At 33.5% G+C, this 122,710-nt stretch overlaps 3 protein-coding genes across 11 annotated transcripts; all 3 read right to left on the bottom strand.

The window, feature by feature from the left end:
* Positions 1–10,130: 10,130 nt before the first annotated feature.
* Positions 10,131–30,491, bottom strand: LOC143255386 (mitochondrial import receptor subunit TOM40 homolog 1-like). 2 transcript variants are annotated; one of them, XM_076510956.1, is made up of 8 exons: positions 30,422–30,491; positions 29,977–30,159; positions 27,526–27,686; positions 22,436–22,537; positions 21,379–21,616; positions 14,111–14,193; positions 11,742–11,838; positions 10,131–10,523 (listed from the first exon to the last, which is right to left on the bottom strand). In XM_076510956.1, the coding sequence occupies exons 2-8, from the start codon at positions 30,143–30,145 to the stop codon at positions 10,384–10,386; spliced, it is 990 nt and encodes a 329-aa protein (XP_076367071.1). In that variant the 5' UTR covers positions 30,146–30,159; positions 30,422–30,491; the 3' UTR covers positions 10,131–10,383. The 2 variants fall into 2 exon arrangements, with proteins under 2 accessions (XP_076367071.1, XP_076367070.1); XM_076510955.1 differs by having other exon boundaries at positions 30,255–30,454.
* Positions 30,492–41,488: 10,997 nt separating this feature from the next.
* On the bottom strand, positions 41,489–109,253 carry Zpr1 (zinc finger protein Zpr1). Of its 7 annotated transcripts, XM_076510957.1 has the most exons (16): positions 109,148–109,253; positions 95,984–96,110; positions 95,657–95,723; positions 89,253–89,369; positions 84,341–84,502; positions 78,715–78,805; positions 73,070–73,140; positions 72,165–72,251; positions 71,056–71,096; positions 69,615–69,696; positions 66,855–67,014; positions 57,834–57,994; positions 53,716–53,826; positions 48,845–48,934; positions 46,802–46,867; positions 41,489–41,940 (listed from the first exon to the last, which is right to left on the bottom strand). In XM_076510957.1, the coding sequence occupies exons 3-16, from the start codon at positions 95,684–95,686 to the stop codon at positions 41,797–41,799; spliced, it is 1,413 nt and encodes a 470-aa protein (XP_076367072.1). In that variant the 5' UTR covers positions 95,687–95,723; positions 95,984–96,110; positions 109,148–109,253; the 3' UTR covers positions 41,489–41,796. The 7 variants fall into 7 exon arrangements, with proteins under 7 accessions (XP_076367072.1, XP_076367079.1, XP_076367077.1 ...); XM_076510964.1 differs by lacking the exon at positions 95,657–95,723 and having other exon boundaries at positions 109,148–109,252; XM_076510962.1 differs by lacking the exons at positions 95,657–95,723; positions 95,984–96,110 and having other exon boundaries at positions 109,148–109,234.
* LOC143255388 (uncharacterized) lies at positions 99,816–108,945 on the bottom strand. Of its 2 annotated transcripts, none has more exons than XM_076510966.1 (2): positions 108,927–108,945; positions 99,816–101,047 (listed from the first exon to the last, which is right to left on the bottom strand). In XM_076510966.1, the coding sequence occupies exon 2, from the start codon at positions 100,877–100,879 to the stop codon at positions 100,025–100,027; it is 855 nt and encodes a 284-aa protein (XP_076367081.1). In that variant the 5' UTR covers positions 100,880–101,047; positions 108,927–108,945; the 3' UTR covers positions 99,816–100,024. The 2 variants fall into 2 exon arrangements, with proteins under 2 accessions (XP_076367081.1, XP_076367080.1); XM_076510965.1 differs by lacking the exon at positions 108,927–108,945 and adding an exon at positions 105,964–106,032.
* Positions 109,254–122,710: the final 13,457 nt, after the last annotated feature.

A 122,710-nucleotide genomic window follows, 5' to 3' on the forward strand; every position in this document is an offset into this window, starting at 1 on the left:
GCGATAACAAAACACGAACACAAACGCTAAGTGCTGTATTCAGTCGTGATTTTTAAACATACCCACACTCTAAAAATACGGAATTCAATTTACTTTTGTAGCATAGTCCGGTATACTAATTACTAGACCTCCCTTTGTTCTGTTTGAATTTGACAATCATTCTTATTGTGAATCCGTAACCACAAATTCTGGAACCTAATTTTGCAGAAACAGATCATTAATCTTCTGTGAGATGACAATGTATAATGTTTCAACCATCTAAAGAAATTTTGCTCTGCAGTACAAGCTAGACTTTGATAAACACACATGCAAACACATACTCTTTTAACGCTATTGTTAATAATTAAATAAACTTAAAACACTTTTTAAACGCTATCATTACCTGCCGCACATCATGAGCATCTATTGTGGAGGGGGATACAGACATATTAGAAAAGGGTATAGGGATCCCATCACAGTATAAAGACCATGCGTTATCCAAAGAGATAACGGTAAATCTATGAAGTTACAACACTGCAATTTGGGGTCTTATTTTCTGCTGTGAATACAGCAGACAGCTCCACGTGGATTTGCTCTAAAATTAGTATACCCTATCTTTTGTAACACTGTTAAGGTTATTTCCATCCAAATTATACTTATAATTTAAATTATGATAACCCACTTGCATTTACTCTAATTAAAACTCACCTGTCATTTATTCACCTAACTCACTAAATGATCTAAATCTTCATGTTGCATCCTCTTCACAGTTGGCAACACCCAAGACCTTAATATCATCTGCAAAGGTAAGAACTTTATTAACTTCATCTATGTAACTGATGTAAATAAAAAAAGCAAAAGTCGTAATATTAAGCTCTAAAGTACCTCATTTATGATATTAATTCACTTTCACAACCCTCTGCTTTCTTCCATTCTATCCATATTATTAACTTATCCCCCACATCTGTAGAAAATATTTTTATAAGCCTTTTATGTGGCACTTTTTCAAATGCTTTTTGAAAATCCAGATACATCAAATCTACACCCTTATCTTCATCTACATAACCAATAACCTTTTCAAAAAATATCAAAAGATTTGTATGGCAAAACATTCCATTAATAAAACCATGTTGATTATTCAATAAAATTCTAAACTTTTTCAACAAGTGATGTAAGACTAATGTGTCTATACTTACTGAGACAATTTTTATCACCTTCCTTGAAAAGAGGAGTTATATTAACTAATTTCCAATCCTCCAGTACTTCTAGTAGTAAGTGGCTCACATATCCAATCTTTAACCTTCTCTAAAACCTTTGGGGAAACACTATCTGGCCCAGGAGTCTTATCGTTCTTTTAACTTCCAAATTTTGTTTTTTTAACCAACTCAGAATTAATACAGTCATCTTATTTGATCTCGTTTCCATTATCAGCTATTCAAGATGTGGAATACTGCTTAAATTTTCGTTGGTAAAAAACGAATAAAGAGCAAAATTTAATAGCCCAGACATCTCATAATCATCTCTTGCTCTTGCTGGTCGTGTTCTTGAGTAACCCTGTAACTTGTGAGGGCGTTCACACGTAAAAATGTAAAATAGCAGTCAATCCTCGCTTTAGTCTCAACAGTTTGACCTAAATATTATAACATATATTCATTTTTGGTAAGTTGAAAAAAGAAAGAAGAAAACATTTTTTTCGAGATGTGGATAATAATTAATTTTCCTTATCACTCTCAAGAGTCAATGTTATGAATTATACTAACAAAAATAATGTTACATTTTGAGCTAATAAAGAACTTTCTTACAGCTACAGTCACAAGTGGGATACAAGATCATACCATGTATTTGCTACCATAACCACCACAAAAATGTATCCAGGGAAGAGGTAAAGTCTAAATGAATATATCTATATATACTGAATAAATAAAAATATATTTATCATTTTTCAGTGGAACAAGTTCCCTCTGGTATTCGTTCATGTTTGAAGCAGGTGTCCCTTGCATTTACCTATGTTTGCTACCCCTTTATTGGCTATATAATTTTTCGAATTTTGTGTTTTATTTCACCTTATTTCCAACACAGAGACTTGTCACATAAGTAACTTAGTTTGTCGTATTCCAGTTGCACGCGAAATGAAGGTACTCTAACTGGTTATTAAGAATATTCTTCTATATTAACTATAAATCTGTCTCCATTACCAAAATACAGAGAATTGTTCTTGTTAGCAAATCATGTAACGACCCAATACCACACCAACGTAACATTGGAACATATACTGTATGGCTTGGTTTGTTTTGAATTTCGCGCAAAGTTACACTAGGGCTATCTGCGCTCGCCGTCTATTTTAGCAGTGTAAGACTAGAGAAAAGGCAGCTAGTCATCACCATCCACCACCAACTCTTGGTCTACTCTTTTACCAACTAATAGTGGGATTGACCACCACATTATAATGCCCCCAAGACTGAAAGGGGAAGCATGGTTGGTGTGACGTGGATCCGAACCCGTGACCCTCGGATTACAAGTAAAGTTGTTTAACCATCTGACCATGCCGGGCTGAGGCTCCACATCGCATGTATAAAATGTGTGTCATAAGCAGCCTGTTTTTGTTTATGTATTGCACAAGGCCGTGACCAGGATTTCAGTTTGTAGAGGATGTGCGTATATAAATAAAGCCATCTTTCAAAAACAACAAAACGTTATTATTTCTAGCAGTCTGTTTGATTTATACGTAAACTTTTTGCGTATTTTTTGTTTTGACAAAATTAGCTTTGATTTTTGACAACTTAGATGGGAAAATTCCATAACATACGCACAGCATGCTTTAGAAAAAATTGTCTTTATCTCCCTCACTCTCTCTTTTCCTTTTTTGCCTACCAAGACGGAAGACACTTATGGAGCTTTTATCTTCAACCTCCTCCCCATTTCGTCTATGACCCTAGCATTATACTTAAAACCAAGCTCTTACCTGTTTAGCCTCCCAGTGGTAAATATGAAGACTTAAGACGTTAAAAAGCGGTTTTCGAAAACACGTGGTGGGTACAACACAAATAGCTCATTTTGTAGCTTTGTGCTTAACAACAAACACTTATCCTGTTAAGCATATTTTTTCATGTACGTCTTCTTGGTCTTTTACAAGTTTCAAAGAGTATATAAACTGGAGATTTTGTAAAGTTTCACTCAGCTTGTTGTACCTGAAAACACGGTGTAACTTGTGTTTAACATTCCGGGGTGTGTTTTTATTGTAGTTTAACTTCTCGTAGATATACAAGGGAACTCCCCCCAAATTTGTGAGAAAAAACTATATTTACTCTCTCTTGTCAGTTCAACTCTTGTGTGTTTTGTTATTGACGATTTTCCTCTCTTGCCACTTTAACACTTGTGTGCCCCACAGTAGCACACGAGTAGTATTCATACCGCTATAAATCAGGTTTCGATATCCGAGGTGGGCAAAGCATAAATAGCCCATTGTGTAGTTTTGTGCTTAATTGCAAATAATTAAAAACACTTGCGTTTGTTATTTGCTGTTTTGTTATTAAGGATTTTTCTCTCTTGTCAGTTCGACACTTTTTTTTTGTAGTCTTTTATGTTTTGTTATTAACTATTTTTATGTTGACGAGCTGATATTTTATCACATAGTATTCGTCCAACTCTAACATTACTCTGAGAAAAATCCTAAAAATACCACAGCATAACATTATTAGAAAATCTGTATCGATGTTTCAAAGAATACAGGTTTGTGATTGCATTTTATACATTTGTTGTATGCATGCAGCACAGCAAACAATATTTTCAGGGTGATTTTCACAAGCATTATTTCATAAAATAATATAACCCAGTAGGCTGTCGTTCAAACACAAGGCAATAGCCATTTTTAAAGCTAATTAGAAATTTTCTAAGATAGATGTGTCATAAGCTAGTTTTTAACTGAATTATATTAGGATTATCATTATTAAACCTATTTTTGGCTCTGATACAAGCAATTAAAACTCTAGGCAACCCTATGAGCTTTTATATATACCTTAGAAAATACTTGAAATGACTTCTCCACCAGCAAGGAAATTTGTTTAGTTTGTTTTTGATAAGCATCTGCAATGAAAGAGACAAGTATTGCTAGATACTTTTGCTCGCAGAATATAACTAATAGGACAATTCCAGTGACCAAGTAATAAGTTCTATATTATGCATTTTGTACTTTCCTATTTTCACGTGGAAATTTCTCATTTATTCTAAATCAATGCATTTCTTGTAGAACAAGTGGTCCGGGAACTTTAACAGTTTTTCACTCTTTTTTTAGCTGCTTTTGTTCCTTTGTTATCCTCTGGCCTATTCTGCCCATTAAAATGTTGCTGTAACACTGCATGTTGTACAAAAATGAAGATGATAGAAGTATCCTTCAATGGTAAGACTGGTCATCTCAAGATTACAACCTTTCCTATGTTGAATAAGAACGACCAGTAATGTGATAAGTAATAAATGTTACACTTGAACAGTTGCATGGAATTTCAAGTGAGGTGGTTGATAGAAAGTTATCTTGTGGGAAAAATCAGTTAATCATTTCCCAAATACAGTCCAGTCATTAACACAGGCACACAATAATACTTTTATCTTTGCAAATAAATAAATATTTTCATTTTATATGATAGATCTTTCCAAGTATCTTTATTTCTTAGACAAAACTCAATTCAGTTAAATTCAGCATTACATCTTGGTTTATCCTCTTGTTGTAAAGCAGAATATACCTAATAATCTGTTCAACTCCAAAAACCAACAGAGCAGGTAAGAAGAAAAAATTCTGATAATGTGATCACCATAATTGTTTTGCCTTTACTTGAACTTTGTGTCAGTAAATTTAAAGGAAAGCTTCACAATTAATTAATGTCATTTTTTGTCAGTAGAAGTACTCATACCCTAGAGAAAATGTCTGCCACTGAAGAGTGAGCTGTGGGGTGCAGGAGATATCCTCTCAGAAACATAAAACTTTTGATGAAGATGCAAAAGTACCTGGTGTTGATCCTTCTCCAACTGCAGACTCGGGAAAATCAGACCACGAAAAGTGATTTTAATATAAAGAAAATATACAAATGAAGAACATCAAAGTAGAATGACACCTGATTAGCCTGATAACATATAAAGTAACACAACCTGCTCTTGTCAAGACCAATCAACAAGGACTGGATATACCAATAGTGAATAAACTCTACCAGTCAATTCTCCAGTAGACACCAATTGAAAAGTTTGTGAACCATGGTGTGATAGTGACCCTCCCCAAATACCCTAGCATCTCACAGTGGCTTTTAAAGAAACTTGTGTTGATCAAAGATTCATGACAAGAAGAACTTATTCTACTACCTTGAACAGTAGATCACTAGTCACCTAAAAGCCATAGTCCTTGAGTGTGCTTCTCATGACATCAGCAGTTTCTCAGCCAATAGTGACTTAGAACCCATAAGAAAGAGGCTTGAACTAATGTCATAAATCCCTGCAAGTTAAACCAAGCTAATGTCACTCCAAATGTTCAAAGGTGTTGTGAAGGAAAATCCAAACTATTACCTACAGCATTTCAGGCAGACGGTATGTTGGGTCACTGATGAGCAAATTGCTTGTACTTTACTAAGCAGCTAATGTGGCTAAGCTATCACTTGTAACAATTGGCTTGAGAAGTGCTGTAGAGACAACAGAATCCATATTTTGCCAAGGAGAAAATTTAGCAAGGTTAGTGGCCCAAACTGATGGAATAATAGGTGCTGGAGAACCAACAGTGCCCATACTTTGCTGAGAATTCAAATTGAGCCTGGTCAGATGGAGCTTGGTACATGCCTATGGGTAAAAGGGTGAGAGATCAAATTCTTGCTTAACACAAGAGCAGCCAGGATACTGTTAGATTTTGCACTATACCAAGTACTTCTAATGAAACCACCACTTACTAATGAATACTAACTTTGTTCTGGCAATAGATTTGATGTGTATGCTGGAATGGTTATAGGTGAGGTAAACAAAGTGGATGTAACCATGTCCAGACATTAGGGTTGTGTCTATCACACAGTGTCCTAAATCAAGCACATGGCTATTAACAAATTTGAATTCATTGAGCACCTGAGGCCCAATGTAGCCAAAGTGACTATGTGAGTGTTTGATTAAGTATACCAAAGTATATTTAGAACCATATGAGCAATTTTATCAAACGGAATTTACCCAAAACAACTAACACTGATGCACATCAGATAAAGCAAATTTTGTACTATAGGAATGTGGCAAATAGTAAGATACAGCAAATGCTGGACGACAGTTATACGGCCTTTGAAGAATACTTGACTGACTACAATGGTGAGTGAAAGGGGGGGGGGAGATACGTGTGCCAAGATTTTTTTGATTTCAAATATGTGAATGAGGTAATGCACAAACCTATTAGTATAAATAGTAAGTCTCAAAAGCAATGATATTTGGATTCTCTAATAATAAATCAGGTTCATAATTCATAAAACCTTCAAAATTGCCAGTTATTTTGTTAAATAGGGTGTTCTTTTGTAAACTCATGGCATTAGCAATTAAAGCATAATCACAATTACTAGAGTTGGGATCTTCTGTTTCTTTCTCAGACAAGTACTTAAAATAATTCTGAAAAAGTCCAGTTTCACAATCTACTGAAGTGCAGTTAAACTATGAGACTAAGGCAGGAAAGATAAGTGGATTTGATAAACTTATAAGTATACGATGAATAAATATGTAAAGCCAACACAAATTACTTTACTTCAGAAATTCTGTGCCAAGTTCTTCATTTGGTGCTAGAGCTAATTCTACATTTATAAGAGCTTCATCTTGAAATGATCTTACAATACCTGACATTGTTTCTATCCTCTTAATTACTGTTGTAATTTTGTTTTGTTTTCAAAAGTTCCAGTTTGATTAGATATTGAGAACGAGTAGAAATAACTCAGTTTTACTGTACAAGTAGTCATTAAGTGCCTACTGTTTAACTGATGAGATACCTGAAAAAAAGATATCTCATTCAACATGTTGAATGTTTGTTAACTTGGGATGCAATGTATCAGTTTTTTTGTGCATGATTTTAGTCTTTGTTACCACTGTATGTGAAAGTTAAAAGTGTATGTTACAGTCTGATCTGATAATTTTGTTTTCAAGTTCCTAGGCTACAATTATATGAATACTTGAAAGTTCTGAAGCCTTTTCTAAGTATAGCATAGATTTTCCTTATTTCTTTCTTAAATTTATTTATGCACTCATATGCACAACATAATAAAACTATTTTTAAAGTCCATCTACAGAATAAGTACTTAGTTCATATTGAACAAGTATAGGTACTTCAAATAAAAAATACAAAGTAGCCACTCGACTTTTTTAAAAATACACATCATACAGTAAATTTGTGTGTTGAAGACAAAACTTGATGAAGCACTGAAAATGATGCCTTTTAGCTGTGGTACAATCACACTTTTGTTTTTTCACTTACAACAGATGTACATCATTTGGCATAATAATTTATATGAAGAAAATCAAGTGAAAGCATGCAGCAGATTTTTTGTGGTTATTAGGAATATTCACAGCCACCTTGTATGCTACTGGATAGATTAGTGTAAAGATGGTTAAAAACTTATTTCTTTGGAAAAATTTTTTTTTCTATTATTACATCAGTGATTTTACTTAATACAAGCATGAGAAAAACTGAACTTTGTCAAAAGAAGTTAATACTTAATATTTTAAAAAGTACATGATAAAATTAAGTAACAGCTAAAATATAATACATGTTCCATCATGGATGTTGCCATATTGTCAATATTGCAAAATTCTATGTTTAGCTTCAAATATGGAAAAGTAGTCAGCCACCTAGTGATCCATGGGTAATATCAACAGGAAAACAGTAAATAGCTTGTACTCTCCAGCAATGAAGTTTAGACAAATTTCATTGTTTTTTGTTTTTTCTTAATTTCGCACAAAGCTACTCAAGAGCTATCTGTACTAGCCGTCCCTAATTTAGCAGTGTAAGACTAGAGGGAAGGCAGCTAATCATCACCACACACCGCCAACTCTTTGGCTACTCTTTTACCAACGAATAGTGGGATTGACCATCACATTATAACGCCCCCACGGCTGAAAGGGCGAGCATGTTTGGCGCGACAGGGATGGGAACCCGCAACCCTCAGATTATGAGTCACACACCTTAACACGCTTAGCCATAACGGGCTGACAAAATAATTGGTTGTTAAAGTAACATCAAACACTGTTGTATCAATCCTACAATTTAGAGAAAGCAGTTATGTTTGAATAAGTCTTCAGGTAGGATGGGACACTGATATAAATAAAGAAGTCTGCAAACAAGATGAGACATCACCTAATATTGAATGGGCTGTCAAGATGTTGGGAGACAAACTTCCAGAGATTAAGTAATCAGCAGATTGATTTCTATATTTCACTCTTGTTGACTTTTGGATACTGGACTACCTTAAGACTTTGGTTTTCCATGGTATATATGTTTATTATCTTGACACATATGAAAGATATCTTATGACACCAAGTAAAGTATAAATGTTGGAGGTTTGATGGCATCATTTAGTGTGCAAAATGTTCTCTCATTAATAGTGGATGTAAATGATGGTCACACTGAACACTGCTGATAATTTTCTGTTCACTATTGAAGTTGCCATTGCCATTGTCTCAATAGTTCACCTACCACCTATTACAAATGGCTAATTTTTTTATTTACTTTCATTAAAGTTGGAATAGACCTACTAACTACGAGGTTTGACGTGCATGTTTCTAAATATAAATAGTTATAGAGAAAATGTGATAAACAGTTTCTTTATATAAACATAGATACATACATCTGAAATGTTTACTCTTTTTTCAAAAGTTTAAGTTGTAATGAAGTTGAAAGCTTATGTTCCATGTTCATCTCACATTATTATGGACTTACTTTTATGATCATTTTATATAACTCTAAAAATTGTTTATACTTTTTCTTTGAATCATTTGTTATCTAATTACACATTTAAAATACAATTTAAAAATGATTCTAAACCTACAAGTATTCATTGGTCATATCCTCTCTATTATAATTTGGATAACACCTGTTAGATTTGTGTTAATTTGAAAGATTTATTAAATTTTTCCAGAAAAAGAAGAATATTTTAGCCTTTTTTTTTCCTTTTTTTTTGAATGAAGGGTTTGTTTTGAATTTCACACAAAGCTATTTGAGGACCATTTGCACATGCCATCCCTAAGTGTGCAGTGAAAGGCTACAGGGAAGACAGTTAGCCAACACCACCCACCCCAAATTCTTGGACAATTCTTCTACCAATGAATAATAGGATTGACTGTCACATTATAATATTCTCACAGCTGAAAGGGTGAGCATGTTTAATGACCCAAAGGTTGCGAGTTGAACACCCTAACAGCTTGGTCATGCGAGGCCTTAGGTAAGGAGGGAAATAACACATTTCTAATTGTCATCACATTTTACCTTCACTTAATAACTAATAAAAAATGTAAATGCAACTCTCACCATAAGTTCATGATGTTAAAGTACAGAAAATAAACATGAATATTTAAAACTTTGAAAAATTACTTTGTACAAATAATATGAATAAAACAAACATGAATCATGCAATCAAATGAATTCTCAACGACAAATTATGCTTTTAATTTAGAAGCTTCAAAATAAAAATCCATGAAAAACACGACTAATTACAGTTTGTCACTAAAACTTTGAGAAATAAGACCTAAAACCTCATTTACTCAAAATAAAAGAAATAGGGTGCAGTGGTTATTTTACATATGAGAAATAATGTGAAAGTACAAGTATTAAGATAATCAGAAATAATAGCTGAAATATTGAATTACAAGTTAAGTTTTGTAACAAACTTTTATACATTAATCCCTTTTCTTTATCAAAAACTAAAAAAATTAACTCATCACCTTCTTTCCAATTAAGAAAGTGCATTTTTTAAATTCCCAGATTAGAACACTTTCTCTTTCACATAATATGTTATCACAGTATCTGGAATTTCCTTTCAATAATTAAATATAAAAGCTATTTATTTTTTAATCTTTGTTGAAAATAACCACAGATTATTATTTTTATATGCACTTAAAATTGTGAATTTTCAAAATAATTCCCAACAAACTAGACTCATGTACTCTTTGGAATACATTTTTTTTTTATTAGCTTTGAGGATGTGTTCTTTGTAATGCGAGAACACTGGTCTTACAAGACTTTGTTTGGTCTATGAAAATATTGAAAGCAGATGTGGCTTGTTCACGGTGATCAGTAAGTTCTCTTATAGCAATCTTGAGATGATTTTTCTGGTCTCTCTGTAATCTAGTTTTATTCAGCTTCCTTTGCCAATTTTCATTAAAAACACTTCTAAGTAATCTACATACAATGTGTTCAGATTATCCTATTATGAGTCCACAACCAAACCGAGACTGATTTTTAGCATGGTTGAGCATGCCACTCAGAGCGAGCGTAAATGGAAGAGGTTGTAACTTTTTCTCAAGAACTGCTCCAATAGTCCAGTTGCTGTCAACAGAACCTGAAAGTAACAATAATTTATGTGATCATTGTTATTGTTTGTTGAGTTATGCACAAAGCTGCTTGAGGGATATTTGTGTTAGTCATTCCTAATTCAGAAGTGATAGACTAGCAGGAAGGCAGCTAGTCAATGCCACCAACTCTTGGGGGTACTCTTTTACCAATAAATTGTGGAATTGGTTATCACATTATAACACCCTAGTGGATGAAAGGAAAAACAAGTTTGGCAATGAGTTTCATTCCCATGACCCACAGACTGTGTCAAGTACCCTAACCACCAAGAAATGCCAGGCTTCATGCAATTATTGATTCACTAACTTGATAGAAAATTGACAAAACATTGTTACTAAATACAATGGGCAACATATTACTTAAAAAAATATTTCACATTTCAGATTAACTAAAATATCATACCTCACTACAAGCTTGTGTTACATTAAGTTTATTTACTCCATACTTTTCCAACTGGAATTTTCAATATCACGTTTTGCCAACTGAAAACTTATTGTGATGGTTTCCTTAATTAACCTAACTAAAATTTAAAAGAAAAACGTTTTTAAACAACTAATGCAAGCTGCCATCATTACCATAGAATATATGCATCTCAAAGCTGAATCTTATATCCAATCTAACCACACAATGATAGTTAATTTAGTTACCATTTTTCCAACTCATCTACTTCAGATGCCCATGCATGAATAATGATAGTAGGATTTTTTACGCTCCTTCTCTCTGGTGAGTAAGAGAATGTTGAATTTACTTTTTTACTGTTAATATCTTTGAAAAACAAAACTGAGTTTTAAAAGTTGCAACCAATTTTCAGTAGTTATAAACTTTTAGCACTGACACTGACAAAATCATAAGTTACACATTTTGTAATTTTCTTCAACCAATTCTTACAAATTTTTGAGTTCTCATTTTCCTCCATTAAATAATCTGTAATGGATTAATACTTCATTTTTATTTCTTTTAACTTCAACATATGATCTACATAAATTCATATATGTAATATAAAATGTAGGTTTTCCTTAAAAGAAAAATAGATAAATAAATGGAAGTCCCACTTAAACCTGTTTTAAATATTGTTTTCAAAGTAATAAAACCCAGTTCAGTGTTGAAACAAAATGAGATTTTGTGCATAAGTGGAATAATCTTGTTAAAAATAAATGAAATAATTTTCAGATAAATTTTTAGAAATTACTTAAGATGGCAAACTGACCTTTAAACACAAGGTTAGCCTTGGGCAGGTCAATCTGATAACCAATAGTTCCAACACTTTCTCCTAATCTGAAGTTTGTTTCCACTTCCACACCAACCTGAAAATTAGAAGTTAATTTTTTGAACTGTTCATTTCTTTACAAATTCATGGATGGGTTCATCTGTTTTTTTATAATTAAAATCTAGTCAAACAAAACCTTGTAAATCAGTTACAATGTATATTTAAATGATTGAAACTGAATAAATTACTGCTAGAATTACAAGACTTGGTCGTCTTTAGGTATATGGCTTCTTAGAAATAGTGTCCTTAATGATATATGAGCCACGAAAAAATATAAAATAAATATATATGTATATATTTAAGCTTCTAGTTAATTCCACCAATTACTGCTAAGGTCAATTAAATACTTTACTCAGAAAATGAATGATCTTACTAAATGTTATGGTCAGTAGTTCTTCACACAGAATGTTGTAACAGATGGAAAACAAAATTACTCTATATGCTGCAATATGTGTATACCATATGCAGTGAAGAGTACATAAAAAGAAGTCAATAATTTGTGGACATTAAGATTATGAAGAGGTTTTACCCTTATGCGTGCCTTCCAATTGCAATCAAGTTCATTTTGGGTTGTGAATACAAATTTTTAAATTAAAGCATTTTCTCTGTAGTTAAAAGATATGATTAAAGCTTCAGCATTTCTATGTCAGTTCAACAGTGCCAGTTTTAGTAATATGGAGAAAAGCACATCTGTATCAAAAAGGTTTGAAAAGTTCTATATTTATTGCCACTATATTACACAGTTACCAAATTACAACAATGCATCAACAAAAAAAGAGAGCTTGTACTAAAGTGTAATTTATCGTCGTTCATGATTTTTGAGAAATGTTATTTTAATATATTTTTTATATTCTTCAATAAATTAAACTCTATTTAGTTAAATCAGTGATTAAGCTTGAAGAATGTCAGTTAAAGACAAAACAAAATACAATAAATAATCCTTAAGTAGCAGCACATACATCTACCTAAACCATATCATTATTGTTGTTACTAACCCTTTCACTGCAGCTAGTATGTACACTTCCCAATGCATTAGATATATACATCCCAGGTGTAGTGAATGGGTTAAGCAATAAGCCATACACTGGACTATCTGTGTTGTTCACATCACAAGTATCAAAATCTGGTTTTAACATCACGAACATTTATGTAATGTTTTTCTGGGTACAGTTGGCCATGCAACAGAGATTTATCTATCTTCATTCTCAAACTATAAAAACTGTTTGTTTCTTTATTTTAAAAAACAATGCACAAAAAACTGTTTTACCACATGTCTTTTACTGGTGCTGCTCTACAGAAACTACAAATGAACAGTGCATTTGTTTTTTAAATAAATAAACAAATGAAAATCAATTTGTATGTTTGAGAGTGAGAATCTTTACATTTCTATTACATGGCAATTGCATAACATTATTTCATAATTTAAACATAAATATTTAAAAGCATTTGTCAATTACTTCATAACTAGTTCCCAAATGGGAGTCTCAACTCACTAGTGGGTTGCAGGGTAAGGGTTAGAAGAGGAGATACAGTAAAATACAAATACTTTTTTTATTATTTATAAAACAACCCCAAAATATTTTTGAACAATTAACAACACAAAAACACAGAAATACAGGGTGGTCCAAAATTATCACTGCTATTTTAAAATTTAATAATTAAATAACTAAAGAAATACAACCATGTAGTTTTTAACAACTTGTAGACCCACAGTTTTGCCTAGCTTTCAGACAGTTTATGTTAAGAAAGTTAGGGTACTGCTATTGAATTATTTTCAGTTCTGAATTTAGAATTAAATATTTCTTTTCTGACCATTCTTGATCTTACAACAAAGTTAACTATTTATATTAAAATACAAAACCTTACTTTATTTAAACCAATTAATATATATAACATTCAAAGCATGACAAGTGCTATTTTTTCACTCATGTGAATGTAACATATCTCACGGACTGAACTTACATCACTTTTAACCAGAGTATTTATGCATCATACATTAAGTTAACATTCACTCCAAACAAATACTGCTCATTTTGCAAACTGTCCACAAAGATACAAAAACAACCACATCATTATTTAAACACACTAGTATTGTTAAGTTAATAATAAAACAACACATATAATACATTAAGTACTGTTTCTCTAGGTTGGAATTTACAAATACACAGTTTCAACAGCATATGTTCTAAACTAAGACATCAATCCTAAATGTCCTGTTTGTGTAATTCTTACAATCCACAGGTGTTAAGATATACATTTTAATTAAAAGACTGGATATAAACAAGATAACTAAAACAATGTTGACTTACTTGGACTTGATCATTTCCTTTATGATAATAACACATATGGGCTCCAGCCGTACTCACAGACCCAGTAAGAATACAATTCTGTCCTTAAAAAGGAAAAATGTACTGAATAAAAACGATATGTCTGAATGTAAAGTACATTAAAAAAATTGATAAGTGTGTGGAAAATGTCCTAATGCACCCCAGAATTACAATTTATTTTTTTTTACATGCAATAAAAAAGTCATTGCTAGTAGATTTAGCACAAAGGTGACCTTTTGAAAATATTGTAAACATTACATAAATATAGTTAAGAGTAAGGAAATAAAACTATTTGACATAAATTCATTTAAATAACTTGAATGTTCAGGAAATGTGCTTATGTTATTCACACATAACTTACGGTAGTATTTTCTATTTTAAGTGTTCTGAAATCTGAAAATACTTTGTAAGAGCTATACACTATAAATTTCAATTATGAAAGCAATTAACTCTCAACTGAATGTTTAAACTTCATTAAAATAATGTAGTTTAACAGCAATCATATATGTCAAAGTAATAACTTGATCATAAACTTTATCTGAAAATTTTAAAATTATAACAAAGGTTCTTCATAAACAGTATTTACAGATTAGTATCCATCTATCAAATAAAGATTTTAAGGTGATCCCACTCTTGAACACCCGACATCTTATTGACCATGAGAAAAGCCTGGTTTTTTGGAAAAAATCTACCAACTTTCACACTCTGATCTTGAATCCCTTCAGTTGGTTGGTAGATTTAATGTTTTACAGCACAAAGCAACCAGGCTATCTGTGCCAAACATCCAGTAAAAATTTGAAATTAAATTTAGTAAAATTCATAAAAGGAAATTAAGGTAAAACAAAACAAAGTTTTTAAAAAACATAAATAGTATAAAACATGTTCACATCTAGTCTACAATGTTCAGATAAAAACTACAGTAATGCAAGTTGTAACAGACTTTCTGTAGCAAAACTGTAATTATCATAACTTCCCAGAATTACTAGCAAGTAAGTACAAAACCACCATCAGTCACCTGACTTTGGCCTTTCCAGTCCTGGTTCCGAGTTATTTGACATTATGGCCATTTTCAAAAAAGTAATAAAAGTTTTAAAAAACTTGTAGCAAAATTTTAATAATAACTTCACAGGATGACTAATGGGTAGTACAAACAGCAGTGCTAGTCACCTGAAGTTTCCAGTCCTGGTTTCATGTTATTAAACTTTACAGCCAATTTCAAATCAAACTAGATGGACTTTGATTTTTAAAATGGAATCACATTAAAAAAGGTACAAAGTATAAATTAAAAAACTTAAATGGTATTAAAAAGATTAATTACCTTTAAAAAACTAAAAACATTACCAAGGTGGACAGTGTCACCACCACCAATAACACTGTCTAACATTATGGACAAACTTTGTGACAGAACACATCTAAAATGGTGCCATCATTGAGAGTTATAATAACACCAAGATAAAATGTGGCTTATTGTGACCTGAGTGTTACACAGACTACACACTGGTGCATCCAGATAAAAGAAAACAATGAATTAAAAAACTGAGACCAATGCATAGTCTAGTAAAAACAACTTCCTCTTTCCGCTCATTATGGAAGCAGGATGGCCAAAGTTCAATATGGGGTTTTATTTGGAAAAGCTTGTTTTCACATTGTTCACTCCAAGTCAACTGCCAGCTGGCATGGAGCCGAGCCTTGAATACAGAACCATAGTCCATATATGGGACAGGCACAGCAGTGATAGTGCCAGAGCAGACAGATTTAGCTGCAGTGTCGGCAAGCTCGTTCCTGTGAATACAAATGTAGCCTGGTATCCAGAAAAACTGGATAGAGGTAGATGTTAAAAAGAAATGGGCTAGTCAGTTTTGCGTATCAGCAAGAACACGGTGTGAACTAACGTGAAGCGATTCCAGGGCCAGTAGAGAACTAAGCAAGTCAGTACAAATGGTGCAGCTTGAGTACTACTTAGCTTCTATGTGATCCAGGGCAAGAGAAATGGCATATTGTTCAACAGCCAACACAGAAGCTGTAAAGGGGAATCTGCATGCAACCACTGAACCACAACAAACCATGGCAGAGCTCACACAGTCACCTGATTTTGAATCATTTGTATAAATAGGAATGGAAGGATGGTTTGAAAAATGTTCAGCAAATAGCAGACAATATTTCCAATTGGGAGTGTCTGCTCTTCTCAGATGACTAAAAGACAGGCCACATTTGGGGACTGTAAGAAGCCATGGTGGGATGGGCTGACCAGTGGATACAGCAATGTTATTCAAGAGCAGACCAAATTCATCCAACTGTGTATGGATACGAAGGTCAAAAGGATTAATGGCAGATCATCTGTTCTGAAAAAGTATGGACCACTGAGGAAGGAAAACACAATCCCAGGTGGGATGCTTTGGTAAGGAACGAAGTTTCGAAGCATATAGTAAGATCAGTTGCAAAAGGCAGAAGTGCAAAGAAGGTTCAGGAGACCCTAGGTATAAGCTCTGAACTAGGGAAGTGTGGAAAGCCCCAGTGCAGAGCTGAAATCCTTGATGATAAATGAGGTCCAGCATCTTTAAGGCCGAGGGTCTGGCAGAGCCATAGACCAATGATCCATAGTCGAGTTTCGATCGAAGAGGAACACGATATATCTTTAGCACAGAACATTGATCTACTCCCAAAGTGGTGGAAGAGAGGACACAGAGGACGTTCAGTGCTCTTGTACATTTGACCTGTAGCTGCTTGATGTGTGATATAAAGGTCAGCTTACAGTCAAAGATAAGTCCCAAGAACTTTGACACAGGGAATACAGGCAGTACTACTTCACAAATACAGATTTCAGGATCAGGATGAAAACCCCACTGGCAGCAAAAGTGCATGAGAGAGAGAGAAGCTAACAGCATTTGCTGTGGTCCACTTCAGCAAATGACTGAGGGCAGTCTGTAGCTGCCGCTCAATATACCTCATGTTCCATGACTTACACAAGATGTGAAAGTCATCGACATAGGGCCCATTCGCAAAAGTGAAAGTTGTTCAGGAATGGCATTAATCTTTATACAGAAAAATGTGACACTCAAAACACAGCCCTGAGGCACTCCAAGTTCTTGAAGAAAAGAACAGGAAAGTGTCAAACCTACACAAACTTGGAATCTCCTGTCCATTAACAAACTTTTAATAAAAATGGCCACGTAACCCACATATATGGAGGACTCACAAAATGCCATACCTCCATGTTGTATCACAAGCCTTCTTCATGTCAAAGAATATTGATCCAAGATGTTGTCATTTGAGAAAGGTTTCTTTGATTTACGTTTCAAGTTGAATCAGGTGGTCCATGATGGAGAGCTGTCGGCAAAACACACACTGGGTGAGTGAGAGGAGGTTGTTTGATTCGAGAAACCAAACAAGACAAGCATTAACCATCCTCTATAAGGTCTTACAGAGACAGCTCATCAATGCAATTGGACTGTAGTTTGAAGGAATCTTGGGATCCTTCCCAGACTTAGAGAAAGTTAGGACAATAGCCTGGTACCAGACATCAGGAAAAACATTCTCCTGCTAAAGCCAGTTAAAAACAATCAGAAGAATAGCAAGAGAAGCAGGAGAAAGATGGCAAAGCATTTCATAGTGCACATCATCAGGTCCAAATGATGTACTGCCAGACCGATGAAGGGCCAGTTTGAGTTCCAACAGTGTAAAGGGACAATTATAGTCACAGATACAATCAGTTTAAAAGGAAAGAGGTAATCGCTCTGCCTGAGTCTTGATGGCTAAGAAGGTGGAGGAAGAAGCAGAAGTGCTAGATATCCAGCAAAATCTTTCACCTGGCTATCAGAGAGAAAGATCAAGAGGGGAACATAATTATATTGCCCACTGACCTTTCAAATGTTGTCCCATATGTATTTGGAACTGGTGACAGAAATAATGCTGGTTGTGAACTTAATCCAAGATATCTTCTAGCTTTGATGTCTTATCCACAGGGCACATGCACGAGTCTGCTGGAAAGTGATGTGGTTCGAGAGTGTGGGATATCTATGGAAAGTATCCTAGGCTTGTTTTTTGAGCCTTCCATGGCATGTGGCAGACAAGATTCCACCATGGATGAGGACATAGTGGAAAACATGCCAAGGTTTTAGGAAAACAATGAGCAATGGACAATGGCAGGATCGAGTTCTGTGAGAGCAGTGAAATAGGGCTACTTTGCATGATCCAGCTTCCACCGGGTCACATGGGTCAGATGGCATCAACCATGGCCAGTCTCTCTCAAAATTATAAGAAAATGATCCCTGTCTCATGGATTACTGTAAACCCTCCGTGATAAATGGGAAAATTATAAAAAGGAGCAAATTGAGAGATCCATAGCAGTAAAAGACTGACTAGGTGCATAAAAATAAGTAGATGAACTAGTATTGAAAAGAGAAAGGTTGTGATTGGAGAGCATACGCTCTACAGAGTGACCCCTCCTAACAATATCAGCACTTCCCCAGAGAGGATGATGTCCATTAAAGTCCCCCAGGATAAAAAGGGAGACAACAACTGTTCACTGACAGCATCAAGATCTGATTGATCACGTCTCTCCAGGCAACAGGTAGAGAGAACAAACAGTGATCCTATGACCCAAGGAAACACAGATGGCTACAACCTCCAAGGGTGTGCCAAGTGGCAAAGAAAGGTGGGCACATGCTGATCAACCCATAGTGCCACCCCTTCATGCACTCATCCATCACACAGCCAGTCATTTCTGTACAAAGAAAACTTCCAAATGGTGACTGTATCAGCAGGTTTCAGAAATGTTTCCTAAAGGAAAGACATACAGGATGGTCGGAAGCAATCTGTATGTTGATGTCATCCAGATTATAACATAAACCTTAACAGTTCCATTGCATCAAGGTGGCCATTTTTATTTACGTGAAGACAAATTCGGTGAAAAACCATTCTGTTTACAACCGCATCTTTTTTTCTTAGTGTCCTTATTCGAGAGAGGTCTGGCAGGTCTTTGCTGTTGGAAGGGATTCCAGTGACTGAGGACAGTGAATGAAAGATCATTTTGCATCTTGGGATGGGAGAAGAAGGTGTATCTGAGACAATGCCTGTACCCGGAACCAAAGGAAGTGGATCATGGGATTTGTTGGAATGTATGTAAGGGACAGAGATGGGTGTTGAAGTTGAAGTTTTTTAACCATGGAGGTTAAAAGACTTTTCATTTGTTTGGAGAACAATCCTTTTGGAGGCACAGAGAGATCTGTCTGCACTCCCACTGTAGTCGTGAAATGAAGTGCAGCAGCATACATCCAAGATGAATTGGTAGACAGCAACTTTTGAGCCTCAGGGTAAGTAATGTTATGAATCGTTTACAACCATTTAGAGCAAGAACAAAAGTAGGACAGGTAAGAGCCATTGCAACTGATACAACGAGGGTCCGTTCCACACTCACAGGCATCATGGACCTTGCCACTACAACGAGCACACATAAAGAAACCACAACATGACATCTTCAAGTGACTGAAAAGCTGACACTGGAAACATCCAAGAGGGTTTGGAATGTATGGCTGTACCTTGCAATTTAGATAACTTGCCTTGATGATGGCAGGTGGATGCAGTGATGTAAATGTTAAAAAGAGGACATTGGTCAGCATCATAATTCAATCTTTGTGAGTGGATATATGCCTCACTGAAGAAACTCCTTGGGTGGAAAAACCAGCAAAAATCTTTGACTCTGGGATGTTCTTCAAACCCCTCTCAACAGTAACTCCTCATGATGAGTAGCATGAGGTGTAACCTCAATAGGTACATCCCCAATTGCCTTTGAATGCAAGAGGAGTATACTGTGTTGAGGTGCGAATGTTTCCACCAATATGTTACCAGATTGAAGCTTCTTTACAGACTTTGGAGAGCCAGCAAGTCCCTTCTGTATGAAAAAGGGACACATCTGCCCTAAATATTTGTCTGAAAGAGAATGTAGGATAAGAAAATGAGGTACAATGGGTGTTACAGATGTTGAAGATTGCCACTCAGAATCTCCAAGACATGGTCATTTATCTATGGACTGTTTTTTCACAATTGTATTTAAGTTCTCCCATGGAGGATCCATAATGAAAAAAGGAAATATTTGTGCCCACCAACACCATCCACCATGGAGCTCTTTGAGAGGACATACTACAATATCAAACGAGGATACTGCAGCAACATCAGGGTTTCATGAGCACTATACCCAAACACCAGCATCAGTTGCAATGTCCACAACACCTTTTGAGAACACCCAACACTGGTATTTGGTTGACCCTAGCCCACGCAGACCAGCCAATTGACCCAAGGGGGCCATCCCAAGGCTGCCTGCCAAGAGGAATTCAAGGCCAAAGTGGTGTGTTAGGGTTGGACCCCTCAACCATCAGGATCCTCTCCTTCCCTTCACGGGTCGCCACGCATGGCAAACATGTGGGTGGATGTTTAGATCCCAGAGGAGGTAAACTGAAAAGGCAGAACCTTCCCTGGGAGGTCCCCTCACCACTTACAGGAATCCACACCGAGGGGAATCCCTTTAGTATATGCAACATTGTCTAAAACATCAATCTTTCAAGATTGTTTGAGATTGATTCAATAGGCTGGGAGTAATTAACAAACAGACTTTATGATATAAAAATAGGGTTATGTTCAATTTTGACTCCCTTAGGATACTCCCCATAGTTCACAATGTTTAGATACAAATGTTAGTTGAGATTGGCTCAATAGGCTTGGAGTAGTTAGGGTGCAAATAAACACACATTTATATTTTATACATACATATAAGTTAACAAGAAATCTTAATCTATACCTTGTGTTGTTAAGCCTAATGTGGCAATATTAATATCAAAACTTTCCCATTAAGAAAAAGGTAAAAATTGTACAAAGGAAGACTTGAGATTTAGGAGTTGTTCCATTCTAATTCTAGTATTTTTCCTGATTGATATAACATCTACATTTCTACAAGGTAATTCATTGACAAACACATTTTTTGTTTGTTGGCTCATCAGTTATCATTACTTGCATTTGGTTTTTGTAAGTAAGTAGAAGAGTATTATCTAATAACTAGTCTACACATTTCTTCATATGTTCACATGCATATGGAATTTTTTATATGGTTTCTTCCAAGTCACCATACACCTCAGTATATTATGTAAAGGGTAAGTGTTTAGGTCCAGCCAAAAACAAACCACAAAGGCATACATTTTCTAATATAATGTGTGTTTATTAGGACATTTACAATCAATCATGAAATAAGTTGTACTTACCTGAGTATCTACCTGCTAAGGATAAAACAGCAATCTCACCACCAGAAACTTGAGAACCATACTGGTAAGCTAGCTCAGCTCCAGCCACTACCTTTGCTGTAACTGACTGAAGATAGTGTAGTACAGCTACACCTGAGCCATTTAAAATATCATTGTTACCAAAGGTAAGAGCTGCCGTGTAATCATGGCCTTTGAAATCTGTTGTTAACTGTGATGCAACATAACGAGAATCTTGTATCTGAGGGTAATTAAATAGGTTCATCACATTACCAGTGCTGGTTATACTATTTAGAATATTTAATGTCATTACTTTATTAATAAAAACTGTTTTGCATAGTTACTTTAATACACGTATTTAGGACTAGCCTAATCCTCCTAAGTTTGTTGAACCTTGCAAGATATTATTGGGATTGCAGTAAAAATACTAGTAACTATGGTACCCAACTCATGAAAGAATATTTTTAATCTTTACAAGTAGAAACATAATAAAAGTATATTTAGCTATAATTGAATATCAGGTTGATTTTCAGTTTCACTTTAAACACACAACTTGCTTTAATTGGAATTTAATATCAATTATGCCAAACCATACATCAACTTTTATTATACTTACAACATTTAAGACTTACTGCATACAGAATGCTTTTAAGCCATGTGCCACTACATTAATATTACACTAATCACTGTCTTACAAAATTATTTAATGGTGATAAGGGCATTAAGTAATCCCTTAAATTATTAATTAATTATATTAACCTTGCTTAAAATAAAACAATTCATTAGGAATGATTAAAAATAACTCTAGAGTATTGTTTTATTCAATTAAACAGAGATAAGAATTATTATTAGCAATGTTACCAAACATAAAAAAATAGGAAAAATAAGCTGTTTTAAAACAAAGTTTACCTAATAAAATACCTACACCACCACCCATTAGTTTAACATGTGGATTCCAATAGGTTTTTTTTATTTAAACTTGGTTACTTATCTAACCATATTTCAGTAGTTGCCGAGTATGTTGGAAAAATACAGAGCTATCAATTATCAAGCCATTTACCTGGGCAGCAAACTTTGTACGTATACATTTATTGAATTGATGGATAATGTTGGCATTGAGATTTCCACTGGGATCAATGTCTCCTAATAATACAGGATAGGCCTAGAAGAGTAGTGGTTATTCAAAACTCACTTCTAAAGCAAATTATACAAGAAAAAACAAAAACTATCATATAGTTTCCATACTATAAAATTACTAACAGCTTAAGTATGCATAAACATTTTTTTTTTGCATTTTTTTTCAGTTCCTCTGAATTTATAATTTGCATTCATGATTTATATAAGTAGTTCTATGTTGCAGAAAATAAATTAGATACTAGAAAACAGTAAGAAAAAAAAACACTGGGACTCAGCAGTACTTTACTAACTTTCTAACAAAAAAATCCACTCTGCACTAGTGAAGTACAAAATCTCTATTTATAATTAATAGGGATTAAATACAAATGGAGGAATATGAAAAAAAATGATGAAAATGAAGGCAGTTTTATGCAAACAGCTTTTCAAAAGAGTAGAATAAACATAAAAGAATAATCATGAAAAATGCTTCAAACTTGAGGTTTTAAACCACATATCTTTGACAAATGAATTTCAGGTAAAACCAATGAAAAATTTAACTAAGTCAGTACAATTTTTATGAAAATACATTCCCTTAATGGAGACAATTATCTTGGTTCATACTACACTTTGGTACATTTTTTTCTTTCCTTACCACTGAAAATTACTTCATATCAAACAAAAGCAAATTTTTAACTGCCAAAGACGTGTGTGTTTTCGTATAGCAAAGCCACAAAGGGCTATCTGCTCAGCCCACCGAGGGGAATCGAACCCCTGATTTTAGCTTTGTAAATCCGAAGACATACCGCTGTACTAGCGGGGGGCAACTGCCAAAGAGAGTGAAAAAATAACTTTTTTTTTCACCACAGTTATCACAATTTTTAGATGTGAAAAGAAACTTTAAAGGCTGAAATACAATCCCCCCAAATTAAGTATTTATCTAATGGAAAGTTTTTTACTCTTCAAATACAAATGTTTGTTTGTAATTAAGCACAATGAGCTATTTGTGCATGGGTATCAAAACCTGGATTCTAGTGTAAGTCTGCAGGCACACAACTGTGCCACTGGAAGGATCAAATACAAAAGCCAACAATATCACTAAACTACAGCAACAGCACTACTTTTAAGCCACTGGAAAGCTTTGATCTACAATTATCAAGTCTCAAACAATATTGTTAAGACCAATATCTCATCCTTCTAACTGGTATTAGAACAATGGTGTTTTACAGTGACTAACATTAGTCTGATACCTGGTCTAGGTATAATGTAACTTAAGGCAAGTAATAGTAATTATTTATCTGATCAAAGTAATTAACAATTAGAAAATCTATTAAATTTGCTAAAATATTCTTAATTATAAAATATCTGTGGTGTTGTTTGTTATTCTTGTTAAAGTAATGTGCATGTTTGGTTTTTGTTTTATATTTTGACTTCTGATAGTCAATGTTTCTGTTATATCTTGACAGTACTCTTAAATAAAATTTTCTCTTTTGTTACTTTGTTTTTCTCTTGGAAAAATCTTTTGAAAAAAAACAGCTTCTTACTTTCAAGTGTTTAAACAAGTTTCTTTTCTGGTTAAAACCTTTTAATTTTCTTTTGAATGTTTATATACATATTTAAAGTAAAGAAAATGAACCAGAAAGATCAAAATTAGATATAGAATGTCTTCATCTCTCCAACAGAAACCAAATTTATTACCAAAGTTTGAGTCATAATCCTATATCAGGGGTGGGCAACTCCATCGTCACTAGCCACATGTGGCCAGTGGATAGCACAATTGTGGCCAGCTAGTTTAGGAATCAACTTTTTCCATCATTTATTTTTCTATCACAAATTTGGTAATCAGCAACTGCATTGCCTTATGTCATCACTAATGTCGCGCACTTCATCACTGCCACAGGCTTCATCCATTTTGTAACATCAGCCTGGGTTAGATATTTGTTATTGAGTATGCATTTGTTTAGCATGTGCTTGTAAACATATTTTTATTGTGCAATTTTCAAGTTTTTAAATATATTTTGTTTTTAATCCCATAATATGGATAAGTGGATAATTCAAAAACCAAAGAATCCAGATGATTGTGAACACTCAGAAAATAAAGACAATTTAACTGATTCTGGCAGTACTACAGAAAAGAGAACGGTGCGTGACTGGAAAAACGTGAAACAAGAATTTAATGAAAGTTGGGAATTGAAATTTGCAATGATTGAAGTAAATACTAAGCCAGTGTGTCTTTTGTGTAACAAAGTTTCTAGAAATAATAAAGTATACAAATTTAAGTAATACTAACAATTTTCACAGTAAATTTGCTATAAAATTTCCAGTTTATAGCAAAAACTGTACGAGTGAAATTAGCCATCTGAAATCACAACATCATGAACAAAAGGGAACCCTAAAAAGATTTTTTATCATCAATAGAACTAGTTATGTCAGCTAGCTATAAAGTAGCTTGGATTCTAGTTCAAAAAAAAAAAAAAAATCATTTTCCAATGCTGAACTAGTAAAAGAAATATTGATAGTGGTCATTGAAACTATTCGAGAATTATGATTCAAAAATAAATGATAATATTCTTCAAAAGGAAATAATTTGTAATCAAGTCGAAGAACAATTGTCCGCAGAATGCTAGAGTTAGCAAAAGACATAGAAAATCACTTGCTTGAACAACTAAAAAACTGATGAAACTTTGTAGAATGAACAGAAACTGCCTGTTGTGGAGACACAAGTTTAGAGGACAACATTTTGAAATGTCTTCTGCCTTGTCTTGAAGACAAAAGGTGGAAAACTTTCGAAACATCGTACTCTACACTTGTGTCTCCATGATAGGCAGTTGCCGTACATTAAACAAAGTTTCATCATGAATACTCTGCCTAAACAATCTATCAAAGAATAACTAAAAGACTGTATTTTTCTTTGGCACTAGATGAGTCAACAGATGTTAGTGACACTGCACAGTTCATATTTTGGGTTCGAAATGTAACTTCAGATCTTCATGTGAGGGAAGAAACGCTTAGCCTTTGTGGATTACGAGATTGAACATGTGGTAAAACATCGTAGAAAAATTTCTTGAAATATCAAAAAAATTCAATACAGATTTCAAAACAACTGGTTTCTGACACAACAGATGTGCTCCCATGTGTAACTTCAAATGTAACTTCAGATCTTCATGTGAGGGAAGAAACGCTTAGCCTTTGTGGATTACGAGATTGAACGTGGTAAAACATCGTTGAAAAATTTCTTGAAATATTAAAAAAATTCAATACAGATTTCAAAACAACTGGTTTCTGTCACAACAGATGTGCTCCCATCATGACTGGGGCAAAATTCAGATTTTTTCTTTTTTAAGCAGCATTTAACTGAAAATAATGTGAAATCTATGCTGCCATCTTTCCATTGCATTTTGCATCATGAAAATTTTTGTACTCAAATGTCTAAAAGTGATGAATTGAGAAATCTGATGGACATTGTTGTAAAAATTGTAAATTATATTAGAAGTGGAAGCTCTCATCCATCAACAGTTTGTTGAACCTTTGAAAAAAAACAGTGACTGTACTTTTGATCTTACTGGTTTTGCAAATGTAAGATGGTTAAGTAGAGGAAAAGTCTTGGAATGATTTACTTTCTTATTTCCTCAAATAAAAGAGTATCTTGTTGAAAAAGATGAGATTGAAAATTACCCCAAAATTGAAACATTGTCATAGCAGTGTGATTTGCACTTTCTGTGCAAAATGATGGCTTACTTGAATAATCTGAATACAAAGCTTCAGGGAAGAGGTAAAATAATAAGCAAGCAACCACAGTCTGTTCATGAATTTCAATTAAAGTTAAACCTCCATGCAGAACAATTACAAAACAATGATTTGATACATTTTGCAAAGTTGATACTCACTGAGCATAGATATTAAGCCATTTTCACAAAAGTAGTTGATGAAAACCCCCATCAATTTTCACAGTGAAAGTCTGTTAAAATGCAGTTATTTTGATTAAACTAATATCTTTCTTTTATTTTTTTTTAATAGTGTGGTCACTATGAAAAATAAATTGCCCACCCCTGTCCTAGATATAATTTCATTTTATGTAGACTTATGGCTGAAATGTTAAAAATAAATCTACTTTTTTGTGAGAAATGTGAGCCCACAGATTTGCTGCTGTGCCACTGAAGGTCAAACCATAGAAGAAATTATATAAAATTATATGATACTTTACATATCAAACTTGTGTATCTGTTGAAGCAAACACAGTGAAATAACTACACCTGACTGATTACACTATGTAACAAAATTTTACTTTTTACTGTTCCTGAGCAGAAAGTATTATTTCCCAATTGCTTATGCAAGTAAGTGGAGAAGACCTATTTTTCTCTTCATTATTTATGTAAAAAAATAGCTGGTATGGGTAGAGAAGGTCGAAATGTTCACTCCTCTACATAGTGCTTTCTCTACCCATATCAGCCGTTTTTTTACATATATAATTTTCTCGTCATCATGAATCATTTTTCTCTACAAACTCTGCTTTTGTGACCTGAGAGCATCTAATAAAAACATGATGGAACACTATATTTGGAGCTGATGCATGAAAGTGATTTACATTACAGTTGCAAATCTCAAAAAACTACTCACTTCTAAACATTTTTGTTCACTTTTGTATAATTTTAGTATAAATACATGATTCATATGTTGTTTTATTCAGACCTTATGTATATGAAAATGTGCAAATTTGCCCATTTTTACATAGAAGATAGGTTAATTTCTAAATTTCATTATCCACATCACAAAAGCAAAGTTTGAAGGGAATAATGGCCATTTTCTGTACTTTTACAAAATAAGCAATTAAGAAATAACACATACTATCCAGGAACAAAATTTTTGTTACCTAGTGTTATTTGATAGACAAAGAAGTTAGCAGACTTCAAACGTCTTTATGAAATCTATCCTTTCTTTTACTGGTAGGCACTGAGTATCATTTGACATCTTATTTTACTTTCAAGTCTTAATGAATATATACAAAAACAAGGTAGATTAAAACAATGACTGATATACCTCAGTTGGACTCAGCTGTTTAGTACCAACGTAAGTGGCACCAAACCGATATCCAGATGGTGTAACAGAGCTCATACTTAGAGTGTGGCTGATTTGAAAATGGTTACTCAAGCCTTTGTTGACCATCAACTTAGCTCCTTCAAAATTGACTGGAAAAATGTCTATTGGATAAATAATAATAAACTTTTAACAAATGAAACATATTTAGTGTTTTAAAACTACAAAAACTATCATAATTATATAACTTACAGACATAAAACCATTCTCAAGGTAGAAATCTTTTATCAATTTAACTTTCCCAATATTTTTAAAATCAAGATTCACAATTTAGATCCAAAATACAAATTCATCATAAATCAGTATGCTTCAAAATCTGAAGCAAAAACAGAAATGCTCAAACACCACAATAAATCACTAATACTAATTAAGTTAACTTCTTGTTTTGATCTAAGTGCACAGTTCACTTCGACTAGAAGATATTAATTTGCTAATGAGATGAAAAATTAGTAGAGATTATAGGTCATTAAGAGCATATAACTTGTGTCAATGACAAACTAGCTCTATGAACTCCTTCGTTATCCCACAAGCAAAGGAGGCAAATACCTCTCAAAAAGTCAATATCTCCCTTTTTTTAGAGGTTATTTCTCTAGGTAATGAAATCATAAATGACATATGCATTTATATACCATGTGTAATGATAATTTGGGGCTCCAAACCAAGTTTATCAATGGGTATATAATTTTATGCATATATCATATTATATATATAACTAAGACAAATAGTTGCATGCTTCAAAAAAGTACTCTGGAACACTGCAATTTTGTCCAAAGTCCAAATGTTTTATAACTCCTGTATCCAAAATCTTTTGAAGTGAAACAGATGACATAAGCATAACTGCATCACTTCAGGTTTACTCTCAAACAAATAAATGAAACAGATTGTCTTTTAAATAATATAAGGTTTTAATACTATCATATCAAACAGTGTCAACATCCCAAAATATTATATTAAAAAATGATAATAAAATTATAAACTTAATTGTTATTCTCATTCATAATGAATAAAATTACTTGTACTGAAACATACTAACAAGATGTGTTAGAAATGGTAAATGTTTTAAAATAATGCAAATAAAAAGTTAGACAAGCTCTTATTTTTTCATTTAATCCATGCAATATGTTCACTTTCATTGGTCGTAACCAAAGGAAAATGGCTGTCCATTTCATCAAACACCAATTTTCCTGAATCCAAGTTATTGCCTTATTTTAAACCCTTTCAAGTACTCAACTTTCTTTTTAAGGTAAGGTGCCCAAAACTGAACATAATTCTCCAAATATAACTTGAGCAAGGATATTCACAGAGAAATTATAACCTCGTTTGGTTTATAATGTTATACTCAGTATTACTGTAAATACAACTCAAAATACTAATCACTTCCCCACTGCAAATAGCACACTGCCTGAAAGGCTTAACAAAGTGTTTGACAAAAACACCAAAACCCTTTCCCACCATAACACTGTTGAGTTGATTTCTATCAAGATAGAAATTATGGTTTAAATTTAAGAAAGATCACATGTATTACCTTGCAATTAGCATAATGAAATGCATGTACCATTTATTTGCCCAATCTATTAAATGATCCAAATCCCTTTGTAAAAGCATACTCCTCACAACCAACCCTAAATTTTAATACCATCAGTAAACCACTAACTTTTTGATCAAGGATCTTGGCATAGTGATGGACAGGCTGCTGATGCAACAAAAGATAGAGCTTTGTTTCTATTAGTAAAATAAATTAAAAATGGCAAGCATATGAAGTCAGATTATTCCAGAATAGAAGCATTACCTTGTACTTTCACAAATTCAAACTGATTTTCTCTTGAAAAAAATGAGTAAGAGGTGATCTCAATGATGTTTACGAGATCTTTTCAAAGTCTAAATGTCTCTAAAGCTGACTAATTTCTTTGTGGTGTGTTTTGATGGCACTAAGACTTGGAGAGAAGACATGATTTTAAAATTATGAAAAAATGACGAGCCAGGATTCATTTAATAAAGTTTTATATTTCTAAGAGTAATTGACTTACGGAAACAGCTGTCATCAGTAACAGTGAAGGTGAGTTTGTTTGTTTTTCTTAGAGCAAAGCCACATTGGGCTATCTGCTGAGCTCACCGAGGGGAATCGAACCCCTGATTTTTGCGTTGTAAATCCGGAGACTTACCGCTGTACTAGCGGGATGCACAGTGAAGGTGAGAATCTGACAAGATTTTAAGAGAAAACTTCATAACTTTCTGGAAAAAAATGGGTTTAAGTGCTTATTTCTCCAAACGTTTGATATTACAACTTACAGTTGAAAAGACTAAGTTGACTCTAGCTATGCTGTCCACAGATTATGGTTATAGTTTTAACTTTCACTATTTTAAACATTTAATAATTTACTTTCACCTCCTTACCTTTGCATTTTTTATGCAAATCTTCTAAGGAACCAGGATTAAGATCATTTATTTTTGCAGTTTCATCGGGTATAAAACTATCACCAGCAGTAGGTGGAGGAGCACCAGTTGGAGGTGCTGGTGGTGTTACTGGAGATGGTGAAAAACTTGATGCTAACACATTTCCCATGTTTACAGGTTTCCCTGAAATCCAGAAAAGCGCAATTCAATTTTTTCACTGATTCAGTGTGCACAGACAAATGTAATCACAGAAGGATTAAATAAGAATTGGTTCTTACTTCTTCTCGACAACGCACAGATAAAAATTAATATAACTGTTCAAAAGCTAATTAACATTAGGTTTCACTTATTTTCATTACTATATTACTTTATTAACTTAATATCTAAATACAATTATAACTTTACAACCCAATTTAAGCCTATGTTACAGTGCAAAAACTAATACATGAGTAATCGGTGGTAACACACCACGTGCGTTCAAATTATGAGAAGCGATTTCAAAACATTTATTTATCAAAATGTTGCAATTACAAGAAATAATATATTAAAATAAACTGTGCTGTTTACCAAAAAAAAAATATTTATTTCTTCATTTATATTGATAACTATACATGAACAGGTTAAATTATATTATAGTTTTCTGTTCCAGGGTGCTAATGTATGGAGAATAAAAATAGTGCTATACTTCATGTCTTTATTATTTATCAGCACATTGAAAATGCCAAATTATTTCAATGGATATAATTTCACAACAGTCACTATGCCTATTATAATGAATACACGCTAGAAAACAAAAATACAGAGCACTGTAACAATACTAATAAAAATTATAAGATCTAAAGAAACACTGCTGGCCTAAATCTTAAGGTCAATGAACATAAAGTAAAAATATGCATTTTGCGTTGTCAGACTCCACCACTTATTTGAGTAGAGGTTCGAAAGATGAATATAAGAAAAGGGAAAATAAAAATAAAAAACTTAGCATTTAAGAGGGAAAATGTAAATACTATGAAATTAGCCTAAATACTAGCTGGTCAAAAAGTATAAAAAGAAGTCCTAAGACCAAAAGAGGTTTAGTAGTGCTTGCACAGCCGTCATTGCGAATAACTTCAAACATTCGCTTTGGCATCCCTCATAGTCTATTGGATGGTCCAAAAGAATCACGTTAATGAAAAGGCCTTTACGACATTGTGGATTGCAGTTTCCTGCTGACTCATTTCGCCCAATCTCAACATGCCAGTGTTGCCAGATGGAACTTTGAGGAAGATAAAGCCATGATGGAACCTTTGTGCAGAAAATGTCTTCGAAAATTCTGCCATGTTCAAACTCTGTCAACGTTTTAGTCCCATTTTGATGCTTCTCATGTTTTTTGTGGTGTGACGTGGCCTGATGTAACACAGTTCTTGAGCTATTCTGCGTCAGATTAAGGGAGATGTGGTGTCTTGGTGAACAATGCCTAATGCTTGAAATTCATCAAATGACTAAAATTTGGAACATTACGAAAATTCTGCCATGTTCACTCTGTCATTAAGCGCTATGTTTTACCTGATTTCAGTGGGATAGTCTCAAAATGACTTTTCATTACGATCGCTTCGTTTCAGCTAACTTTTGATCAGCTAGTACTTAGGCTAATTTCATAGTGTTCACATTTTCCCTATTAAATGCTAAAAAGGTTTTTATTTTTATTTTCCCTTTTCTTATTTTCATCTTTCGAAGTTCTAATAAAAAAGTGGTTGAGTCTAACAACGCAAAATGCATATTTTTGTTTTATGTTCATTGGCCTTAACATTTTGGCAAGCAGTGTACATATAGAGAGAGAGAGAATGCTGAAGAGTTAAGTAAAATAAACCAAATCAAAAGGAATATCTGTGTTACAACCAACATATCCAAATATCTGACTGATATTAGTTTGTTATAAACAAAAACAAGCTGAAACAAAAATAAAAAACGCTGCACCATTTGAAAGGATCCCCAGGGTACAGGCTATAACGTGGAATAAAAAAGTACCCTAAGTTCTGGGGGGTGACTGAGAAAGTACGACCCTCTTTGCGGTGAGGATACACCGTCTATCAGTCTTAACCTCCGTTCGCTACTCTCACATAAAGAAATAATATAAGAAATAGCAATAGAAGTTAAAATAATAGAAATAGAAATTATGAGAGCAAGATGTTGGTGCTCAAGCTCACAACGTCCTCCATCGATATCACTGCCTACACATAGTTGTGGAAAGGTGACTGCTTTCCAAAGTAAAGAAGAAGAAGAAAAATAAATAAATAATTGAATCAAAAATACATAAAAAGTAAAAATAAGTTACTACCACTTGGGTGGTACGTAAGTTAAATAAACTTACCTCTTGAAGTTTCCATTCCAGCCCCCATTATGGTGATAAGGCACTAAAGTAGACCAGTAAATGAATTATACTAGTATGAAGGGTCCTAACCAGTTATCTAAACTAACTATTATAACTCCCAACCACCACTCATTAAGTGTACTATAACTATTAGTTTTCATAATTTAAACAAGCCTTTATATGCGGTAAGATGTTCATTTGCATAAAGTAGTGCCAAGTTGTTTGCATGACCGTATTCACAATTAAAAATAATATATATATACGATGCACATTATAGTTATTTCTACATTTAACTAACTCATAACTGTTCACCAACTCCATGGTGTAAATAATTTGACAAGTAAACACTTGTACTTTTTTAATGAGAATTTCATCAGTGACTGTCCCGAATGTAAAGCCAATAACATTTTTGTTTATCCTCTTAGTTTTTGCGTATTCTGCAAATCTGTCGAATATTTGAAAGAATACACCATAATAACAACAACAAAAAGAGGATCCTATAGAGTAAGGTAGAAGAAAAATGTTTGATGTCATGACCTGGATTTGCTTTTATAGAAATTTTTCTTTTCTGAATGGTGTATTTTCCTGTATTGTTAAGTCCGAAAGGCTTAATTCTCGACAAAATGACTTTTTTTTTCACAAATGAAAGGACTTATAACTAGGAAGAAGAATTTTTCACTGTGAGTAGACAGTTGTTCAGTACTTTGCTAAAATTGTTACAGTCTATCCACATTTCTCTTAAAACCACATTAGTATGTAGAACTGTAAATATCTGTTGCTTCTCTTTAATAAACGGTGTGCATATCATACAAACAAAAAAAATAACACTCCTGATTCAACAATCAGATTACCACAGTAATAAGTAGAACTGTAAGCATCACCTGTTTCTCTATGGTGACATTCATCCATATCATCTGAACAAAAAATTACCACGTCTAGATTCAACAAACAAATTATTTGGTTTTGAATTTTGCGCAAAGTTACACTACGGCCGTCTGTGGTAGTGTTCCCTAATTTAGCAGTGTAAGACTAGAGGGAAAGCAGCTAGTCATCACCACCTACCGCCAATTCTTGGGCTACAATTTTACCAACAAATAGGGGATTGATCATCACATTATAATGCCCCCATAGCTGAAAAGGTGTTTGGTGTGACGGGGATTTGAACCCGCGATATATATATATATGTATAGTTGTAAGAAAGAGTAGACTGGCTTTTGAGAACTACTCTCCTCAATGTCCTACTGATATTAATGCTGTATAATAAACAATACTCTAGGCTAATCATTGGAGCTTTGACTTTACTGTTAATTGCACCTAATTTATTTAAATGAAGAAGGGAATGGCGAGTGGAGCTCACAGATCACTAACTCTAGGAAACTTACAGTTAGACTACAGAAACTGATTTTGAGGCAGAAATTTAACAAAATACATCAATTTTATTTAAGTTATTAGAATAATACACATTTTAATGACACTCAGATAAATCTCAAACATTTAAACTTTGAATGAAATGTTACTGACAATATTCTTCACATTCACTACATTTAACCAGAACATACATTTAGTTTACTATACCACTCTAATTTACATTGATTGTACCACAGAACTTGCAATTCTACCTGCATCAATGCTGAGGAGGTGTATCATTGGAGGTTGGATACCTTCGTCATTCTGGAACTTGAGATTTAGAGTTTCGCCTGGAACTTCAAGTCTTCTTGCAGAAGTGCACTTTCAGCTCTAAACATGAGTTTAAAATGAGATTTTCTTCGCATTCTTACGATTTATCAAGAAGTATGCATAATTCCCCACAAGTAGATCTCTTACTTCATTGGTTAACTTCTGTAATTCTTCTGGCCTTCTTAAAACAAGAACCAAAACTCTCAGTTAATTGGTTACTATGATGGTGAGTGAGCCAGTTGCCTCTTCACTTGTACCACTACAATGAATCGGACTTCGAGGCGCTGACTTTAGGCGTTAACATAAACATTTTTAGCTTTTACTGTACTACCAAATCAGCGTCAGTAACTTACACTCGTGACTAACGTCTTTTTCTCTCACTAGTCCCTCCGTGATGCTAGGGGTTGGTTTTACATTTTATTTCTCCTTAACTCGTGATTTTATATACTAACTAGCTATCTAACTGTCCTTTGCCTTTTGCTTAACCCAGTTTTATAATACAAGGGGTCTTTTACGTCATTTTTTCATGTTTTTGTATTACTTCTAAAAACCCAGATTACAACCAATTGCCTAGGTTGTAAAGACCATTATTTCATTGTTCTTGTAACTACAGGTGTGACAAAGAGAACTGCTAGAATTTGGTGCACCCAGAACTATTAATCAAATCATTTCCTGGAGCATTGATTTCAGTGCGCGAAAGGTATGAGCAAATGAAGGCTTTCGTGGTAACTTGCTGTTTGTTGAGCTTACAGTTGAATGAAATAATCTCTTTATAACTCCCCGTCAATCACCAACAAGAGTAACCTAATTTCAATTCTAATCAATCACATGTAAGACTAAATATGAGTTTAGAGATGATATCTGTCAATTATTTTGTGTTTCATTCACGGGTAAGACAGCAGAAATTGAAATGTGAAAAATGTAATCCATGTGACAGCTGAGAGTCTCTCCATAATGAAATATGTGCTGCCAGGACGACCATGGATAGTGGAGAGACCTATGATTGTGGAATGCTATTGAAATGATGTACTATTTATAGTTTGTTTGTTTTGAATTTCGCACAAAGCTACACGAGAACTATCTATGCTAGCTGTCCATAATTTAGTAGTGTAAGACTAGAGGGAAGGTAGCTAGTCATCACCACTCACCACCAACTACAGAGGTACTTTTTTACCAATGAATAGTAGGATTGAACGTCATATTATAACGCCCCACGGCTGAAAGGGTGGGCATATTTGGTGTAACAAGGATTCGAACCTGCAATGCTAGGGTTAAGAGTCGACTACCCTAACTGCCTACCCATGCCGGGCTTATTACTTATAGTAACTTATTGTTTGCCATTTACAGGTGAGTACATAAAGTTTGTTGAGGTTTAGGAAACCTTCAGTATGCCCTATTTACCAAATTCTCAACGTTTCTGACATCTTAGCCTGGTTTTAATCAAGAACCTATGTGAGAAATGTTTATGTTGTAACCAGAGTGTGAGTAAAGAAGACGTGGATCATTTCTTGGAGTGTTTAATTAAATCAGGATAATGCTTTAATGGCTGCACTCAGGAGTAATCAGTGCAATTTCTTATATTGGGTTTGGATCATCCAGTGTTCTATTGAACGTTTCAGCAAAGATAAACCTTACGAGTTGGATATAATCATTGAGAATCGCACTGACATTTCAACCCAGTGGTGAACAAAGATATCTATCAAATCAATTTCAAAGTTTGAAAAGGCATCCTGCCAAAAGCTGGGCTACTTACACAAACGTTGCACCACTTTTATGGGAAGCTTATTTTATAGTGGCTTTGGCAAATTGCAAAACATTATTGTGAGGAAGCTCATCTAAAGGCTATCCAGTAAAGCAATGAGACATTGCTTGTGGGTAGAGACACACTCATCCTGATGAAATCATTTGCAAATTGGACTACTTATGTACTGTTTCACAGTACAACAGGTGAAACTATTAGTTTTACCTGATTGCAGAGCAAGAACAGAAGATCATCATAAATGACAGCTACTTCTTACTTAGCTTCAGTAAACTTACAATAAGATGAAAGGTTTGGTGATAGGATCAGCTCTTTTATGGTTAGGTTGTACTCTGTATGTGCTAATAGAGGTATAAAGGCGAAATATATATTATTCCTCCTTAATACAGCAGCTGCCACGTTAATGGTTGATTTAGTTGTGTATTAGACAATCCAACTGAATCCATCACTCAATCTAGTTAATACTAATTTCATTCTGACAAATTATGATAAGCTAGAAGAAAATGAAGACGTTGTTTCTAACTGAGTATAAGTGATGTCAACAATATAATGAAGGTGGTAATTTTTACTCTGGATCTGGCATTAGAATTTTAGTGATGGATATCTTGCAGAAATTGTCACTCCATTTTGTTTGTGAAACGGGTGAATTATGTTTTAAAAGAAAAGTAATTTGATAACAATCAGATCAGGACCAGGAAGGAGGAATATTTCTTTTACAAAGAAAATCACAGTAACTTCAAACAGACAAGTGGTGTTCGGTGTTATAATACACATGAATACCCGTGCATGTTCACTGTGTAATGTGGTGATGGAGACAATTGTACAGTAAGCAGGCGGCATTTACTAAAATAGTTATCTGTCCAAGAACTGATGAAGTCCCAGTATTGTTTTGTAATTATAAACAGTGAACTATCCAGTTTCCCATTGGAATGGCCATTAGCACAGCAAGAAAAGAGTAGGTAATTGAAACTAGTGGTGCTACTAACATTACTTCTGTTGCCTGCATTTCAGAGCAAATGCATAGTTTCCAATATGTATGAGACGACCATTTGCTAATTGTTTAAGAAATTCAGATTCAACACAGTTGTAGAAGCTTTGTTATTTGAATATGCTAACGTGTTTTGAAGGAGAAGGTTTTTAAATGGATAATTTAGATAATGATTAAATAAAGAAGGAACTGGTTATTTCAGCAATATACATGTGGAGAAAGTCGTGGAGCACTAATTTGCAAAATCAGCACAGATGAAAAACAAATGTTTGAAAAGACTGAAGGGAATGTAAATGGGACACATACGGCTGTGTTAACTATTGTCATGTAAACACAGACAGTAAGCAGCATCAACTGAGGGTTGATCAAGCATAAAACCCAATGAAGACTGGCGGATCAAGATGCCCACGAGTACAAGGGATACACATTGTATGAACGACAAACACTCCAGCCTGTAAAAATGCCGCTTAACCTAGGTGGTTGTTAATAAATCTAAATGGGTTATCATGACATTCAAACCTACACTTGTAACCAATTAGAATCTGTGTGCCCACATGTATTTCTATCCCGACCTTTTGTAGTGTCCAATTAAATCCTTTACTTATTCTGTTAGCTTATCTTTGCGATATTTCCTGATCATGGATGTTTTTGAGAGTAATAAGTTAGACCCATTAACTGCAGACTCTAGGTCATCAAGTTTTAGCTTGTTTTCCCCTGATCTACAACAAGCTTGTTACACGAGGAATCAGATGGATAACAAATACAAAAGACAACGTAAATATTTATTAATGCCAAAAGGCAACATAAAAAAATTACTGAAAAACAAACAAAATACAACGCACTACAATACACAACAAATGATAAAGTATCACAAAGATATGTCGAAGAAATAATAGTGCTAAACCGAACCTGTGCAGGAAAAGCTCTAATCAACTCAAGTGTGAGAATCCCCGTTAAACACAAAAATCTAAGACTATTCCCAACAAGATAAAATTAAAATCGATACAAAGTACAATAAAGTAAATTTCAAGTGTATCTTCGATTTTACTGTATCACTACTTTATTTAAAATGTTGAACTTTGAGTCCCTGGGAATCCAAACTAAAATAAAGCAAGTTAATATGTTCATATAAGGCAAACGTCTACACTAAACTCTTCAATAGTCCTTAAATCTCTCGCAGCCAGAAACAAATATACTCAGGTTTATTTTAGTATTACAATTTTATTTTACGTATAGGGTGGGCGTTTTATTTGTAACTTCAATTTACTATGGAATAGATTTTCTTTTGAAAATGTGCTGAGATGTCTTTTCCTTTTATATTAAAGGTACTGTTTTCTTAGTTTCTGTGTATTTACTTTTTCATTTAGTATCAAATGATTTATTTTATATTGATGTTTAAATGATAAAAATTGTTTTTGATTCCTCGTAAAATTTACTTTGGCATTGCATTGTGTTCAGTTTGTTTTACACTGTAATTTTCAGTTTTAATTTGCAATACTTTGTTATTAGGTTATTTTATTTGTATTTTGTGAAAGTTACACCAGTTTTTTGACAAATGCAAAAATTTTGTCGGGCTTTCAATTCTAAACTTTGAGATAGCTTGAAAGTAAATAAAATATGTTATATGCAAACATAGTAGTCGTACTCCCTGTCCTTTATTCACTCGGAAGTGAATTTTGAATTATATTTCTTCAAATGTTTTTGTGTGCATATGTTAAGGAGAGCACTGGCCAAATAATATAGCTGAATTCATTTCGTTCTGCTTACTTATTGGTTGAAGAGATTCCCCTGCGGTAACGTACACACTTTCCCACTTCAAGGACTGACGTTAAGTTAAAACATATGTAAAGACTGACAGCGACTTCTTCCATCGAAAAGTCGGGTGTTATAATATGTACATAGTCTCCCTTATTTTTCCCATTGCAATAACCAACAGTGTCGTGATTAGCCCATGCATCCTTAAACAAATAGTACAGTGTAGTTCTGTATATAATACTGAATTTTCTCAGTCTGGCACAAAATTTCAACAGATTTACACAAAACGTATTTTAACAACGGCTGGTATGGGTATTAAAGTTTTAATACCCATACTCGCCTTCTTTATAATACATATTTACCTCAAGTGGGTTTCTCGTCATCAAGAGATTTACACAAACCTGTAGACTTCTGAAAACTCCCTTATAGGTTGCGTCCTCTGTCTACACTCACACGCAGCGTTTTCGTTCGTTTTTGTAATGAATAAAAATGATTTACCATGCTTTACTTCTAACTTATTCAAACAAAGAAATTCCATTTCACTCTGTATTACTTTTCGTTTTGGACCTCTAGTTGTTTGGAGATTATATCAAACCTGTAAGGGAAACCAGTTCATTTGGAAGCACTATACTTTTAAAATAAAGTTTTCACAGTCGAAAGTAAAAAATTATTTCTCTGACTCTTCTCATTGATCAAAAAGGTATGCCTGGTCTATTTCTCAATCAACTAATAGAAATAATGTAACTTAAACCATGACTTACAAAACATTTAGTTGTAGACTGGTTGACTTCACGTTACTGATCAAACATAAAGCATAGTCACTTATTTTATCATTTGAAATTGGATGAATCAATAAGGTAGAAATTTTATGAAGGTTCTTAAAATAGCTTCTTGTCTCATGGTAAGAAAAACAGTTTTCTTAGTTATTTTCTATAAATGGTATCAAATTTAAATCAATCAGTGCACATAAATCTTGAACTGTTTTTAATTTATACACAAAAGTAGTGTTTATATCTGAGTGAGAGATACATTTTTGCTATTTTGGTTTGTTTTCAATTTTCTGCAAGACAATACAAGAGCTATCTGCTCTGGCTGTCCCTAATTCAGCAGCAATAGAGAAGAGGGAAGACAGCTAGTCTACTTCACCTACCATCAACTCTCTGGCTCTCTTTTACTACTGAATAGAGGAATCGACCAGAACATTATCATGGCCACACAGCTAAAAAAGCAAGTATGTTTGGTGTGATGGGAATAAAACATATGACCCAGAGATTGCGAGTCAAGTGTCCTAACCACCAGGCCTTTGCACTCTTCAATTAATTTGTTCTTTGTTTCTGTTTCATAGATATAATAATAAAAAAAAAAAATCCAAAAAGTATTAAAAGCTCTTTACATATCACATGGTGGACTGTTTCACAAAATCTGACATTTACCTACAATGACAACTCATTACGGTACAAAACAAACTAAACAGTTTCATCATAGCGAATAAAATATTTTATAAATATGTACTTTTTGGTTTGGTTTGTTTTTAAATTTTGCACAAAGCTACAAGCGGGCTATCTGCGCTAGCCATCCCTAATTTAGCAGCATAAGAGTAGAGGGAAGACAGCTAGTCATCACCACTCATTGCCAACTATTGGGCTACTCTTTTACCCATCACATTATCATGCCTCCATGGCTAAGAGGACAAGCATGTTTGGTGTGACGGAGATTCAAACCTACAACTCTCGGATTACGAGTCAAGTGCCTAAACAACCTGGCCATGCTGGGCCTGGATCTTTTGGAAAAACAAACAAACTTCAACATATACCTAATCACAACATTTATTATTCAAGGGTAAAATAACTGATTAATGAACACGTGTTGTTGTACTATTCTTGATCTTTGGCTCCCAAACCTGTTAAGTTTAAGGAGCTAGTTGAATGTTCTAACTGAAAACAAATCTCTGACATTTCTAAAAAGTTATTTAAAATAATATATATTAAATCTTGAATATAAAACATGAATTAAAAAAAAGCATATTATGCAGGTTTTCCATTAAAAAAACAAAAAACTACAGTAATCTAATGGAGAACTGTAAATAGTGAATATATGCCCCTGGAATCTTGTAAATCAAAACCTAAACCAAAATAACCTCACTCTCAAACAGAAGTAAAATTAATTCAAAACAGAACAGGCAGTTTAATGTGGAAACATTAAACTTTTTCACTCCTCCAAGGGATCAGCACAGAAAGCCAAATGTTAATAAAGAATCAATAAATTTAACTACTGATACATACAACAAAATTAAAGCAAAATACTTTGTTTACAATTTTAGTAACTCTACACAGAAATCATGCTCTAAACACACCAAATAATTTTTTTACTAATAAAACTCACTGATGTCATAGTTATTAAAACCCTTGTTCTGTAGATATTTAGTTTCCTGCCAATATCATACTATAGTTCTGTGTAAGTTTAATACTATCCTAGGTGTTTGTTCCGAAGTATTAATAACCCATAAAACTTGTAAAATACACATACAATTTTTTGAAATAACTTATATACTGTAATTTCATGTCAAATAACTATATACATTTTCTTCTCTGGTAAATATTTTAAAGTATTTCACACACATAAAATTATGAAATCTTTTCCATAGTCCATAGAACAGCTTGTTCATAGAGGCTACTAAAGACTGGGTGGTTTTATGAAAATAAAAGACTACTATTCTTTCATCCTAAATTTAAAGTTCAGTAACAAGTTTTGTTTGTTTGTTCTTTCTATGATAGTCTTTTGGACTATCTGCAGTTTATAAAGCTCATGAACCACAACCATAACTATTCTCAATTTAATAGTCAAGTAATATTAAACAATATCATAACTTATATCCAAATTATGACCAAAACACTGAACAGTAAGTTTCTAAGAGGAAAGAAAATTAAAAAGTAAAAATTGGACCAATCACTTGTAGTTTCAAAGAAGGAAAATAACACATATACTGAAACTGCATGATTTTAATACCATGTTGTAGCCTTCAAGTTATATATACAGTGGAAACATGAAAAACACTTTAAAATAATTTACAGAAAACAATTTATAATGTCTATCAATTTTAAAAACCATTATCTAACAAAGCCCAACAATTTCAACATAAGAATGAAGAGAAACTATACAAATAAACACTTCAACCATATCAGTTGAATTTTATTTCATTATTCAGTCTTTCAGAAAAATAAAAATTGAAATGAAGTTATGTGCTAGACTGTTGCTTAGACAGTTATATTATGGTTTTTACATAACTAGTTTTTATAAACAGGTAGTTTTAGTCTCTGCTTCTTCTTCATAGTTCTCAGTCTTCATATCACTTATTCCGAGGTCATCATTTTGTTCCTTTGTCCTTTCATAATTACTAATATTTAGGTTAGGGTCAGGATCAGGAGCATATAGGTTCTGTTCAAAAAACAATAATTCATACACAGAGTTGTAATACTAACACATTCCAACACGATACCCATGCTAGTTGTATTATTAACATATTCAACACAACAAACAAGTTAGTTATAGTATTAACATATTCAACATGATGCCCACGCTAGTTGTATTAGTAACATATTTAACATGATATTCATGCTAGTTGTAGTAACATATTCAACATGATACCCATGCTACTTGTAGTAGTAACATATTAGACATAAAGTCCATGCTAGTTGTATTAATAACATACCCTAGATCTTAGCACCGTGGGCCACTCTGACACTTTTTCACGTATCATATAAAATACCATTTACTGACAGAGCTTATAAAAGCAAATGATGCTGTAACATAACCAACATAATCATTCAACGTTTTTGCATGGAAAATATCAAATGTTCTTTAAAGGTTACTGGAGGTAAGAGAAATAAATAAATCCTATCAACTGTACATCAGTCTCTCCTAAATGTGTGTGTGTGTGTGTGTGCGCGAGTCTATATATATACACACACACACACACACACACACACACACACAGATATATATCATATTACCATTATCAGTTCAGGTTATCAAATTATTGTCATGACAGATAATGTCTGTGGTAATATCATCCAACTGCACTGAAAATATCCCATCTATCAGACAAAATACAAACACCATTGTTAATCTCATCAACCATCATTAGGGGGAAAAAAACAACACAATTATTTATATAAGCATACAAAGATGAGTGTCCACACCCTGAATGTCTCAGCTTTAACTGGCCTTTCACCATCTTCAGCCAGTTCTTAAAGTAGAAATGAAGACACCCTGATACTTCTACTTATTAAACTCCCAACCTCCACCCTTACAGAAAGTATTAAATAGAACTATAAAATATTGAATAGAACTAAGCAGAAGTATATATCCAACCTTATTAAGAGTTCTCATATAGTTTCTTCTCCCAACTTCCTCTTGAAGATTTATTCAAGTATAACACAGGAACTGAAAAAATTACTTGAACAAATTGCTGTTAATTACTTGTAAGTTAAAGTAACTAACTCCCTCTTTACTTTATTAGATGTTTTTTTCAGTCAATAGTTTAGTTTGTTTATGTAAAAAATAAAGTAATGAATTTTTTTAAATTCCCATCTTTAGAGTTACTTTTCAGTTTATTTTTTAATAATAAAACATCCATAAAAATTAGTTATTACAGACTATTATGAACTATTCTAGTTGAGATATAATAACATCTTTCAGCACCACACACAGAAAAACATTGTTAGGTGTGAGCAGACTAATAATGGGAAAATTAAATTCTGTTTTATCAAAAATAGTCAACCTCACTGTATCTTCTATAAAAAAAATGTCCAAATTAAATAATTAGAATAAACCTCATTACTATTATTACTTTTCTATTGTAAGTTCTGTTGGACATATCAAGTTTGGTGTCAAATTCATATTATTTATCGATACTAAATCATTTATGTAACTGGGAATGTAAATGTATAAATTAGGATTTAAAGTCTGCTTCATAAATTAGTTTTCTTAAAAGAACAGATACAGGTTAGCTATCTTTAAAGAGAAGTTCATTCCCACTGGAATACCTACTCTTTGCTTATGTACCTTGTCATTAAGAACAAAATAACTTTTAAAAACATGGAAATGGAATACAGTTTTACCTTGAATTTTACTAACTTTAAATTTAGGCATAGTCATTTCATTATTTATAAAATTATCAAACAAACCATTGAAAACCCTGATTAAATCTTTTATGTCAGTTTTGGTACACAGTGTAGTAAAGTCACATGTTGAAATAAAGGTGGCAGTTTATGAAGGATTTATATTATTTAAGTATTCTAAAACTGGAATGTTATTTTTAATAGTTCGAAAAGAATCAAGTCCAAAAGAAAAACTGAAATTATGAATGTATATTATCTGTACAATGTAATGTGTGCAGAGTACAAAATACTAATGTGCATACTACAGTATAAGAACCTTTCCAGTGTCACAGAAGTTTTGTCAACTGACCTAAACATTAGCCCTATTCGTAATAAATATCATTTGATTCATATAAGATATCACACGAGTAGGGATATAAAGCCTAACCTGCTGTAGGAATGTTGTTCAACAAATTTCAAGGCTTGAAATTTATTTCTGAGTTTTGACCAGCAGAAGCTGCCTGTCACATTGCATGTTGAAAGGCAAATATTCAGGTACGTAAAAACAATCCTGAAACTTGCATCTTATCTGTTTTAGTATAAGGCAAATCTTTGCAAAATAAGTTAAGTAAACAAAATATAATTTGTTGAAAATCTTTACTTTCACCTGAATGATAATTTTCTTACAGTTAACATCATCACCCCCCTTTTTTATTAACAACTGACTCACTGTTTTAACAAAAATATTAAAAAAAGCAAGTTTAATTTTATTGATGAACAACTTTTAATTTTCATTATTATTAGATATTTGCAGCAGCCATTATACATGCATTGAGCTTGTTCGTATTTTTGTTGTATGCCCAAACTCTTCTCCTTGATATTTCACCATTTATTTACACAGGAAGTTTTATTTGTTTGTTTATTTTGAATTTTGTGCAAAGCTACACAAGAGCTATCTGCAATAGCTGTCCCTAATTTAACAGTGTAAGACCAGATGGAAGGTAGCTAGTCATCACCAGCCACTGCTAACTCTCGAGCAACTCTTTTATTAATGATTAGTGGGATTGAACACCACTTTATAATGCCTCCATGGCTGAAAGATAGAGCATGTTTGGTGTGATGAGGATGCACACCTAAAAACATCAGATTAAGAGTTGAGTGTCCTGACCACCTGGCTATGCTGGGCCAAATAGAAAGTTTTGAAGACTTAAGAACAAACCACAGAGCTTTAATTTTTTGTTTTATTTAATCATTTAAATTTTCTTTTTTTCACTAAAGTGTTTGCATGTTACATTATACCTGTTTGAAAGCTAAAGAAAGTTTCTTCAATGAGAAGATATCACATAAGCATATTTAGGTTTAGCAAGTACAGTAAAAACTGAATACTAGTCTATGTTATTCAAAGAATATATATAAATAAACTGGCTAACTGGTTACTATATTATTTATACATGAAAATATGGTATGTTTTGAATAAAAACATTACTAAAATCATCAGTAAAAATAAAACTTTTTTATCATTTAAATTCATGAGATAAGTAAGAGAATACTACATATTTTATCTTAAAAAAAAACAAACAGAGAAAAGGTCAAAACTGTTTTTTTTACATAAATTGTACAAATGCTGATCACCACCAGAAATAATGTTAAGGATTTTTTTTGTAAGTGACACTATCAGTTAGTCATGTTATCATTTGGTCCCCAATACAGAAAAACATTTGTCTGTTTTACATATCAACATTATTCACAGCTTTATAAAACCATGTAAAAAAACTCAATTATTTTCTTTCATTTTAACCAACAAAAATGTTACAGCATTTTATGGGTATAGAAAAACAACAAAATAGTAATAACAAATTTAATTTGACACACTCCAAATACCATAAGTTATATTAGAGGTTAGAATCTGAAGTATGATTGGTTTGATACAGTAAACAACTGCATATGTTTCTGTCTGCTGTTTAATCAATAAGTAGGGTTCCACATGATATCACTGAAAAGTATGAAATAGTGGTTTAACACAGCAACAACAGCTGCTGTCAAAATTGGCTGTATTCAGATTTGATCATGAAAAACACCTCATGTTTTCTTTGATAAACACTCATGTGTTTCTTGACTGGTAAATATTGTTCTCTTAAGGGTCTGTGTGCTAGATGGTTGCTAGTTTCAAGCCTTGCATTTCAGTGAAAGCCTCATCCACAAAAACAAATGACTTTTGACAAGTAAGTGTACAATTTCAAAAAATGAGCATGAAACTGACTCTGTACATTTTATCTTTTTATATGCCCTTCAGTCTTCACAAACTTTCAGAAATACATGCCCAACTGCAATCAAGTTGAAGTTTACACAATACAAATAAGTAATTTTAAAATTCCATAAGGACAAACATAAACACATTCAACATTACTAGTACTAAAAGCATGGGTAGCATAATACATTTGCCATACTACTAGTAATAATAACACACTGAGAATACTACCCATCCTACTGGTTATAGTAACACATTTAATATAGTACCCATATTACTGGTAATAGTAACACACTGAGTATAGTACCCACACTACTGGAAATAGTAACACACTGAGTATAGTACCCATACTACTGGTAGTAGTAACACACTGAGAGTACTACCCACAATACTGATATTATTAACACACTGAGTATGCTACCAATACTAGTGGTAGTACTAACATATTCATCATGCTAACTGTGCTACTTGCAGCAATAACATTAACAATGCTACTGGTCATAAGAATTCAATTATCATGTACATTGAAGTTTCAATCTAAATAGTCAAATTATTTTACTTCTTGCATTATAAATATAATGGCAATAATTTAACTACTTACACTTAATATACTTAAGGAAATAAAAATTATAGTATGTGATCCATTATAAAAATATTTCATTAATAGAAATCCTATAATAATAATGCTTAGAAAAGTGTGAAATACCAGATTTTAAACCAATCATTTAAACTTGTTGCTTGAGGGACAATGTGATGACAGCACAGAATAATCAAATTCACAATTAGCAAATGACAGTTATTCACAAATCTTTATCAGAAGAATAAAAAAATTCAATGATGCAGCATTTCTAAAAGTGGAATGCCAAAATCTGGAAAACAAACACGAGACTTTTCACAGAGAAGAAATATAGTTAATTTGAGAAGTAAAAAGTTATAAAATTATTTATACCTGGAGATAGCTGTTCCCACATGGATCATCGAGAATTATTGTAGCTTGCAAACGGCAGTCAATCATCTAGGGGTGAAAATAATAAACTATAGCTATCAAGCAGTTTATTCTCCTGATTCTAGTTATAACTTAATAGAAGCACTTCATGCAAAACAAAGATATAATAAAGAATAAGTAACTGAAACCTAGATATATGGATTAAAATAACAATAGCACATAAAAACAATATATATGTTTTTCCTATGAATTATAGTGAGAAACGTTCTAAGCAATGTTCTGATTAATCTAGCTGAGTTATTTCAAGCAGCTATAAAAATAAAACAAATAAAAAAAGTTACACAAGTTACTTTCAGAATAACCTTGAATCCTTCTGACTGTCTCAAATATCATGTAAATTAGCAAGGAAAAAACAACACTGTAGCAGAGGGCTGGAAAATATGGAATTTGCAGGCAAAGCTCTGAGTTAATGAGCTTCTTTCAATTTCAGAGAGAAAAATAGAATTTTCAACTTGGATACAATTTTATGCACATGTGGGCTACATGGCCAGATAGGCAGGTTTAGTAATAGTATCCTTAATTTTTAATTATTGGCTACAGAGGAAGAAAAACCAATTCTGGAAGAGCTTTGTCTAGCTCTGTAAACACAATGATAGGACTGATTGTCACATTTTAAATGCATCTATAGCATGGAGCTCATTCAGTGGTATTACATCTTCAACTTTTGACCTTTTAATCTGCAGCTTCAAGAACTAATTACAAAGCTAGGCAAACGTAATATATGTCTAAAGAAACTTTTATGTCCATTTTCCAATTAATTAGTACCAAAAAAAAATGCTGAAACTGAAAGAAAATATATGATACAAATAATTCTGAAAGTTTACTTAACTGAAGAAAACAAAATAGGCTTAGCCACTTCAAATGATACTTTTTTTTGTGAACAAATATAAATTTATTAACACACAGTACAGGCACAAGCATATGGTTTAAAATACTGGTAGTTCATATTTGAATATTAAGTGATATCAATGATTTCAATTAAAATATAAAACTTCAGCCCCTAAAGCCTAGCAAATGATACAGGAAAACGTATTTAAAATTTGGTGAAAATTACAAATACAAAGGTTTCACAAAAGAAAAACACATCTAATATGAAATTCATCTCTCATTAAGTCTATGTTTTATTGCTTTCACTTTCATTGATTCAAGCTTTATGGAATGCATGTGGACTTGTCAATATTTTAAAATTGTTCAGCAATATAATAACAATAACAGGTAGGAGTGATATCCATTTTTTCCCCAATTAGATACACATTTAATTAGATTTTCTTGTGTTTTATGGTGCATTTTTAAATAGTAACATTTATAAATTATTATCATTTTATGTTAGAGGTCTCAGAAATAGATGCACCTCTTTATTTAAATAACACTATCATTTTACTTTTAATTTTATACCTTACAAGGATGAAAAACAAAAACTTTAAAATAACTGGATGAAAACATTTCACAGAGATGAAGCCACTTACACTAACAGTTTGTAACATATCACCCATGTCTATGCCACTGTTATGGTTCTGCCTGATTACTGGGACTTTTGCAACAGACTTTCCTGAGAAATATGAACTGATCATGCATTTAAGTTTGTTTTAAAGGTTTGAGATTATGAAAAAACTCCAGCCACCACAACTGCCACTGTAAGTATTGTGAAATTATGTCACCCTTATTTCACATAAAAAGGTCTAATTATAAGAACATAAATGGCTCAGTTAAAGGTATATTTTCTTCAAACTTAATATTTATAGTGCAAAGAACTGATTTACTTGAAAACTTGAAATATGTGGCAAATGCTAAAATTAGCAGGCATATTAAAACCTGCCATGACAGAAATAATCAGGTATAGGGGTATGTATGTATGAATGTCTTCACAACAGACCCAGACTATCTATCATTTAATAAGTAACCAAAAATACATACAGACATACATATGTACCTAAGATAAAGGGCAATCATCTCCCTAACAGTAAAAATTGCATGTTACAAGTTTACCTCTTCAAGCCTTTTCAAGAATGTATCAAGCCTCTGTTTCATAGAAGTATCAGCACTGTCTCCTTGGGCAAGAGGATTGTCTGCTTTTAACTAGGATAAGAATAAGAGAAAAAAAAAATCAATTAAATATAGTCTCCACTTGCAGAATTTCATGCTGTGGTTCACCATATTTGTGAGTTTACATTTGGCATACAATTTGTGTGTGTTCAATCTACTCAAGATTAACAGTTCTCAATATGTACTTGTGGACTTTTACTTTGTATATCTGGTGGTGTTGTTAGAAAATAATACACAACACTACTTTATTATATGTCTAAAGAATCCTAGTACTAGTAAATCAAGAACCCGTACTTCTTTTCATTAAATTTATCATATATGTACCATATATCTGGTCCACAAAAATCAATGTTGATTAGAAAAAGGTATAAATTAAGTAGAATGTTACAATCTATATATAAGCAGAGATACATGTGGAATATAAAATGTACCCTAAGATTTGGAGGTGACTCTTAAAAGTAGGACCCATATTGCAGTGGGGATACACCATCTATCAGTCTTGAACTCCATTTGTCAGTCTCACATGAAGAAATTCATAAATAATAATAATTTAATAATAACAAACAGAAATTAGGAGAATGAGATGTGGATGCTAAAACTCACAAACATACACATCTATATCACCCTTCACTGCCTACAGACAGTTGTGGGAACATGACTGCTCTCTGAAGTAAAGAAGAAAAAAGTAAAAAAACAACAACATACTACCACCACATGGGGGTAAGTAAGATAAACTTAACTCCTGAAGTTGGCACTCCAGTCCCCATTATGGTGGTGGAGGCACTAATTAGTAGCTCTGTAGACAAATATAACAAAACTAAAATAAAAAAAACGTTTATACAAAATGCATAATGTCAGTACGCAAAACTGTAATATCACAGTGATAAAACAAACTAAATGTATAGTGAAGTGTTTATCAAGTAGATCAGGGGGTTCCCAACCTTTTGGCATTCGCGACCCCTTACCTAAAAGTTTGAAACCCATGTGACCTCCTACTTAGGGCTTACTATCAGCAGCTTAATTTTTCTTTTATTTTCTGTGAAGGAGAGGGAAAGAAACATCTAAAAAAAAATATTTAAAAATTCTGTAATTATTTATTAGCAAATTAAATCACATTGGTCCAATCTGAATTCACAAAAAGAACATATATTTCTTAAAATAATATTAACATAGGTTTGAACAGCTATCCAACCCAGCTAGTGAGATGGCTGATGTTGTATTTCAGCAGCAAGCTTTGAAATTCGTGGCCGAGCATTTGTTAGAGCCAGTCTCATGTCATCTCCAACATCCAATCTGTTCCCATTCTTTGTTTTTATATTGACAAGAGTGGAAAATCCTGCCTCACACAAGTAGGTAGAAGCAAATGGAACAAGGACACTTAAGCTATCATGCTGACTTTGGAGTATGACTGATACATAGCGCACCAGAACTGAGTTACGGATTTCACCTTGAAGAGATCACGAGCTGAAGAGTCGTTTCTTAGATTCAGAAATTCATCTTGGATATCATCTGGGATGCTGGATACATCAAGTTCAGTACAAAATGGGTTCCTTACCAGGTCCTCCTGTTCCTGTGATAGCTCAGGGAAGTAACGCTCGACTTCCTTTTCTAGACTGAAGATGTTCGGTAATCTCATCCTTGAGGAACTGATCCAGTTGGATCTGAGACTCATCCGTCACTCCACAAAGTTTTTCAAACATAGCGATGGTTCCAAGATTGGTTTTCCGACGCCAGTTCTGCAGTTTGGAAACAAAGGCCCGAAGACTATCTTGAAAAAGGAGAACATGTGTTTCCCTTCTTTGAAGCTACAAATTGAGCTTGTTCAGCTGGTCAAAAAATGTCGGCTAGGTACGCAACCCTTTTATTCCATGCTTCATCTTCAAAGTGAGCTACAACATATTTCCTTTCTTGAGTCTCCAGGAATAGCTTTATTTCATCTTTCATTTCAAAGACACGATTAATAACATTTCCTTTCGACAACCAACGTACTGCTGTGTAGAAGAGAAGTACTTCGTGGTCAGCATTCATGTCTTTGCATAGTTCTTTGAATAGGCAAGTGTTGAGTGCTTGAGTCTTCACATAATTTACAATTTTGATTACAGATTCAAGCACTTCCTGCAGAGAGGCAGGAAGAGTCTTACTGGCGAGAGCATATCGGTGAATAATGCAGTGGATGCCCTTTGCTTGAGGTGCTAGCTTCTTCACTCTCGACTGGAATCCTGATTTCGATCCCAGCATAGCCGGTGCCCCATCCGTACAAACCCCCACACACGTTTTCCCATTGAAGATCTTCTTGAAAAAAAGTTGAAACTTTTTCCATGACATCATCAGCTTTTGTTGTGGTTTCAAGTGCACTGCAGAATAAGAATTCATCTTTGGTGTCACCTGAATTAATGTATCTCACGAAGACAAGCAACTGAGAACATGAACTTACATCTGTTGACTCGTTGAGCTGAAAGGAGAACAAAGGGGAACCCTTGATTTCAGTCAAAACCTGTTCCTTTACATCCATAGACATTTTAGAAATGCGCCTCTGTATAGTATTATTTGACAGGGATACTTGCTGCATTTTCTTTGCACTGGCTTCTCCAAGAATAAGATTTACTGCTTTCATCATGCAGGGTTTAAGAATTGTTTCTCCAATCGTGTGAGGCTTTTTTTGTTTAGCAATTTCAAATGCAATCTCATATGAAGCTTCCACTACGGCTGCACTCTGCTGCTGAAACGACCCATTTCTATCGATTCTTTGGCTTTTAAGACACCGTTCATGCCGTTTGAAGAAATCCAAACCCTTCTTTGCGTGTTATGGATGTTTCGTCTTGAGATGACGCTTGAGTTTTGATGGTTTCATTGACTCTACACTCAGGGCAGCATGGCACAAAACACACTGTGGTTTTTTGATGCCGTCGTTGGCGAGCACAGTGGTGAAGCCAATGTTGAGGTAGCATTCTGAGTATCTGCGCCGTTTAGCCATGGACACAACTCACCTCTACTGCTTACTTATCTCCTTGTTAAAATAAAATAAAAATGTTGAATAATGAACACTTTGGCAACTGTAGATCTTAGACTGACTACTTGTGGGGGGTGCTAGTAGAGTAATGATGGGGTAAGTATTGGGAGGGAAGGGAGCGTGGCCAGTCGTGCGATTCGTTATCCACCAATTAGCAACAGACATGTGACTCACGTGTCGACAGCGAGCACACACACACTTAATCACAGCTAAACAGCCACACAAGCATACGTACATGCGCGTGCACTCACATACTCGCTACTCACTAATACACACATACATACAGTTGCAGACACATACACATTCACACAGGCACATTCACTCACAGGCACGCATACATACACCCATAATATCACCTAATGACATTGAACTAACGTAGCACACGTTTTGCTTTGCACCGAAACAAAAAAATGTGAGCATGAAAGTGTAATTGATGAAATAAAATTAATGTTATCCCAAGCTACTTCTAACAAGGCTACGCGACTCCCCTGCCAAGGCTTTGGGACCCCTTGGGGGGTCGCGACCCACTGATTGGGAAACCCTGAAGTAGATTAACAGTTAACATGAAAACAAAATGATCTAGATGAACTGTTACCTCGTGTTCAGGTTTTGATTTAAAAACAGCTTTGAAGTGACAGGTAAAAGACATTGTAGAAGTTTTTAGAAAAAATTTAAAGGGAGGAAGCAATAATATTGACTAGAAGGTATAAAATCAATAGTAGTTAATAAATACAAAATAAAAACAATTGTCACATCCCATAGACACACTCATATCTGTGCCACCAAGAAGATCATAAGTATTTTAAAATTAAATGCACCTGGAACATCATTAGTAATTTAAAATAAAATATTCCCATCTGTATTGTTGCATGTATAAACCATACATATTGTCCTCTAAGTATAGCATTGAAGACTACTTGAGGAAATGAAATATATTAAGAGAAAATAAAAAAAGTTTTATTTCTCAAAGTCACCTTACATTCAATAATCTATTGAATGTTCTTTCATTCAGAACAAAATATTTCAAATGTTGAACAATAAGCCTTCACAGATCCAAAGAACAAAAATATCATTATAATTAATAGAGTAAAATGTTTATTGAAGTATTACAGTACATAGTCACACATGGATATATACAGGCTAAGGAATGTTATGTTATAAGTCCAGAAAGCAATTCTGAAAACAACTAGATACACTTTCTACAAGATCCAAGGTCTATACAATAGCCTGATGGTACTGTTAGTAGTTCTTAAAATGTAAATATGTGACAGTGGTAAGTGAGTGCAACCTTAACGATGCATATACATTTGCAACTACTTTTTGTCCCAACTATGAAATTTTGCATTTGTTATGATACATTAGTTTCTCTTAGTTTACAGCATCATAATGTTTCAAGGTAGGGCTTACAACAAGTTTATTAATGGCCCTAGCTTTGAAACAGAAAACTGAGGATTACATTCTCTGTGCTCATTATGTATGCTTATTTCATGTTGAAAAATGTTTGAATATAATGTACAATAACAGATATATTATAGGCTGACCTTATTAGCCATATCAGGACCAATCTATCAATAGTCCTATCTGCTATTGTAAAAATTTTAAAACAACCATAAACAGATTTTCACAGCACAAAAAAGTCAAACCAAATTACAAATATAAGAAAATATTAACACTTTATAATTTACTTCAATTCATTTGAGTTTTGAAAGATGAACACAGATGACCTTTCTGTGAATAAGAATTATATTTAATCTTTACTTCAAACCTTTAAATTACCTTTAAAAAGGATCATTATATGTCTTACCTGGTCCTTGATATTATTTAGCAATCCTTCTATTGTAGTGAATCGTCCACCAAGGGTTCCAGCACCCACCTCCAGCTCCAGTTCTGGAATCTCAATACTGCATGTTTCAGACTACAACAAAAAAAGTTAAAAATTTTCAATTTAAGAGAAGAAAAAAGGAACCATTTTAAATTCATAATCTCATTATTTCCCCTTCCTTTTTTCTTTTCATAATGTTTGCCAACATGAAGGAATACACTCTTTGCGATTATATTTTTTGTTTCATACTAACCTTGTACATACAACATGTTTTCCAACATCAGGGAATATATTCCTTGTGATTATGAAATATTTTATGTTTTCCATTGACTTGTAATATACCAACATCAAGGAACATTTTCTCTGTGATTATGAAAAATTTTAATTTTCTATTAAGTTTGTAAGTACATGTGATTATCATATAACTTTCTCATCTATTTATTGTGTAAAACATCTTTGCTGCATAACATTTCAGTTGGTGAAAATACTAGAGTTTAAACAAGTTAACTGTTTAGTGAACTTTACCATCAAGAGACAGAACAGCATCTCAGAGTGAAGATTATCAGGTCTGACAGATGTAATGCCAAAAAGCAAGCTTGAGTTCCATCAATGTTGAGGGGCAATTATAGTTATAGATATTATCAGCCCTAATGGAAAGAAGCAATCACTCTACTAAAGTCTTGATGGCTAAGAAGGTGGGAGATAAAGCAGATGTGCTAGATGCATGAGAAAAAGCTTTGGCAAGAGTATCAGCCACTTCCTGGCTATCAGAGTGCAAGATTGGAAGGGAGGCAGAAGTATACTGCCTACTGACCTTCCAAAGCTTGTCCAATACAACTTTGGAATTGGTTGTAAGAAGAGATGCAAGTTGTGTACTCAATCCAAGATTCTTTCTGGCTTTGATGTCTTACCTGTTGAGCATGTGCATTGGGCTCACTGAAAAGTGATGTGGTTTATAAGTGTAGGATACCTACAAAAGGTATCCCAGGCCCATTATTGAGCCTTTCGTGACATGTGGCAGGTAGAATTCTACCATGGATGAGGATACTGTGAAAAAAAAAAAAAGGTTTTAGGAATACTATGAGCAGATGTCTGGACAATACAATCAGTCACGGATACTATGTAGTCATCTATTGATGGCTTGCAGACAACGGGAGGATCGTGTATTGAGAGAGCAGTGAAACAAGACCAGTTGGCCTGGTCCATTTTCCATTGAGGCATGTGGGTCAGGTGGCACCCATCATGGCCACTCTTTCTCAAAATGATCACTGTCCCATGGGTCACTGTCAACCCTCCATAAAAAAGTGGGAGAATAGTGAAAGGGAGTAAACTGACAAATCAATAGCAGTAAAGGACTGAATAGGTGCATGAAAGTAAGTATAAGAACCAGTATTGAAAAGAGAATATGTTCTACAGAGTGACCCCTCCCATCAATATCAACACTTCCCCAGAGGGGATTATATCAATTAAAGTCACCCAGGATTAAAAAGGGAGACAGCAACTGTTCAATGAGGGCATCAAGGTCTGATTGATCATGTGTCATTAGAAGACAGGTAGAGAAAACAAACAGTGATGGTACAACCCAAGGAAACACAGATGGCTACTGCCTCCAAGTGTGTATCGAGTGAGAAAGACAGGGCAGGCACACAATGATCAACCAGCAGTGTCACCCCTATATGCACTCGTCCATCACACAACCTGTCATTTCTGTACAAACTACCAAAAGGTGACTGCATCACCAGGTTTCAGAAATGTTTCCTGTAAGGAGAGACACACAGGATGATAAACATCAATCAAATGCTTTATGCTTCCTATACTCAAATGAAAACTCCAACGGATCCACTGTATCAATGAGGCCATTTTTTATTCACATGAAAGAAAACTGGGTGGAAAGCCCTTCTGTTTTTGACCATATCTTTTTTTCTTTATTCTCCTTAGTAGAAAGAAGTTTACCGACCTCTGTGGATACTTCCCTGGGTCAAGTAGGTAGGTCTCCGTCTGTGAATGAAGATTCCAGTTACCGAGGGCATGAATGAATAATTGTTTTCTATCTCGGGGCCAGAGAAGAAAATGGACCTGAGGAAACCCTGGAACCTGGAGCCAAAGTAAGTGGAACTGGGGAGCTGCCAGAAGGAGTGGAAGGGTCAGAGGTAGGAGTAGACTTGGACTTGTCAAATCAATAAACCATGGAGGGTAAAAGACACTTCAGATGCTTTGCAAACTACTGCACAGAGAGATCTGTCTACACTCGAACTGTAGCAGTGGAACGGAATATGTCAGCATATGTCCAAGAAGGAGTGGGAAACAATAACTTCCAAGTCTCTGGGTAGGAGATATTGTTCATAGTCTTCAAACATTGCACTCCTTTTTCCTCCAACTACTTAGGTCAAGAACTAGAGTAAGAGGAGTGCATACTACTACAGTTAACATAGTATAGTTCTAATTCACACTTGTAGGCATTATGGTCTTTGCCATCACAATGAGCAAATTAAAAAATCACGACATGATTTCTTCAGGTAACTAAACTGTTGACACTGGAAACATATGAAAAGGTTGGAAATGTATGACCATACCTAATAGTTCAGATAACCTGCATTGATTGTCACAGGTGGATGATGATAATGTGAACATCAAAATCAGAACATTAGTAGGTAGCATAATTCTGTCTTTGCAAGTAGAGATTTAGCTCACCTCAGAAATGCCTTGGCTGAAAAATCAGCAAGGATATCTGATTTAAGAATGTTCTACAAGTTTTTCTGAACAATAACTCCTCTAGAGGAATTCAGGGTAACATGGGGAATAACCTCAATGGGTATATTCCCAAAGTTCTTCAATTTCAGGAGTTTAGTTTGTTGTGGTGAGGATGTTTCCACCAAAATATTTCCAGAGAGCAACTTTCTTCCTGACTTGGGGGAGGCAGCAAACCCCTCTAATCCCTTCTGAATAAAAAAGGAAGGCATCTGCCTTAAGGATTTCTCAGATAATGAGTGTAAAACGAGAAATGTAGGTATAGAAATTGACCGTGATGGTGACTGTTGAACAGAGTAATCGATTTGTAGCCATTTACCAATTAACCTTTTTTAAATCTCAGTTTTATTTATTTATTTTTCTTCATGAATGGAGGTATCCATAATCAATTAAGAACATTTCGATGCACACTGTCCCCACCTACCATGGAACCCTATGAAGGGATGCACTGCAATGCCAGGGTTTCTTGAGCACAATACCCAAACACCAACATCATCCACAATGTCCACAACACCTCTTAAGAATGTCTAACATTGCTGCTTGGTTGACCCTACCCCAAGTGGACCAGCTGACTGACAGGTAGGGGGTCTCCATGGCTGCCTGTCAAGGAATTCGAGTAGGGCTGGACCCCTCAACCACCAGAATCCTTGTCATCCTTTCATGGGTTGTCATTCACAGCAAAAACATATTAACTATTCTTGTTACATAGCAGAGGGGATTAAGTACGTTAATTTATAAATTAAATTCAGTTTACAGCCCATATTGCATTTAACAATAGTCCTGCAGTGTAGTTTCCAGTGCAATAGGCTTCATTAAAAAGGAGCCCCATTTAAATAACAACACTCCACTCTTCATTTGTTTATTTGACCATTTTATCTTTGTATGTAACAGCATGATTGTCTATTTGATTTTCCAACTGTTTGATATATGTGAGAGTTGGATGAAATATATGACTAGAATCCTTATCTTAGTCAGCCCATACCTTGTTTGTGTGCATACAAAGCTGATATTTCTGTGTGGTAAAAAGGATCTAGAAAATTAGTCTGATAGTCAACAGAGTTCACTTTGTATCTACCACAAACCATTATTTTTCCATAGCCTAGTCTTGTTCAAATACTTTCTGAAGTTGTTAAACCTTACTGAATAAATTCATGTAAGAACACTGTATACTAGTCTGCAGATGTCACATAACTGTTAGTTTTGTATATTCAAAATCATTTTCATACAACTTACTGAACTTTATGTAGTGTGTGTAGATGCTCTATCAAGCAACTTTCACATATTTCACATCCACTTAATGATTCTCATGCATATAACTAAAAGCTTTAAAACTTCAGAATTTTTTTACCCACCTTCAAAATATCACGATTCATATCACTTGGATCTATTATCTTAAACTGAATTCTTGTTCCATGAGGTTCAATGCCTGAACCACTTTTCACCTCATTTGTTTTATAGCCACAAATATCGCATGTTGTAGCCATTATTATAACTTCCTTGAAATGAGGAATTTCTAGTAAATTAGTTAGAAGAAAAGAACCACACAGAGCATAAACAAGTTCATTATTTAGATAATTTAAATGTAGAAAAAAAACATTTCAAAGAAATGTTGGTTCATTCTAAAATATATTTCAAACCTTTGATAACTTATGAAAATACAAGCTTGAACAAATAATATTTGTTTGTTTGTTTTAATCAAGTACTAAAGACATTTCCTTACATTAGAAAGAAAGATATTTTTAAGTTCTAATCATATAATGTATACTTCTGAAAGAGACTGTCAAACTTCTGCAAAGCATCTCATTCCAGTTTTATTTACATTTAACATGAAGCAGTGAAAGTTCATTTTATGATTTATACATCAGCAACTTAAAAAAAATAACAATCACAATTCCAAAAATCTGTTCATTCCATATCAAATTCATCAAGGGAGTAGATTTTGATCAGAGTAAACAAAAGATGTATTCACAACAAATCACAATTAATAGAAAATTGAATATGAAACACATTTACTCTAATTGTTTAAAATAAATCCCATACTAGTGATTAGCTGTGAACTACTGTCTTGAAGTACATCACGTCTCAGTCAGCTAGATTAATATTCCAGAATGTCATCCTAAAGAGTTCTATGTGCACACAGTTGCCTGACATGGTATAGCGTATGTTTTATTTCAACACATTATGTTGTTTCACTCTTCTTTCCCAATGAAATTACACAACTCTGTGTAAAAATACAATTTATACCAAAGCAAGTCACTAGGCTTTTGTGTAACCTATGTATATAAGCTTTGTCATTTTGATCAACACTGTAATCCACATATAACCACAATATATTGAGTGTATCTCCAAAAAATTTGGCAAGCTTTTAGTAAACATTATAAGCCTATTATACACACAAAATCAGATATTTTAATAAAGTTTTTTCACTACATACTTTTCTTTGAATTTATAAATCTATAGCGAGTCAGTCCAAATGCAAATGATTTGTATATTGAGAATAAAAATACTTCGTCTTAGTTTTCATATTTTATCCGCATAATCTACAGAACCTCCTAAATAAATATTTAGTGGTTTTTCCAAAAAACCTTTTTACTTTATTTATTATTTCTTCCTCCCTAACACTAAGTGTAGGTAATTCATCAAAGTAAGATGAAATGAAAAATGTGAAATAAATTTTAAAATATTTTTTTTCTAGAATGACTGTAAACTGTAAGAGAAAATTACAATTATATAAGAGTTTAGGCCTCTTAACCTTTTCTCATCTGCTTTTCTTTTAATCTTATTAAGTGTTCTTTAAACCATATCTAACTAAAATGATAAAGCAATAATTCATCCTGAGATCTTACAATGAACTAAATATCATGTAATATTATGTGACAAACTACACATATTAAATACATTCATTGAGGAGCAATCATCAGAAATATTTTTAATTTTTTCATTTACACTTTCTTACCTAATCTAGTAAGTTTTAATTTTTTACATTTTACTTCATTGTATAAAAAAAAATGTATAACAATAAACAAAAACTGTACATAAAAAGAAATATAATATGTTCCTTAGCTATAAGCCTACTTGTACTTGAGAACATGCTTTCATACAACTTTTTTCAACCACTTTGTTTGTCCACAAAATAATACAGGTTGAAATTTGTATTTTGTAATACACAAAATATATCAGGCAATACAACAGAATGTCATGAAACTAATATAAACTATAAACAGGTTAAAAATGTACCATTATTTTCAGAGCAGCATTTTGAGTTCAAACATATTAAGATCTCCATACGAAATATTGGCTTTGACCACTAAAGCAAAACAGACAATCATCTGATTTTATGTAGTTGAAATGTGCTTTTTCTGTTGGTTACAAAGATAAAAAAGGGGTATATCTATGATGGTTGAACAAATAATTGATATCTCAGCAAAGTATGAAAAGAATGAAATTTTATATTCTCTCGTCAGTATCTATAGTGTGTTTCTAACTGGTCAAATGTTATAAAGTCCTTATGAGAGAAAACAAAAATCTATAAGTGAGAAGTCAAAGCACCATTAAATTATATGACTCAGAAGTGCAGACTAAGAATATAGTTAAATATTTTCTTTTAACAGGCCCCTCACAAGCCAATGGGGGACATTTTTGTTGTGAAAAACAAAACACACAAAAAAACCCTACCCAATCTAGTTTTTCTTAATTTAAAATTAAATTTTTTGGACATTTTTATTGGCTAAAAAGAAGGAATTTCCCACACTCTTTTAACTATTGGGTCTACAAAAAGTGATTTGAAGTGGTGAGGTGACTGAAATCCGTCAGAGCATCACGAGCTTAATGGCCAAGCACAAGAAGCATGGAAGTCTCTGAATGAAATGCAGGGGTAATCAGGAACCATTTAGAACCACCTTGATAGTTACTGTGTAGCAAGCCAAACACCATTTTTAACACATAGATGCTTTCAAAGTGTTTGATCATTATACTGCTGATTATCATGATTCTTCAACCTTCCCTACCATATCACAGGTGAAATCATTCATAACTCAAATGACACTAAACATAAAAAGATGATAGCAGAAACTTAATTAATGATGCTGAAATTGTGGCTTTATTGATATATACTGAATTTACCCCCAGTAGATAGATCTTAGTACTAACTAGTATGAAAACTTTAGGATGTTGTATTTTACTTAAAAGATTATTAAATAACAAATGAAAACTTGTCTTGAAAAGATAGTCCAAAAACCACTTTTTCTGAGTTTCTCGATTGAACTTTCAATATTCAACAAACTGTAGTATAAAGACACCCTCTGGCTTCTGAAAGACATGTTAAAAGTTAATATTTACCTAAACTGAAAAGGTATATCCAATAATATTTACTTCTGCAGACACTATGGCTATTCCTCTATATTGGCTTTGCCTATCGAAGCATTGATCTTGCATGCTCCAGTCTTTTATATCCCACTTAAATGCTCATAGCAATATCTAATTTGCAAATTTCTCCACCCACGTCAATGCACCCTCTATCCTGGCACTGTACATAAATACTTCACTCTGATCATGTAACCACTTTTCCAAGAATTACACCATCCCAGTTATTAACACTAGCTCTTAATGGGGAGGAAGTGCAGGAAACTGTCAGTAGAAGTAAGTACTACTGAAAATTGAAAATATATTTTCAATTTAGAAATATGTTAACATTTGAAACATACTTACCATCTACAGACACTATAGCTAGAATCCTCCATTAAGAAGGTTGAGGGTCCAGTGAGGGTATTATCCACACAGAAAGTGTCTACATAGATGAAGATAGATTCCAGAGTGGGTGAACTGCACTATACCCAGAATAGGTATGCTATTCATCTGGAGCTTAGTTCCCATATCAAAGGTAGAACAGTACATAAATAATCATCACTATAGGCCAGTTCCAACCATACAGCTGAGGTTCTACAACTCAAGGTTGGAAGTAAGTTGTCTTGGTCCTAATATCCCATGTGGTAGGTTAGGGCTATTTGCACTACAATGTTGTATACAGATATATATTTTATTCTATCTCAACCTGTAGCCATGGAATGAAGTACTCCAAACCACCAGAATCATGATAAGAAAATAAGCAACACTGAAGTGGACAACCTTTTACCAAATCTGAAGAAGTTTGAAAGAAAACACCTGGAGCTTGGAATGAGGGTATTGTGCATGCTACACTCAACCAAAGGAACATAAATCATCCAGTCTGGGACGAGGAACAATCATTCTCACTCTCCAACCAAGTGACCATGGAATATTCTACTTGCCCCTGGAATTATAAAGAGGACATGGAATCTGTGCTCAACCAAGAGTCTAGGATGGGACCACCTTGTATTCAGAATTATGAGGAAATAGTGGACGTCCTTTAATAAATAATATAATAAAACTGACACAGTAATTATCATAACTCACCAGGATGAATAATGGATAAATTCAAAAATCAGCACGAGTCACCTGGAATTGGCTTTTCCAGTCCTGGTTTTGAGTTATTCAATGTTATGGCCATTTTCATAAAGTAATAAAAGACTTGTAGCAAAATTTTAATTAATATAACTTGCCAGGATGACTAATGGGTAGTTCAAGTAGCAGTGTTAGTCACCTGAAGTTGGCCTTTCCAGTTCTGGTTTTGAGTTATTTGATGTTGCAGCCATTTTCTAATTTCAAATTGAACCAGAGGTACTTTAATTCTTAAAATGGAATCACATTAAAAAAAGGTCTAATTTATAAAATAAAAACTTAAATAGCATTAAAAATATTAATGGTCTTCAAAAAAACTGAAAACATTTCTAAGGTGGACAGTGTTACCATCACCAATAACACTGTCTAACATCATGGATAAACCTTGGGACAAAACATGTTTAAAATAGTACCGTCATTTTGAGTCGTAATGATGGCAAGACAGTAAAATGTGGCTTATTGTGATCCAAGTGTTACATAGACAACACATTGGTGCATCACTCCCAGATGAAAGAAAACAATGATTTAAAAAACGGTGACCAATACCTAATCCAGTTAGGACAACTTCCTCTTTTTTGATCCTTACAGAAGCAAGACAACCAGAGTCCAATATAGGGTTTTATTTGGAAAAGTTTGTTTTCACGTTGCTCACTCAAGTCGACTCCTAACTGGCATGGAGGCGAGCCTTGAATACAGGACCATAGTCCATGTATGGAATAGACAGAGCAGTAATAGTGCCAGAGCAGACAGATTTAAACGATGTGTCAGCGAACCCATTCCCGCAAATACAAACGTGGCCTGTTATCCAGATAAACTAGATAGAAGTAGATGTTAAAGAGAAATGAACCAGTCAGTTTTGAATATCTGCTAGAACAGGGTGAGAACTAATATGAAACAATTCCAGGGCCAGTAGAGAACTAAGTGAGTGTGTGTATTCTTACAGGAACGCCACGTCGGGCTATCTGCTGAGCCCACCGAGGGGATTCGAACCCCTGATTTTGCGTTGTAAATCCGAAGATATACCCCTGTACTAGTGGGGGGCAACTAAGTGAGTCAGTATAAATAGTGCAGTTTGAGTACTGCTTAGCTTCTATGTGATCCAGGGCAAGAGAAATGGCATACAGTTCAGCAGTGAACACGGAAGCTGTAAAGGGTAATCCGCATGCAACCACTAAACCACAACAAACTATGGCAGATGATTTTGAATCATCCTTTTCTCAGATGACTTTAAGAAAGGCCACATTTGAGGAGTGTAATAGGTCATGGTGTGATGGGCTGACCAGTGGATACAGCAACATTATTCAAGGACAGATCCAATTCATCCAACTGCACCTGGATACAAAGGTCAAAAGGAGCAATGGCAGATCTTCTGTTCTGAAAAGGCATGGCCCACTGAGAAAGAAAAACACAACCCCAGGTGGGATTCTGTGATAAGGATCAAAGTTTTGAAGCATACAGTAGATAGTTACAAATGGTGGAGGTGTAGAAGAGGTTCATGAATCTCTGTGTATAAGCTCTGAACTGGTAAAGTGTGGAAAGCCCTGGTGCAGAGCTGAAGTCCCTGATGATGAACAGGGTCCCTCATCTTCAAGGCTGAGGTCCTGGCAGAGCCATAGACCAGTGGATCCATAGTCTAGTTTCGATCGAATGAGAGCACAATATAGCTTTAGTATAGAATATCAATCTGCTCCCCAAGTGGTGGAAGAGAGGACATGGAGGATGTTCAGTGCTCTTGTACAGTTGACCCATAACTGCTTGATGTGTGGTATAAAGGTCAGCTTATGGTCAAAGATAAGCCACAAGACAGATGAAGGGCCAATATAAGTTTCACTAGCATACAGGGATAATTATAGTCATAGAGACAATCAGCTCAAAAGGAAAGAGATGATTGCTCTGTTTGAGTATTGATGGCTAAGAAGGTGAAGGAAGAAGCAGAAGTGCTAGATACCTGGCAAAAGCTTTCATCTAGAGTATTGCCTACTTCTTGGCCATCAAAGAGCAAGATTAAGAGGGATCAGAATTACATTGCCCACTGACCTTTCAAATGTTGTCCCATATGAATTTGGAACTGGTGACAGAAAATATGCTGGTTGTGAACTTAATCCAGGAGTCCTTTTTGCTTTGACATCTTACTCACCGAGCATGTGCATGGGCCTGCTGGAAAGTGATGTGGTTCAAGAATGTGGGATACCTATGAAAAGCATCCCAAGCCCATTTTTGAGCCTTCCATGCCATGTGGCAGGATCATGTTCTGAGAGAGCAGTGAAAGACAGCCAGTTTGCTTGATCCCGCTTCCATTGGGACACGAGGGTCAGATGGCAACAACCATGATCAGTCTCTCAAAAGTATAGGAATATGATCACTGCCTCATGGGTTATTGTCCACCCTCCATGAAAAGTGGGAGAATAGTGAAAAGGAGCAAATTGAGAAATCAATAGCCGTAAAGGACTGACTAGGTGAATGAAAGTAAGTATAAGAACCAGTATTGAAAAGAGAAAGGTTGTGATCAAAGAGAATATGTTCTACACCAATATAACATGGTGTCGATAATAGACCAAAAGCCAAATTTCTGAACTGGAGAATTTGATCCCTGTACAAGAGACATAGCTAAAGGCAAAAAGTAATCAACATGAGAATATGGAGAAATGTCTCAGCAACCTCAAATATGGACATCTACAGACTTTGTGAAGAATGCCAATAGGTGTAGAAAAGGACACCAGTGACAACCTGAGAGGATTTAAGAATGGGTTGAGGTAAGAAAGAATGACAATTATCTGTCAACTTTTCCTGGTCCCAGGCACTATAAGGAAAAAGGAATAACAACCCAGAAGAATGGGATCAACTGTCACTACCACCCCCATGACCACACATCTTACTGTTCAAGTGAGGGGTGGAAATACAACAGGTTGAGAGAATAATGGGTATGAAGAATTAAATGAAAGACCTGTTTAATACTAGAGCCTAAAGAACCCTTGTATCTTCAGTGAAGAAATACAGTGTCCGTCAATAGTTATAACCCACTTTAACTGCTCCCTTCCCAACCTAGACAGATACAAACACTGTTGCTGTGATCAGCCTGAATTGAGGAGTCTTGAAATTAAGTTCTGAATCTAGACAGCTGCTAGAGCCAAAGAAGGTCTACAAGAGGTCAACAACAACAAAAAGCAAATGAGTGATTTAAATTTGCAATACAAATGCCACTATGACACCTGTAAAAGTTTAGTGATGAAAACAAACTGATATGTAACACACAGAGAATACACAAAGTAGACAAACTCCCTCCACCAAGATATTTCTACAGAAAGAACAGAAGCAATAAATGTGACCAAGATGGAAGTCAGTAGAAGACCTAATTTATTTGCAAATTGTTGTGGGGATCTTTGATAGGCTGCCAACAATGTTTGGGGGGAAGAAATAGAGTGGAGCAAAAATAAGGATCAAACAAACACAAGGAAATGTGACTGGTTCAAAGTGATCACATAAACTACACATATCCAAAATACATGTCCACCAGGAGCTGGAAACCCAAAACATGCAACAGATAACTGGGGGCATACAGGAAAGCTCCCAATTCTTACAAACCCAAGTAGCTAACTGAAGACAAAGAGTTCAGTTGTTACAAAAAAATTCTCCCCAGAATAATCAGAATCAATAAAAGGCTACTTCAGCAGCTCCAGGAGAAAATACCCATGAGAGTTGAATGTATATCTCCATCTCCCAAAAAATATAATATAATGGACAACATCAACTGAAAGTGACCCCCAACCATAAAGAGATGCTAGATAACAAAGGAGGAATAGGGAAGGTAGAATTAGCTTCCATGCTGACAACAGTCATACGGAAATTCATACTTGCAAGTATCACTTTTAGATTTTTAAAATAAGGAAATTATAATTATAACGAAATTCACAAGGTGATGCAAAAATTGCAATCCATAATGTAACTAGGCACAGCATTTCATCAGAGAAAACCGTGACTAGTGCTTTGTTGAAAAAGAGTGATTACATTATTTGGTAAAGCACTTAAATACAGTGCCAGGATAGTATGTGTATTGACATGGATGGAAAGATTTAAAAATTTAAGTTGGGTATAAAAGACTAACATGCAAGAGCAATGCTTAGATAGACAAAGCCAACATGAAGAAATCACCATAATATCAGCAGATGACACACATGTTTTGTAATCAAAGAATTAAAACTTAGATAACAAAACATTTTGAATTATAAGCTATACATTAATGCCAAGTTTTTTACAATTCAGCCAAATTATTAAGTAAATTTCAAAATAATATAAAATGGTGATTTGTAACAAACACTTCAAAGGCAACAAATGAGGAGTGCAACAATATGACAAAAATTTAGTTAACTAAATTTTCCAAGTGTCTTTGCTCATTTCATTTAACTCAAAGCTGGAAAAAAGGTTTTCTGTGCTAGTTGTTCCTAATTTTGAAGTGGTAGATAAGAGAAAAGGAGTAGCTCAAAACAGCCAACTCTCATGCTACTCCCGTTGCAAGGAATAATGGAAATTGTCCATTAATCTTTTAAAATACTCATTGTCCCAAGAACTTTCTATTTTGCAATAATGAGATGCAAACCATGGAACCTCAGTTCCACAGTTTGGGACATTAGCCATTAAGCAATAATTATTCTTACAATGCTTTGAATGCAAATAAAAAGTTAAATTAAAATGACAAGATTACCAAAAGTAGTATCAATAATGTCTAAATTTACAAATAAATAACCTAGTATATAATATTCACCAGTTGAATATTTTATATTTATTGCATTTGTGCTTTTAACAGAAACCACCTACAATAAAACTGTCATTTTAAACTTAATCACAAAACAAAAGGTAAAAATAGTTTGCATCAAAATCCAGCAAAAATCATTAAAGGATACTTGTTACTTTCATCCTTGTTGGGCAAGGGGAATTACAGTGTGCACAATTAGTCTGAAAGTTCAGAACTTCATCTTGCAAGTGCTCATCGGTTAGTCCTGTATTCCCACCAACACCTGAATTCTGGTTTACATCATTCTCAGAGTTTTCTCTTCCTCCACTCTGTAACATCAAATATTTCATTAGCTTGATACAATTATACATTCTATACAGTACACAGAATTCAGCAGAAAATAATTTACATTAACACCAAGTCTATTTTTCAAACTAATACTTTAAAGATTGCAGTTCATAAGATGTACAAAATTAATTTAGAAAATAAGTTTCAACATCACTGGTAAACTAATAAAATAGATGTGAGTTCTTTTAAATCTTCAGGAACTAATGGAACAGTAACAATTGCATGTTGTAGAAAAAACACATGTGAACGATGATATTTCAGGTTGACAAAAGACAGAAGACTTTCAACACATTGTCCTCTTCACTTGTGCTTTTTACACAAAATGAACTTGCCATCCATTCCAGTATACTCATCATGAATAATCTATCCAAATAATCTATCAAACAATTCATAAAATTATTAAGACTATTAATATGTACAATTTTCTAGCACTTAATAAAAGGCCTTCAGGACAATAAGAGACTGAGTTAAATGTTATTCTTACACAGCTCTTATTAGGAATGCAAAACATATAAATATATATAGATAGACAGTCAGATATTTATATGAATAAAATCTGCAATTTAACATAATTTTTATCATAAAAACATCATCCCTTCATCAAGTGTTTGATTTTAAGTTTAACAGTTGCTATATAGTATCAGAACATGGTCCTTCAAAAATAGTCTGTACATAAATAAAAGCATGTGTCTTCTTATAAAAAAAAAAAAACTGTTACCACATAGTGTTAAAACAAAATGACACTCAGAGAAACTGTTACCATATACTGTTAAAATGACAACAGTCTGATGAAAGAGAATTCCATACACTCCTGAAAGATATTGGTTTTCTACATAAGGCTGTAACCACAAACTGGTAATATATAATGGTCTTCTAACTGCTCAAACACAATTGTTTCTAACAAAGACTGTTTCCATACTTTACTAAAAAACAAAGACTTTCTTAAAAAATAAACCCTTATCACATACCACTGAAATATAACAGCCTTCTATGAGAGATTCTTTGCATACATTGCTTAAAAACAAATCTTGTGACAAAAAAAGTTTCCATATACTGCTAAAACACAAGTTACCTAGATCATTACCAAACACTTCAGTGACTGAATGGAGTAATCATGTTAACACCATCACAGTAAAATAATGCCTTCAAAATGTTTTTAAAGCAAATTTTCACCTTGTCAGATGAGGTTTATCAGTTGATCATGAAAACAAAAATAAATGGATATGAAACTCACCAGAAAGAGATAAGCTATATCAAAACCCCAACATTTTAAGAAAGCTTAACTGGATTATCAGTATTCAATGTTTATCAGAAAGCATTAAGAAACCAAGTTGCAAATAGTTACTTCCACAGGAATTAACAAAATACATGAAAGGCTATTAAAAGTTATTGTACATTTTCTATTTTTCTTGACCAATCAATATAAACTTTGAAACAGAAATCCACAACTCACTGAGAGACGCAGTTCAACATTTACACATATCAGAAAAATACCAGATACACATTCAATTATAGTTGGAATTTGAACAGAATCCTATTCAAACAATGTATATGAATTATTTTTAGAACTCTGATAATTTGAAATATCTATAAAAATTATTTATAAAACCACTGAATATTTCATAGTATTCATTTCAAGTTTTAGTAAAGTACACAAGTCACCCTCAAAGGAAAAAAAAAAAAAAAACATTATTAAGAAACTAGCACATACATAAAATTTATATAAATTTTACTGGTAGCTTAAATGTTAAGAAATTTGTTGTTGTGTGGGAGCCAATGTGTTATATGAAAACAAAGAGGTCATGTGTTCAATCAAGTTGATCAAGCTTGTGTTGAGAAAGTTAAGTCAAATTTTCAGTCATGGGCTTGTTATTAGCATGGACATTGAATTCTCAGGAACTGTTCAGAGTAGGGTTAATGGAATGATAGAAAAGGTTATCATAAGAGGACACATTAATATATCTGATATTGTTTTCCTCTGAAAACAAAAAAGCTAGAATTAACAATTTATGTGCATCATTTTTTATGGTAGACAAGATATGATGAGATAAGAGAGACAAATGTAAATGTTGGCAGAGTAGAAGTCCATTCAACTAAGAGTTTTATTTTTTCAGCAAGGTAGTTAGTCTTTTGAATTTGTTACCTTAAAATGTGGTGGAAGCAACAGATTTAAGTAAATTTAATGGAAGCCTTGATATATATATATGAATGATAAGAGATGGATTTTGGTTTTTTAATAGTTTAGTTTAGTTGATGGGATGGAATATGAATCTAAAATTCTCTTATTTCCCTGCATGTTAAGTACAAAGCTGTACAATAAGCTATCTGTTTTGTGTGTCCACTGCATGGGTTAAACCTCAAACTGTAGAACTATAAATAAAAAAAGCTTGCAGTTGAGGCACTGAAGGGGGTACATTTTAAAATAAATATATTATGTTCATATTTAAAGCTGTAAGGAAGCAAAAGACAGCTCATAAGAAATATGATTCAGTTGTGTTACACACAACTTTCACCTAACTATACCAGAAAACAATGTATTTCACACAAAGACTATAATTTAACCACAAAGTGTTAGACGTACCATTATTCCCAACATATGGTCTTGTTCATTACTTCGAGTATAATGAGTTATCTGCATGTTTGAATCCTTCTGTGGTGCAAAACTGTTCAATAGCTTAAGGTTTTTAACTTGGTTATCTGCATTATTCAAATTTTATTTTAGTTTCACAGATATCAGATATCTGTGTTAACATTTAAAAGGTTGTGCAAACAAATATTAACATTCACCCCTGGACATTTGAGACAAGGTATAACAGTTTAAAGGTGTTTTAGAATTAAAATAAATGAAAAAAAGATGAAAAGAAAAAGGAGAACAAAAGAAGTTCTAATATATATAAATATTAAAGTAAGTATTAAGTTAAGTTACATTGTTTCAAAGATTTTATTTACTCAGAAGTGGCAGGTTCCCCCCGTGGACACATGGAATTGTACCAATACTTGCATGATGTGAAATCTGTGTAACCTAAAATGCAACACATTCAGAACTTGCCTTGCATTTTAGAGTCAATTAGCAAGAACCTCCAAGAAGGGCCTCTTATGCCAGGATTAAAAATTATTTCATCTCAACAAGAAATAGAGGTAATGACTTCAACAGAAACATTATCACATCAAATTCCAAAGCCAAAAGCACATGCTTCAATTATAAAGAGTAAAAGATGATGGTGAGTTTCCATAATTACCTGACTGCAGTTATGTCCTCACTCCTTCCCTATTCTACTGCATGAACTTTTAACCCTTAGTTATGAATGGTCTTGAAGCATTTTTTATGACATGTACAAGTCTAACAGGCATACACCACTATGTTAATGAGCCAATTTAAGCTCTACTCATTATAATATTAAATCTTTAAATAGATATATTAGATGAGACTATTGAAAACAAAGGCCCATTTAATACTATAATTTCTTGTATATATTTAAAATCTCCAACAGCCATATTATTATCCAAAGTCATATTACTAATATTAGATAAGACCTATGTATATTTACAGTTTAGTTTTGCATTATTTGCAAAATAAAAATTCTTCATCACATTGCACCTTTACAAGCTACTGTATCCTTCTGTTAACACCTGTATAGGAAAACTTTGGAATGGGAGATTTGTCAAATCATACATCATCAGTATACATCAGAACAAGCCAATTGGTAGTAAGGAAGCAGGAATTTAAGCATCAAGATGATGCAAAACACTTTTCAAATGTTGACACAAGGTGAATGGAAGTGTTAAGCCTCAAATATTTAACTCTAGTTTTCAACTTATTTATATATATTTTTTTTGCAGTGCCTAAAGTTGGTGCAATTATTCCTATAGCTCTAAAAATATGACATAGATATATATTAAACAGCTTTTTTTCAAGTTGCAACATATGAGAAGAAACATTTCTTCCTTGAAAACTGAAACTTAAAAAAAGATCCATTACAAAAACTAAAGTTCTGTTTGAGACAAAAGAATGAAAAGGATACAAATTCTCTATAAAGCTGTTTCCAGATGGGTCATCAAGAACCTATAAGTACATCAAAAATATATATGTATAAAACATCAATGTCTTTAATGAATACTAAAACTGTACATCATGGTAAGCAACAAGGTAAAAATAAATAACGTTTCCTTGAATCCAGCACTTGTTAACAAATATATTCATAAATATCATGAAAATACATAAGTTAAATTTAAGAAATTGAAATGAGGTATGAAAAAAAAACAGTTCAATTCATTTTAAACAAAAATTATTCAGAAAAACATGTTTTAAATACATTGTTTTTTGCAAAATTACATGCTTTACCCTACCTATGTTGCACAATAACAGTCTCTCATTCTTATAATATCTACGAGAGCTACAAATCACTCTCCTGGAATTGCACTTGCAACAACTTTCATCAATACTTCCTTTTAATATGAAAGTTTTATTACTGCCATTCTATTAGCTTAATGTCATTTTAAGTGTTGAACAAGTGCTGAATGAAGAAACTTTTGACTTGAAACATACAACTAAAAACACTACTTATTACAGCAAGAATCTAGTCTGTATTCAGCACAATGTTGTCAGAGTCTGCTGTTTAACTCCTAGCATACTGTTAAGTGTTGGCAGCAGTGCATTCACCACACAATATGCTACTTCATTCACTCGAGTTAAGTACCTCACACAAATGTAATGCCTACAACATACATTAACTTTGCCATATCACATCTAATATTAACATAACATAACAGTCTGTTTGACATTAGATTATTGAGGCACAAAGCATCTATGAATGACTGAAGAAAATAGTGGATGTCAAAACTCTTGTCACTCATGTCCACACTGACATTTTTATGGCTTTAAAACATTTGGCTGCTCAACTTCCTATACACAACCTGATTGGTTAGGTAATAAATGTAAAAGTTACAGAGACTTGTGTGGATTTAATATATACAAGGAAAAGTACTAATCTAGCCTAGACTATATATGAAAAATAAAATTGAAAATAAAACAAATAATAATGTGAACCAGTGAAAAAGAAATAGTTCTCTAAAGTCTATAGTAAAGTAAATGTAAAGCAACATTAATATCTTGGAAAACATAAAGATTTACCAAATGATAAGTTGTTTTAACTTCTATTAGTTCACACAGTTGAATCAGAAAATCAGATATCTTCTCGGATGCCACTGGGTCTTCTTCCTAAATAACGATGATGCAAGCAAATAAACCAGAAAAATATCACCAGCATGTAATTTAAAGGGTTCTCTACTTATACCTGATAACATGAGTACATACAAACAACTGGTACTTTGATGTTTTATTGCTCACTAAATGCTATTACTTTTATTACTGCACAAGTTTTTCAAAGAAAATTATGAAGGCTGTAAATGGAAACTATAGAATCTCTGTTGAAGATTATTGTCTATCAAAACTGATTCTATTATTTATTTCTATTTCTTATAATCAAAATCAATAATCATATCTATTTTACAGTTTTTCAAACCTTAAGAGACATTCAAAATATCCAAAGAAACAGGGGTACTTTTCACGAGCTTTTTTAGAGTCAGTTTTAATAAACATACATTGGATCACTCATGTACATCAATAAAAGCATCCAGTCACATTTGACTAAAGTAGCTTTGGTTTCCATTCAAAACCAGTTCATTTTATAAAACATGTATTTCATACATACATACTGTAATCATAAACTCTTCAATAAATGCATACTATTTTTTAAATGTTTCAAAAAAACTACCAAACAAAATATTCAACACAACAAAAACTTTTCTTAGGCTTTAATGATCTTCCACTATCACCTCATGACCAACAAATAAAATCCACCAAGAACTCAGTTCTTGAAACAGACTTAAAATCTATGGGATAGAAAAATTATAAATATTAAAATTAAAGTTATTAAAAAATGAAAAAACATAATAAAGTGAAAATTGGTCCTCACATACTGTGTTTCAAATTATTTTATTTTCCATGTACAGAATTCTAAAATGTTTAAGTCTCACCTGAAGGTGCTCTTTTTGGGAAGTGAGACCCATAACTGCTCGGCTTATGAGCCCTTCAATTGTTGTCACAACTAAATTGTGTTTGAAGAAAAAAAAAAGTTTCTAGTTTCTTCTTCTAATGACATATCACAGTATAAAATTCAATAAAATTTAAAGTTTGATAACTCTTTATTAACCTCACTAACTTTCTCATCAGCAAAATTTAATATCATCTTTATCATACAACATAACAAAATGCCTTTTGGTAAAATGATTAAATGTACTCATCAGCACATCTTCATGACTATTTCTGTCAGGAAATATAAGAAACCAAACTAAATAATGTTATACAAGTTCAGAAATTGATATACTAATTCACAACAATTAAAGGTTCTTCAAAAAAGACATCAATTATCTAGAGTTTTACAACAGCATGAATTAATAGAAGTAAATTAGAAAAATTTGAAATCAAAAGGCCAATCCTTCTCAAACTTCAAAAGTAGCTGATTTAATTTTTGTATTAGTGTTTTTATTATTTAAATTTATATAAAAAAAGAATTTTTTTGTACTGTTAACTAAGTATACAGATTTTGGACTAACATTAAATCTTAGAAAGTTGGCCAAACCTTGTAAGATATTATTGGAATTCAGCCAAAAATTAAACAATGGGGGGGGGGGGATACCCAACTGATGAAGAGTGGGACTGACCATCATATTATAATGCCCCTGAGGATGAAATGGCAATAATATTCAGCAAGTGGGATTCGGCCCTGTGACTTTCAGATTGTGACTAAAGGCTACTACTACAAAAAACATACATCAATATATTATTAAAACTTATTTTCTGTAAAAAGAAATGACAAATCATAATAGAAAGTCATATCTTGCAATTAGTTATAGTTGAATGTATTAAGAAAACATTTTATATCATTTTATTCTTTTTTTGGTAAATCTAATAACCTAGTATTACATGGCTTGCAAATATGCAACTAATTAATATTGAAGACAAGTTGTACACAGTGTTTATGAAACTTTCAAATATGATTTTATTCTTAAAGTCATTGTATTTTGGGATAAAACAAAACTAGCATTATATTCAAGTCTTCAACGAAAACAGCTAGTCAAAAACATATTGAACACAATCTCCAGGAGTTTTTTTTTTCTATGTAATGTTTGGTTTCTAAGGCAAAGACATGTTTATTAGACACTTTTTTCTGTCTCTATTAATGTTACTATAATCCAATTTTGGTTGGTTGATTTAGTGTTTTATGGCACAAAGCAGCTAGGCTATCTGCATCAAACATCTGGTAAAAAGTTAAAAGTAAATTTAGTAAAATTCATAAAAGGAAATAAAGGTAAAACAAAACAAAGTTTAAAAAGCATAAATAGCATAAAACTTGTTTTAGTCTAGTCTACAGCATTAAGATAAAAACTACAGTAATTCAAGGTGTAAAGGACTTTCTGTAGCATAACTGTAATTATCATAACTCACCAGGAAGACTAACAAGCAAGTACAAAAACCACCGTCAGTCACTTGAAGTTGGCCTTTCTAGCCCTGGTCCTGAGTTATTTGACGTCATGGCCATTTTCAAAAAGGAAAGTAATAAAAAGGTTTTAAAAGACGTGTAGCAAAATTATAATAATAACCTACCAGGATGACTAACAGGTAGTGCAAACAGCAGCATTAGTCACCTGAAGTTGGCCTTTCCAGTCCTGGTTTTCAGTTATTTAATGTTATGGCCAGTTTCTAATTTCAAATTGAACTAGATCAACTGTGATTTTTAAAAGGGAGCCACAATAAAAAGGTGCAATGTATAAATTAAAAACTTAAATTGCATTAAAAAGATCAATGGCCTTTAAAAAACCAAAAACATTACCAAGGTGGACAGTGTCACCATCACCAATAACACTCTCTAACATTATGGACAAACCTTGGGACAGAACATGTTTAAAATGGTGCCGTCAGTGAGAGTCATAACGATGGCAAGAAAGTAAAATGTGGCTTATTGTGATCTAAGTATTACATAAACTACACATTGGTGCATCAGTTCCAGATAAAAAACCGTGACCAATGCGTATTCTAGGTAGAACAACTTCCTTTTTCCGATCCTTACAGAAGCAAGACAGCCAAAGTCCAATATAGGGTTTTATGTGGAAAAGCTTGTTTTTGTGTTGCTCACTCCAAGTCCACTGCCAGCTGGCATGGAGCCGAGCCTTGAATACAGGACCATAATCCATGTATGGAACAGGCATAGCAATGATAGTGCCAGAGCAGACAGACTTAGCTGCAGTATCAGCGAGTTCATTCCTGCAAATACCAATGTGGCCCAGTATCCAGAAAAACTGGATAGAAGTAGATGTTAAAGAGAAATGGGCCACTTGGTTTTGAATATCAGCAAGAACAGGGTGAGAACTAACATGAAGTGATTCCATGGCCAGTAAAGAACTAAGCGAGTAAGTATAAATAATGTAGTTTGAGTACTGTTTAGCTTCTATGTGATCCAGGGTTAGAGAAATAGCGTACAGTTCAGCAGTGAACACAGAAGCTGTAGAGGGGATTCTGAACACAACCACAACAAACCATGGCAGAGCCCACACAGTCACCTATTTTCGAAAGATGGAAGGATGGTTCAAAAGATGTTCAGCAAATAGCAGACAGTATTTCCATTCAGGAGTGTCTACTTTTCTCAGATGACTTAAAGATAGGTCACAATTGGGGGCTGTAAGAAGCCATGATGGGATGGGCTGACCAGTGGATACAGCAATGTTATCCAAGGACAGACCCAATTCATCCAACTGCACCTGGATAAGAAGGCCAAAAGAAGCAATGGCAAATCATCTCTTCTGAAAAAGCATAACCCACCAAGGAAGTAAAACACAACCCCAGGTGAGATTCTTTGGTAAGGATATATGCGTCACTGCAGAAACTCCTTAGGTGGAGAAACCAGTGAGAATCTCAGACTCTGGGATGTTTTTCAAATCCCTCTCAACAATAACTCTTCGTGATGAATTCAAAGTAGCATGAGGTGTAACCTCTATAGTTATATCCCCAATTGCCTTTGAATGCAAGAGGAGTTCACTGTGTTGAGATGTGGATGTTTCCACCAATATGTCGCCAGATTGAAGCTTCTTTACTGACTTTGGAGAGCCAGCAAGTCCCTCTAATCCATTCTGAATGAAAATGGGAGACATTTGCCCTAAAGGTTTGTCTGAAAGTGAATGTAATATAAGAAAATGAGGTACAAGAGGTGGTACAGATGGTGAGGATTGCTGGTCAGAATCTTCAAGACCTGGTCATTTACCTATAGGATGTTTTTTCACTATTTTATTAAGATTTTTAATTGGAGTATTCATAATAAAGAAAGGGAAATTTCAGTGCCCACGGACCCCACCCACCATGGAGCCCTAAGAGGGGACTCACTACAACATCAAACAAAGACTGCAGCAATGCGAGGGTTTCGTGAGCACTATACCCAAACATCAGCATCAGATACAATGTTCACAACACCTGTTGAGAACATCCAACACTGGTACTTGATTGACCCCAGCCCGAGTGCACCAGCCGACTGACCCAAATAATTCAAGGCTAAAGTGGTGTGTTAGGGTTCGGCCCCTAAACCACCAAGATCCCCCTCCCCTTCATGGGTGGATGCTTAGATCCCAGAGGAGGTAAACTGAAAGAACAGAACCTTCCATGAGAGGTCCCCTCACTACATACAGGAATCCACATCGAAGGGAATCCGATTTTAAAAATAATAACTTCTAAATTTTGACCACATATGAAGCGATTAAAGAATACTGACCAAAACTTAAAAGTAACAATGTCATTAGTTGTAATTTCAAAAACCCTTGAAATTCACACACATCATCAATAATTTAAAATCTGGATTGAGCCCTGAGGACCTGACATTCTATGTTTGATACCCTTCATGCACTTATTCATTCAATCTGTAAGACACATAACACTATGTTACAAAATTTGTACTTTTTCTTGTTCCTGGGCAGACAGTGTTATTTCCCAATTGCTTATGCCTAAAGTAAATGGAAAAGACCTATTTTCTCTTTGAACTTTGCTTTTGTGACCTGGGTAATGAAATGTTCAAATTTACCCATTTTCCAGAACATTCCAAGTAGATTCAGTGCTGAGTAGCTGATAGAGAATTTTCTCGAACTTACAAAAATTTTCAAGAACTTTCTAGAATGTTGTAGAACTTAACAAGAATTTTCAAGAACTTTTCATAGTAATATATATACAGGAGCTCACCACTTTAGTATAGTTCTAGCTGCCTAAGTGAACACACAGACCTTTCTGATTTTATCAGAGATGGCATCAAGAAGCTGGAAGCATTCTCCAGATGCATTCTGCTATGTACGTGGCCAATTTATCAATACAAGAGTGAAAAAGTCCTCTGTGACAGCGTCTGCTAAAATGTGTGAAGCCTACAAGGCATATTTTGGCATGCCTGTTGGGGATCAAGACAAACCCTGAGCACCTCATTTTACCTGTAAGCTCTGCAAAAAAACTCCAGAAAATGAGACGGACAATTTTTGCTTGCTTGAATAGTAAGATTTTATATTATACAAATTTTAGACCTTTTAAAATTTAAATATCTTTTAGTGAACCTCAAAGAGGAATACAACAGCATCAAGACCTTACTAGAAGCCTTGAAGTATGATGAGTATTGCTGGGAGGTTATTAGAGACTTCAAAATGGTGGCATTCCTGAGGGGTCTCCAAGGAGGCTTTACCAAGTTTCCCCATTATCTTTGCCACTGGGACAGCAGGAAAACTGCAACACACTACAACAGGAAGCACTGGCCACAGTGTATCGAGTTCTCTGTGGGGGAAGTATAATGTCAAGTGTGAGCCACTAGTGCACCTCCAAAAGGTGTTGTTCCTGCCATTGTACATAAAATTGGGTCTTATGAAACAACTTGTCATAGCTCTTGATAAGGTGTCTGCAGCCTTCAAGTACCTTCGAGACTTCTTCCTTAAGCTGTCTGAGGCAAAGGTCAAAGTTGGTGTCTTCATTGGACCATAAATAAAGAAGATCTTGGAGAAGCTCAGTAGGAAGGAAAAAAAAAAAGCTTGGGGCAGCTTTGTCGCAGTGGTTTGGGGCTTCTTTGGCAACCATAAGGCCAAAAATTATGTGAAACTGGTTGAGGCTCTGGTGAAAAACTACAGCAAAATGGGCTGCAGGATATCCCTGAAAGTCCATATCCTAGATGCTCATCTTGATAAATTCAAGAACATGGACACATACTCAGATGAGCAAAGCGAGCACTTCCACCAAGATATAGTGAACTTTGAATGCTGCTACCAAGGAACGTATAATGAAAACATGATGGGAGATTATATTTGGGGGCAGATACATTAAAGTGATTTACATTACAATCTCAAATCTTGAAAAACTACTCACTTCTAAACATTTTTGTTCATCTTTGTACAACTTTGGAATAAATACATGTAAATCTTGATTCATATGTTGTTTTATTCAGACCTTATGTAAATGAAAATGCTCAAATTTCATTATCCAGGTCATAAAAGCAAAGTTTGAAGGGAATAATGGCCATTTTCTGTACTTTTACAACATAAGTAATAAGAAATAACACACACTCTCCAGGAACAAAATTTGTGTTACACTGAGTAATCAAACAAGTTTTTACCTCCTTCTTGGCTTCGAGCAGGTATTTCAAACTGTAGTTCTGGAATAGTTACCGAGGCCCATTCTGTCTTCACTACCTGTCGTTTGAGGTCCTTAATAACATAAAAACAAAACAAAACACAAACACAAGTGAATTTTACAAATTGTTTCTTGTAATGTATGAACAAAATAAAAATAATACATATAAACAATTTTTTTAAATTAGTTGAAACATGATTTTTAAAATACAGTACACGTTTTGACATAAGTCAGTACCTATGACAGTTAGAATACATTAAAAAGTTTCTGTGACAATGTGTGAAAAACTTTAAACACTGCTTAAAAAAGAAATCTGAGCATTACAGTACCATTGAAAATAAATTATGGAATCTGAGGTAAAAGGTTTCAAAACTAAATACTGTGGGATTATAAAAACGAACTACGCCAGAGTACAATTACATGTTGATAGTTTACATTAGTGCATTGCTAATGTAATGTAACACTGGTGTGTCACAGTAACACAAACATATTTTATTAAAACATTATTTGTATCATAAAGACCACAAAATTTTTAAAACAAAAACAGAAAATACAACATTATACTTTATCCAAACAATAACACCCCTACTTTTAACTAAATATGGGTTCCAAATAATTGTATGGCTACTCAGGTGAGTGGATAAATTGCTACACAGACAAAAAAACACACTATATCCACCCCTATACACAGATATACTGTACAGTAGCACAATATTAGTCAGCTGTATAGTTTCTTTGCTTTTCTTTAGTACCTTTGATGACAGTGTTTTGTATAATATAAGTTCACCACAACTCACTGTTTGTTTGTTTGTCCTGTATGTGTATTGCTTGTGTTTTTACCATTTCTTCCATTAAATAACATTTTGGTGGAGAAATTTGATATGCTAGTTTTCTTAAGAGTATTTTGTACTCATATATGTATAAATCAATGTCAGTTATGAATACAGATTTTCACTATGATTCAGGGCAAGAGAAATGGCATACAATTCAGCAGTGAACACTGACATTTGACATGAAATTGCTTGATATGGGAAATAAAGTTTAATTTACAGTCAAATACAAGATCTAAGGGACAACAGGAAGTACAGCATCATCAATACAAATTTCTGGATCTGGATGAATACCCTGCTGGTGGCAGAAATGCACACAAACAGTTTTAGAGAGAGAAAATTGAAAACCATTTGCTGTGGTCCACTTAAGTACATGATTGATTGCAGTTTGTAGCTACTACTCAATAAACCTCATGTTTGATGACTGACATGAGATGTGAAAGTCATCAACGAAAAAAACATTTGCAACTGTATGGGGTAGCTGTTCACTGATGGCATTAATCTTCATAATAAAAAGTGTAACACTGAGAACACAGCTCTGAGGTATTCCAAATTCCTGCAGAAAAAAACAGGAAAGAGTTGAGCCCACACAGACCTAGAATTGGTGGTTCATTAAAAAATGCTTAATAAAAAGTGGCAAATTGCCACACAATCCAAATGAGTGAAGGTCTCATAAGATGCCATATCTCCATATTGTATCATAAGCTTTCTCTAAATAAAAAAAAATAGAAACAAGATGTTGTTGCTTCAAAAAGGATTCTCTAAACATTACAAGGCAAATTAAGTGGTCTATCACAGAGCATTGTCTTCAGAACCCACACTGTGTGGATGAGAAGGTTGTTTGATTCAAGGAACCAAACAAGATGAGCATTAATCATCCTCTCTAAGGTCTTACTGAGACAACCTGTCAAGGCAATGAGACGGTAATTTGAAGGAATCTATGGATCCTTCCCAGGTTTAAGAATAGAGAGTACAATAGCTTGGTGCCAAGCATCAGGAAAGACATTCTCCTGCCATATCCAGTTAAAGACAGCCATGAGAATAGTGAGAGAGGCAGAAGAAAGGTGGTGTATCATCTCATAATGTATATCATAAGATCCAACTGATGTATTGCCAGACCGATGAAGCAAAAGTTTGAGTTCCATCAGTGTAAGAGGGAGATTGTAGTCATAGGGATGATCAGTCGAAAAGGAAAGAGGCAGATGTCCAACTCATGACTGACCGAGTACATGAAAATAAGTGTAAGAGCCAGTATTGAAGAGAGACAGGTTGTGATTCAAGAGCATAGGCTCTATAGCATGACCCTTCACATCAATACTAGAACAACCCCAGAGAGGATTATGTATATTAAGATCCCTCAAAATTAAAAAGGAGGTTGGCAGTTACTCAATGAGGGCATCAAGGTCTGAGGCATGATCATTTTTTTTAAAGGGGTAGAGCACAGAGAGCAAACAGTGATGGTATGACCCAAGGATATACAGATAGCTACAGCCTCCAAAGGCATATTCAATGACAAGGACCAAGTGGGCACACGTTGATCAACCAACAGTGCTACTCCCTCATGTCTTTGTCTTACACATGACCTCTCATTTTGGTATAAGGAGTATTGTCAAATTTTGACTGTATTAGTAGGTTTAAAAATGTTTCCTGTAAAGAAAGACATTTGGGATGATAAAAGTCAATCAAATTCTTGATGTCATTCACATTTGATTGAAAACCTTGACAGTTCCATTGGATTAGCGTGGCCATTTATCTTTATTTTGGAGGAGAATTTGGCACAAAGACCTCCTGCTTGCAATTTTGTTTTCTTTACTGGATGTCGGTTAGTCACTCCCTAATGATCCTCCTCTGGATTGAGTAGGCAGGTTGGAGTTTGTAGACATATGTTCCAGTGATTGAGAACGTGAATGAATGGGATGTTTAATTTTTGGGGTGTCAAGAGAGAAAGACCCCATGGTAACACCTGGACTTGAACAAGGTGAAGTTTGGCAATGACTGGAAGATGTAGTAGGGACAGAGATAGAAGTAGACACTGATTCATTAACTTTGTTGATTTTGAAGGGTACTAGATTAAGATGCACTGAGGATTCTGTAGGAGGCATGGAAATGTCTATGTGGACTCCTACTGTAGTAGTGGAATGGATTACGGCAACATAAGTACGAGATGGAATTTGGAATAGTAATTTCTGAGCCTCTGGATAAGTAATATTATGAACTGTCTTGAGACGTTGTACTTCTTTTTCTTCAATCCATTTAGGGCAAGAAGTAAAATAGGAAGGATATGGACCATTACAATTAAAACAATGCAGTCCTAGTTTGCATTCAAAAGCACCATGGTCTTTACCAGCACATGTTAAGGAACCATAGCAAGATGTTTTTGAGTGACCAAATTGTTAAAAATGAAAACACCTAACAGAGTTAGGAATATCAGGCTGTACCTTAAAATCCAGATATCCTGCCTTGATTGTGGTAGGAGGATGCAATGATGTAAATGTTAATATTAGAACACTTGTTGGCTCCATAATCCCGTCTCTACGAGTAAAAATTCTGCACATGGCTGTAACACCTTGGCTGGTAAAACCTGTGAGGATCTCTGACTCTGGAATAGTCTTTAAATCCCTCTCAACTATAACTCCTCTGGAAGATTCAAAGTAGAATGAGGAGTAACCTTAATGGGTATATCCCCAATGGCCTTCGACTTCAAGAGGAGTTTGGAATGTTGTGATAAAGCTGTTTCCACTAAAATGTCCCCCAACTGTAATTTTTTTTACCGATTTAGGTGAGCCAGCAAGCCTTTCTAAACCCTTCTGAATAAAAAATAGACATCTGCTTTTCAGTTAAAGAATGTATAATTAAAAATTGTGCAATAGATTCAAGTTGTGAGTTTAACTGTACAGAGTCATCATTGTGTGGTCGTTTGCCAGTATTCTGATTTTTCTCTAAGCTGTCATACTTTTTTTATTTGTGGGGTATCCATAATAAAAAAAAGAATATTTCGGTGCCCACTGACCCAACCAACCATGGAGCCCCACAAGGGAATGCACTACAGTGCCACATAAGGTCACTGCAGAGATGCCAGGGTTTTGTGAGCACTATACCCAAACACCAATATCAGAAATAAAGTCCACTACACCTGTTGAGGACATCCTATGTTGGCACTCAGTTGACCATGGCCCAAATAGACTAGCCAAATGATCTTGAAGGGGCCACCCCAAGACTGCCCGTCTACAGGATTTCAAAGCCAAAGTAGTGTGTTGGAGTTGAACCCCTCAACCATCAGGATTCTCTGGCAAATACACAGGTGAATGTTTAGATCCCAGAGGAGGTAAATTGAAAGTACAAAACCTTCTCTGAGAGGTCCCCTCACCATAAACAGGAATCCACATCGAGGGGTTCAGTCGGTAACCAACTTATTTTCCACAATAAGAGAGCAAATAAAATTACTGACGATTACAGAGAAAATAAAACCAAAACTGACCAAATGTTAAGCCTTTGGGCATTAAAAATATTAAGAGTTATAAACCTACACTAAAGAGAAAAATGAGTACAAATAACATACATAACTCTTTGAAAGTTCTGATTTACTTCCTATGGGAAATAGAAGTGAAAAAAAGACCAAGTGAGATATAAAGGTATTGTATAATATCTTGAGATGACACTGACAGCAATACGAGTAAACATAACTGTTCAGAAAAACCTTTTATTTAAGTGAATACCATGTATGATTGAATGTAACATTATAGTTATATTTTCCATTCTGGAATCAGAAAATCAATCATTTATCCTTTCACATTATATTTACTCTGTTCATTCCATTAACTTTTTCATGAGGATGACGAATTCACTCTTCTGCAAAACAAGGTCACTTTTTTCAATTGCTTTATTTCTGACTAATTTTTAAAAAACTTTTCCTTGTTAAAGTGTTATAAGTCGTCCCAAGATTTTATTTTGTCATCTTGTATCTCACTTGATTAGTTTAGCTCAATAACAAGTATGTTTAGAGGTATAGTTTTGACATTTTCATTTATAACTCAGAAAAGAATTCACAAATGTGTTTTAGCTATGAACATTTTTAATGACCAGAATCTTTAGTATTACACGTTAATTTTCATTTCAAACCCAGCACACATATGTAGCCTGATGATAAATTTATGAAGAGATAAGTTTACACAGATTGTTCACGACTTATTCTTTAACAGTTATAGGAATAAATTTAAAATATTTAATAATTGCATGCCTTAAATTTACTGTGTAAAAACCACTGCATTAAGATAAAAACCTAAAGAACTTTGATACAGCTTTTAAATAAGATTCTTGTCAAAATATTGACTCCATATGAAACTTGTCATTTGACTTGACCATTCATTGTCTGTACTCTATCAGTGTCAGACGTATCTCCAAGTATTTTCCAAACTCATTACCCATGTGAGTAGCCAAGTCATTTTCTGGGAGCCATGCTCCATTTGGCATGAAGTAAATTTCAGTAAGGTCTAGTGATGTTCTTATATTTTGTGCTTTTACTCATTCAAAAACATTTTATAATAATTATTTCATAAATAACTTTAAAATAGTTTTCTGTTCTAATGTTACTTGTTCTGTAATCTCTCTCCAACACCTCCTGTAACTCTCAGATTTAAAATGTAGCTCTAAATTAACAGTAGAACATTCAAATTAAATGAATTATTCTAGATGTCACTTACAAATGGGTGTTCATTTATCATAATATATCTGTGAAGAAATACACAACAACTACATCTGTCTTTATAGACTTGTGCTTACCTCAACAGTTGAGACTTTCACCTTATAAACAACACCTTTTTCCTGAATTGTTGCTGCTGGCTGAAGTTCATTGTTTTCCCAGCCACAATGATCACAACAAAAAGACATAATAACCACATCTTTGTAAAATGGAATTTTTGTTAACAGAATCCTAGTTTTTCCCTATAAGTAAAAATTGATTCAAAGAATTCTATTCATTTGCTTAAAATAAAAGGAACAACAAAAAAAAACCATAAAGTATTTTTACAGATATAAAACTGTTCAATTGAAAATAAAAGCAAACAACTGATATAGCTTGTACTTTGTAATTAAAATACAGTAGTTATGTTAACAAACATTTTTGGTTGTAAAGAAACAACAACAAACTTCTGGACACAGACGGCAATAATAATATAAGGTACATCTTATCCCTTTCCCAATGAAGAAACCAAATGACACGAAACTCAGAACAAACTTACTTAAATGGTGTCAAATTTCTGCTTAAAAACTTCATATAATTTAATTTAGATTTTTTATCATTTTTATGTTGAGAAATGTTTAAAATGTTTTTGTGAGACAAAGATTTGAATAAAACATAAAAAAATAGTTCCTTTCATTTTTCAAACCTCTATTTAAATAATTATTAATCAAACTTTCTTTACTCAATTTCTCAATTTACAAAGAAACCATCTGACTGCAGAATACAGTAAATATTTAATATTCTTTAGATGGAATAATAAGCTGTGGACAGTGATAAAAAACTCTTCAGTACTGCAAAAACTGTGCATGTCTGGAGTTCTGAAGATTTCTATTTCTATTACTTATAGCCGAAATGTTCTTCCATCAAAAGAATGACATCTATTGCTGTGTTCTGCAGCTAAGTGGCTTCTTTGCAAGTTGAGACTGTGATTATGGAAATTTTTTATCATGCACAAGTTCTAACTTTAAATATACATAGCTTCAGTTGAGATACATGGTCCCAGTTCTCCTTAGATTCAATAATAAAATTGAGATTGTTTTCAACTGAATTAAACTATTTAACTTTAGTTTTTTAATAATGGATTTTCAATTAAATATGACTGAACAACAAAATTATTTAGTAATTTAGTTCTAGTAATTTTATTTTACATTGTATTTAAAATAAATTCTACAACTAATACAATCCAAACCTCACTTCTCAGTATAAAAAAAGTAAAAAAATAAATCTAAGTAAAATAAGAAAAATATTTAGCAAAAATCAATTGTATAATTTACACGAGTTAATAGAATTGAATTTTAAATTATTAACTTAAATAATATTTTTCAAAATTAGTTGAAAGTATCAATATATACACATATATATATCATATGAACAGTGATGTCGAGAAACCCACTTGTTGAGAAATTTATATGCAAAAACGGCTCGTTTGGGTTGAGAAAATATTTTACATAGAAGAGCGAACAACGTTTCGACCTTCTTCGGTCATCGTCAGGTTCACAAAGAAAGAGGTAACTGACCGGAAGCTGACCACATGTTTGAAAGGGGTTGTGTAACTGTGTGTCGAAATGTAGAGGGCGGTATTAGATGTTTGAATATTTTAATAAAATTATATATTCAAACATCTAATACCGCCCTCTACATTTCGACACACAGTTACACAACCCCTTTCAAACATGTGGTCAGCTTCCGGTCAGTTACCTCTTTCTTTGTGAACCTGACGATGACCGAAGAAGGTCGAAACGTTGTTCGCTCTTCTATGTAAAATATTTTCTCAACCCAAACGAGCCGTTTTTGCATATAAATATCATATGAACAGTAATTCTATGAGTTATAAATTTAATGTAGCAACTTTTTTCTTCTGATAATGTATACAAGTTTTCTTGGCTTTCAACCACATCTATAGCACAGACAAATGCTCGTGATTAATGAACAGGAACTTTGCAATGAATAAAAACAATTCAAAACCTAATTCAATGTTTCTTAACATGAGTGAACAATATATTCAGTATCCTTTGGGTTAAAGTGAAATGAAATTAACGGAAATCACGTGTCAAAGTTTTACTATCTAAAAAACTTGCAACTACATGAATAACAAACATCACTTATCATAGTACACATGACAGAGCAAATATCCTAATTAATGTATTCAAGTAGCAGTCCCATTCCAAAAACTAATCAGATTCACACTGATAAGTCATGAAGTTGTAGCGTGTGATAATACTATGTGCCTGCTACTCCCTCGGTTAAGATGCAAGTATTTTTAAATTTTTTTCAGACATATCAGTTTGGATGCAAAGAGGTGTCGAGTAACAAACTTTTCTTGTTTTGAGAACATAAAAACAGGGATTCACTTAGTAGCAATTAACCAACTTTCTTGCAGACATAAAAAATGACAACCAGACACAGAAAACTATTCTTTCCTGTTATTAAATTGAATAAGATTTAGAAGTACCTGTGCTTTACATCTCAAGTGTATTTTGTAAATAAACTTGTGTTTGTGTATACTGTTTAATTTTTAAAACCAGATTTCCCCCTAAAGACAGGATTAGACAGAGAATTACACAGATGTTTAGAATTAAGAGTTTTGCAAGTGATCTAAAGACTGTTGTAAGAACAACTTTTGGAAAATTTTCCACTTCTGATTTGAGCTTTTGTGACTTTTAAAGTAACTTCTTTTGAATTAATGTTTAAAGCAAGCATTAGCCTTTTGTTATTTTAGCAAGTTGTACTTTGATCACTGCAAAGGCAGATTAATTAAAGTTTTAAAAGTAGATTTGTTTGTACTATCATCATTGTTGTTATTGAATTTTGTGCAAAGCTACTTGACAGCTACCTAGACAAGCCAACTCTAATTTTGAAGTAACAAGCTAGAGGGTAAGGAGCTAGTTAACACCACCCACAAGCAACTCGTGGGATACTGTAATCAAATATTGGGATTTGTTTATGACTCTACTAAAGAACTCAAACTAGTCAAAAAAAAAGTTTGATATATTCATGAATAAATCACTTTTTAGTTTATTAAAAATAGTTAACTAAAAATTTAATTTTTTTGTATGTGAAAGACTTGTAATGTTTAAAATAAGGAAGATATTTTATTTTGGTAATTAGGCATGAACCACTGAAAATCCAAGCCACAGCCTGCTACACTAAACTATGGTCACCTTATATCATTGTCACCACAGTTGTCATTTGAATTTATTTTCATGTAAAGTGACTTTCAAATGTAACTTCAGATGCAGCTAGTTATTCTGGGGTTTTACTTTTATTTTTAGTTTAACTTGGGTGACAATTTTTTAACAAAGTCTTCAGTTTTATCAGTTCTGCATACACAACTTAATGTTTGCCTTCACTTTTCTTGTTGTATTATTTTAAAATGAATATTTTCTTGTTTTTTTATCAGTATGAAATCATTCTCCTGATTCCATTTTTAAATCAATATACTCTGTAGTACAGTATCCTTCAATTAGTGGACCTAAATGATTGCTCTGCAGGAATAACCTATTGCAAGAAAATTACCACAGTTATGAATTGTCACGTTTATATGATGAAAAGTGTCCATTTCTACAAATGGCAAAATTCCATTCATTTTGAGTAAACAAATGGTAATTAATACTTCAAAGTAAATGCTACAAGATAAGACAAATTTTCTGGCACATGTGTACTGGAATACAGCAACAAAACAAACAATTTTTGTTAAGTTTTTAACAACATCCAGCACTTGTTTATTCTTGATCACACTGTGATGCCAGTATGGATATGTTCAAGTAAGCACATTATATTGGTAAAAGTAACAGGTTTACTATAATACCAAATTTTACTATTGATAATGTAGACAAAAACTGAATGCATTTGTGTTTATGGAAAGCTAAGAATTCATTTATTTTGTCAAAGAACTGAAAAATAAAATATGTTAATTTGAACTTTGTTTTTGTTGCTCATAAATGCAGTGTTATAGAACTTCAAAATTACTGGCTACAATTTATTTTTGATATTTATACTGAGATCCATTCTGAAACTAATAAATGTTCTCCATTTAGTAGATTTCCAGATATTGCAGGATTTGATAAAATGTGGCATGTTTTAAAAATTAGATGAAACCAATTTGAAATAAACAAATAATAATGAGTAGTGAAAAAAAAATGACACAACTTAAGAAATCTAAATTATCTTGCAACATAAATAATAAAAGCATTATGAATAATGTTGTTAAGGAAAAAGGAAAAATTATTGTACTTAAAAATAATAAACAAGAGTTCTTCATAGTTAATGTTCAGAAAAAAAGAAGTTTTTAAGCCTTATAGAGATTCAAAACCATGTTATGGAAGATGAGAATTAAACTTAATGGTTTTAATAATTTCTAAAATAATTATCAACTAAAAAGAACTGTCTAACAATAATCTACTTTTGTGATGAAATGATAATGTTGAAAATATGAATTTGAATATCTGCATTAAAAAGTTTTAAACCCCAGCTCCAAAAACTGCTCTTCTGAAGGAAAAAAAAAAGATTTCTCTGTTGCAGACACATTATAAACATAAAATGGTTTGCCTAATGAAGTGGTGTTATCAGTGTTTAGTTTTAGAATTACGTGGAAGGTTTGCTATGAAAGACTATGTTTACATTACCTTTGTATCCCAGTTTGTTGTTCTAGTGAATTTAATTAACCAAATGATATTTACCAAAAATTGTTTATATAATCCAAGACTATATTTGAATCAAATTCAAACATTGAGTGCATTATTTATGTAATTAAAAGGATAGATAATAAAATTGGTACTTGTCACATTATGTCTACTTGAGTTTAACAGAAAGGATGAAAAAATGAATTGATAACCAGGTCCCACAATCCCAAGTACACATGTTAAAACTAATTTATTGTTTAATACATATTCTAAAGGACTTAAAATAACATTGTACTTAAAATACATAGATGTATGGAACTTCATCACTCACATTTTTTTCACACCTTAAACAAAGACTTTCAATTTCAACAATCTCAGGCTCAGGGTCATCAGCTTCTAAATTCCTGAATAATGGCTTAGGCTTTTCTTCTGGAAGGGGCATACTTTCCTAGGATCATAAAAAAAGTTTCACTGCATATACTAGAGTCCATTAACCCTTCAACTATTGATGAATGGATTCCACCCACCTATTCTTGTATTCCCCAAATTAAACATAAAAAAAGTTATAGTGTAACTTTTTAAAATATCTTTACAAAATTTCATAAACTATTAGTAAACATTACAAGCCATTTGTACATAAAGTATCAGATTTTATAATTATGTTTTAACATTTTTTGAAAATTATATGCTTGTGCATTTTTCAATTAGAATGTTGATTATCCAACAGGCAAAGTAACTTTGATTTTATGGTTAAGTGCTTTTATGCATCAAAAAATTATCAAATTTAAAATGTAAAATCTCTATAATCTTCAGATAATTATGAAATGTTTTAGAGAAAAACTTCATATTTATTTCTTATTTTCACTATTGTATCCCTGTCCAGGTTTGGTTGATTTGACCGATACTGTAACCACCATAAAAATTAGGAAATAGATATGTTACACATTTTTCATTCTAAGAATACTACAAATTATAACACAAAACCATAAATGCTTAGTCTAAATACCTTAAATCTCACAACATTTTACATATGTAAAATATTTTTATTATATTGACTTTTCACTGTGCCTAACTATTAGTGTATATGCACTCATGTTACTGTATCAAATAATATAAAACTGGTCTTTACAAAGTTACGTCTTGACTATGTTCTAATAGACCAGTATTTTGTAAAGTGCAGTCACACTTTGATTATAATACATTATATATGTACATAAATTTTACTACTTACAATAAGTTCTTAAATTTCAGTTTTCTTAAAACATATAAAAGTAAACAAAGTATAAAAAACAATAATGTCTTCTAGTTACAAACTCTGTAGTCAATTGCCGCTTGCTTAAATTTGCTAAATCTTATCAAATTTCACATGTGGATAATGTAAAACAATTTTTTTTTGGTTTTATTTATGCATTCTGAAATAAGAAAAAAAATATCATAAATTACTATATCAATACCACTATCATTAAAATTTGGCTAATCGGGTTTATATTACTAATAGTATAACTAATGCCATGTGTTCTTAAATTACTAAAACTGGAAATACGTTTATGCTACATACAACAAAGCAGCTTCCAAGAATCGTTCTTTTGTAATGAAAATAGAATAACAAATTTTGTAGGGTTTATACTGAAATCACTACTACTAGTACCAGAAAAACGTGCTTTTGGAAGCTCGTAACCTTACTAATACTACGTATACATATGCTAAGCGTAACATCAATATTTATATTATTCAGTAATTTCAAAATATAAATGTTTCAAAAACTAATTTAACAAATGCACATCAGTTATTAATATAATATTATTAGTATCTACTTTACCGAAAAACAATAAAACATATAACCTAAAACACTACACAGCCAACAGCTTCTGGAAGTTATACGGGGTTATAGAGTATTTTTATTTCGTTGACATAATCTCAACCACAGTATAAAATGTCATTGGTGTGCTTATGTGTTAATGTAAACTTTTAAAGTAATAGTAGGCAAAACAGTTTTACTTCAGTTAAATACAAGTTACTTCTAATTTGCGACAATGTTAAATGATTCCCTTAGAAGTTGGAATATGTAAGTGTTGATACACTGAACTAAAATTTAAAAACGAAAACAATAAACACATACTAGAATCGTACTCCGATATGTCGCCATTTTCAGTGAAAGTAACTTTGTTTAATTGTATTCACACTATGATTACTTACTGAGTGATAACACTTCCAGCTTTAACTATACTGTGATTGTAAAAATAGTGAGTAAAGAAAACCAATTGTTTAATCGCTCCCCCCACCAAAAAGACGCTTCTCTGATAAATTATTTCATGGTCTTAAACTTTTCCCTTTTCACAAATCTAACACATAGCTTGATACATATAAAACCGGATATTGACAATAAATATTGATGAACTTTGCTTGCCAGCGGCCCGGCATGGCCTAGCGCGTAAGGCGTGCGACTCGTAATCTGAGGGTCGCGGGTTCGCGCCCGCGTCGCGCTAAACATGCTCGCCCTCCCAGCCGTGGGGGTGTATAATGTGACGGTCAATCCCACTTTTCGTTGGTAAAAGAGTAGCCCAAGAGTTGGCGGTGGGTGGTGATGACTAGCTGCCTTCCCTCTAATCTTACACTGCTAAATTAGGGACGGCTAGCACAGATAGCCCTCGAGTAGCTTTGTGCGAAATTCCAAAACAAACAAACAAACAAAGTAACTGATTGTTACTGTGTAGCTTTGCGCGAATATCCGAATTAAACTAGTAGGGGTTATTAATGTTGTTATAATTCCTTTACTTTGTCTCCATTATTTCTTTTCCTTCATTTGAAAATATTTGGTCTCATTATATCATATGTAAGTTGTACAGTGTTATACTTTTTTTGTATTAAAATAAACATTCCGAAATTTTTAGTAGATTCTATTAAACTATTAATATAAACTAAAATGTTCTGAAAGTTAAAAAATTACAGTCACATAGTGTGTGTGATTAATAAAATAACAGCTGGCAAGCATTGTTTGTTTGTTTGGGAATTTCGCACAAAGCTACTCGAGGGCTATCTGTGCTAGCCGTCCCTAATTTAGTAGTGTAAGACTAGAGGGAAGGCAGCTAGTAATCACCACCCACTGCCAACTCTTGGGCTACTCTTTTACCAACGAAAAGTGGGATTGACCGTCACATTATAACGCCCCCACGGCTGGGAGGGCGAGCATGTTTGGCGCGACTCGGGCGCGAACCCGCGACCCTCAAATTACGAAGCGCACGCCTTAACGCGCTAGGCCAAACTATCAGTTACAACCATCCATAAATATAAACTGATAAACACTATGGCAGATGACACTTAGTCAGTGAAGCCCCCTTCCTCCACGAAAATTCTCAAACTATTCAAATAAAATAGTAGGATTTCACCGTCACTCTTATAAAGTGCATAAAAGTGCGACACAACCGTATACCAACCATGGACCTTCGGAAACACTGTTTGACACATTTAGTCCATTTCCCAAGCTCCGTATTTCCGAAAGTTAAAATACCAGCCTTCTCTAACTTTAAAATGTAATATAAGTAGTATTATATATGTAAAGTACTAAGATACTGGTTATAATGCATTAATCATTTGGGTATTTTTTTGTCCTAAGAAATTTGTGCATAAATGTGCAACACAACCCATGGACTTTCGGAACCACTGTTTGACACATTTGGCCCGTAATCTGAGGGTCGCGGGTTCGAATACCCGTCGCACCAAGCATGCTCGTCCTTTCAGTCATGGGGGCGTTATAATGTTACAGTCAATCCCACTATTCGTTGGTAAGAGAGTAGCCCAAGAGTTGATGGTGGGTGGTGATGACTAGCTGCCTTCCCTCTAGTCTTACACTGCTAAATTAGGGACGGCTATCACAGATAGCCCTCGAGTAGCTTTGTGCGAAATTCCAAAACAAACAAACAAAAACAATTAACACATTTAGCCCATTACCAAAGCTTCTTATTTCCGAAAGTTAAAATATAGGCCTTCTCTAACTTTAAAATGTAATATAAGTAGTATTATACATGTAAAGTATTAAGCTACTAGCAGGGGCGTAGATTTTTCACACCCGATGGGGGAATGATTTTTGCAACCACTTATGTGGACTGTTCAATTTGCAAATTGGTAATCTCTTTACGTGAACCTGAAAGCTGTAAACATGCAGTCACAGAGTAATCTTGTTGCTACGATACTTGCATGTATACTTAGGCCTACTGACTGATACTTACGAACTATCGCTTAGAAGCACGCCTGTATTAAAGGTGTACATTACGGCTACTGAAAATGTCTACATCTAGGCCTAATTATGCAATTCGATTGGTAAGAACACGAGAATCACAAGAACAAACAAACAATTTGTAGGCCTGTGATGCAGTAAAACAATACAACAGACCAAACTGTAAGGGGGGAATGATTGTATGCACCATATCCCACCATCTCCCCAGGATCTACGCCTACTAGTTATATTGCAACAATCATTTGGATATTTTGTTGTCCTAAGAAATTTGTACTCGTTAAAACATATCGAACTACCAATAATGAATTATACGTTAATGGCAACTTCCAATATTTTCTAATAGTTTAATATCTCTCTGTTTACGCATTGGGAAAGATTTAAAAATCATGATTAATTATAAATTAGGTAACTAAAAGTAGGATGAGCTGAGACAAGTTAAAGTTATAATCAAAAGTACAAATATATCTGACCCTTGTGTATCTCTCGTTATTGTATTTTTCACACCTTGGGTCATTTCGAGGAAACTACCAGCTTTCAAAAACTTAAGAAATATTGAAACTACTGCTTTATAATAGCATATTACGTATGTTCTAGTTTTTATTTAGTGATCTATTATTAACGTCAGGCAATGGCAATCTCTCATACTTTCTATATTAGGATTCGGTCAAGACGACTTTTTACGGAATTATTGTTTTATATCCTACATTAACTATCACCTGGATTCAGATACTAGAGATTGGCCAACTACAGAGAGAGAATGTGGACTGCAGTATAAATTTTGTTGTTTCCCATTAGGTGCAATATACCAATGTAATAATCCTTTCTGTTCGACCCTCACCCATTCTTCCAGTTTACATTTCATTTTTCTTATAGACACTGTTTATTTTTGTTAGATCTCACACTATCCTGTCTTTTTAATTTCATCTGCAACAAAAAACAATTGCTTGTCAATTTCAAGTACCAGATCCACAAGACATTTATTGTTCAGAAAATAAGGTTGCCATTAGAGTGTAACTGGTAATAAACTTCTATCTTTGTTTCCTTCAAAGCATTTCTTTCATACGTTATTTGTGTCATACTATCAGAGCGGTGTCTCTGATGTGGTAAAACTAGTAACAGGGAGTTGAAATAGTCTGAAGATAAGATCAGTTACAGGTATTCAACTGATTCAAGCACTTTGGTAAGTGTTCCAAGGTTTTGCATTCTTTTCACTCACCATAAACTGTCACCTGGTTCATCCAGGATAATTGATAATGTCAGTTGGTTTTATGAAAATCTGGTGATCCTGAAGAGAATAATAGATGACTGCTATGAAATAACCAATCACAGCTACATTAAGACAATGAGCTGTGTAATTTGGCATCTACCTCTTCTATAGCCAAAGCAATGAAGTCTCTTTATTTGCACCAAAAGCTGTAGCCTATAAATTGATTCAACTCAAACATACTAGCAGGTGCTATGCTTTTCGTTCTGGAAAGAAAAAAATCTTGACAAAATGCACCAACTTTACCCTTGAATTTACTTAGTCTCAAACAACAGTGCCACTGTCATTGCAAAATAAAATTCAAGCAAACATGAGATGGAATTTAATGTCTGACAAACTTTAGGAATTCAAGTCAATAAACAAGTGGAGTTCATGCTTATGCTGACATTAATGCCTTGATAATTTATGCCAAATAACATTAATGATGAATGGTTGTTCTCACTAGAGAAAAATAATGCAAGATGAAACAGCATATGCTTCCACCTTTCTGAGGTTCAGCAAAGGAAAATCTAGGTTGCTTCATTAAGTAGCAATGATTGTCATAAAATATGTGAGATACAATTAGTTCTGCACCTGGAAGCAACAGTTTGAGATCTGCATCTATTTGTTGGAATGTAAGGATCATAAAATTGTACTCATAAACTTAGCTGTGTACACCAATGAGCTGTGATATACTGCAAAGAGTATCACAGCATGGTGGCAAACAAATAAGATATTCTTGTCAATAAGTTTATGGAGAAATTTCTTTACAAGTCCCTGGAATACCATTTGGATGTTATACACATTGTATTTAACTTAAATTGTACCAGTAAGAACAATATATACAGTGGTAATCTCAACCAACTTGCTGGAGCAGAAAAAGCCTGCAACAGTAATTGCAGTGGCTCCACCAGAGATGCAACCTCCAGAAGTGTTATGAAAGTATAGAACAGATGGCATTATTCCACAAATATTACTTTGTAGCCTGGTTCAACCTAAAATATCCACAAGTGGAGCTACCTAGAACTGCTGCTCCAGTTATGCTTATAACGTGGAAGAGAAGACATCCAGATCTACAGAGAGATCAAGATCAGGTTCTTATTACAACTGTGAACAGTGTGACCATTTGTTGCATAGATGTCTTTTCTCTTTGCATACATCATAAGCAAAGGGTCAGAAACAAGCTCAAGTGAAATGATAGGTTGTGAATAAATGATTACAGATCTCCTAGCTTAACTAAGCAAGCCTCAGGACTTACCTGGCAACTGATCTGGAAAAGGACAGCCATATACCAGTTCCATCGGGTTTGATAGTTAGTTCAGCATCTATAAGAAGGTGAATATTTGATAGTTTTCACATGATACAGGGGAGTGGTATGAATCCTACTTATTTTATTGTGTATACATGACTGGTTAATAAATGAATACTTTTTTTTTTTTTAACACAAATTATGATAGGCTGTTATCAATAAAGTTTGACTCAATGTTATTCTTTGTACCATCAATAACACTGCAAATTATTTCTCTTATTATGGATTTTGACTCAAATACTGGTGTTTTAGATTTAGATGCCTTACAGATATTACCTGCAAGTAGAAATATCAGGTGAACTGCAGCACTGTGGTAAAACCACACAGCTGAGATCCAATAAATGAAACTCAATATTTTGGACAGTTGTATTATTTGCAGTCCCTCTGATTTGGCATTCATTACCTGAAAGAAAATTTATACTATTACTCTGAGCTACCGAATGAAATTTCCTTCTGAAATACTTTCAAACTACTTAATGTCAAACACCTGAGTGATAACTGCATGAAAACCAAGGCATTAGGGGATAACATGCTGTTAATGATATCAAAGATACTTAGAACATCCTAACATTGAAGATTAGATCTTTGTAGTTAAACATTGTTATTATACTACAGAGAACAGAAACACCTAAAGATAATTTTCACATCTATCACAATAATATTGTACACAAATAATAATCTCATAATAAAAAAGTACAGTGACAGTATTTATTAATTTTTTTCCTTATATAACTTTATGTGTACTGTTTCCTTTATTTGTGGTAGCAGTTTTATACATTTACATCCAGAGGTTGCAACATATTGTATTAAACAGTCAAACTATGTAAGGGTTGGCAAAGAATACACACTTTTATTACTAACATTAACTGGAATACATAAATTACCAGGATAACTAGCATTTTTAAGAGAATAACATGTGCATGAATCAAACTTTGTTTTAATGATACTGGGAACGTGAACTGAAGCAGTTGCAGTTGTATTATTGGAATAGCAAAAAGGTTAATGAAACAAATTTTTTGGAAATTATAAACACACACAGATCTATCAAAAAAGAATACATTCAAACTTCAGACAGCACATAACTAGGATCTTATTGATTATTCTAGAAATATAATTGGTCTGAAACAACAGTGCAATCCAGAAAAGCAAAGGTAAATTTTTGCTATCAGAATAATTAATGGCATTCTCCAACCTTCTCGGATACATGTACAAACATTTATCAGAATAATGAATTATTACTTTTAAATTATTTGTCAATGTGCAAATTATCAGAGTTCCCAAATTTCCCAAGATACTTAAATATATTATTATTTATTAAAAACACTTATAGAAACTGCAAAATTTATGTGTATTTTCCCATGGACCTAATAAATCTCCATACCAATTTTTGTGAAGATCCATTTACATGACATACAAAAGACAGTACTATTATATTTATATAGATGGCACCAGTGAATTAGCTCCACATAGAATATATTTAAAACATCATACCTGCACCCTAAGAATGGAAAAAATATGAGAGAAAAAATGTTTCTCTGTGATGAGAAACAGAGGTAAAATGGGAAAATCTTGACCTCTGTTACACAGGATTGAAACTTTGTGAAGTTAGGGGTTGTACCTCACATAATAAAAAAGTGTTTCTAGTATCATAAAAGCAATGGTTCCATTACAGTAATGATTTCTGTCACTTCTTGCCTGTGCTCTTATAGAGAAATGATGTAAATGCCATCCCTACTTTACTTGAACAGTTTTTAAAGGTCTGATATTAGCCATACCTACATTTACTTCCTTTTCTTTACTTTTTTGTTTGTTTTTAATGCAGTGTTTTACAGACAAAGGGATGTTGTATTTATAACCAATGAATGAAGTTCGAACTGTAATATTTATTTATCTATTATTAGCTGGAAATTACTGTTTCACTCTGTACTTAGGCTTTTCAAAGGAACACCAAATCTCTGCAAGAAAGCTCACTTCAAGTCTTAATGTCATTGCTTACACTACAATTATGTTTTTTTTTTTAAATTACTATTAGTTATTACTAATACTTATAAAAACAGATACTCCATTTGAAACTGTTACTTCAGTGAAACTGATTGATACCACTGTTTTGTTTTTTTGAGTTATCGTGTAGCAAAAGAAAAAAATTCAAACTTTTTGCTATGATATTTACAGACGTTCCTAGAACTTGTGACTCAGTCATTATATAGGTGTCCTAAAAAGAAATACTGTACAGTATTGTGAAGTTCTGATGACTTATTGAGGAGATATTTAAAATACTATTTTCATGAACAACCCAAGCAGTTCATAAACAGGCAGTGATAGTACTTGCCTGATATAGGTTCTTTATAGTACAACTCAAAAACATCACACATACAATACACACTCCATCACTACAAGAAACTGTCTTATTGTTTTCAATTGTCCTTGCCCAGCAAAGAATTGGAATGATAGATTAGGCCTCATATTTAAGTGTTTTAAACAGCCTGTCTGCTGCATAATCTAGTAGCAACAATGCTTCAAATCTCGTACAGGTTATATGTGGTGAGAAAAATGCAACTCTTTTCAGTAAAGAAATTTTGCTGTACTTGCATAAGAACAAATTCTTAACATTCTTCTAGTACAGCACTAGGTTTTCAAAATTATAACTGACTAATAATACATAATATTAATTTACAAATGTTTACTATCCATTATAAAATTCAGCTTAAAATACAACTCCATATATTTAATTACAGAAATTTTCAAACAAGCATGGTTAACTCTCATACCTTTTGTGTTTGTTTGCACATATGTTTAATTTTTATATTTTCAAAAACATATGGTCCTGCTTTCATACCTCAATCAAACAAATATTTTTGAAATTAAAAGGTAAAATCATTTTACTGTGGTAAATTATGAGTAGTTTTTTATATCACTGTCATAATCTTTATCAGTCTAGCTGAACCTATTCTAATCAGTATTTTACTAAACACTTAAAACTGACTTAAATATTAGGTGTTACAATCGCAAGTTCTTTGTAATCTAGGTTCACACAAAATACTTAGTTCGCATGACTACAGTAGTTTGTAAGTAGAACGATTTATCTGAGAGTTGAATTGTAATGAGTTATTTCAAGGTTCTGTTGCATAAGATTATAAACAGAAAAATATGTGTAGCCCTTTTATGAGAGATAAGAGTAAGACAGATGTCTTAACTGTTATTCTATATTCCTCTCTTCAATTAGGCTTTCCTATTGTGTTCTAACATCAAACAAATTGATAAATTACCAATTGATTAAACACTGCCTCAAGTTTAAAAATGACAAAAATAACTTATTGTATTGTAAGATAAAAGTATATATAAAATCAGTTGACAAAACTGAAAAGAGAATCACAAATAAATAAATAATTACTATAATCTTAAAACTTTATTTTTGTCTATCTCTCTCACATACTTCTATGTTGTACTGGATTTTAGTATGTCAACTTTGCATATAGTTGCCCAGGAACAGCATGTGCACAAAGGAAGCATAATATATTCTAATTACAAAAGAGAGGTGGGCAATCAACTGTACTTTAAAATATACAAAAAAAAATCTCACTTTTGTCAGAATGCGTGTGTGTTTCTACAGTCTCTTTCAACCTGTACTGTAAAATGTAAATATATTAATAATTTTAATGTGTTATTTCTGAACTTCAGTCAACAGAAAAATCTCATTTCAAAAATCTCACAGTGTATTTCATACATATAAAATTATTAGGTTATTCAGATTATGGAATAAATAAAATATTCCAAAAGCCCGCAATTAATTCTTTCTTCTGTTACTGTGATTTTGAGATTTCATTATCTGCAAAGATTTATCATAAGTTCTCATTCCAAATAGTGAATACGTTTTACAGATGTGCAAGTTATACATACATACATGTAGCATGTGAATATCTTTGTTTAGAGATCATCTACAATGCTTATTTCCTCATATTATTCATAAAAAAAACCATGTGGAAGATGTAATAACATAAGCACTTCTTCATGATAATTTGAACAAAGTAAATGAAATTGTGAAGAAAAAATTATGATCTGATAATATCTGTATCATTTCTAAAGTAACAAAATTAATTATTAACACAAGTAAAACAGCCATACTTTTATTATTGTAAAACATACAAATTTAATCTCCACTAAGCAATGAAAGCTTAATTTGCTTTCTCTCAAGGCACTCATGTATTGTATTTAAACTCAGTAGTCTTGATACATAAGGCTAAGATGAAGCAGGAACTAGTTCTACATCTCCTTAATATATATGTACAGTCAAAATAAAATAATTTTTGGCACAGTTGACTACAGCTCTTGCTTGCACAGTGGACAAGTAGTGCGTTCTTTTAAACATCTTCTGAGACAGTCACCGTGAAACATGTGTCGACAAGGCGTAACCCTGGCACACATCATTGCCTGAAGGCACACTGCACACACGTCATCTCTCTCGGTGAGCTCCTTTCGAGTCGCATATCTGTATTTATCAAGGCATGCTCTCTCCTGCAGAAGGAGTTTCCAGTGCTTTTCAAGATCACGTATACCCAGAAAGACATTAATGTAACTAGCTGCAAAGATGAGCATCCAACCTCCATCGGTACACAGCCATACAACAGTGATCATCAGTCCTGAAGCCAAGGAGGAGAGAAAGCGCAGAAGAACTGGACACCACAGTGGTTCCAAATTCTCTAGCATATCCAGCTGCATCCAGGACAACACAGTGGGAGCTCTCTGCTGGCAGGCTCGTTCTGTGAGGAGGAAATACATGGTTGTTACCATAATGTACACCCACGTTGGACTGAAATGCTCCAAGCCTTGCTCCAAACCAAACACCAGCAACATGAATACACCAGTGATGACAAAAGTGATTGCTTTGGTTAAATCCAGGATTATCTTGGTTGCAGTCAAGCTGAGGTGACGAATGTTTGTGTGCTCCGATATACGAACTATTGGCGAATAATTATGGAAGTCAAGCAAACGGTGAGCATAGGTTATCAGATAACAGAAAACATTGTAAAATAACAATGAATACAAGCCTGTCAACCTCTCTTTAGGACAAAACCAACGGTCACACAGCATAAAAAATATGACCTGGTTGACTAGACAGCTGACTGTCTCGCTGCGATGTCCCAAACTATCCATTCGATAACTTGTACTTGTCATTAGTAATTTTCAAAGTTAACAAGTCTTCTCCTGATATTAAATAGGACCTTGAGCTGCTGTTCAGCTTCTCTACATGATCTGGATATCTTTCTTCAATACTACGAGTATAGGTATCATTTTAATTTTTTTCTAATTTTCCTGCATGGTTGGCATTTAGCATCTTGATTTCTAGAAGTAAGACATATATAGACATAATTTATCATGTAATATTTCTTAACTTTATAAAACATCATGGTTTCAAAAACAACCACTTGAATGTTACACTATCACATTTATCACTTCCATTGCATACACCACCCCAGACAAGAATACCGAGCAAATGGAATTCAGAAAATCTGAAGCTATGTTTATTTCAACATATTTAGGCCAAACATTGAATATCTTTTTAAAATGAACAAACAAACATGTTTATTACTAATGGTACAAATAATTATACAAAAATCTTGTAAAATCTAACAGTAACATAAAATAGACAAAGCAAACCTGCCATTTGGCTATTTAGTTTTCTCTACATTAAGTTGGAAATAATGGACATAAATGTTAGAGATCATAGTTGCAAATTCTTTGTAGCCTAGGCCCAGACAAAATATATATTTTTTATGACTACAGTACTTTGTATGTATAAAACAATTTACTCAAGATTGTATTGTGAATGAGTCATTTCAAGGTTGCATAAAATTATGATCATAAAATGTCATGCTTAGTCTTTTAATGAGGAGGGAGTAAAACAGATGTCTCACTGAGTGATATTCTATCTTCCTTTTTACAGTTAGGCTTTCTCCTTTATGTCTTACTAACAGATAAATTATTCTGATAAGCTACCACCCAAGCTGTGATTAAATAATATTTACACAAATTCTCCTCTACACAAATCTTACAAGTCAGAAAAAAAAAAGTTGAAATATGGATTTCATATTTTGGTGCTCCTAATTATGGCTTACTTTGAAAATTGGATAAGTTAGAATAGTTTTTGAATGTTCTGTTCTAGTTACCAATACATTTTTTTTCTCAAATATATATATATTTAAAAGCTAGATCAATTCTTTTTTGGGACACTAAACTGAACACACCTGAACTGAATTTTTTTTAAATAAAAAACGTATGGTCAGAGGATATTTTAAAAAATTATAACTCAAAAGTTAGGTTGAGCACCATCCTGATTTTTTTTGTAGATCATATTCAGAGATGTAAGAATATATGGTAAAAATCTGAAAAGGCTGAATAACTAGTGACATGGTCAAACTGTGGCCTGAAGTAGGGCTATTTTTAGCTAAATCATAAAAAGTTGCATACAGCTAAATTTTTTTACAGGAAATCTAACAGACTTTTAATTACAACAATTGCTGATTTATCAACTGATATGTTATAGGAAATTAGAAAACAAAATTCAGCTTTGTATCATATTAAGTCTTAGAGCTATGGCTAATTACATAAACCAATGCTTTTTACAATTTTGGGTTTTCAGGTGATTTTACTGTCTCACTATGCAAATCCTAAGAGAGATAAACTTGGTTTGAGACCATTTTTGAATTCTGTGAGATTAATTCAGTCAGTGTAGCAAATATTAGTCTTCTACCACCATTACTCTTGCAGCTTTAAGCAGCCACAGTTGCCAGAAAATGAATTTGCCAAAAATAAAGAAAATTAACTAACTTTTACAGGGCTGTAAATCAGAAACTATTAGAGATATTGATCTAATCTTTGGCAATCTTTCATTATATGGGTATATGAGCACATGTGAATTTTTTCAAGGCATTCTGTGGAGGTTACCTACAGCACCCTGGATGATTTGACATGGAATGACCTCACTGCCAACAATTTCTGTGTGCTTAGCCTTATCATGGTTGGAGCAAAACTGTTCAAATCAATTGATAGGATCATCAATTAATAGCTTAGTAATTACCAATAACTGTCCAGTTCTATGGCAAACAGTTAACATACTCCAGGTGTGATTTACAAATTTAGATGCAAGGATAACTACTACAGTGGATACACAGCAGAGAAATAAATCCATAAAATTAAAAGTAAACTGGTCTAAAAACTTTAGATGCTCATTTACAACAGTTCTATAGGTTACATGAAAACTGCAAAATTAAAAGTATTTTTATTCTTAGCATGAAATGAAAAAATTGCCTTTCACTCAGACTGACTCAGTAAAGGATTCAGAAAAATACCAATAAATGTTTAGTAAAAATACTTTATCAATAAATACAATTTGTGTGTGTAACACAGACTTGTAACATCTCCTAGAGGGTTGCCAAGTTCTGGAAAGATAAACACAGTGAACTCGTCATTAAAGTAAACACTAACATGTAAAACTTCAGAAATGCAGGTCAGTCAATTACGTTGGTTAAAGAGAAAACAATAATAAAACAGTAACTTGAGTAAGGCAATATAATAACTCTTTTGCAAAATATTCATACTAACGAAAGGCATGTCCTTCCAGATTTTTTCTTCAAATATCCATAAAGAAATGAGAGAATAATAATATTCTACAATAGAATACCACAGAAAACACAGTCACATTTCATCAATAAATACTGGAAGAAAAATATCTGAAAATGATTAACCTTTAAAAAAGCTATCTTAAGCCACAGTGAAATAATAATTAAATGAAAAATGTTTATCTGTTACAAAGATAATGCATAAAGGATATCACAATTAGAATTATGAGTATAACTTTGATGGGAATAATCTTAATAGAAGAGATGTCTCTCTATGTTCTGGTTCATCAATCTCTTAAGCCATCCAAGCAATGTGCTGTTGCTAGTGGTAGAACAAATAGAAGTTTGAGTTGTATTTAGAAAAATATTGAAAATACATCTCAAGAGGTTATAATTCCATTTTCTAGGTTACTGATTAGGCCTTACTTGGAGCATTGTGTCCAGTTTTTGGATCCTTGCCTTAACCTTTGGGGATACAGATAGGCAAGTGTACATGTCAAAATATTGTCTTATTGTTACATTTAAAATTTTAATTAAACTACTAATATTATCAATGTATGGCAATAAACATGGCAACGTTTTGTTAATAAATTAAATTTTAACATAACATAAGTTTTAGTTTCTTTCTGTCAAAAGAAAATATTTAAATAAATTCTCAATCTTCACTCTTATGTACCATTTGGACACTTCATTAAAAAATTACATATTTTAGATAACCTTTCCACCCATATTTAAGCTTCTTCTGGACACTGCTAAGATATAATCTAACTTAACTCACTGCTTCAAGTTATCTTGTTTGTTTCACTTGGATATGAACCACAGCATCCAACCCACACACCTTCCAATCACATATGGTCTTTCACAAAATATAAATAATTGTCTCTCTGATATTTGCTATTATATTATTTGCAATCGATAGAAAAATATCCTAATTTACTGATTTAAGTATAGTGCTAGCTCATTCCCATGATAGCTTTAGAATTATTGTGCATATAAAGTTGATATAGCAAATTTCACCTTCAACAGACAAGGGAATTATTTTGAAACATATTTTAGCATAGTTAGAAAACCAGATAAATTACAATACTTATGGGAAATTGTATTATCCTCTAAGTTGAATATTTGAAATAAATAACAATTCAGTAACTAGTAACAAGAACTATAACAAAAATTAGGATACCTTTCATTGAGACGGACTTATTTATACAAAAAAATTGTAATATTTACAATATGCTTGCCAAATTTCACACACATAAATGTAACAGTTAATACATTAAAGGTTAATGTACATATAGTTTCATGGATACATAATGGTTAAAAGTTTGGTAAAAATAACTGAGCCCGTATAGGAAAACCTCATCAAATTTTTTAAAAGGGTTTAAACTAGGGCTACTAGACTGATACTGATAAAACAGTCATTGTACCAGGCCAAGTAAAGATCTTCAAGATTTATTTATTTCAAAAAAGAAGAAGAGGATTTGATTGAGGTGCTCACTGTTGTAAAGGAAAGTGACAGTGTTGATGAATCATCTTTTTTGTTTTTGTATTTAACGGTAAGAATGGCAGAACAACAGTCAAGAGGACATAGATTTATGTTTTTGCTGGATAGAAACCATTTCCAGCTAAGACAGTTTTATTTTTCTTACACATTTGTTCACCTCTTGAACAGGTTCCTTTCAGATGTGGTGGATGTAGTAAATTTAGAGAGTTTAAGGCAAAACTTAGTAAGTACTTAAGTGATAAGTGCTAGCTTTAAGGGTTTTGTATTATATATATATGTATATATTATTATTATTTTGTAAAGTTTAGTTATTGGTTGGGACAGCCTCGATGTTATGTCTTCAGAAAACAATGTCAGCATCAGACACATTCATTGTCTTAATCTTCAATAATTTATTACAAAACCTAATCGCTATCTTAACTTGAATTTAAACAGTCTGTTCCAAATCTTATGGCCTGGCATGGCTGAGCGCATAAGGCGTGCGACTCGTAATCCGAGGGTCGCGGGTTTGCGCCCGCGTCGCGCTTAACATGCTCGCCCTCCCAGCCGTGGGGGTGTATAATGTGACGGTCAATCCCACTATTCATTGGTAAAAGAGTAGCCCAAGAGTTGGCGGTGGGTGGTGATGATTAGCTGCCTTCCCTCTAGTCTTACACTGCTAAATTAGGGACGGCTAGCACAGATAGCCCTCGAGTAGCTTTGTGCGAAATTCCAAAACAAACAAACAAACCAAATCTTATATTCCCTTGTTCTATTAAGTATTATCTTCAGAATACTGTATAAAGATACAAGAGACCATATCTTTTCAACTTCACATGACACAACCTTATAAACTTCAGTAAGATCACCCTCTTACCTTTCCTTTTCAAGACAAAATAAAAGATATTAACCTGTCTCTACAAGACAATTCTTCTAACCTAGTAGCTCTTCTTGGAACTCTGTCCAATAATTCAATGTTGTTTTTTAAATAAGGAGACCAAAACTGTAAACAATATTTCAATTGGGATAACTGCCAATATGTATAGAGATAATTACACCTTTTGACATATAATGAAAACATCTATAAATATATCATGAAATGGTATTAAATTTACTACTAGCAACAAAGCATTACTTCCATGGCTCAAATGGCTTCTTACCAATCACTTTGCCAAGATCCTTTTCTTCTGTTTGAGTGAGTTTCGTCTATGGTACACGTGATCCAAATTTTAGAAAATCTAAATACTTACACCATCAATAACAAATTAATTAGAGAATTTATTTCAGTAAATCCATGCTGATTTTCTTTTATTATTTTGTATTTCTCTCATGGAATTCTTTTTTCCAGATTATACAAGGTTTCTCATAACAGAAGTAAAAACAACTGGCTTTTAATTTCCAATATGTACATATTTTTTATTTCCTTAAAAATAAAAGTCATTTGATTTAAAATCCTCAGTTATTTGTCCCAGCAATTGTGCTACTAAAAAATAAAAGGAATAGGTTCACATATTAAAGTTTTGATCTACAAAACCATAGGCATAATACTGTCTAGTCCTAGTGCTTTATTTTAAATTTCTCAGGCTTTAGTTTCATCACCCAAGGGTTACTATCTACATAATGCAGTTCAATTCCAGAACTTCCTACAGAATGCTCACACTCAAGAGTACTTCTGAAATCTTTTGTAAAAACAGAGATCACTTACAAGTTCAAACATCCCAGTCTTCCACAAATACATTGCCATAAGGTTCTTTCAGGGACCCAATCCATATTTTAACATACTTAAAATTGTTTTCTTCAGTTTTAATGTTCTATAAAAAGTTAACAGATATAGAAATCAAGATTTACCTTTAGTAAATCCTAGGCTTAAGATGAAATGGAGAACTATTATATAAGAAATTATTCATATTGATAAGATTTAGAAAATATCAGTGATACAAATTTTCTTGAAATTCCAGGTTACAATACTTAAAGACAACTAGGGATTTATCGATTCATCAAGGTTGTTCCATCAACTGAACTTTAAGAAAAACAATAAAAACCTCAAAGCCAGTCTTATCATATAAATATTCATTACGACATTCCATGAACCACCTTAAGTTCGATGAATCCATGACATCTGAACACAACCAAACCTACAGTTGAAGATTACTTCTACCCATTGCTCCATCAACTAAACTTTAAGAAAAACAATAAAAACCTCAAAGCCAGCCTTATCATATAAATATTCATTACAACATTCCATGAACCACCTTAAGTTCAATGAATCCATGACATCTGAACACAAACCTACAGTTGAAGATTGCTCCTACCCTGCCAAATTTTATATATATCCTCTTGTCCTCCCATTGTCATTCTTAAATATAAATAAAGATGATGCATCAACATTAGCAATGATAAATACACCAATCCTCTAACTTCTTTTTTACAAAAAACTTCAAAGACCTTAACCTGCTCTTGGACAACAATATTTCTGTCCTCAGTATCATCCTAGTAGCTTTTCTTTAAACCTTTTAAAGAAGTAAATGTCATTCTTAAAACAAGAAGACCAAATCTAAACACAATACTCCAAACCAAGTCAAAAATATAACCTATACAATCAAATTGTAACATTTTTAGACATATATTCAACATTTCTCTTAATACAACTTAAAATCTGGTATCTTCACACAACTGTTCACTCAACCAAACACATGTATTGCTCTTTAATAACTACACATCCCCATCATCATGGAGATTCAATGAGTTACCTTGGCCTGCTGAACAGGTGCATTCACAAGCTGATTCCTTAATTATAGCATATGTGGCCTCAAATATCTAGTGACATTACAGTTTATTTGATAGTGATAGAGTTTACAAGAAAGTCTGGAGGGCTGTTTATTTATATAAAATACAAACAACATTTTGTTAGTAACAGATATAATAAACTGTGGTCAGGAGATTAAATATATAAGGATTACAACCAGAGGTTTCAAGAGTAGAAAAACGGGCAGTCAATATAGGCCATACAACCAAGTAAACCAGCTCAATGAGAAATCAGGTGTTGAGGTTAGGATTGTTATTAATAAGGATTGGATTATTATAGTATGAAAGATTTCGCCAAATTAACTAGAATTGTATGAAGTCATGCAATATGAAAGAGAGGTTTCCAGAAAAAATTCACAACAGTTTTATGAAATTAATGGTCAATCATGGGGAACTACATTTTAGGTATATTTTTAGCCATTAATGACAACATAGTTATAGGACTGGATGGATATTTTGAGAAGAGAGGCCACTGAATAATTATATTTGATGTTATGCTACATGAGGAGATAAAATGAAATGAAAGTTTAGTTTTTTTAATTTTCACAAGTCCAGTTTTCAGGCCGTGAAGTATGAGTTATCATTACAGTGAGGAAAGACAATATGTTAAAAAGTAATGCCAAGCAGATGTGGGAAATTCTTTTAAAAAATTGGTTTGATTCAAGATAGGCATGTTCTTCAGAAAAGGAAAACATTAACACAGAAGACTAAACTCAACTGGCTTATGAAAAGTATAAAACTAAGATTAAATGCCATAAATTTAGAGATTTCATTAATATAAATTTATTAGGAAATCCAATAGGACCTATGAGAAACAGCAGTCTAATAATGGACTTACACCTTTTAATTTGTTTAATATGTTAAAGTTCAGCAAAATGTTAAAGGATACAAGAGAAAACTTCTTGTAAAATACTAGATAGCTGAGGTTTTAAATGTCTTTTTATTATATGTCAGCAGTATTCTTCACCATAAGCATTTTATGTAAATAGTGTATATATTAATCCCCTGACAGTAAGAATTAAGACTGAGGGATTACAAACATGAAACACCTAATGTAATATATAAAGTTCTGGCTTCATCAAACTTTTACAGCAATTCATTACACTAACTAATCATCTTATTATAAAAATAAAAGTGTCTTAACTGGAGTATAGACAGTCTTTTTCCAGATCTAGTCGATATCATCGTATACTCTTATTCTATAAATTATTATATTCAGAACACTACATACTACAAACATTAGAAATTTATCCTATCGACACTTTCCGAATATTCTTATAAACCTCAGCTGCTCTCAGGAGAAATCAAGTTGAAATACCTTATAATTATAAAATACCTCCCCAATAGTGATCCCAGAGTCATATGACTCGTGTGTTTATTCTTATTCTTTGGGCCTAACTTGTTAATCTTAGTTCTAACTTGACTCTGGAATACTGCTAGTTTAGACTAAAAATTAAAACAATTAAAATTTAAGTTTCATATTTAATTGTACTTTATTAATGTACACTAAAACGAACAAGAGAAATATGTGTTACTTACACATTTCTTATACTAAAAATTCTAAGAAATGAACAAAGAGTAAACAGACTACTGCACAAATTTTGCTTAATATAAATTAGGCTTAACACACAGACAATCTTATAGATCTAAATACTTTACATGTCACTGAACTTATTTGTTTTAAAAAATAAAGAAAAAAGAAGTTATGGGAGGTATTTATTTTCAGTTAATTCACTGTAGAAATCAAAATCCACTTCTAGAAGTCTAAGGTTTTGGAACAATCGTTTATTTTATAGGTGTTATTTCTATTTATGTAGCTTATTCGCCATAATACAATATTATTTTCAAACCAATTTTGTATTACGTGTTTGTGTGCGTTTCTTTGTTTGTTTTGAATTTCGCGCAAGGCTATGCGAGGGCTATTTGCGCTAGCCGTCCCTAATTTAGCAGTGTAAGACTAGAGGGAAGGAAGCTAGTCATCATCACCCACCTCCAACTCTTGGGTTACTCTTTTACCAACGAATAGTGGGATTGATCGTAACATTATAACGCCCCCACGGCTGAAAGGACGAGCATGTTTGGGGTGACAGGAAGGCGACCCTCGCCTTAACCGTTTGGTCAAGCCACATCGGGCTCTCTGCTTTAGTCACTTTAACAGTGCAATACAGAGTATTTTCAGAATATGGTCTTTTCTTCTTGAGCTAAGTTTTCCCATTAATTAACAAAATTCAAAGGATGTTTTGCTGTTGTGGTATCACGTTGTTAATATTGTACCCGTTTTTAGAAAAAAGTAGGCTTTTGAAAGATGTTAAGGTGAAAGGTACAAGGGTGGACAAAAATTTGGCCCTCTTGAAAATGTTTTTTTTATATCTTTTATTAGATAACAGAAATAAATATGCAAAATAATATAACATCAAACCTGACTTTTATAAATACCTAAACTTTTCATGATTTTAATTACATTCTCTTATAAAAAGTGTTGTGAACTTGTTGTAGTTTCTTAGATATTTTTATTCCACTTAGCCTACAAAATGATCAAACAAGTTTCTCTGTATTTGTGGAGTCGTTAAAATATATTTTATAAGTAAGAGAATTGATGGTGTGGAATGGCCAAGTCAATTATATGATGTCAATCCGAATTAAAAATATATGAGCTGAATTAAACCGTTTAACGAAAGATCACAAGCCAAACAAGGAAGTTTGAAGTATTCAAAGAAAGATGGCGGTCAATCACTCAGGAATATTTACAGATACGCATTGAAAGCATGCCACGTCGATGTGATACAAGAGAATGCCGTCTGAGCATTAACTTGTGAAACTAGTTTGTATTATTTTGAGTTTAATTTTTGCGTTTGATTATTTGTTCTCACTAAAACTGAAATATATTTTTGATAGTACAAGAGATGTGAACAGGCATTCTGATACCCAAAGCTTGCTTTAGTGAAGGTTTCAGTACTGGAATTATTGATAAAACAGCAAACTATTAATTAATGAACATCAGTGAGACTGATAATGGAATAGGAGCAATGTTATCACAGTCGCAAGATGCTAGTCATGTGCTCATAGCTGCTGAATACATATATTGTATGATGAAGAAATAACTGCATACAGCTGTAATTGTTGTAAAATATTTACACTACTTCTTGTATGGAAGGATATTCACTATCTGAATGTACCATGTTTGGATGGTATGGTTAATAATCTTTAAAAGTGAAGAAAAATAGCAACACGTCACAGCACATCAATCAGGCTCAGAATATGGAAACAGATTTTATTGCTGTATTGTGGGACTATATCCATATCACAGACACTGTTTAAAAGTTCAAACATTATCACCATATTTGGTAAAACCATGAAATAGGATATTCCGCTCGTGGATGGTTACTACAATGAACATTCTGAGTGCTTCAGGAAGAGCCACTTCAGGAAATTGAACTTACTATGAATCTTCCCTTCAATGCAGCAAAGCAGATGTCAGCTAGCACAAAGAGAGAAGCACAGCATGGACACATATCCAGTTGCTCTTGTATGGTCAGTTAGAAGTGCAAGAATGTGTGATATTCCAGCATTATTAACCATTGAGTCACGGTTCTCAGATTGCGATGCAGCTAGTAGTCCTAAGAGGTCTACAACAAAGTGTTTTGAACAAAAACTAGCTGATGCCAAGGTGTTATTTCTGCTTGTTCTAACATTCAGTAGAGACTGTACTAGCCAAATTTGAGTCGAGAAACAAGCTAATGGGTGGTATTGCTGCTTAGTTAAGGTAAAGTAATGATGGTTTGTTAATTACAATATTAACAGGACTGAAAAGGCTTAGAAATTCTTACTTTCTATGCTATTGAATAGAGTTTCACCAAAGGAGACCAAACTATCAGAAGAGAGCTGCTTGATATACCTTATAAGCTAGAACAGTCATATGATTGTAAAAATGATGACTGAAAAGGTATTGTACCCCTTGCTTTCCAAGCTAGTAAGTGATTTTTTAAAGTTTAAAGTGAAGTATTATTCAAAGTTTCAAACGGATAATTTAATTGATTTAGCTGGGTGGCAAAATATCTAGTGTATGGCGCCTAGCTTTCGCTGTATTCTCTCCCATACATATACAGATTGTATGTTGTTTCTATATGCAATGAAAGAGTTTTGTATCATTTGAATGTATATTGAAATACAGTAATAACAGCACAAATATTAATTTCGACTCATGAGGAATTAAAGATAAATGTCTTGGTTTCACTTAATTTTGCCTTAATTTATTTTGTGATGCTTGAAATAAAAAATCAGTTGATTCTACATGGCAATAAAGTATGGGAATGCAGCTACATACTCTTAGCTTCTGAAAATAACCAGAAGAGGTTTCTAAAGTAATTTAGACAAGATCTAAAGGAAACGAAAGAGCTTGTTCCCTCTGTCATTGTATTGACCATGAACTATCTGTGGCTGTGAAACCCTCATTGGTCATGGTAAATAACGGGGAACTCAGCAGCCTTTCACTGCACATACTGGTCACGAAAAAGAAGAGTCTACAGAGGCCCAGTTGCAGATGCCACCACTGTTGTTGAAAGTAGTGCTGACCGAAAAGAGACATAATCTATACCTGACATGTTCTGTTGGAGATTGAAATATATCTATGCATTGTCGTGTGGGCATATATGTTGACACCTCCAACAGAAACTGTAAATACAAAAGTCAAATGATATTACCATCTTGGAAATGCAGATGAGCCAGACGGCTCAGGAGCCATCGTCACCAAAGGTGTATACCATTATTAGAGGTTTTCAATGCCAGCAGCCAGAACAGATATATAAACATATTCGCGAGTTTTTTGGATTTATTATTATTCATTTTTCTGTGTTTGTAAAGAATTAATATAAGAGCTTGTACCTGAGTTTCTATGTGATATTATTTGCTCTTAGTTTGTTTTGTGCAATTGGTATATTTTGATTTGACTCACTTTATTTGTAATATTTTTTGCTTAACTTAAAAGGTATTATTGATTATTATGTCATTTAAGCTATTATCTAAGTTGAAAAGTGTTACTCATCATTAGTCTTGTTATTATTGACTTGGTACTATGATTGTAGTGATGTTGACGAGATTTTTGTGTTTTTATTTTGTATTTTGTTGATATTAAGGCTATATAAAAACGTTAAGGAGTAGTCTGCTCTGTCTTTTTTATTTTTCAATTGTCATAATTAAAAGGCTTTATTTGTACTGTTAATCACAGTAAATTGTTGTTGACTGTGTATAATGATTCGTTCTTATAAGTTATTTTTTGGTCAAGCGTATTAAGGCGTTCGACTCGTGATCCAAGGGTCGCGGGTTCGAGTTCCGGTCGCTCCTAAACATGCTTGCCCTTTCAGCCGTGGGTACGTTATAATGTGACGGTCAATCCCACTATTCGTTGGTAAAAGAGTAGCCCAAGAGTTGGCGGTGGGCGGTGATAACTAGCTGCCTTCCCTCTAATCGTACACTGCTCAATTAGGGACGACTAGCGCAGATAGCTCTCGAGTAGCTTTGCGCGAAATTCAAAACGAATAAGTTATTTTTAGTTTTTATTTTCTCTGAATATATTTGTAATGCGATATCGTATTATATACAACATGCTTTTATCTGTTTTGTTATAATATATTTAATTATTTTTTGAAAGCTTTTTCTATTCTCTTTATATTTCACTTCGGCAAAATTCTATTATTAAATGTTTTAGTTTTTATTGTTTCTGTAATTTATTGCAATGTTGTAGGCAACTGATTGTCACGTTTATTTGCTAGAATGTTTTGTTCGTTATGTAAAATGTTGTCTGTGTCGAATATAAATGTTTACAGTAAAGAGAGAAGCTTTACTCATTTTGATAAGGGCGTGAATATAAAGTTAAGTGATTTTAAAATTGAATTTAGTTGTCAGGTTATGACAAGCCTGAAATATAGACTAAAAGGTGTGTGTGTGTTTTTTTATAGCAAAACCACATCAGGCTATCTGTTGAGTCCACCGAAGGAAATCGAACACCTGATTTTAGCGTTGTAAAATCCGTAGACTTACCGCTGTACCAGAGGGAAGGAAAAGTGTCGTATGCAGACTCAGCAAGCATTTTTTACCTATTTATTTTAATTTTCAATTTTTCAAAGGACGTCGTTTATTTTAAGTCTTTCTAGTTTTCGTACAACACGAGAAAAAGAAAGGCGTTGAGTTGATTTTATTCTAGCTGCATTTGTTCCTTTGTCATCCTATAGAGGTAATACCTGTTCTACCCATGGAAGAAAAAGGTTGTGAAGATGCATGTTGTGGAAGAATCTCGAAAAACACTGTCCTCCAATGGTAGATCGGACGATATTTCAAGGATATGTCTCCCCTACACGTTTGAATGACAATGATAGTCACTTTAATAGTACTAGTTGCAATGAGCGAATCCACAAGTTTCGGTTAAGAAAGAGATGTTAAATGTAAAACTTCATGTACTGAATCTCGAGTGAGTTAGTTAGAGGGAATAAACATCGAAGAAAGATAGCTATTTTAATGGATTTACAAATAATGTGAAAGATTACAATACAGTACCCAGAAGGAAGTACACACAATCACATACACAAACACACGTAGTCCGTCAACTGATTTAGGCTTGCTACTCATCTCGAGAGACTAGTTATAAACACTTTAAACTAATTTTTACACTTTCACAAACACATAACTGTCAATGTTTAATGGTAGAATTCTATTCATTCTCTTCTTCATTTCTTGTGTGGGGAAGGAGGAGTAGGATGAGCTTGTAAGGATTATGAGAAAAAATGAAAATTTTCTTACTTATATGTATCTCTTGCGAATGACAATATTTGAATTGACAAACGTTTGTTGATATTCACATCCATATCCTATTGAAGACATTTTAATATGGGTGGAAAATTAGACAGAAAATAGATTATTGTAATTTCAAAATGGTGGCCACGTATTATTTGTTTGTTTCTTGTGAATTTCGCACAAAGCTACTCGAGGGCTATCTGTGCTAGCCATCCCTAATTTAGGAGTGTAAGATTAGAGGGAAGGCAGCTAGTTATCACCACCCACCGCCAACTCTTGGGTTACTCTTTTACCAACGAATAGTAGGATTGACCGTTACATTATAAGGTTCCCACGGATGAAAGGGCGAGCCTTTTTGGCGCGACGGGGATGCGAACCCGCGATCCTCAGATTACGAGTCGCATGTCTTAACACGCTTGGTCATGCCGGGCCGGCCACGTATTACATAATTTCATAGGTATTCTTGTTTAAAGCAGCAGAACTACAATACGTTATTTGTTTATATAAGGAAGGAAAACTATATTTTACACATCAATGATTACTTTTTCAATTTGTTTTAGTTACAGAATATGTATAACAGAAATTGTATTAATTAGTTTTATTTTGTTATTTTCTAGATTTCTATTCACTTACCTCAAATATCAGATTTATTATTTGAGTCTTTGTTTGTTTGTTTTGGAATTTCGCACAAAGCTACTAAAGGGCTATCTGCGCTAGCCGTCCCTAATTTAGCAGTGTAAGACAAGAAGGAAGGCAGCTAGTCATCACCTCCCACTGCCAACTCTTGGGCTACTCTTTTACCAACGAATAGTGGGATTGACCGTCACTTTATAACGCCCAAACGGCATGTTTGGTGCGACCAGGATTCAAACCAGCGACCCTCGGATTACAAGTCGAACGCCACCTGGTTATGCCGAGTCACAGGTAGAAGGATCTATCCATAAGTATTTGTCAAGTAATTATGAAAATAATTGTAATCAAACAGAATTATCTATTAGGTTAGAAACTGAATACTTGCTTGTTTGAGATGAGGTAGAATATTAAGTTAAATAATTAATTACTTTCTAAGTTAGATAAATAATGTACCGAAATGTATGCCCCTGAGCTAATTTATTATTTAATGTGATTTGTTTTAATCCAAACTGTTTTAAGCTTTCGAAACAGATAGGTTAGGTAAGGTTGCGACTGAGGAAACTGCATACAATCAAATGTTACAGACTTATTGGCTTATCTTACTAATACGGCCACTTTTAATACATAAATATATATAAAGCATGTATAAAAATGCTCGTAAATCGCATCACAGTAATAAACAGCATTACACTCCCCGAAACAACCGAATTTATATGCAAAGAGTTATTGAGGCCAGTCTCCCTACTTACCCTTCTTGAGCAATGCTATTTTCTCATTATTAGTTTGAAATTATTTGTCGTTTGGTATGGATGTTGTAATGTGTTTTACATTTTATCCATCTTTAGAAGTATTAGAAGATCATGGATTCGGTTTGTTATTTATCATAATTTACAGTGACGAGAAAGACTATTAAGCTTGTTTCTTACGTATTTACGCTTAACATATCTATATGGAAGTTAGTACAAACGTAGAAGATAAAATGTCATTTATCTTTAAATGCTATTAAAAGTTGAACGTATTTAATGTATAAGGCTAATTAAAATCACTAAATCAAAAGAAGAACTATACAATACACCTGTTCACAGAGTCATTAGATAACAAAATCTATTAGTAAATACATCATTGTACGCTTATGAAATTAAAGATCTTTAAATATAGATTCAATCCGTCGAAAGACATCATCAATACTGATAATTCATGTTAACCGAAAGTGAAACTATTGCTTTGATCAGAAGTTAGATTTCTTTGAACGAGCAAATCTAATAGGAGCCAACCGAAACTAAGCACAAGTTCAGGACGCTGGAGTAGCTATTTCCAAGAATTTGCTCTTCCTGCTTCCCGGATTTTCATCTTGACTTCGACTGCGAAATCTGTGTTGAATTTCAGTAGTAAATGCGCAGAAGTCGTTCCTGGTACAATTGATTATTTGGTGAGTACTACAGCAATTATATGTCGGATTTTAACATTTTGTACATTCATTCCAAATCTTTGTTCATTATTTAATTCGTAATTCACCATTTAAAGTTAGGTGGCCTTTAATTATTATGTTGTAGTTTGCATTATTAACGCAGATCAATTTGAATTTGTTCTACAAATTTGATATATCAGGAAAAAAACCAACACTTTTACAGTAAAAACAAATCCTAAAAGCAGAAAAAATGATTATTCTCTTATTCTAGGAAAAAATATCCTGCTGCTTATAAAATTGCAAAACTGTAAAAATATTATTAATTAAACCGATTGTTGAATTTTCAAATAAAAAAAAATCTCCATGACTAACATTGTTGTTGCTTTTGAATTAAGCACACAGCTACATAATGGGCTATCTGTGCTCTACCCACCACGGGTATTGAAACCCGGTTTTTAGCGTCGTACGTCCGCAGACATACATTCAAATTGATTTTATATCTAATGAATAGTTTACGATGTGTTAAATCGTTAGGCATATTTATTAAATCAGATACTTTTTTTTAGAAAAGTCCAACAAGAAATTTGGCGTGTTTGTAGTATTTGATGTAGATAGAAGTTTAAATCAAAGCTTTTAGTGCACGAACCTTTGATGAAAGTAATTTCTACAAACTGGTTTGATTTGTTTTGAATTTCGCGCAAAGCCAGGGTTATCTGTGTTAGCCGTTCCTAATTTTAGCAGTGTAAGAATAGAGGGAAGGCATATAGTCATCATTACCAACCATCAACATTTGAATTATTCTTTTACCGACGAATAATAGGATTGAGCGTTATGGTGTAACGACCCTACGACTAAAAGGGCAAGCATGTTTGGTGAGACGTCGATTCGAACCCGTGACCCTCAGATTGCAAGATGAGCGCCATAACCATCCGGCCTATTTCTAAACTGAAGTACTTTTACCAGACCTACAGCTAATAAGTCTGTCACCATCTCCTACAAAAATATGCGCTACGTTTCCTACTCACCTTATCCCAATGAATAATCTGTACTCAACACACTGTTTAATATTATTAGTTTTCACCCTTTATTGGACCTTTAGGGTTCGTAAGTTGCATATTTGCGAACGCCTGTCGCAGGCTTGTTCAACTGATATGGACTAATTGAGGTGTCTGCATTTTTGAAGGAGAGTATTATAAGCCACATTTTTCTTTGAAGGAAATAAATTTTATTACGGACATTTTTTGCTTGCATTTTTTACCATTAAAGCTAATTTCAAAGTAAATATTTCTTTTTTATGTTATTTACATTTGTTTAATTCATATTCCAACTAATTTATAAAAACAAAATTGATTATGATGGCATACGCAAGGAATTGAGAAATGCAATTACAAATGTGATTAAAATATTTTAGCTTCGTCGCTCTCTTTATTTCACAGAGAAGAGACAGTCTACTGTGTAGTTTTGTGCTTAACAAGAATCAAACCAAAACACTTGGTGTTCTGAAAGATAACCTTCATGACCGTTGGGCCTCATAATGTGTGCCAATACGTCTTTTCTCCTAACAATAATTAAAAGCCTCTCCTATGAAGTTTAAGCAGACAAAACACTCACTCTACTAATTTTATACCATAAAATTTACAGAAATATGCGATAATGATTTTCTATATGAACTTGTCGGGTCTGGCCTAATGCTCAATGTGTTCGGATTTTGAGCAAGAGTGTTCATAGTTCGTCTAACTGCTCCGAAAACACACTATGCATTTTGGGGCCATAGATGCGGTATAAAAATAATGGTTAAATTCTCCTATTTGGTCAGACAAGATAAGCCTGAGAGTTAGCGATGGGTGCTTTTTACAAGCTGCCTTTTAAAACAAAACTAAGAAAACGTAGGTTTAGATAGGTGTTGGCCTGGCATGGCCTAGCGCGTTAAGGCGTGCACTTCGTAATCTGAGAGTCGCTGATTCGCGCCCGAGTCGCGCCAAAACATGCTCGCCCTCCCAGCCGTGGGGGCATTATAATGTGACGGTAAATCCCACTATTCGTTGGTAAAAGAGTAGCCGAAGAGTTGGCGGTGAATGGTGATGACTAGCTGCCTTCCCTCTAGTCTTACACTGCTAAATTAGGGAAGGCTAGCACAGATGGCCCTCGAGTTGCTTTGTGCGAAATTCCAAAAAAACAAACAAACAAAACAAGATAGGCGTTAAACAGTTTTACGTAATAACGTAACCAAATAATCTATTCTAGGAACGATGTTTTGTCTCATTTAACCGCCAACTATATTGTTTGTTTGTTTTGTTTTTGAATTTTGCGCAAAACTACACAAAGGCTATCTGTGCTAGCTATCCTTAATTTAGCAGTGTAAGACTAGAGGGAAGGCAGCTAGTCATCACCACCCACCGCCAACTCTTGGGATACTCTTTTACCAACGAATAGTGGGATTGACCGTCACATAATAACGCCCCCATGGCTGAAAGGGCGAGGATGTTTGGTGCGATGGGGATTCGAACTCGCGACCCTCAGATTACGAGTCGAACGCCTTAACCAACATCGCCATGCCAGGCCCATCCCCAACTATATTATAAAAGCAAGCGGAAAAACATAAAAAAAGTTAATTATAATTTATTTATTTTGCCATACTGTTCATTACAATTTATTTATTTTGCCATTCTTTTAATTATAATTTATTTATCTGTCCATACTTTTTACTATAATTTATTTATTTTTCCATATTTACTTTTTAATTATATTTTATTTATCTTTCCATACGGTTGTAAATTTAAGTTTCCTTAATGATCTTCCAGCTCTAGATTTTTATTATATTTAAAGTTTGTTAGAAATGTGGAACTTTATTAGAAATTTGTCTCTCCAGTTGCTCAATGGTATGTCTAAGAGCATATAACGCTAAAAATCGGTTTTGATACCCACGGTGAGAAAAACATCGATAGCCTATGGAGTAGTTTTGCGCCAAACAATAGTTATTTAAATGTGTAATATTTGCTTTTAAATCAGCAATATAATTTTAAGCATTTGTTTCGGCGTAATGACGGTAAAAGATGACCTACTTGAGATTTCTTATCACAAAGATACAACCAATGTCCTTCTTACATTTTATGCATTTAAAGTGCATCTTGCCGTTCTTGTAGTAACGTTTAAATATTAGGTTTAGCACAAAAATTCGTTATTTTTCTTCTTAATAAACTAACAATGGAAAACGCTTAACTGAAATTACGGTTACGATTTTATGAACTGATAAAACTCGAAAGATACTAATTTGTAAAGCTGCATTAGATGGTACTCGAGTTTAAAAGTTCCTTTTTAAAACTCATTTGGTACTCAAACATATATGTTGAACAATATGTAAAATGTTACTTTCTCGACAAGTTAACATCTTTATACGCACCCTTCTGGTGGTAATTTGGAAATATTTCACACATCAGTCGAATATACAAATAATTTCACGGATTACCTTAAAATGTTTAATCGAGGGATTCTTATTATTGAAAATGAATGTAAGTTTTTAATTTTAAGAAGTAGTTTATATACATTTCAAATATTATTTATGAATAAACTTGCTTCTTCAGTTATTTATTGTACAGACTTGATCAAAATGTTTATATGCTTTTCTATACTTATGTCTAAATAAGTAGTAACAGAAAAGATATTACTGTATGATCAGATAAACATTTACGAGTTGTTATTCTGATACGTGAGAGTTTTTTAAGCAGTTGTTCGTCAAAACACACACGTACACGCATGTTTTGTATGAAAGATTGTGCTTTTGGTGTAATCGTTTTCTAAACAGATCAATGTTTGGTTCATTCAGTTTCTTTGTAATTGGTGTATAGTCATGCCTTGTCATGTGCCAGAACTTATAAAGTGACAAACTGTTGGACTATCTAAAAATAGTATGAAGCAAATGGGTATTGCTAGGACAGAATCCTGAAACATCATCAGGCTAGAAGAAACGTTGTTTCAGAAATGTCTATGGTAGACGCCGAAAAACTGTTATCTGAGATGACCGTGTTTTAATCAAGTTAATACGTCAAAGTCGAAAAAACTGTTACAACACCTCAGGACTAGAATGGCATGAACATATTAATTTCAGGGTATCCATAAGAACACTGGATAGGAGACTGACCAAACGGGGTTGTTTCGTAAAAGTGTTATCTGCAAACCGACATTAATCAGAATTCACTGCCGTAAACGCGTTACTTATGCTGGTATCATGTCATTGTTTCAGATGAGTCCTATTTTCGGCTTGTTAAAGCTAATTATTGGATTCGTTTTCGTCGTTTGCCCGGAGAACAGATGAGAGAAGACTTTTTCCCGCAGGAGGTGGTACAATATATGTTTGGGCAGGTATTTATCATGGTGGAAAAAACTTCTCTTCACATCCTCCAGAGAAACATCATTTGTGCCTCCTACAGGCATTATATAGAGGCAATAATTCTGTCATGTGCTAGGGTAAAGTTTGGCAATAATTTTATGTCGCAGAATGACAAAGCCACTGTCCGTAGTGCACGTATTATACAGGATCATCTCTACCAATAAGACGTTACAAGATTGCTATGGCACACAAAATCTTTGGGTTGTAATTTCATTGAAAATTGATGGACAGAACTGAACCGGAAAATTGCTACCCGCGGCTCTAAATCAGCCATCGTAACTAAGTTGCATCGTGACAAACTGGGATGAAATCAATGTGGATTACATCAAAAACCTCATTGACATCATATACCGTCACTTTGTGCAGGTAATTAGAATACAAGGAGGGCCATCCAAGTGCGAATGTTTAATATTACAGACGTTATTTATAATAAATTTATTTTATAGTTTCTTATTATATATGTTTTGGTAAGATTTTTTGTGATAGGTGATATGTTGAATTACGCATATTTCTACAGGTGTCTAATAAAATTGTTTGCTGTTCTAATAAATCATTCATTATGTCCATAGAACCTATCTCATAATACAAATTACATATGTAGATGTTTAATATAATACGAATTTCTCAATTTAATAGCACAAAGTGTACTTGTATGGCATATTAATCTGATCTTATTTGTTACAAAATATGCAAACACTTTGGTCAAGACTGCATCAAAATACAATCTGTGCGAGAAAAAAATGTTATGTAATTCGTAGTTTTAAGCTCTGTAATTAACGCATTTCTAATTATAACATAAATATGTAAAGTTATTTCAAAACCTACTTCCCTTTCTCAAGGTTCCAAGTTGACCTCACTGTACCGTCAAGAATTAAAATAAATTTATACATTTCACAATAAAATTGACAAATGAATTAGTTTGGGTTATTAGTGGTGAGTAAAGGACTACACACAAATGCGTTCCACTAACTACATGAAACCTATTTCATTTATTTGCTTCATTTTTCTAAGCAGCGGTGGTGAACGGTGAATTGGGAGAAACTAGTCTGCTAACATTTGAAGCAGCGAATCAAATAACAGATTAAGCTTCTACGTCATCTTTTCTTCACTGAAATTTATGAATTAGCGAGAAAAAGTAATCCACAAATAAGTAAAAAGCATTATAATCGTAAATGAAAACCAGATATTCTTCACTAACTTTGCGAATGTGAATACCATTTTAAACGACACTGTTATTTTCTGTGTCTTACACATACCATTAATTACTTCGCATTTTTTGTTTTAATCCCATGTCGTTAATTACAATATTTCCTAAATTATACTTTAGCTAACAGAAAAAAATATTAGAATTACGAAACTCCCAATGATTTAGTACATCTTTTGTACAATGATAGTGAAATATTTTCCAAAGCAAAATGGAATCAAAAAAGGAAATAAGTGTGATAATTCTTAACACCTTCATTCATTATATGTTACATATAGCTTTATCCACTCTTCATTGAGCATAAATTTACCAATTCCACATTGCATTTAACTTTATTCCTTCTACATTACGGATACTTTATCTATTCTACATTTCGTATTAATTTGTTACAGAACGTGGTTTAGATCAAGAAGTGTTTACTGTTTGTTTTTTAAGTACTAAGTTACTGAATGGGCTATTGGGTTCATGCAAGGTTCGTTGGTGGTGAGAGCTTTAAGAATATTGATCAGTTGCCTTGATAGAAGCAGTATAATTGGTTCACATGTTATGTTAAATTGATCTGGGAATAAAGAATGATAAAGATACTAAGTGGCAGAAAAATTCGAAATGGATGAAATAACAATATGTTTTGATAAAAATTAAAAAAACAAGAACAAGATGGCAAACATATAAGCTGTAGCATAA

The sequence above is a fragment of the Tachypleus tridentatus genome, chromosome 7, assembly GCF_004210375.1.
Source record: "Tachypleus tridentatus isolate NWPU-2018 chromosome 7, ASM421037v1, whole genome shotgun sequence".
NCBI classification, from domain to species: domain Eukaryota; kingdom Metazoa; phylum Arthropoda; class Merostomata; order Xiphosura; family Limulidae; genus Tachypleus; species Tachypleus tridentatus.

Bases quoted from the DNA above. Each gene is read 5' to 3' on its own strand.
- Zpr1 (XM_076510957.1), bottom strand. From the start codon at position 95,686: ATGGCTGTCCTTTTCCAGATCAGTTGCCAG. The intron at 67,015-69,614 runs GTACGTCTAACA...TTGATGTTACAG, and splicing joins ACCATATGTTGGGAATAATG to AGTGGAGGAAGAGAAAACTC. The intron at 46,868-48,844 runs GTAAACTTGTAA...TTTCACCCCTAG, and splicing joins TCTTGAAAAGGCTTGAAGAG to ATGATTGACTGCCGTTTGCA.
- LOC143255386 (XM_076510956.1), bottom strand. From the start codon at position 30,145: ATGGGAAATGTGTTAGCATCAAGTTTTTCACCATCTCCAGTAACACCA. The intron at 27,687-29,976 runs GTAAGGAGGTGA...TTTATCCAATAG, and splicing joins TTTGCATAAAAAATGCAAAG to ACATTTTTCCAGTCAATTTT. The intron at 22,538-27,525 runs GTATATCAGTCA...CTACTCTTCTAG, and splicing joins AACAGCTGAGTCCAACTGAG to GCCTATCCTGTATTATTAGG.
- LOC143255388 (XM_076510966.1), bottom strand. From the start codon at position 100,879: ATGACAAGTACAAGTTATCGAATGGATAGTTTGGGACATCGCAGCGAG.